The sequence below is a fragment of the Antechinus flavipes genome, chromosome 5 (assembly GCF_016432865.1).
Source record: "Antechinus flavipes isolate AdamAnt ecotype Samford, QLD, Australia chromosome 5, AdamAnt_v2, whole genome shotgun sequence".
Taxonomy (NCBI): Eukaryota; Metazoa; Chordata; class Mammalia; order Dasyuromorphia; family Dasyuridae; genus Antechinus; species Antechinus flavipes.
Window position 1 is genome coordinate 15,466,682 of NC_067402.1, and position 141,274 is coordinate 15,607,955.

The 141,274-nt window shown below is 46.7% G+C and overlaps 4 protein-coding genes and 1 long non-coding RNA gene across 11 annotated transcripts; 4 read left to right on the forward strand and 1 right to left on the reverse strand.

The window, feature by feature from the left end:
• Positions 1 to 23,297: 23,297 nt before the first annotated feature.
• Positions 23,298 to 27,232, forward strand: LOC127539336 (uncharacterized). Its single transcript, XR_007947906.1, has 3 exons — positions 23,298 to 23,604; positions 25,591 to 25,686; positions 25,841 to 27,232. It is a non-coding gene; the product is annotated as an uncharacterized LOC127539336 (long non-coding RNA).
• Positions 27,233 to 29,883: 2,651 nt separating this feature from the next.
• LOC127538500 (collagen alpha-2(VIII) chain-like) lies at positions 29,884 to 37,099 on the forward strand. The gene is made up of 7 exons (XM_051962315.1): positions 29,884 to 29,895; positions 31,578 to 31,700; positions 32,002 to 32,372; positions 32,683 to 32,820; positions 34,317 to 34,382; positions 34,653 to 35,184; positions 36,575 to 37,099. The coding sequence occupies exons 1-7, from the start codon at positions 29,884 to 29,886 to the stop codon at positions 36,761 to 36,763; spliced, it is 1,431 nt and encodes a 476-aa protein (XP_051818275.1). The 3' UTR covers positions 36,764 to 37,099.
• A 4,439-nt stretch (positions 37,100 to 41,538) lies between these two features.
• Positions 41,539 to 68,696, forward strand: NFE2L3 (NFE2 like bZIP transcription factor 3). Its single transcript, XM_051963488.1, has 3 exons — positions 41,539 to 42,399; positions 59,852 to 59,935; positions 65,745 to 68,696. Exons 1-3 carry the CDS (start codon positions 41,821 to 41,823, stop codon positions 66,984 to 66,986), a joined length of 1,905 nt encoding a protein of 634 aa, XP_051819448.1. The 5' UTR covers positions 41,539 to 41,820; the 3' UTR covers positions 66,987 to 68,696.
• Positions 68,697 to 71,666: 2,970 nt separating this feature from the next.
• HNRNPA2B1 (heterogeneous nuclear ribonucleoprotein A2/B1) lies at positions 71,667 to 81,059 on the reverse strand. Of its 4 annotated transcripts, XR_007947905.1 has the most exons (12): positions 80,965 to 81,059; positions 78,450 to 78,560; positions 78,176 to 78,322; positions 77,597 to 77,807; positions 77,327 to 77,428; positions 77,162 to 77,242; positions 76,611 to 76,673; positions 75,216 to 75,335; positions 74,861 to 74,983; positions 74,087 to 74,171; positions 72,606 to 72,686; positions 71,667 to 71,986 (listed from the first exon to the last, which is right to left on the reverse strand). XR_007947905.1 is itself a non-coding variant. In XM_051963495.1 (11 exons), the coding sequence occupies exons 1-10, from the start codon at positions 81,016 to 81,018 to the stop codon at positions 74,110 to 74,112; spliced, it is 1,074 nt and encodes a 357-aa protein (XP_051819455.1). In that variant the 5' UTR covers positions 81,019 to 81,059; the 3' UTR covers positions 72,574 to 72,686; positions 74,087 to 74,109. The 4 variants fall into 4 exon arrangements, 3 of the variants coding, with proteins under 3 accessions (XP_051819455.1, XP_051819452.1, XP_051819456.1); XM_051963495.1 differs by lacking the exon at positions 71,667 to 71,986 and having other exon boundaries at positions 72,574 to 72,686; XM_051963492.1 differs by lacking the exons at positions 71,667 to 71,986; positions 72,606 to 72,686 and adding an exon at positions 73,414 to 73,925 and having other exon boundaries at positions 80,965 to 81,052.
• A 715-nt stretch (positions 81,060 to 81,774) lies between these two features.
• CBX3 (chromobox 3) lies at positions 81,775 to 94,543 on the forward strand. 4 transcript variants are annotated; one of them, XM_051963498.1, is made up of 6 exons: positions 81,775 to 82,522; positions 83,738 to 83,789; positions 86,930 to 87,072; positions 91,297 to 91,459; positions 92,432 to 92,589; positions 93,036 to 94,543. In XM_051963498.1, exons 2-6 carry the CDS (start codon positions 83,766 to 83,768, stop codon positions 93,160 to 93,162), a joined length of 615 nt encoding a protein of 204 aa, XP_051819458.1. In that variant the 5' UTR covers positions 81,775 to 82,522; positions 83,738 to 83,765; the 3' UTR covers positions 93,163 to 94,543. The 4 variants fall into 4 exon arrangements, with proteins under 4 accessions (XP_051819458.1, XP_051819459.1, XP_051819457.1 ...); XM_051963497.1 differs by lacking the exon at positions 81,775 to 82,522 and adding an exon at positions 82,880 to 82,978; XM_051963500.1 differs by lacking the exon at positions 81,775 to 82,522 and adding an exon at positions 82,880 to 82,978 and having other exon boundaries at positions 92,495 to 92,589.
• The last annotated feature ends 46,731 nt before the right edge of the window (positions 94,544 to 141,274 follow it).

Sequence of the window (141,274 nt, forward strand, 5' to 3'; positions counted from 1 at the left end):
AGTAAGGAAGCCTGTTTGGCCAGAGTGGGAAGAAAGAGAATAATGTGAAATCGGCTTGAAAGAACAGATCGGTGCTAGATGGGGACAGGCCTTGAGATTCGCCCGCGATTATGTTATTGTTGTCTGTCCTCCATCCTCGAAGAGGATCTTGACATCAGGGAGGCGTACGAGTGAGTTGGAAAGGGGGGGAGGGCTGTGCAAGGTCGCCTGCTTCCTTATTCCCTCCAGAGCCATCTGAGTACGGTGGCAAGATCCGGATCAGGACAAGAGTATGTCAGAAGGATTCGAACCCACATCTCCCTGCCTCTGAGGTCTGGCTTCTGAGCACAATATCTCATTGCTTTTCAGGATCGTCTGCTTTTGGAACTCCATCAATATTTTCAAAAGCAGAATTTAATAAACTTGGTGCTTTTTTTTCTTATTCAGATATTAAATTCTCTCCCTGTCCAAGAGTCCTGGTTTACCGATGGTGGTTTCTATAACAATCCTATTGCCCATCTTGATTAATCTGACAGTTTAAAGTAATCCTGACAGACTCCCCCAACTTGTGATAAATGGGTCATATTTTTGGTAATGCTTAATCCTGGTTCCTTTTAATCACTTCCCAGCCCTGCCAAGAACAGAGACAGACCCGGGCCAGGACGGCCAGCGAGTTGTGGCTCTTTGCAGTCGGGGGAGAGAGAAATATTGCAGGGGCTAAATGGATCTGTTTGCCACGGTGTTGAATGGCTGGTCAAGAGACAGAAGAGTAAATTAAATAACGTGAAGAGCTCCCTTGCCAGAACGGAACGCCTGCTGGTATTTAAAACACAGACCCATCGGAGCGGGATTCCAATCTGCCGGCTAATTACCACATTGTCAACCGCTCTAATCAGGTCGACATCCATTTTATGAATCGATTGACAAAGGCATCCAGGCCCGGGGCAGCTTTTAGAAGCCATTTGATAGCGATGCTTTCCATAAAAAGCTCTCTTGAGTGGACACCTGAAATCCCGTAATGAAAGCTCCAGAAATTGCCAGCTGAGAAGCATAATGGGATGACCATAACCTCGGGTACTTTGAGGCAAATAGCGATTGTCAACTCGTGAAGGCTCCGTCTGACCTCCCACCATCGGTGGCAGAGAGCCACTTGAAAGAGCCGCTCTCCCGAGCTCTGTTACAGATAATAAGGCGTGACGGGGAAATCATCCACCTGCATGTCACGTGGCCGGAAAGCCAGGAGTAGATAATGACCTAGAAATAAGTTACATGAATTGGGAGAAAGAATCAGACGGCGGCAGATTCTGGTTACCGCCTTATGATATAACAGGGCAGCCACTGAGCACTTCTTCAGGCCGAGACTCGGAAAGGGCCGTGGAAGCCAGCAAACCTCATCTTTTTATTTCACAGATGAGGAAACTGAGGCAGAGGTTAAGTGATTTCTGTGCTTCAGGGACTCGGGACTGGGATGCTGGGCTCTGGGAAGCGCTACTGCCAGAAATGCATGACTGGCTCAGGGCCACCAGGAGATGTAGGAAAGCTGGTCCGCCGACAAGGAGAGACAGCCACTACTGACCGATTCCATGCTGGCAAGAAAGGGGACGGGCAGGGCTTCAGCCACGGACTGTCCCAGGGGAAACCGGGCTCACCTCTGTGCCTTGCTAAGATTTGGGAGGAAAGGGATGTCGCTGGACAGGCCTGACTTGGAAAGGGTAAAACAGCTGAGTCTAAAGTGATGTCATGGAGATACTGGTTTTATTTCAAAAATTACAAAAAAAATAAAAAGCTATCCATCCCAAAGAAATGCTCGTCTTACACACACGCACACATACACACACACTCACACTCATACACACACACACACACACACACACACTAATTCCAGAGCCTCCACTTCAGTTTCCAATGGCAGCAAGCAACTATTTCTCAGTTTCACAACAAGGATTGTGGAAAAGACGCATCCTCTGATGATGAATGGAATTGATGTTAAAGATCTCTTAGTCTAGTCTGGAAAGAAGCTCGCCTGCCTCTCTGACTGGGAGATATCCAAGGGGACGCGTGTTACCCAAGGGACTGGAGGTTACAGTGTTTGTAAGCCTGTCCTAACTATTTTTTTATTAAAACGTTTTATTTTTCAAAAATTTTATTGTCCAAAAATGGACAATTCTTCAACATTAGCCCTTGTAAAACCTTATGTTCCAAATTCCCCTCCTTCCCCTACTCCCTCTCCTCGGTGGCAAGTAGTCCAATATAAACATGGTAGAAATATGTTAGATCCAATATATGCACACATATTTATATACTTATCATTCTGCACAAGAAAAATCAAATCAAAAAGAAAAAAAAAAGAGAAGCAAAATAAAATACAAGCAAACAACATCAAATAGAGTGAGAATGTTATGTTGTGGTGGTCCACACTCAGTTCCCATCATCCTCTCTCTGGGTACAGATGGCTCTCTCCATCACAAGATCATTGAAACTAGTCTGAATCACCTCATTGCTGAGGTGATCATTGTATAATCTTCTTGTTGCCATGTACAATGACCTCCTGGTTCTGCTCATTTCACTCAGCATCAGTTCGTGTAAGTCTCTCCAGCCTTTCCTTGCTGAGACAAATTGGGCTGGGCCTGAACTCAGGAAGATCTGAATTCAAATGCTGCTTACTAAAGGGCAAGTCACTCAATCTCTGTCCGCCTCAGTTTCCTCATCTGTAAAAATGAGGCTAAAAACAACACCTACTGCCCAGGATTGATGTGAGGATCCAATGAGATCCGTTTATAAAGTGTTCAGCACGGTACTTGGCACGTGACAAGTGAGTGATAAATAAATGCTTGCTCTCTACCCTTCCCCCTTCAGCAAGAAGCAGCTAAGTGTTACATCACCCAGGAAAAAGGACTCCTGAGTGTGTCCAAAGGCTGCCAAAATCTCAGGGTCCTTTAATTAAAGCTCCCTGCCAAGCTGGGATAGCTGTGACTGGGACAAGAACGATAATATTTTAGCTGATGTGAGGAAGTAATTTAATATCTGAATTCATTCCTAAAAGCTCTTGCTTTTTTAATTGTTCCTCTGTCTGAAAGTACTTCTCCAGAGTCACAAGAAAGGCAGGGCTGCTGGACCATTCTGAAATGTAGACCCGGCTGGCAGCTCTTGTCCTCCTTCCGTAGTGTAGAACAATGGAGCTTATTACTTAGCAAGAATAATTAGTTAAAATGGGAAGCTCCCAGGTTGCTTTCTCCCCTACTCTCTCATCTCTAAATTTATGATCTTACGACTATGGTGAAGCTTTAAAAAAAAAAAAAAAATCTCTTCTTCTTACCCAGAACTCCCTCTGACAATCACTTCAAACCCACTAGGGATTTATTTGTAACTAAGACTATGAAGTGCAGCCGATAATACCCTGTACTTTCTCTAACCCCTGAACTACCCCGACATCATTTCCAACCCCCAGGATATGACAGCTGAGATTTTAATGTGCCTGTTTACCTAGTCGGTGTTTTTAAAATTCCAATTATAATCAATTGGGTTCAACAGAAAATAACGTCTCAAAGGAAACGCCCTCAAAGTGATGACACTCTGCCGATAGAGACAGCATGTACACGTGTAATAAGTACCAAGAAACAAATACAAGGGGATCTTTTGAAAGGCTCTTAAAGAAAAGCTTTGTCGAGCAGACAATGTGGCTCAATGAAACGGAGGGATTCTAAGAGGCAGCGAGGAGAAAGGGCACACAGGATGTGTGTGCAAAGGCTCGGTGGTGGGAAATGAACTCTTATGTGAAAGAAGTGCATGATGGGGACTTAGTGTGTTAAGTCTGGAAAGGCAGATCTTTGTCTCATAATGACACTTCATGTCATGTTCTCCTCCTCCTCTGCACGACCAATTATGAGACTCTTTTTCCCAGTGCAAACATCTTGAATCACATCGTGTCCTCCCTCCATATACTTTCCCTACTCTGAATCCCCTCCCTTCTCTCATTTGCAGGAGCCAAGAAGATTTTAGAAGCAAATTCACCAAATTTCAGCTCCTGAGCTGATGGAACTGTAACCTCTCCTGAACTCATTGATCCAGCTTGCACATGCTGCCTCCTGCCAACCTTAACAGGCAGCTGGGGTCGCGGAGAACATAAATAATGCAACAGATGGAGAGACCAGATAGTGGCGGCTCCAGGCAGCCAGACCACAAGGTATGTCGGGCAAAGGGCCGCGGGGAAGAATCCTCATCCTTGTTACGTGACTCCTGCCGCTGCACTCACGCCCATAACCACAACCGGCCCATCTGGCACCTGGCCGGAGGGATGCAGCAAATAGGACCAACTCAGCTGGGCAGAGGGTAAGGGAGAGACACTCTGGGAAACCACCAAGTCCCCTCTAAGGCTGCTGGGGAGGAGGAGGAAAGGAGGACATAGCCAGATGGGGGATGTAGCCCCACTGGCCATGAGGAAGCAGAGAAAACTTTCCATCTGGAAGAAATTAGGAAATTAAAACATCTCTAGTCATATGAAAAATTGCTCTAAATCACTATTGATTAGAAAAATGCAAATTAAAACAATTCTGATGCACCACCTCACACCTCTCAGATTGGCTCAGGTGACAGGAAAAAATAATGACAAATATTGGAAGGGATGTGGGAAAACTGGGACACTGATGCATTGTTGGTGGAGTTGTGAATGGATCCAACCATTCTGGAGAGCAATTTGGAATTATGTCCTAAGAGCTGTCAAATTGTGCATACAGTCTGTATCCCGAGGAAATCATAAAGGAGGGAAAGGGACCCACATGTGCAAAAATGTTTGTAGCAGCTCTTTTAGTGGTAGCAAGGAACTGGAAAGTGAGTGGATGCCCATCATTGGAGAATGGCTGAATAAGTTATAATATATGAAAGTAATGGAATATTATTGTTTTATAAAAAATGATGAATAAGCTGATTTTCGAAAGGCCTGGAAAGATTTATAGGAACTGATACTGAGCAAAACAAGCAGAACCAGTAGACATCGTACACAGTAACAGCAAGATTGTGTGATGATCAATTATGAAAGTCTTGGTTCTTCTCAGTGTTTCAGTGATCCAAAGCAGAACCGATAAACTTTGGAAGGAAAATGCTTTCTGTACATCCAGAGAGAGAACTATGGGTTCACCTTTTTTTTTCTTTTTCTTTTGTTATTTTTTCCCTCTTGTGGTTTTTCCATTTTGTTCTGATTTTTCTCTCCCAACATGATTCATAAGGAAACGTGTTTTTTAAAAAATGAATGTACTTATATAATCAGAAAAAAAAATGTTGTTTTCATGTGTAACTGGGGAAGAGGGAGGAGAAAGAAAACCTTCTATCTGCTTGTCTCCTTTTCAAGATTTCAATGGTTGGTGATCCATCAATAGTTGGCATTTGTACCCACAGTCTATGCTGCTCTCATCTGTATTAAGGAGGTCACTCAGATTACTGGGGGCCTTTTTGGAAAGGGAGGCAAGAGAAGCTAAGATCCACCATTTTAAACACTCTACATATATTAATTTAGTTGTGAGCAACATCTTATTTAACTCATTTTCTTATTCACTAAACTCAATTTTTAACCATTGCTTAAGGATCTCAGAGTCCCAGATTAAGATCCGGAAGGCCCCTAAGCAGTCATTTAGTCCAATAACTCTCCCTTCTTTTACAACAGAGAAAACTGAGACCCAAAAAGATTCGGGAAGTTCAAGTGCTATCAGCACCGCTAAATTTGAGTGCCCGGGGCAATGTGCCAGAAATCTTGGCCTAGTTATAGCTCAGTAGCCAAATCCTAGGTTAGGACTCTCAGACCCCTCAGAGAACACTAACTCCATTAACCAGAAAACCAGTAGACTTAAGTAGAAAATACTCCAAGGCAGCTGGGATTTGGATTCCAGGGACCTGATTTTGATCCTTCCCCTGTCATTACTACTCATGTGTTATTAGGTGAGTAATTTCTGTCTATAATCTATAATCCTGTGATCTAAGAACTGAATTTGACATCATGGAGGGAGAGGGGTTTTTCGTTAGAGCTAAAAGTACATAACGAAGACAACACAGAGTCTCTTTTTAAGATTAAAGAAAAACCAGAAACATCACAGCTTAACTGAGTGTTTTCTTCTTATTTGAAGCCCATTTTATTTTTTCACATGAAAATATGCCATTTCTGCCTTCTACTTTCTCCCATCTTCACTGAAAAAGAAAAAGAAATCTCTGTTACAAACTACACCACACAATATGCTTTAATTAAATGCCTTCTCCGCATCAGGTGCTGCTCCAGTATCTTTGCCAAGAAAGCCCCAAATGGGATCCCGAACTGTCAGACACAGCTAAAAGCAACGGAACAACAACCCCAAAATGTGCCAGATACAGTGCTAAACCCTGGGGATACAAATAAGAAAAAGAAAGCCAGTCCCTGCTCTCAAGGAGCTTACTATCTACTGGGGGAAAACAATATATAGAAGTTGAAAAGGTGGGAGGGAAAGGAGGGATCTTCCCCTTTTTCCCCGGAAAGATTGTACAAAGAAAACAGATTCCTGTATTAGTCATGTCCAAAACATGTCTCAACCTGCACTCTGAATCCATCAGCTCTCTGCCAGGAGATGGAGCCTGTTTCATCAGGAAGCCTCTGGAATTGTGGCTGTGTATCGAGTTGCTCAATGTTTCCAAGTCTTTCAAAACGGTTTGCCTTTTAATATTCTTGTTATTATGTAGGTTGTAAACCTTGTTCTGCTCATTTCACATTGCATCAATTCATACAAGTCTTTTCAGGTTACTCTGAAATCATTCCCTTTATCATATTCTATCACCTTTATATACCATAACTTATTTAGCTATTTCCCAATAGATGGGTATCTGCAACCCCTCAGTTTCCAATTTTTTACAACCACAAAAAGAGCTATCACAAAAACTATTTTTATAAATATAAATATATATAATTATATAAATATTTTATAAATTTTAAAAATAAAAATAAAATTTTTATGAATATTATAAAATTTGCCTCTGCTTCTTTTAAAAAATCGCTTTCGTCCAAAAGATATTGGTATTGATAGCAATATCAATGTCTAATAATGGAATTGTTGCATCAAAAATCTTTGCAATATGCACATGCACAGTTTAATAGCTTTTTGGAACAATTCCAAATTGTTTTCCAGAAGGGCTGGATCGGTTTCATGGTTCTCCCATCACTGTGCCTCCTTTCCCATACTCCTCCACTATTCTTCATTTTCCTTTTTTTTTTTTTTTTTTTTTTTTGTCAGCTTTATCAATCTAGTGGGTAATGAGGTATTTAAGAAATAAATAAATAAATAATTTTTTCTCTAATTATAAATAATTTGGAGCATTTTTCATGTCTCTAAAATCCTTTGATCATTTATCAAAGAATTTATATTTATACATTTAAATCTGTTTCATATAAACACATATACATTTCTTATGTCTAAGTCATATTCCCATTTGGAGTTTGTGTTGTAGAGTGTGAGATGCTAGTCTATGTCTAGTTTCTGCCAGACCACTTTCCACTTTTTTTAATTGAATAACGAGTTCTTACCCCAACATCTGGGGTATCAAACACCAAGATGCTGGCAACAACCAAAACTGTGTACCTAATCCATTCCGATGTTCAACTTCTCAATTTCTTAACAGTACCAGATTGTTTTGATGATCATTGCTGGTAGTACGGTTTCAGATCTGGTTCTGCTAGGCCCCTTGTCTGCCCTTTTAGCTAGCTTTTATTTTTATAGCAAAAAAAAAAAAAGTTAAGGACTACAAGACCATAGCTATAGACTGACCTGATTGGAAACAAGCCCAATATCTCCAAGAAAATAAAAAAATATCCCAGTTCCTCAGTGCTGCATGATTCTCCCAAGATCTCACACACAACCCACTCATTTATCTGTCCAAAAATAAGCCTGTTGGCTACAGAAAGAATTTTCTCTGGGAAAATTCCAGAGAGCGCCCGTGAATACGATTTGCCAGAATTCCAAACCTCTCTTGTTCATTTTAGTTCATTATTTCTTAAATGAACACCTGCCCTAAATTCTACCTCAGAAAACCACAGTTGATGAAACTTCCTTTTTATGCCAAAAGATTTATAGGTTTTTCTTTTGTTTTTTCCTCTATAGTATTTTCAAATATATCTATATTTCATTTATGCTTTTTTGGCATTTTCCTAGTCTTTTTTAAGAAATTTACTTAATTTTAAAGCAATGACTATTTCTCTCATTGTTCCCTTCCCCAAATGAAGAAAAAGAAAAAAGAAAATGCTCATAGCAAATTTTCAGAATACAGCAAAACCGATTTTCCCATTGACCATATTCACAAAGGTGTATCTGACATGTGCATTTTTAATCCCTCGCCTCTCAGAGGCTTCTTCTCAGCCTTTTGCCTCGTGGTTGATCATTGCATTCATTAGACTTCTAAAGTTTTCCAGAGTTCTTTTTCCCTTATAAAAATCATTTTCTTGCTTCTTTCTGCTCATTCTTGTTCTCACTCTGTATGGGTTCACATGAGTCTTTTCTGTTTCCTCTGAAACTGTCCATTTCATCATTTCTTCTGGCCCAGGGATCTTCCATTGCGTTCACCTACCATAATTTGCTTAGCCATTCCCCACTTAGGTTTTGCACTACCATAAAAAGAACCACAATTAATATTTTGTCTATGGCAATCCTTTTCCCTTTCTTTGATCTCTGTGGGGGAGGGGATTCTAGACTATCTTTTATTTGTAATCCCAAGTAATTTCTGCATCATTTCCTCCTTCGATTGGGAATTTAGGAATTCTTTGTCATTTTCCTTTTTTTGTCAACTTCCCCAATCTGATGGTATGAGGTCCGATTCAAGGCCTTAGAATAAGTAAAACAAATAAACAAAAACTATAACGACTATAACAAATAGAATGGACAACATATTGCCCGTAGTCCCTCGCCTCTCTGCTAAGAGGCGGGAATGATATTTCATTCATATTCATTCCACATTCATATGTGGACTCAGACCAAGACTGGCCATTATTATAATTTAATAATTATATCATTAAATGGCTGCCTTAGATGAGTCTTTAAGACCTGAGGTCTTATGAGTTGATTCTAAAAAGCAAAACAATGAAGGAAAAGATTAAAAAATAAACAAACAATAATAGTTCACAGGAGATCACGGTACACGGCAATAACAAGATTATATGATGATCAGTTCTTAAGGACGTGGCTCTTTCCAACAGTGGGATGAATCAGGCCAGTTCCAATGATCGCCTGACGAAGAGAGCCATCTGCACCCAGAGAGCACTGTGGGAACGGAGTAGGCATTACAACATAACATTTGCACTCTTTTTGTTATTGTTAGCTCGCATTTTGTTTTCTTACTCGTTTACTTTCTTTTTTTATCTGATTTCTCTTGTGCAGCGAGAGAATTGTATAAATATGTGCACACATATTGGATTTAAATAACACATATTTTAACATGTGTAACATATACTGGATTGCTTGTCATCTGAGGAGGGGGTGGGGGAAGGAGGGGAGAATCTGGAACACAAGGCTATGCAAGGGTCAATGTTGAAAAATTATCTGTGCCTATGTTTTGAAAAGAAAAAGCTTTTAAAATTAAAAAAAAAAAAAAAGGCTGTTATCCAAAAAAGAATAATTCAACAAATGAGGTGCAATGTGTTTAACCTATATTGGATTACTTGCCATCTGGGGAAGGAGGTTGGGGGTAAAGAGAGAAAAATTTGGAACACAAGATTTTTCAAGAGAGAACGTTGAAAACTATCTTTGCCTGTATTATCCAAATCAGAACGAAACAAAGAACAAATGAGGAGCATGAGGAAGGAGGGACCCAGAGGGATTAGATGGGGAGGAGGGCTGGTAGCTCTGGAACCCAACTCTCACAGGAAATAGATTAAAGAGGAAACAACACAAATCTATCTAGAATAGCAAAGTCTTTTAAATTCAAAAAAGAGAGAGAGAGAAAGACCAAAGGGATAGGAAGAGGGGAGAAGATAAAGGAGGGATTTCACATCTGATCCGGATTATGGAGAAAACATTTAGGTTTAAAAGGGAATGAAAGTCTTCTAAATTTATAAAGAAACAACAGGGTGACGTGGCTATAGAATGTGTGGATTAATAGGAATGAGATAAAAAGGGAACACCACACAGACACACACTTACACACTCACACACACACTCACACTTTCTCACACTCACACTCACACTCACTCACTCATACACACAAGTTTGAAAGGCTACAAAAGACGTCTAAGTTCAGATAAGAACCAGGGTGCTGGGGGAATGATGGGAGGAGAGAATAAGGAGGGATCCTGGGGGAAAGAGGGGAGATGTTAAGTCAGAGAAGGGCAAGGCAAAGCAGAGGACTCAACAAGGATAAAAAAGAGACACACAAACATATAATAAAGGTCAGAAAAAATTTAGGTTAAAAAAGCAGGAGAGCAAGCTCCATCCCGCAGCTAAAACTAAAATAAAAATAGGGAAACTACACAATGTCAGTCAGAGTAGTCGGGAAACAGTCAAAATAATGTCTCCCCTAAGAGGCTCACGAGCTGTGACGCTGGATAAGTCATTACATTCTGATTGCCTCAGTTTCCTCATCTGCAAAATGTGCTGGAGAAGGAAATGGCCGGCCATTCCAGGATCTCTGTGAAGAAAACCCCAAATGGGGTCACAAATTGGGGACTGAAGGGCAACAGCAAAAGCCCAGCCCTGTGCACACTTATTATTTCCCCCTTCTAGGCAGAAGGGGAGCCCAAGCTGCGCCCCCAGCTCCCTTTCTGCTCTTCTGAGTGGCTTCCCTCCCTGGCCTTCCCCTCCTCCCGCTGTGAGAGGGCTCAAAATGAGCACCCTGAAAAAGGGGCCCTGAAACCAGGCAGCCCCGGGGCTCTCTGTAAAGGGGGCGCAGCCGGGGCGCTCTCTGTAAAGGGGGGCACAGCCCGGGAGCTCTCTGTAAAGGGGGCGCAGCCCGGGCGCTCTCTGTAAAAAAGGGGGGCAGCCTGGGCGCTCTCTGTAAAAAAGGGGGGCGCAGCCCGGGCGCTCTGTAAAGGGGGGCGCAGCCGGGGCGCTCTCTGTAAATGGGGCACAGCCGGGGCGCTCTCTGTAAAGGGGGCGCAGCCCGGGGGCTCTCTGTAAAGGGGGGCGCAGCCGGGGCACTCTCTGTATGCCCTCCATAAAGGGGGCACAGCCCGGGAGCTCTTTGTAAAGGGGGGCGCAGCCGGGGCACTCTCTGTAAAGGGGGCGCAGCCCGGGGCTCTCTGTAAAGGGGGGCGCAGCCCCGGGGCTCTCTGTAAAGGGGGGCGCAGCCCGGGAGCTCTCTGTAAAGGGGGGCGCAGCCGGGGCACTCTCTGTAAAGGGGGCGCAGCCCCGGGGCTCTCTGTAAAGGGGGGCGCAGCCGGGGCACTCTCTGTATGCCCTCCATAAAGGGGGCACAGCCCGGGAGCTCTTTGTAAAGGGGGGCGCAGCCGGGGCACTCTCTGGAAAGGGGGCGCAGCCCCGGGGCTCTCTGTAAAGGGGGGCGCAGCCCGGGCGCTCTCTGTAAATGGGGGCGCAGCCGGGACACTCTGTGTATGCCCTCTGTAAAAAGGGGGGGCAGCCCGGGCCTTCCACGCCCACGCGCGTAAGCACCCCGATCGGCCAGCAGGTGTCGCTGCCTCGTCCCAAATGAGCCGGCCTCCGGGCTCCATGACACCGTCCTCAGCTCCAGAAGCCCGGAGGAAAGCCCCGTCCCCCTCCCCCTCTCCCACAGGGCCCACCATCTGCTCGCGGGCTGCCCCCCCCTCCCCGGCAGGTGGGGGCGGGGGCGGCGGGCGGCGCTCGGGGCTCGCCCCGTTCCCCCAGGTCCGGTTGTAAGAAAACAAACCCCTTCAGAACCGCGCGGGCGGCTCTCTGGCCCGCAGGCCGGATGTCAGGCTGGCGCTCTGGGCCCGCCTCAGTTAGCGCCCGGAGAATGGGTCTGAAGGGGAGCACTTCCTGGGAGGCCCCTTTGTGAGTGGCCAAGGCCCGCTAATACGGGGCCGCTGGAGCGGCGTTCAAGGCTCTGCTCCACACACTCGTCTCGGAGCCGGGAAATCCCCACCTTCTTCTCATGGGCAGAACTCCGGGTCTGCCGAGCCCCCGCGCTACCTCAGAGAGGCCCCCCGCCGGGGCCCGCCCGGCTTGGCCTGATCCCTGCCCGGGGAAGGGGCCCGCGGCCCCCGGAGCCCCCCGCTGCGCTGCTCCCCCCTCCCCCGTTAGCGCTGGTGCTGGGAAACCGGGGAGCGGGGGAGGGGGGCTCGGGGAGGACGCGCACTTTGGGAAGCGGCCTCGTCAGCAGTCGGGGCGCCCTCTGCCCCGCCCCTTCCGGGACTCGGTGGGTGGGAAAGGCTCGCGGTGGGAGATACAGAAAGACCCAAACCCAAGGTCAAGAATTTCAAGGGAATTAGTGAAAAAAAATCAAATGAAGGCGGCCCAGCCGCACCAGGGCCCAAATGTTATAAAGCAGGGTCACCAAAACCGCCTGGTAGGGGCTAAGAAACAGACTAGTTGATCAGGGAATAGGTTAGGTTCAAAGGGCAAAACAGCCAATCACCGAATAATCTAGTGTTTGACAAACCCAGAGAGCCCAGCTTTGGGATAAGAACTCACTGTTTGACAAAAAACTGCTGGAAAACTGGAAATCAGGATGGCAGAAACTAGGCCTCCACTCACACCTAACACCGGACACCAAGGAAGGTCAAAATGGGCTCATGACCCAGGCACAAAGAATGAGATGATAAATAAACTGGAAGAGCAGAGGATAGCTTACCTCTCAGAGCTGTGGAAGAGGGAGGGATTTATGACCAAAGAAGAACTAGAGATCACTATTGACCACAACATAGAAAATGTTGATTATATCAAACTGAAAAGTGTTTGTACAAACAAAACGAATGCAGACAAGATGAGAAGGGAAGCAACAAACTGGGAAAACATGTTTACAATCAAAGGTTCTGATAAAGGCCTCATTTCTAAAATATAGAGAGAATTGACTCTGATTTATAAGAAATCAAACCATTCTCCAATTGATAAATGGTCAAAGGATATGAACAGACAATTCTCAGATGAAGAAATTGAAACTATTTATAGACATATGAAAATATGCTCCAAATCATTATCAATCAGAGAAATGCAAATTAAGACAACTCTGAGATCCCACTACACACCTGTCAGATTGGCTAGAGTGACAGGGAAAGATAATGATGAATGTGGGAGGGGATGTGGGAAAACAGGGACACGGATACATTGTTGGTGGAATTGTGAACACATCCAGCCATTCTGGAGAACAGTTTGGAACTCTGCTCAAAAAGTTATCAAACTGTGCATACCCTTTGATCCAGCAGTGTTTCTACTGGGCTTATACCCCAAAGAGATACTAAAGAAGGGAAGGGACCTGTATGTGCCAAAATGTTTGTGGCAGCCCTGTTTGTAGTGGCTAGAAGCTGGAAAATGAAAGGATGCCCATCAATTGGAGAATGGTTGAGTAAATTGTGGTATATGAATGTTATGGAATATTATTGTTCTGTAAGGAATGACCAGCAGGATGAATACAGAGAGGACTGGCGAAACTTACATGAACTGATGCTAAGTGAAATGAGCAGAAGCAGGAGATCATTATATACCTCAATAACGATACTGTTTGAGGATGTATTCTGATGGAAGTGGACCTCTTCGATAAAGAGAGCCTTGATTGATCAAAGATGGACAGAAGCAGCTACACCCAGAGAAAGAACACTGGAAATGAATAGAAACTGCTTGCATTTTTGTTTTTCTTCCCGGGTTATTTCTACCTTCTGAATCCAATGCTCCCTGTGCAACAAGAGAACTGTTCAGCTCTGCACACATATATTGTATCTAGGATATACTGTAACCTATTTCACATGTAAAGGACTCTTGCCGTCTGGGGGAGGGGGGGAGGGAGGGAGGGGAAAAATCAGAACAGAAGTGAGTGCAAGGGATAATGCTGTAAAAAAATTACCCTGGCATGGGTCCTGTCAATAAAAAGTTATAATTTCAAAAAACAACAAAAAAACCCAAATATATATAATCCAGCAAAACAAATTCCCAAATTTCAACCAAAAGAAAAAAAAGAAAAAGAAAAAGAAAAAAGAAAGACCCAAACTCAGCCTTCTCTTAACTGTGGGGCCCTCCCGCTATGGGGGGAAGCGGGGGAGAAGAGAGGGGAAGGAAGGGGGAGGGGTGTTCTGTAGGAGTCGATATTCCAGGACTGGCCAACAAGCAAATCGAACCAATTTCCCATTTTCCCCACTATTGACCAAGTCAAACTAGTTTTTAAAAATTAAGTGTGGGACAGCTCGGTGCCACAGTGGGTAGAGCACCAGCTTCAAAGTCGGGAGAACCTCAGACACTTAACACTTCCTGGCTGTGTGACCCTGGGCAAGTCACTTAACCCCAACTGCCTCAGGAACAACAACAACAAATCAAATGCCCCCTCTGTGCCAGCCCCCGCGCTAAACATTAGAGATACAGAGAAGGACAAAACACAGCCCCTGTCCTCAGGGAGCTTCAGGTCTACATATACCCAACAGATCGGAGAGTAATCTTAGAGGGGAGACCCCAGAAACTGGGGAGAGCATCGAGTGAGGCAGGGGACAGAGCCAGTCTTAAGCCTGAGGTCTGGGAGACCGATCCAGACTATCCGGCGGCTTCTCAGGAAGCCCCTTCTCCTGCCCCAAAGCTGAGATCTAAAAACAGAGCTCAACGCCTGCTCCCTTCCCCCAAAACCACACTCCAAACTTCTCTCAGTCCTGTGGGTATTTCATTAACCTTTTTGCCTCAGTTTCCTCATCTGTAAAAGGGGGATAATAATACCACTTACTGGTTCTCGGGAGAACACTACTAGTAAAATACCTAACAAAGCAACATGGAGTAAGGTTTTGGTTTTTTGCTGAAGCAATTGGGGGAAAGTGACTTGCCCAGGGTCACACAGCCAGGAAGCGGTAAGTATCTAGGATTTGAACTCAGGTCCTCCTGACTTCAGGGCCACTGTGCCATCAGCTGCCCCTAGAGCAAATTTTTAATAGCTGCTTCTGCCCTTCCTCTGCCTTGGCAAAAGATGGTATTTGAATTGCGTTTTGGGTGGTAAGAGGGAGATGGGAGACAACCAGCAGAAAAGCAGAGATAGAAGATGAAATGTCACATTTCATGTGAGGGGGGGGTTTCCCCTGGGGGGGTGGGGGTGGGGATCATGTGCTAAAAAGGGACATTTGAAGGGTTTTTCTCCCTGGGGAGGATCATGTGCTAAAAAGGGACACTGTTTTGAGTGAAAACTTATTTCATATTTTGTGTTTATTTCATATTTTTCCGATTACACGTAAAACCAAAATTTAACGTTCATTTAAAACATCCCCCCCGAGAAGTCGGGCCCTTTGAAACTGCTTCTCCACATGAGTCAGGCAGAACCTATTTGGGGGAGCACTTTTGGAATGAGCCCCCTCCACCAAATAGAAAGCCGTCGTTCCGGGATCCGTGCCCTTCCTTCCAGAAGCCGGACCTAATAAAACTGCCCCCCGCCTTGCGGTAATACTGACATTTAAAAACTGAAGCTACAGGCTCTAGGCCCAAACACGAGCCCTCCTGCTCCTTTTCCCGCCAGTGGGCCAGGGTAAGACTCCCATCACTTACCTCCCTGGGAGGGGGAAGGGCACCATCTGTGGAGGCCCCCTGGGCCGGCGGAGGCCCCCTGTGGGCAAGATGGCGGAGCCCCCCCCATGGGTGGGATGTCGGAGCCCCCCCTGGTGGGTGGGATGGCAGACCCCTTCCGGTTGGGAGCAGCTGCCGGGCTGCCCTCCCAGCCACCCAGGAGGTTCAAGCCCAGCCATGGGCTTCCCCATCTCCAGGTAGCCAGGTGGGCCCGTCAATCAGACAGCAGCTTGCCACCGCCCGATCTTGCTCCGTCCTCCCCTTTTTTATTTTTAGCTGGAGCGGCGGCAGGTGAACAGCGCCCGTCTCTTTTCAGACTCCGGCTTCCTCGGCTCCCTTTTAGTGAGGCTTTAGTGGGAGCTTCATGCAGACAAAGGGATCCGAGGTGGGGAGAGCCGGGTCCCCCCCAGCCGGGTCCGTGAAGTGCCCGCGGGCCTGGGACACCCGGAGCGGGGCTTTGCCGCCGGCTAAGGAGGCCTGAGGTGGCACAGCGAGGGTGCCTTTTGTCCCGGAGGGAAGGGGAGAAATCGGGACAAAAAGCATTTGTTTTAACCACTCACCTCCGAACAGATAAGCGAGGACGTGCCACGGGGCTTATTCTGGCTCGTGGGGCTCCTGCACAAACTGTCAGGCCCGTTGAGAGCCTGCTGGGTGCAGGGCCCTCCCTCAGCAAGGGGGACCCGAAGGCCTGAGCCAGGCCCTGCCCCCGGGCTCTCCCCCTGCCCGGAAACGTGGGAACATCCAAGGGGTCCAGGGGTGGGCAAAGGGAGCGTCCTTTGTTGTCAGAAGCCTAAGACGGGGATGATTTTGTAAGGGGGGATGACTCCGGCGCAGAAGGCCCTGATTAGGGCTGGGCCCAATTGGCCCTTTGGCCCTTTTACTGCTCTGCCTCTCCCTTTGTTTCTGTCGAGGGAGAAAAGGCTCATGGGGCAGAGGGCTGGGGTGTGACTGTGAATGGAGGGGATCCAAAGCAAGGGCGCAACGGTGCTTTCTAAAAGCACAAAATTATTTGCTAAAGAAAAGGAGTAGAGAGGTCGGAAGGGAGGAAAGGAAAGAGGGAATGGGAGAGGGGGGAAAGGGGGAGAGGAGAGAGGGAAGGGAAGAAAGGAGGAGAGAAGAGAGGGGGAAGGGAAAGGGGGAAAGGAGAGAGGGAAGGGAAAGGGGGAAAGGAGGAGAGGGGGAAGGGAAAGAGGGAAAGGAGGAGGGGGGAAAGAAGGAAGGAGGAGGCAAAGGAAAATGGGGAAAGAAGAGGAGAAGGGGAATGGAAGAAGGGGGTAAAGAAGAGAGGAAAACGAAAAGAGAAAGAAGGAGATGGGGAAGGAAAAAAAGAAAAACAGAAGAGGAGAGAGGGAAGGGAAGAAAGGAGGAGAGGAGAGGGGGAAGGGAAGAAAGGAGGAGAGGAGAGAGGGGAGGGAAAGGGGGACAGGAGGAGAGGGGGGAGGGGGAAGGGAGAGGGGGGAGGGAAGACTCGGGCAGCAGATGGGCAGAAAGCAGCCTTGTGGCAGGAAAGCCGCTCCTCAGGTCACTGCAGGGCCGGGCTCTTTATGCCTGTCTACACTTACTCTCCCTAATGGAGCAATTAAGTTCGACTGAGCTCATCTTGCCACTGCCCCCAGCCCCAATTACCCCCGAGCCTTTGGCCCAAGATGCTTCTAAGCTGCCCCCTGGGACCCGGCTGGGCTCAGCTGCTGCTGCCGCTCAATTAAAGAAAGAAATCAGAGAAACCCTGGAAAGGGGGAGGGGAGCAGAGGGGAGGGGATGGACAAATTTGTTTTGTTCTCCCCCAATCTGGGAAGTGGGAGGGTGAGGAAGGCTAAGTGGCTGCTATTTGTGCAGCTCGAGATAAGGTTTGCAAAGCTGTTTCCGTGCAGTATTTTACCTGCTTCTCTTGCCCCCACCCTGTGAGGTAGGTGCTACTTTTGTCCCCATTCTGCAAACGTGGAAACTGAGGCACAGAGCGGGAGTGGATTCCGACTTTTTCCCTGTTCATCAAGGTCACGATGGACCTAATCCCCAAGATGTTGTCGCGGTTCCGAGGGTCCCGTCGGGGCCGCTCCGTGATCCACCCGGAGCTTTCTTGGCAAAGATCTTGGAATTTGCATTTCCTTCTCCAGCTCATTTTACAGATGGGGAAACTGAGGCCAGCAAGGTCAGGGCACTTGCCCAGAGGGAGCGTAAACGAATCTGGGGCAGATGGAGGGTCTCAGTCACCCCTCAAGTAATTATTAGGCACCTACTACATGCCCGGTCCGTGCTTGGTCCTGGGTTTTCAAATTCAAAACCAAAGTAGCCCAGCCCTCCGGGAGCCTGGTTAACAACTGTCTGTTAGCTCAGTTACGTCCCCACCCTTCGCCCTTGCCCCGGCCCCACTGCCCCCGAGCCAGCCAGGCCAGAGCCAGCTCCCCCTTTTGGGGTCCAGGGAGTCCCTTTTACCCAGCACCCCCGGCTGGAGCCCCACTGGCTGCGCCTTCCCACTGTTCCGGGCCAGGGACTGACGGGAGCCCCAGGTTCACCTGTTTAACATCCTTTTACAAAGAGCCGTTTACTTCCGAGGAACAGGAGCAATGAAAGACCCCCCTTCCCCAGTGACTCGGGACCTTCTGCCCATGCGCCCTCACTCTCGTGGGGAGGGGCCAGTCCCTCCATCACCACGTTCCCACCAAGTTCCCAGGCCCCGGAACGCCGGCTTCCCCGGGCCGGGGCCCGCCTGGGCGAGTCCGGGTCTCAGCCACGTCAGGGGTAGGGCCCCGAGGTCACTCCTGATGACGACCCTGGCTCTTCTGGTCGCTAACACACAACTGGCCGTAAAATCTGGACTCTGGGAAGCCCGCGTCACCCTCCTGACCCTTCAAAACTCACAGAACAGACGCTCTAGTCCTTTCCCCACAATGGAAAAGCTCAAACCCGGGGCCACAGACGGAGAAGCTCCCAAGTCCTCTCCCCTCACACCCTGGTTCCTTAAGGAAGTCAAACTGAAGGCAGAAGACGCCCTTCACGGCCCACCGACCCTGTGGATACAGAAACCAGGGGCTTCTCCTGCCCACACACCTGCGTGCTCCAAGGCCCTGCCCATCACCAGGGCTCTCCTGGGGGCCGGCTCCCCCTCCTTGTGCCCCTGCACACCCCAGTAACACCATCCGTCAACAAGCTGCCCTTTGGAGTCCGCCCCTGAAAGTCACAGCTTCTCTCCTTATCCCGCTCTGCTCCCATCTTCCCTCCTACAGTGCTGTTGCCTAGAAATCACAGGACCTTAAACATCCCCCATCCAACCGTGGCCCATCTGAGGAATAACAAAAGTAAAGCTCAAAACCCGATGTGGGGAACGGTGTGGAAAGGGACCCCACACCTCCCTGAGCCGGGCAGGATGGCGTAGAAAGAGCTCTGGCGTGGCAACCATGAAGGGGGAATTCCTTCCTGAAGTCCCTGGGCCTCAGTTTCCTAACCTGTAAAATTAGGCTAAACAAGATTTCCCCAAGTTCCAAATCTCTGAGCTGTTCTAGTTCTCTGAGAAAGTATCAGCCAAGCTGGTCAAATATAAGCACTTAGAGCCTGTGCCCCCCACGGCCCCCAACTCAAGCCCCACATCCTGTCCTTTTCTCCATCCCTTCCAAATAAAAGGGATGGACCGGAGGGCCCATCCCATGCTGCCTTGGGAGGAAGAATGGCGGGCAGAGATGAGCGGAGCTCCTGAGGACCAGGGGCCTGTCTGAAGGGCCCGGAGAGCAAACCAGCAGTCAGGGTATCTGTCACACACCTGAACTGCCCAGCTGCCAGAGAGGGCAGGCGCGTGGCCGTCCTCCAGGTAGCCACAGAGTGCCCCTCCCTGGGGGAACTTCCAGCAGTCTGCCTCCATTTCCTCCTCTGCTCAATGGAGCCAAGGAGGGGGTTGTGAATAATAATTACTGTTTGTGGGGATCTCAGATGAAAGGCTCTGGAGCTTTGCTGAGTGAAGTTCACACTGTGATTAGTGGGTCCGGGAGAAGAAAAACTCGTCCTGAGCCACCGAGGAGTCCTGGTTCCCCCTCACATGGCAGCCTTCAAGGCCCTCCTTCACCTGCTTCCTTACTGGTTTTGAAGCTAGAAAAAGCACCTACCCTGGGTCTCCAACATGATCCCCATCCTTATTAAGGCATGAAGCCAGACCAGGGGCATTGGGCCACAGAACAAAGGGAAAGGAAGGGAGGAAGAGATAAAGAGAGAGATGGGAGATAAGTAGATAGAATATAGATATATAAAAAGATAAATAGAAAGAAAAGAGAGAGAGAGAAAGAAAGAGGGAGGAAAGGAAGTGAGGAAGGAAGGGAGGAATGAAGGAAGAAAGGAAGAAAGAAAGAAAGAAAGAAAGAAAGAAAGAAAGAAAGAAAGAAAGAAAGAAAGAAAGAAAAAAGAAAGAAAGAAAGAAAGAGGGAGGGAGGGAGGAAGGAAGGAAGAAGGAAGGAAGGAAGGAAGGAAGGAAGGAAGGAAGGAAGGAAGGAAGGAAGAAAGAAAGAAAGAAAGAAAGAAAGAAAGAAAGAAGAAAGAAAGAAGAAAGAAAGAAAGAAAGAAAGAAAGAAAGAAAAAAGAAAAAAGAAAGAAAGAAAGAAAGAAGGGAGGGAGGGAGGGAAGAAGGAAGGAAGGAAGGAAGGAAGGAAGAAAGAAAGAAAGAAAGAAAGAAAGAAAGAAAGAAAGAAAGAAAGAAAGAAAGAAAGAAAAGAAAAAAGAAAGAAAGAAAGAAAGAAAGAGGGAGGGAGGGAGGAATTTGGAAAGATAGAAAAGTAAATAGAAAATAAATAGATAAATAGAGAGGATAGAAAGGTAGATAGATGATAGATAGAAAGATAGAAAAATAGAAAGAGGTGATACAAAGATGATAGATAAAAATATAAATAAGTAGAAAGAGATAACAGAAAGGTAGAGAGATACAGATGGATGAATAGATATAGAGATAGATATGTAATTAGATAGATGATCGATATAGGCAGATGAGAGACAAAGACAGAGTCGGAGAGAGAATTTCAAAGAATTGGTAACAAAACATTTCACTGAGGATTTTCCCTCCATCAAAGACTAGGACGTCCAGAAGCAGACTTGCTGCTGCTTGGACGTACATAACACTTGCTGCTTTAACATTCTCACAGACTCAGGTGTTTTCATCAAGACCGAAAGGGAAAAAAAATGGCCTCCATCATGTGTATTACTAAGTGCTATTTGTATAGAAGTGACAACTGTTTGCCGAAGTGACATCTTTAAACAGCCAAATGCAAAAGAGTAAGCCCCCAGATGTTCCCCAGGATACCAAGGTACACAAAGCCAGGGGGACTCGCTGGGAAAGAAGTCTTTCTGTATGTGTCTAAGAGCCAGAATTTGGGAGGGGAGCCGAGCATATGGAACTGCAAAGATAGGAAGGATCCAGGTCACAAAGAACTTTACATTGATTTTCTATTGGATCCTGGAAGCAAAAGGGAGCCACAGAATATCCTTTTTCTCTTAGGTGGAGTACATACAGGTGTTCTTGGTGGGTCTGCAAGCTCCATTCAGGTCATAAGAAGCTGCTTGGATTCATCATCTCCTTGAAGCTCATTACTTCAGACCCATCCCGAAGGATGATTATTAAATAAGGCCCAAGGAAAAAAAAAAAAAAAGAGTAAAACCATTTGCTTAAGTCAGGACATAAGGTGAGTATTGAGAAATCTGGACAAAGGGCAGGTACTCATGCTCCGCTATGAAAAGCCAGCTTCGTCCACCCCACCTGCTGGGGACTAAAGGTGTGAGATCCCGTGTACTTCCCATCCCGGAGAGGTCCCAGAGCTTTGAAGCTTGGACAATGGCCGTCCCTCTCGGTGCGGGGCTGGGAAACCCTCCGGTCCATCACCGTCCCAGAATGGTTTTGATGTCACTGCTGGAGCAGCTGCCTGGCTCTGGCTGCCGGTCCCCACGGGCTGCGTGGGCTGTGACTTCTCCATCACTCCCACTTCATCCACAGCCAGTCTCCAGCACTAATTAAGCGAGTGAACAAATGAAGAATAATATCAAATAGACACGACGCTGCCAAGAGGACGATCCGCAGCAACCATTTGCTTGGAGCTACTGAAGAAAAGGAAGAGAAGTGTAATTTTCTGGGTTGCAGTTCTAGAATAACAGGGTACGGAAAGCCGCTGGGAATCACAATCAGGCAGCCCTTTTGTTCCCTTCCTCAGGAGAAGAATAAAAGTTTTGCCGCATCTGCTTTGAATCAGTCCCTCGGATCCGAGTTGGGAATATCAAAATAGAAATGTTACGGCCTTTTAAAATGGATTCCTTCCGAGCACACAACGCCGCGTATCTGGGCAAAGAACGAAAATGAAAGCAGCCGTACTTATAGCTCCTTTTCTTTAAGAAAGAGAAAGATGACGAGCCTTTGACAAAGAACAAGGAGCAATCGGGAAAGAAAACTGAGCGTTTTGCGACCAGACCAAAATATCCATGTATTATAATTCCAGTTCAATGTAACCCAACAAAGATGGCGGCTCTTTGGCCTGGAATAAGTTCACGCCTTACTTTCCAAATCAATTCAAGCTCTTTCTTCTCCATGAAGCTTTTCCTGCTCCCCTGGGACACTGGTGGCCCCTGCCTGTCCCTGCCCCCAATCATTCAAATTTGATTTTCCGTAGCTCCATGTGACCCAGTGTCTAAGATCCTCTGGACAGCTTTTCTCCTCTGCTGGAGTGGGAGCTCCTTGAGGGACTGGGTGACTTTCTTCTGCGTCCCTTGGGTGCCCGATACTAGCACCAGCCCATCAACAAGCATTCACAAAGTGCCTACTATGTGCCATCATGGCGCTAGATTCAGGGAGACAGACAAAAGTCCCATAGTGCCTGCCCGCGGGGAGCTCACACTTTACTCCCTTTTCGTTTGTTCCCATTCCCAAATATCTGCTATGAAATGTGGGGAATTCTCATCTATTTCATTAAGTTATTATTATTATTATTTAAATGAGCCTGGGAGTGGATAGGGAAAGTTTTCTGGAAAACCCATGAGGAGACAAGCCCAGAGAACAGGGAGCAGCACGAGCTACAAAACGGCTCCTTTCTCAGTCACGCCGGGCTTTGTTCTGCCCTAAATGCCTCACAAGGAGCCCCCTAATGGCCTGGTGAATGAGCCCAGATAAACAGCTGGAGGGATGGTCACGGGGACCAGACCAGGAGTCTCAGAGCCCGGCTCCAAATGTACACTGTGATCTTGGAGAAGTCTCACTAGACCTCAGTTTCTCTCTCTGTAAAATGGACCAGGAGGCCTCTGGGGTCCTGGGGGGCTCTGGAGCGATGCTTCCCTGCTCCTATGACTGGAGTACGAGCTCCCAGCCCCGCTGCACGGAGGACCTGAGTGCCTAGGGGTCGGGGGCAGCTCTGAGGGGCCAGTGAGGCTCTTTCTAAGGCTGCAGTGCCCAGGCCCTCACTGACGTGCTGGGGGGTGGGGTTCAAGTGGAGAGCATAAAAGAAAGGTCCACCACTTCTCCGACTTGTCTCTTGTGCCCTGAAGGGAGATCTGGCTAACTAGCGGTTAACCAGCGCCTAACCAGTGGCTAACCAGTGGCTAACCAGTGACTAACCAGCAGCTAACCAGTGCCTAACCAGCGCCCTGCAGACCTCATAGTGGGTCAGAGCAGGAGTCGCCATAGTGACCCCCAGGCCCCACGGACAGCGCTGCCAGTCAAGAGAGCTCCTGTCTTCTAGACTAGGTTTGAGAGAGGGTGGCAAAAGGCTGCGGGCTCCCAGGCCCCGGCCTTCACCCCCCGCCCAGGGCCCGACGACCGGAAACAGCTCTGGCCGTGGGAGCTTCGAAGGGTCAGCAGAAACTCACCCAAAGGGAAGCAGGAAGAAAGAAGGCCCGCATTATTCAAGGCCTTCGTGTGCCAGGAACCACGTTACGGTGGACCCCTCCAAATAACAGACCCCCAGCGGCTCTCGTGGGTGGGCGCTGTTGTTAGCAAGTGAGGACCTGAAACAAACCCAAGGTAGGACACCGGCTCCCAGCCCGGAGCTAGTGAGTGTCTGAGTCTCCAGGGCCTGGCCTAACTCCCTCCAGGCAGCCGAGCCCCCAGGCGGGGGGCAGCCAGACCCATAGCTGGGGCCTGAGCCGGGAGCGCCTTATCCAGGGTTGCACTGAATCTCAAAGCAAATTTGGAAGGTCTGGGGTCCCTTGTCCCAGAGGCTAAGGCGGCGTAGGGGAAGGGCTGCCCTGCTTTATTCAGATTGATTCACGGGGGCAGGGATTCAATTCAGAATGAAGCCCCTGGCCCAGACCTTCAGGGGTAGCCCTGTGATCCTGAGGGGAGACACAGTCGGTGCCTGCTGGGAACCTGGACTGCTGGGGGGGCAGGAGCTCGGAGAAGGTTCCTGGCGTCTCTCTGGCTTTCCTATATAAAGGCACACAGAAGGAATCCAAGGCGGTTTGAGGCAGTGAGCCTTAGCAGAGGGGAACCATAGGAAAGGCTTCAAATAGAATTGGTATTTGAGCTTAGACTTGAAAGGATTTTTTATTATTTAAATAATAGTAATTATTAGTTATAATTCTATTTTCTGTAATTATAATAATATATTTTAATAAATATTGATATATTTATTGTTAACAATTATATATGATGATATGATTATTAAATAAATATTTATATTTATTATATTATAATTCTAGATTATATTTATTTATATATAACTATATATAAATTATGATGTTATAATTATAAATATTTTTATTAAATCAATATATGTAATATGATTATTAAATAAAAATTACTTAGAACTTGAAGGAAAACAGACATTCTGAGAGGCAGAAGTGAGGAGGAAGAGCACTGAGGATGGGTGTCGGGGCCAGCTAATACCAAGGCCCAGAGACTGAAGATTAAATGGTGGGTGTGAAAAATAGCAAATGGATGCGTCTGGCTGGACTCAGTGGTGCATGGAGGAGATATACGCCCCTCGAAGGGGAGAAAGAGATCTTGGGAACTGGGAGCTGAGTCACCTCTTTGCCATCCCCCAGAGTCTGTGTGCCCTGATGGGGCAAGGTGCCATGGACTTTTGGGGGAGGATGTTTGGACACTGCTCTGACTGTAGCTCGCTTTCTAGAAGCAGGCTAATTAAGGGTGTGTAGCCAGCTAATTGATATCACACGTCATTTTATCGTGTTTACCTCAGTTTCCTCACCTGTAAAATGAGCTGGAGAAGAAAATGGCAAAGAGGATCCCTGCCAAGAAAACCAAAAATCGGGTCCTAAAGAGTCAGACGTTCCTAAAATTACCAAGCAATGGGGGGAGTAGTTGCGGTTAGCTCATCAGCTCCCTGCGGCCTTGGAGAAAGCATTCCCTCGGGGACCCCCGCAGCCTCGAGGGGAGCAGCATCTGGCACCTGGGGAACCCGACTCTGCCACCACGAGTGGGGATTCCAGAGAACAGCCTCAGAACTGGGGCTCTAAAGAGAGCCTGGGGGGAGGGGGGAAGCAGTTCCAGCCGAAGCAAGGTGGTCGTGGGTTAAGATGAGACAGCAGGAAAAGAGGGGAAACAGAGGCAGCAGGTGCAGGACGTGCCAGGAGTTGGCTGAGAGAGCAGGAGAGAGAGGGCGGTCGCTGGTGGCCATGGCCACGATCCCGGGAGGAGCGAAGGATGATTTAGGCAGCAAGAAGAAGGCCACAGCAGAGAGAGGGGAAACGGGATTGGGGGAGATCCAGGGGAGGGAATGGATGGAAGGTGCTTGATGAAAGGCAGACAAAGCCAGGAGGAAACAGCTGGGGGAGAGACCACATGGAAAAGGGACAAAGAAGGAATTCTCAGGGATTTCTTTTTTTACCAACTCCAAATTGGGAGCCCCACGTGGTGGGAGGAATGGGTGCTCTGGGAAGGAGGTTCCGACAGCTGGACGGCCCAGTGGAGTCAGGAAGACCTGACTGCAAATCCAGCTTCAGACTCTCGCTGGCTGGCCAGTCACTTAACCCTGATTTTTTCCTAAAGGAAAGAGACAGTTTGGAACGACCGCCATCGTCAGAGGGACAGAGGAGCAAGCAGTTAGGGAGGAGTAAAGCAGCCCTTAGGACCCAGTGGAGATGGGTAAGATTCTTGCTACTCAGTGGTTTTAAAACCTGCGGATGGGAGTAGAAATAGAGAATGGGGACGTCTCTTAGGGGTGGGGGCTGGCAAGGTATGAGCCTTCTAAAGGTCGAATTATAAAATTCAATGTATTCTGCTCGTGGTTCCTACACAGTAAACTTCTATGGCTCCCTATGGCCCCAAGGATGAACCAGAACGACTCTGTCTGACATTTCCAGCTCTTCCTAACTTGGTCCTTCTGGCATCTCACCTTCTGAGCTGTTCCTCCCGTGGGATCGGATCCAGTTTCACTAGTGTTCTTGCTGTTCCTCCCACGTAATGCTCCATCTCCAGACTCCGGACCTTTATACTGGCCGGACTCCCTGCCAGAACACCCTCCTTCCTCCCCTCTGCCTCCTGGTTTCCATCAAGACTCAATTCCGAGCCCACTTTCTGCCCAAAGCTTCCCTGTGTCCTGCTTCTCCTCCTCCTCCAGCTGCCTCCTGCAAGCTGCTTTCCTTTTACTGTGTAAATACCTTGTACTTCCCCACTCCCCCCATTAGACGGTGAGCACCTTGAAAACAGGGGCTGTTTTTGACTCTCTTGTATCTCCAGAGTTCACACAATTCCTGTTATTCAGTAGGCGCCTAATAAAAGCTTGTGGCCCGAATGGTTGGTCTAATCTCTTGGTTATCAGTTTCCTCATTTATTAAATGAAGAGCCTAAATAAAGCTTTTCCCCAACCCCAAATCTACACCCCCAGAGTAGACGTCATCCTCCGACATTGTCCTCTTCAAGGACAGGGGACCATCAACAGGAGGACCCAGGAGATTCTCCTCTCTCCCAAAACAAGAAAGAAAAGCATCAAAAACCCCAAGTGGGCGATTAGCAGGAGGCTGGAACCTGGGGGGGGGGAGGGGGGCTGCTCAGACAGATTCCAGGCTGGGGGAACCTCTAGAGACGTTCACATGTCATTGGGGGCTTCCTCCTCCATAACTCCTCGGGACCCAATGAGAATCTGCAGGGAAAGGTTCATTGTGTAGTTAAGAGTTTGTCCCTGTAGATCCGGTCACACCTGAGTTTCTTGCACGGAGCCGGACTTTTCAAACGTCTCCTTCCCTTGCTCCATCTTTTCCCTGAGCCCGGCCACAGGGAAATGGGGCTTCGTGTCTGCCTGCGGGCTTGGATGAGAGTCCTCACGTGGCCCTGTCCGAGGGCCGCCAAGTCAACGTCGGGGATCCATCATCAGTCCTGGGGGTCGTAGCCCAGTCATTGGACGAAGGGTCGTCTTATCTGACAGATGTTAAAAGAGGAAGAGGGAGGGGACACGGGAGAGCCGAGGTTCGTAGATAGCGATTTTTTCCTGTCCTGCGGGACAGAGCAGGCCCAGATTTGTACTTAGCGGACCAAGAACACGGCGACCCGAACCCGGGCCCTCAGTGGGTGATAGCAGGTCAAGATTATGAGAGAGCTCAGGAACAAGAGAAAGCAGGCGGGGGCAGGGAGGAGTCACCCGTGGCCCATTTGGGCCCGGTCGGGATGAGTCACCTTCCTCATGACACACGCCTTAAGCGGAAGATTGGATCTTTGTAGGTCAAGGGGACGTTGACCCTGCCCAGTTCTTCCACAAGTCACAGGAAGAGGTTTTGGCTTGCCCAACCCGACAGGGAAAGGCAGCTTTTCCAGAAGGAAATGGGGAGCCATGGAAAGGGCTTCTCTGCCGGAGAGCGGCTCCACTGGGACTTTGGAATTAGGGTTAGCCATCCCCTAGGTCCCCGGGTGAGTCGGGGAGTGAGGCAGGTGTAGACAGCAGAGCCCGGGGCCTGGGGTCAGGAACGCTTGGATTCTGTGTGACTCTGTCTGCCTCCGCTAACTCATCTGAAAAATGAAGGGTTTGGACCAATGACCTCTGAAATCCCCTCCAGATCAAAATCCATGATCCTGGGGTCCCACATGGCGAGGAAAATCATTTTGTATCCATCACAGTATCATGTATTAGGGACATAAACACACACACACACACACACACACACACATATATATATATATATATATACATATACATATATATGTATGTATGTATGTATATTTTAAAGTTTACAAATGCTTTACTTATACCAACTTTGAGGTAGGTGCTATATTATTTTTAAATATTAATTTGAAATAATCACTTTAATTAGGCTACCAAAATACTTACAAAGATAGTTTTCAACATTCACTCTTGCAAAATCTTGTGTTCCAAATTGTTCTCCCTCCCTTCTCCCACTCCCTCCCCCAGAGGTAAGCAATCCAATATAGGTTAGACATGGGTAGTTCCTCTGTACGTAGCTCCACAGATATCCTGCTGCATAAGAAAAAGCAGATCAAAAAGGAAAAAAAAGAGAAAGAAAAAAAGCAAGCAAACAAAAACAAAAAGAGTGAAAGGTTGTGATCCACACTCAGTTCCCACAGTCCTCCTTCTGGATACAAATGGCCCTCTCCATCACAAGTAGGTGCTATTATTGTTTTCATTTTACAGATGGGGAAATAGAAGCAAATGGGGTGAAGTGGGTTTGCCCAAGGTCACATGATGAGGATTTGTATGAGGCTGTATTTGAATTCAGGTCTTCCTGACTGCAGACCTGGCACTTTATCCACTACACTGCCCTAGCTGCCCAAAAAAAAAAACAGAAAAAAAAGAATTTAAAAGAAAAAGGGGGGTTTAAAAAATAAGAGAAAAAGGGGATATATAAGTAAATAGAATATTTTTGTTACTTCTCATGGAAGTTAAGATTTTTTTTAAAAATCATTGTACAACAAGTTTTCCATTTAATTATCAATTCAAATTTTTAAATATAATTATTTAGTTATAGCTCAAGTCCACATGCATTTATTAAGTGCTTACTGTATGCCAGATATGTAGCAAAGTAGAGGGAAAGAGAGGAAGGAATACAGCTATAAGGAAAAAGAAAGATGGGTCCTGCCCTCAAGGAGCTTATGATCTAATGGGGGAAGAGTTGACACAAAAGGGAGCTGGGAGAAGTTCAGAGAGTCAGAAGTGGAACCTGGGGAAGAGCTGACTGGCCTCGGCACTGGGAGCTTCTGAGAGAGACCCATCAGTCAGAGAAAGAGGCTGCAGGGTGGAGGGTCCTTCCAGTGTGAGAAGTCCAGGCAGCCAGTGGCAAGGCACATTATTGAGCAATTCCTTTGGGGTGTCAGGAAAGCAGCCTGGGAAAAACGTGAATGTCTATTTCTTTTATTCATTTTAAAATGAAGTCTTTGAGACTTTTCTGAAAAGAGGCATGATGTGAGCAGAGGATGAAATACCCCTCATAGTTCCAGTTAGAGAAGTGGGGGGCTATGGGTGCAGAATGCTGGACACACTCTCAGCCACTTTTTTGTTATTTTGCTTAACTGTTTAAAAGGAAAGCTTCATTAAGTTTATTCCACAAAAAAATGGACCAAGAAATGTATCTATTTTCAAAATAAAAAAACAATGGATCACCTGAAAAAAAGAAAGAGAGAGAGAGAGAGAGAGAGAGAGAGAGAGAGAAAGAAGAAAGAAAGAAAGAAAGAAAGAAAGAAAGAAAGAAAGAAAGAAAGAAAAGAAAAGAAAGAAAGAAAGAAAGGAAAGAAAGAAAGAAAGAAAGAAAGAAAGGAAGGAAGGAAGGAAGGAAGGAAGGAAGGAAGGAAGGAAGGAAGGAAGGAAGGAAGGAAGGAAGGAAGGAAGGAAGGAAGTTTTGATGGAGAATGGGTGCAAAGAAGGGCAACATTAAAACTGAAAAATAAATTAGAATAGAATAAAAATGCCTGGAGGAGTAGATGCTCAGCTGCATTTATGGAAGGGGGAGAGAGATGGCTTTATCTTTTCCCAGCCAGTTTCATTAACTGTGTTTCTGTTTAGGGCTGGAGATAACGGGGTTTTGTTATGGGAAAAAAAAGTTCCCACAAGCTCGAACTTCTTCCAAACTAAAATAAGCCAAACTTTTCTCCGTTTCTAAACTCTGCCCAGTCAGTCACAGCAAGCAGCAGAGCGACAAGGTCACGGGCCAAGGAGTAGCTCCCCGTTCTAGCTCAAGCCTCCCTTCCTCTGCCGGCCCGTTCGCCTTCTGCTGGCTGAAGGCTCCCGGAGGGATCACTTGCTGACCTGGAGGGGACGGTCCAGAGTCAGGAAGCTGCCCATGAGCTCCAGACCCTGGTGAGGGCCTTAGCCTCTCAGGGCCCCCAGCAAGACCAGAAATGGCAGAGCAGGTGCCCAAACTCACAACTTACCGTGCAACAGGAATAACGCCCGGGATCTAGGAAGGGAGAGCGCTCTCCTCCTCTCCCCATCATTTCTGCCCCAAAGCCCTGCTCTGGCATCTCATCCTGGAAGGTGGGCGTAGCCCTTGAAGGGCAGCCAAGGGAGCTCAGGCCCTGACAAGTCCGGCCAAGTAGAAGGTCTGCCAGGGACAGCCTTGGGGAGCGCACCAAGTATGGACAGGCCCATTTTACAGATGCATAACACCGAGGTTTGCTCAAGCTGATAAGAGTCTGAGGCAAGGGGACAGAAAATTAATCTCCATTTGGGCTGGGCCTTGGGGTACATAAATAATATGTGATGACATTCTGCTTTCAGAAAACTGATGCATAAAATCAGAAATCCACAAAGCAGAGAAATTGTGGATGAGGCACAATATTTTTTATTTTATTTTATTTTGCTGAGGCAATTGGGGTTAAGTGACTTGCCCAGAATCACACAGCCAGGAAGTAATGAGTGTATGAGGTCAGATTTGAACTCAGAGCCGGTACTCTATCCACTGTGCCATCTAGCTACCCCTATTCACATTTTTTTAAAGGCTGCCTTTACAGGCAGTTCATGTGCTCAAGAAGTTATCAAGCTGTATACCCTTTGACCCAGCAGTGTTTCTATTGGGCCTGTATCCCAAAGAGATCTTAAAGGAGGGAAAGGGACCCAACATGTGCAGAAATGTATGTGGCCAGAAACTGGAAACTGAATGGCTGCCCATCCATTGGAGAATGGCCGGGTAAATTGTGGTACATGAAGGTTATGGAATATTATTGTTCTGTAAGGAACGACCAGCAGGATGAATACAGAGAGGACTGGGGAGACTTACAGGAACTGATGCTGAGAGAAACAAGCAGGGCCAGGAGATCATTGTACACGGTAACAACAATTCTGATAGATCAATTCTGACAGACGTATCCCTCTTCAATAATGACCTGAACCAAACCAGTTCTAATTGTTCAGTAATGAAGAGAATCAGCTACACTCAGAGAGAACTATGGGAAATGAGTGTGACCCACAACACAGCATTCTCACTCTTCCGGTTATTATTTGCTTGCATTTTGTTTTCTTTCTCGGTTTTTCTTTTTCTTCCTTCTTGATCCGATTTTTCTTGTGCAGCAAGAGAACTGTATAAATATGTAAACAGATATTGGATTTAATTTATACTTTAACATATTTAACATGTATGTGACTACCTGCCAACTGGGGGAGGAAGGGGGTGGGGGAAGGAGAGAACATTTCAGAACAGAAGTTTTTGGAGGGTCAATGCTGAAAAATTACCCCTGCCTATGTTTTGTCAATAAAAAGCTATCATAAATAAAGAGAAATGAGTCAAAAGTAAAAACCAAAGGACACCTATGCAAATCATTTTTTTAAAATTAAATGTAATATGTCATATAATCCTAAAAAGGAAAAAAAGAAAACTTAGGGTGACTGAATACAGATGAGACCTTTTTTTTTTTTTTACTTTTTCTTGAGTTTTTTTTTTTAATTTGTTTATGTTTTCTTTCACAACAGGATTATTTTGGAATGTTTTGCATGAATAAACACATATAAACTTTAAAAAAAGGCCTGGCCGGAGGAAAGCTGTAGGGCCGCTGGGGCGCCTCCGTAGTTTTCCGTCACCCTGGTGCTGGTGTTTTAGGGCAAAGGCAGGGGAGGCGAGAGGAGGAGGCTTCGAATCCCCGATGGGCGGCTTGCCGCCTGTCGGCCGGAGGGAGCCACTGAGCTTCCCTGTTTCTCTTCAGGAGGATGGAGCAAGTGGGAGGTGAGCCCTCTCCGGCCCTAGAGGAAGGAGCCCAGCGCAATTATAATAATAGGAAGCACATCCCTGTGTATTAGACATACGCAGACGTTATCGTGCCTCCGTGTGGGCCCAGAGCCGCTCTGAAGTTCACAGAGAAGGAGAGAAAATGAGGTTTGTGATGAGCTCCACATTGGGATTCCACAGCAATCCCGAGAGGATAAATTTCCATTTTACAGATGAGGAAACTGAGGGTTAAAGCGGTTGGCTAACGGGCCGTGGGGCTCATAGGCGCCTCCTTTAACCGCCACCGTGATCCCACTAGCACAGTCAGGGCGTAACATCCCCAGCGAGCCGCTGGTTAGGATCCCGTGTCTGTTTCCTGGCAGACCGTCCCCTGCAGCCTGAAAGGGAGAGGAAGGACATGGGGCCGGGCCGGGGGGCTGAGGGCCGGGCGGCCGCCTCGGCCAGGAAGCAGGTGCAGGCTGGGAAGGCCGGTGCCCCCGCCTCGCCCGGTTCAGGCCGGTTGGCCCAGGCGCTGGCCCTCCTTTCGCCGTGGCTGGCCCTTTCTCAGCGCCGCTGGTCCCCCGCCCGGCCCGGCCTCCTCCCGGATGTGTTCCAGATCCTCCCTCCACCTTCCCCAAGGCCCGACTCTGCCGAGGCCGGGCGCAGGGCGCCGCCCCCACTCCGTTTGAAGTCCCTTATAAAAGCAAGAAGGGTCGTGGCTCCCACATCAAAGCCCCGTCTCCCCCTCAGCCCGCTGGGTCCAGAGATGACACACAAAGATAATCACAGCCGGCGTTTACAAGGGCTCCCTTTTAAGAGCTGCAGAGACGTTTACGGCACGGCCTCATCTGACCCTCCCGGCCACCCTGCAAGGTCCCTCCCACCGGCATCCTTACACCCATTTTACAGGTGGAGAAACCGAGGCTCCGAAGCACCTGACTCTCCCGGTCACAGAGCCAGGAAGAGGCAGAGTAAGGAGTCTCCTTCTCCCCTCCTGAAGGAAGGGCCACATCCTGCCTCGGACCAGCTGGGTGACAGGCGAGGAAGCGCCAGACCCGCCACCGGCCCCTCCCCGGGATGGAGGTTCCCGAGATGAGAGAGTGAAAAGTTCCGAGGCCGCTCTCGGGATCGTGGGGCAGTAAACAAAGGTGATAACAGAAAGAGGGCCCTGACACAGTTTCAGGTCGGAGGTGTAACAAAATGGCCCCTCTCTGTGGGGGCCCCAGAATGGCCTCCAGGGATCCCGGACCCTCCGGAGGAGGAAACTTATCAGGTGGGACTTCCCGGGCCCTGGGATTCAGGAGCACCTTGGAGAGAGCTGTCTGCGCCCATTGCTCAGATGTGCAGTCAGTGTCAGAGTCGGAAGGGGGCTGGAAGTGAGTCAGGAGGCCGCGGATGGATTTGGATCCCACCTCAGAGCCTTCCTAGCTGTGGAGCCTGGACACAGCACCCGCTGGGAGAGCCTGTTAAAAACTACTAAAAAAAAAGGGCAAAATCCAGCCCAAAGAAGCCCCGCCCCCACCCCAGACCAACAGAGGATGATTGGGGGAAGATCATAGGAACATGCCCCAGAAAAAGGCCCCCAGCTTGCTCCTGCATACAAAGCCAGGCGTACCTCAGTTTCCTCAGGTTCCTTCAATTTTGTGAGAAATCACGCTGTACTTTTCTTTAAAAAGAAAGAAACAGGAAAAAGGGGAAATTGATGGATCCCCCTTCTCCCCTCCCCCCCAATTAAAACAAAGCAGTTTTTCTATTACTAGAGAGTTTTCCGAGTCCTATTTGCATAAATCAGGCCCACCTGAACATTCAGAAACCCATTTCTGCACTGGTAGTGTTGAGGCTGGAAGGCTCCCCTAGACTGTCCAGATGGGGCCTGCCTCAGGTCTCCCAGGCCCGAGCCGAGCCCCCCGTACCAGCCCTCTCGGGTGCCCTTTCCTGGCTCTGCCCTCCTCCAGCAGCGGCCTTCTAGCCCTGGAGCATCTCCTCAAGGCAGGCGAAGCCCTTCCCAGGCCCACATTTGGGGGATGTGCCCAGGCCCCCCTGCTTCATTCCTGGCTGAGTTTCTGCCCCCCCAGGGTCGCTCCCCTGTCCCCCACCTTCCCTTTGTGCCCCATCTTCCCCCATTAAAATGTAAGTTCTCTGAGGGTAGGGACCGGCTCCTTTTAGGTCAGCACATGCCGGGTACACAGCAGGCACTTAATACATGATCGTCGCCTCCCTCCCTCCCTCCCAGAGCCCTCGCTGAAAGCCGGCCGGGCAGGCTCCCCCCACCTCGGCCAGGGCGGCGCCAGCCCCAGGGCCACCGGCCCTCCCGAGAGGGAGTGACCAGTGTGTTCCAGCACGGGGATAGGAAACCGGCCCCGTCCTTCCTGTTCCTGCCTGTGGCGGGTGGCCCGGCTGGAACAGGTCGTCCAGTGGGAAGGACCCGGGGAAACGGCAGGTGTGGGACTGCCAGGACAGCCCGGAGGATCTTGGGTCACTGCTGCTCCGGCCAATCACAAACCAAGGAAATGGGCCCAGACTGGAGCTGGGGGGAAGCCCGTCGTGTAGAGGAGAAAACTGAGGACTGAGGCAGGAGTGGCCGGAGGAAGCCAGGTCCCTGAATCCAGCACTCTCCCTATCCGCCACCCCCAGGTCTGGGGTCCAGCTGGAATCCTCCAGCCTCTCCCGACAGAAGCACAGCCAGGGAGAGAAGGACGGGTTTTAGCCCCTGGGCCGGCTCCCACGGCTCACTTCCAGACAAAGAAACCGGAGCCCGGAGGACTCGGGGGACCCCAAGGTCATCTCTGAACCAGGCCCCCCAGGTCCCGCCCACTCGGCCCTCTGCCTTCGTCAGGGGCGACGGGGGAGGCCCTGGGCTCTGGGGGGCCTCGTTTCCCTGTCTGTCAATGGACGGGGTCAGACTAAAAGCCTCCAAGCTTCCGGCTCCAGCTCCAGCTCAGGCTTCAGCCGTTAGAACCGGAGCACCAGGTTCTCTCGGAAGCAGCTAGAGCCACTTCGGGGAGCCGGCCCTGGCGGGCGACCAGGACTCCTGGGGCCTCCGAGGCCCTTAGAACACATTTACATAGACAGGAAAGGCCTCTTTCTTCATGCAAATATAGGTTTGGCAACAGACTCGTGTGTAGGAGGACGGGAAGCGCAGCCCAACCCTGCTCAGACACCGAGGGGAAGACCCGGCTCGTCCCGGGCACGCCATCCGGGGGAGCGCAATCTGCATGGAGAAGGGCCTTCGCCCTTCCTGGGTGGGCGGAAGAAGGTGGGGACGCTTCTCCTGGAGAAGAGAAGACTCCGAGGGGACGCGAGAGCCAGCTCCCGGTGCCCGAGGGCTGTCCCACAGACAGGGCAGCGAGGTCTCTGGACTCAAAGCATAAAAACAAAAGAGAATTGTCAACAGGTGGGGCAGCAGAGCCGGTCCGGCCAGCGCGGCCCCTGGCTGTGGCTCTGGCCCTGGGTCAGGAAGACCCTGAGCGAGGTCAGGAAGAGGGGCAGCCTGGGAAAGAAGGTAGGAGCCGGGAGGAAGGGCTGGACTCCCAGGGGGCATTCGTTCTATGAGGTCCAGGGGCCGGGGGTCCCAGAAGCCAGGGGTCCCAGGGGCCACATTCAGAGCGCACTCAGGAAAAAGGAGCCAAGAGAGGACAGGCTGGTGGGCAACTGCACACACAAGGATGGGAGCTCTGGGTGGAGAGAGGGGACCGTGGCGGGGACGTGAGGAAGGGGGTGAGGAAGGGGAGCATCACGGAGGGGGAGAGACGACATCTTCACAGAAGGGACCGTGGTGGGCGGGATGTGAGGAAGGGGGTGAGGAAGGGGAGCATCATGGGGAGGGGAGACAGGACATCTTCACAGAAGGGATTTTGGCAGGAATGGGGGGGAAGGGGGCATGGAATAAGGTATAACCATTAAGATCAGTGGGAGGGAGCAAGGAGGAGCACTTTGCCGACTTTGAGGGAACCCCAGCCCCAGCTGCTACAGAACTCTTTCATATCCCTGGAGCTGGGGAGGAACGGGCCGCCTGATCCTGGCCGAGCCCCCCACAGCCACTCCCCCATGCAGACCCATTACTGGATACATAATATAACAAGTTGGCAGCGCAGTGGAAAGATCAAAGCTAATTCTAGTTACTGTTTCCAGTCGGCATCAAACAGAATAGAGCCAGCTTTCCAGGCCTTGAGTGACAGGGCTGGAGTTCCTCCGGCTTCTGCTCTCACTGCCCAGGTTCCCCACTCGCTCTGGGGATTCCTTATTTGTGAAAGGAAGCGAGTGAGACTTAACTTTGTGCCTCGGTGTTACTTACGCACACGCTCAGTTGTGAGCCCGTAACCAGGCTGGGTCTCGCTGGGAATCCAGGCCCCGGCTTTGGGACCTTGGACCAATGACTTAAGCAAGGTCCCTCTCAAGCTCTCAGTCTCCCATCTCAATCCACTCGGCACAGACCCAGCACCAAGGCTGTAAAGAGACAGAAAGGCCTCCGTGCTCAGCCCGTCGGACAGTCTGGGGGGGAGGGGGGCTGCCTCCCGGCCTGTACAGTCCCAGGGCCCCCAGACTCCATCAGCGCTTGCCTTCGATGACGCTACAGAGAAACGTCACCGTAACCGACATCCCAAGTCTTCCCAGCTGAGGTGGCCTGGCCCAGCCCAGCTTCCCCGCCGAGCCTGCTCTCTCCATGACTGGGCTGCTCCCTCGATCCAATGAACGCTCCCTGGGAGGCTCGGGAGGCCTGTTTTCTCCTGGAACCAGCTTGGCCTAGAACCCAGGGGATCCCTGCAGTCCCTTCTGGCTCGAGGTCCTGGGAAATCCAGGGAAATATAACCTCCGACCTGAGTTGGGTGGAGAGTGTTCTTGGCCACCGAGCTTCCAGCAAATTAAGCCATTGAAAACCTTTCTCCTAACAGCGTACACGGCAACCACAAGATTATGCCATGATCGATCCTGACGGACGTGGCTCTTGTCAACAGCCGGGTGATTCAGCCAGTTCCGATGGTCTTGTGATGGGGACAGCCGCCTGCACCCGGAGAGGACTGTGGGAGCCGAGTGTGGATCACAACCGATATTTCCCCTTTTTTTTTCCCTTTTTGATCTGATTTTTCTTGTGCAGCACAATGATTGTGGAAATACGTACAGGAAAATTGCACCTGTCTAACTTATATTGGATTACTTGCCATTTAGGAGAAGAGGGGGGAGAAGGAAGGGAAAAAATATGGAGCATAAGGTTTTTTACAAGGGTGAATGTGAAAATGATCTATGCATGTGTTTTGAAAATAAAAAAATAGTAAAAAATAAAAAATAAAAACTCTCTCCTTTCACAGCTCGGTGGACAAATGTCCCATCCACTGAAGCCACGAATGCATAAATATAGTCATTTACACGCCAGAGTCTGGACACGGGCTGCGTGCACTCCCTAGACCGAACAGACTCGTTTTCCAGTTTACAGGCTCAGTAACTATGTTATGGACCTTTAAAAGTGTTCCTTGGTCTTTTCATCAAGCTGTGGACTCGCCGCCTCAGTGCTTTCATTGGGAGAATGAGTTCGGAGAGAGGGTGGAGAGTGGGGATGGAGGAGATCAGACCTCCCAGCAGTGGAAGGTGGAAATCCCTTTGACCGGCGTAGACCGGCAGCTCCCTTGTAACTAATGCTTCTTAAAAGCTGCTGGAACACCAAGCGGTGAAGTGAATTGTTCACGGTTATCCAATCAAGCAAGCCACAAACATTTATTAAGTGTTCTCCGATTGCCGGGAACTGGGCCGGATGTTTGGGGTACAAATCTCTGTCCACGAGAAGCTTACAGCCCAGCATATATCAAAACCAAGAACTGACCCCTCCTCAAGGAGCATCAATAAACATTTATTAAGCACCTACTGTATGCCAGGCACTGTGCTGAGCAATAGGGATACAAAAAAACTTAAAAAACAAAATCCCTGCCCTCAAGGAGCTTCTAGTCTAATGGAAATACAAAGAAAGCAGAAGAGGGAAAGAGGCATGGACCTGACTCAGGAGAGATTTTATACCCAAAAACACACACATAAATATGGGTACATATGCCTATATATGTATCAATATATACATGTATGTATATGGATGTAGATTTGGGGGCAGCTAGATTTGGCAACACAGTATCCGAAGTGTGGGGTCTACAGTCAGGAACACTCATCGTCCCAAGTTCAAATCTGGCCTCAGCTACTCCCTCACTGTGTGACCCTGGGTCAGTCACTTTTTCCTGATTGCCTCAGTTTTCTCAACTGTAAAATGAGCTAGAGAAGAAAATGACAAATTAATCTAGGATCTTTCCCAAGAAATCCCCAAATGGGATCATGAAGAGTCAAACATGTGTGTGTGTGTGTGTGTGTGTGTGTGTGTGTACACATACATCTAGAATATATTTGATATAAATATTCTAAAATAATCTATATTTTGATAAAATATATAGTTGATACATTTGATAATAACAACAGCTAATGGTGACATGGTCCCTTGAGATTATGATACATTTATCACATATTATTTCATCTGGCCTTCACAACAACCCTGTGAGGTAGATCCTGTTGTTATCTCCACTTTAAGATGAGGAATTAGAGGCAAACAGACTTTTCCAAGGTCACTCTGACGCAGCATTTGACCTCAGGTCTTGCTGCCTCCAAACACAGCCCTCTGTCTTCTGGGCCTGCTTCCTTCGATCAAAGAATTGTGGGTATAAACATTCAGTGGCTAGTGTCCCCGCGGAGTAGAAGTCTTGTAAAAGAGCCGGGCAGAGGGTTGGCCCCTTGGGAGAGCAGGCTGGGGGCGGGCCACCGGCCCCGGCTCTTGGCGGCTCTCCAGGGGCAGCCCTGGCACAGGCGACAGACCTGCAAGCCAGGACTTGTTATCCAAAGGGTTAAGACAGACAATCGCTTCTAGGGTAACAAACACTCTCCTCCACTGTCTCCTTTAGGTGGACAAACTAGTCATTAGCCTGTCATAACCGCATATTCATGATAAAAATAGCTGGCCTTTATTAGCCCTTGCACATAATAGAGAGCGATTGGACCCATGACTTTACCCACACAGGAAACTCCCAGTGAAGAAATTCGGCCCACCAATGTAGGTCAGCGGTCCCCTCTCTGAAGTTTAAAGTCTTTTTTTTTTTTAATAACAGCTTTTTATTTTTTTAAATACCTGCAAAAATATTGTCAACCTTGCAAAACCTTGTGTTGCAGATTTTTCTCCCTCCCTACTCCACCCTTCCTAGACCACAAGTAATCCAATCTAGGTTAAACAGGTGCGATTCTTTTAAAGATATTTCCACATCTCTCATGGTGTGCAAGAAAAATCAGATTAAAAAGGGGAAAAAATGAGAAAGAAAACAAAAAACAAGGGGGAAGGAGGAGAAAATCCGAAACACAAAGCTCTGCAAGGGTTAGTGTTGTCAAATTATCCATGCATATGTTTTGAAAATAAAAAGCTTTATTTAAAAAAAAAAAAAAGCAAACAAATAATTAAAAAAAGTGAAAATACTATGTTGTGATCCACCCTCAGTTCCCACAGTCCTCTCTCTGGGCGCAGACGGCTCTCTCCATTACAAAACCACTGGAACTGGCCTGAATCATCTCATTGTTGAAGAGAGCCACGTCCATCAGAGTTGATCATCATATCATCTTCTTGTTGTTGTGTACAATGACCTGGCTCTGCTCACTTCCCTCAGCATCGGTTCTCTCCAGGCCTCTCTGAAATCCTCCTGCTGGTCTTTTCTTACAGAACAATATTATTCCACAACATTCATATACCATAAGTTTAAAGTCTTAAAAGAGTTGTCAAGGACAGTCAGAATCGCTCAACCTGAGCCAGGTGAAGACAAAATTAGGAAATATTTGACAAAATAAATACAATAAAGCACAGGTGATAGTAAGTTTTCCAAATAAGTCAATATACGACCCGCAGGGATCTTTATGAATGGATTCTGATTTCTATCAAAGTTTGATCTCCTTGGTCTGGAACAAAGAATTAGACTCACTCAGGCAGGATTTGAGCCGAGAACTTCCTGGCTTCAAGGCCGATGTTCTCCCTCCATGCTGCCTCTAAACCACAGGAACCCCCAGAACATCTAGTCCTTGAGCGTTCCAGTCTCTGTAGGCTTGTTTAGCAGAGGAGGAAAGGAAGGGAAGTCACCAAAATCAGGGAAATCTTTCTGGAAGGAAAGTCCCCTAAAAAGCATTGAAGTCAACTGGGGGAATGGCTGAATAAGTTCGGGTCTATGAAAATAGGGGAATATTACTGTTCTACAAAAAATGAAGAACAAGCTGATTTCAGAAAGACCCGGGAAGATTTCCAGGAGCTGATGCTGAGCCAAACGAGCAGCACCAGGAATACAATGTTTACAGTAACAGCACGAGTGTGCAATGATCCACTGGGAAACACTTGGTTCTTCTCACGGCTCCATGATCCAAGGCAATCCCAATAACCTTTGCATAGAAAATAGAGAACTATGGAGAATGAATGTCATCTTGTTATTTTACATTCACTTTTTTGTTATATTCACTCTTTTTCTTCTTTTTTTCCTCCCGTGGTTTTTCCCTTTTTGTTTTGATTTTTCTCTCCCAACAGGATTCATAAAGAAATGTGTATTTTTTTTAATTAATGTATATTTATAACCAGAAAAAAAGAAAACAATAAAAAAAAAGTTTTGTTTTGTTTTCTTTGTTTGTTTAAGGGCCTTGAAGGAAGAGCTTTCAAAAAGGCAGAGAGACCAAGGCATGCAAGGGGAAGAACCTGTTCACCCGCTTGGAGGTGGGAGATGAGCACAACAGAGAGCCGTCAGAGGACAAGACAGAGCTGTCTCGCTGCCATAGAGAGTGCAGGAATCGAACTGGTGTGAAATAAGGCTGGAGCCGGCTCAGGATCTCTGTGGTCAGCTCCAACCGGTCTGACGGCCCAATTGGGCAAGAAGCCCTCTGGGCCAATCGCAGCCCTTCTTCCATCCCTTTCCATTCCACCTGTCCCGAGAACAGTAAGATCTCCGCAGGAAGCCAGCATTCAGTGCCAGCCGCCCCTCACACGGGGCTTTAAAGGTTTCAAACTCCCAAGAATCCTGCAAACGGGGAATTGTGGGCGGTATCATCTCCATTTTACAGATGAGGAAACTGAGGCTCAGAGATGATTTGTCCAAGGACTCGCAGTTGGCAGAGCCGGGATTCTGGGGCTCTCTCCCTTTCTGGCTCCAAATCCCGCGTTTGCCCGCACCCCGCACTAGGTAGCCTCCCGAGTTGCATCAAGTGGAATGTGGGAAATAAGGCTTTCTCGACTGGTCTCGGGCTGATCTCTCAGTCTCCCCTCTCCCATCTCCCCCCCAAGATCGCCGCCCCCCACGCCCCGCCCCAGTTCGGACTCCCCAGTCCAGGTCAGCCCAGGTTTTCCTAGACCAAAACCCCAAACCAACACAGAACCTCCTCCCAGCTCCCTTTCCAAGAGAGTCGGGGTCCGGGCCCGGAGCGCGCTCAGAAGTAGGGAGTGGGTCTGAGGCGCCAGACTGCCGGCTCCGTCGATGTCCGCGGGGGCGCTGGGCTCTCTAGCTGTGGTCAGACGGGGCGGGGCCGCTCTGTCTCCCCGGGTGGAAGCTAGAGTTCGGACGAGGCGGGGCCTCCCGGGGCTCGAGGGCGGAGAAAAGCTGGACGGGGCGGGGCCTCCCGGGGCTCGAGGGTGGAGAAAAGCTGGACGGGGCGGGGCCTCCCGGGGCTCGAGGGTGGAGAAAAGCCGGACGGGGCGGGGCCTCCCGGGGCTCGAGGGTGGAGAAAAGCCGGACGGGGTGGGGCCTCCCGGGGCCCGGGGGTGGAGAGAAACTGGACGGGGCGGGGCGGGCTGGCGGCTGAGGCTGGAGGCCCCTCCTCCCGCTCCAGCTCGGGCTCCGGCTCCAGCTCCTGCCCCTTCTCCCCCATCCTCCGTCTCCTCCTTCTCCTCCTCCTCTCGCCCCTCCAGCCCCAGGCCCCCGGCGGTGCCCCTGACCTCCTCCCCGGGTGGCCGGCCGCGGGCGTTCTCAGGCCCAGCCGCTGGACGCCCGCCCGCTCCCCTCCTGCTCCGGCCGTGGGCTTTTTCTCGTCGCTTCCTGCGCGCGGGGAGGCAGGGAGGCGGCGGCGGGCGCGGCTTGGCCCCGGGAGCCGTCGGGGAGCGGAGATGAAGTACCTGAAGCCGTCCTGGGCGCAAGGCTGCGGCGGCCTCCTGCCCCTGGCCGTGCTGCTCAGCCTGGCGGGGCTCCGCGTGGACCTGGATCTCTACCTGCTGCTCCCCCCGCCGCCGCCGCTGCTCCGGGACCCCTGGGCGCTGCTGGGGAGCCCCAGCGGCGCCGCCTACGCGCTGCCGCCATTCCGAGGAGGAGCCGTCGGGGGCTGGGGCCAGCGGCACCCCAAGTCCTGGGACTCGGACTCGGCCTCGCCGCCCGAGGGGCAGCGGCTGCTGCGGGAGGTGCGCGCGCTGGGGGTCCCCTTCGTCCCGCGCACGCACGCGGATACCTGGCTGGTGCACTGCGTGGCTGCGGCCGGGGGCGCCGACGGACCCCCGAGATTGCTGGGGAACGCCACCGCCACCGAGGCGAGCGGGGACGCGGACCCCGGAGACCCCGGCGGCAGCGGCGGCGGCGGCGGCAGCGGATCGGCCCGAGGGGAAGACAAGGACCCGGAGCCGGAGGCGGAGGAGTCCCCGACGGCTGCCCCTGCCTCGGGGGGCGGGGAGACCGGCCGATGCGCCGTCCAGGAGGTAAGGACCACCGAGGCCCGTAGCCGTGCAGCGGCCCGGGACCTGGGAGCGCATCTTAAGGCAACCTCTTCCTTTTTTAAGAGACGGGAGAGGGGCGTGGGGAAGGGGAACCGAGACGAGGCGAAGGGACTGGTTCAAGGTCACACAGGCAACAGAGCCCGGACTCCAAGGGAGAGGCTGCCAACCCTGGGGTCTCTTTCCACTTCCTCACTCGCCCTGGCGGCTAGACCGAGACAGTGTAGACGAGATTCGAAAGCTTAATTCTGCCTCTTTCCCAGCTCTGGTTGAGGATGGAAATAGGAAATTAGAATCGATTTCAGGGGATTTTCTACGCTCTGACGGAGAAGGAATGGGGAGGGCTCGTTCCCTTGGATTCTGGACCCCGGAGGTCCAGGGGGGGCTTCTCTGCTCGCCGCCCCTTGAGATCCAGGCTCCCCCGAGGCTTTGGGGGATAAGCGAAGGACCCATAAATCCGATGTTCTGAGGAAGATGGAGCTGAGACGAGTCCCTTCCCCCCTCCGCTTCTGCCGTTCTAGATCTTTGGGATACCTTTGCCCCCAGTGTGGGGAGGGAGCTCTTTGGTGCTGGGAGGGGGCGGGGTGACAACCCCCCCCCCCTCCTAGTAGCTTCCTGATTTGGACTTTCTAAAGAGCCTTCCAGCGCATGCTTTAGCCTGCCTGCCGGACTAGTCTTGTCATAAACACCTGGGGGGTAGGCAGCTTACAGATGGGGAAACTGAGGCACAGGAAAGTAGGCAGTTTACAGATGGGGAAACTGAGGCATAGGAAAGTAGGCAGTTTACAGATGGGGAAACTGAGACACAGGAAGGTTGTGACTTGTGAAAGGCATAAGCCTCTAGGACTGAAAGCCAGGCCTTGGGGATTCTACCACCTCCTTGCTCCTGGTGGAATGGAGGCGAGACCTGGAGGTTTGAGCCCACCTGGCTCTCATCAACTACTGGCCTTTGCATCCTGCCTCTGGCAGTTTCTGCCTGTGGGACCTGCCTTGACTTCCTCTGGCCTCCTTTTCCAGGGGTATAAATGAGGGGCTTCCAAGTTCCCTTCCCAGTCCTAGAGCTCCGAGCCTGTGGGGAAAAGGAAATCTTGGGGGGGTTCCCCTTCTCGTTAAAAACCTTCCAGCAGACCCCGGGCCAGTCAGACCGGGCCGGACCAACCGGTATTGCCACGGGGGTAAGCACCGAGGCCGGGGAGCGAGCCTCCCATTGTTGCTGTTCGTCCCGGTGCGCTCTGGGACAGTGGGAACAATCGTTCCGGCAGAGCCCTGATACAGCCCCCCTCCTCAGGGTGGGAGGCCCGACTTGGGCATCTCGGGACAGACCGGTCTCCTTTGTCTGTGACTTTTGCCAGCCGGGTTTCCTCCCACCCTTCAGTGCTCCGAGATTTTCTCTGCAGAAGCGGACTCGGCATCGGAAAACAGGGCCCAAGATGGGCGCAGGCCCCTCCACAGCCGGACCGCCCAGAACCCCGTGGGCCCGGCCCGATCCCCTGGCCTTTCAGTGATTCCTTTCCCCGACAGCCGAGGTCGGAGGTCGGAGATCACAGTCTCCTCCTTGGGCGCTGTTTTGGCCGAGCTGGGAGCTTATGCAAATGAGAGGCAAAGTTCTGGGCGCCTTGGCTCCGTGGGCCCGGCTGCTTCTCCAGCCTCACCTACACAGAGCTGGCTCCCATCGGGGAATGATTCACCCTTATGCTAATCTAACCCCCTCCCGCTCCGGGGGACTCCAGTCATCCCGGCCCCTCCCCCGCTGCCCACGCAGAAGTCCCCTCCTCTCCTGCCGCCACCCTCTCTCACCTCTCACCTGGGCTGTTTTCTCCCGGATCGGCCCTCCCCCGCACAGCTGCCCAAGTTAGTCAGGCCTTGGAAGGCAGTCGCTGCCCTGCTCAAACTCCCGGGGCCCCGTGTCAAACTCAGACCCCCGGGACAGCGGGTCCGCATTGCAGCGGGGCTGGGCGGGGCTGCGCCAGGGAGCCCCCGGGTCGGCTCGAACCTGCCTCCCGTGGGAGCCCTGAAATCGTCAGTGAAAAAGGCGGCCTGAGGCCCCTTCCGGCGTCTCTCCCTCTGAGGATTCACTGAGCCGCGGCCCTACTGTGCTGCCCGTGCAGCTACGGAAACCCCAGGAGGGAGGGGGCGCCCCGAGAATCCCACAGCAGTAACCAGCAGGCTGTACAGTGTGGTAAGGGATGTGAGGTACTTAGGCCAATAGATAGCAGGGCCAGAGTCAAAAAGATCCGAGTTCAAATGCAGCCCCACTGTGCGGTCCCGCTCCTGGAATCAGTTCAAATACGGCCTCAGACACTTAGCACTTCCGGGCTGTGAGACCCTGGGCCAGTCACTTGGCCCCAACTGCCTCAAAAGAACCAAACCCAAAGGCGGCCTGAGAGCCCCAAGCCATGGGGCTCTGGGCAAGTCCCTTCCCCTCGTCTGCCACAGTTTCCTTATCTGCAAAACAAGTCGGAGAAGGAAACGGCAGAGCGGGCGGGAGCCCTGCCAAGAAACGCCAAGGGAGGGCACGGGGAGTTCAGGAACGATTAGGCAACAAGTGTCTTTGCATATGTGAGCTCACCTGGTTCTCACAGCCACCTTGGAGGGAGGTGCTGCGATTACCCCCATTTTACAGATGAAGAAACTGAGGCAAACAGGATGAAGCGACATGCCCAGAGTCTCCCAACTAGGAAGTGTCTGCCAGGTCCAGCTCTCAGACAGATGGAGGATGAAGAGCGAGGAGAGAAGTGAGAGGTCACGGAGCTGCAGCTGGGCTGGAGGAATCAGGGAGGGCTTCCAGAGGAGGTGGCTCGGGGGCTGAGCTTTGAAGGGAAGAAGCCCCTGGGGCTGGTGAGGAAGGCCTGCCCCTCCCACCCCCACCCAAGGTGCGGAGAATGAAGGAGGGATTGTGCAACAGCCGAAGGCCCCACTGGGGATGGGGGCCATTCCCTTCACTGAATGGGCGGCCTCTCCCTGAGAACAACAGTCCCGGGCTAGCACCAAATCCCTCAGCCCTCTGGGCCCAGGTCAGAGGGGTCGGGCCCAGACTCTTAGTAGGTGTACACGTTTCTATGCTGGCTCAGCCTCCTCCAGCTGCGCTCTCTGTGTGACCTTGGGCAAGGCCCAGGATCTCCCAGTGAGGGAGCCTCATGCAGAGTGTGCAGAAAAAGGCCCTGAAGTTCCCTTTTAAAATAAAATAACAGGCCCTGCCCCCATCCTACCTATCTCCAGTGCCTGGCACATAGTAGGGGCTTCACAGATGCTTAGGCCCCATCCTGTCTCTCTGCAGTGCCTGGCACATAGTAGGAGCTTCATAGATGCTCAGCCCCCATCCTGTCTCTCTGCAGTGCCTGGCACATAGTGGGTGTTTTATAAATGCTCAGCCCTCTCCCCAGTGCCTGGCACACAGTAGGGGCTTCATAGATGCTCAGCCCCCATCCTATCCCCAGTGCCTGGCACATAGTAGGTGTTTTATAAATGCTCAGCCCCCATCCTATCCCCAGTGCCTGGCACATAGTAGGTGTTTTATAAATGCTCAGCCCCCATCCTATCTCCAGTGCCTGGCACATAGTAGGTGCTTCATAGATGCTCAGCCCCCATCCTATCTCCAGTGCTTGGCACATAGTAGGCATGGATGCTTCAGAGATGCCATGATTTGTCCTCGGGCTGTTGGTTAAGCCCTAGAGCCCTCCAGGTGGGGGACAGGGAGCCCAGAAAGCCTTCAGTGGCTCAGGATGCCCTCAGAGAGGCGAAAAGTAACGTTCCCTGACAAAGTCCCATACACTGGGCCAGGGCCGACCCTCCCCATGGGGGTTGGGCAGGGCCTGATACAAGATTAGCTTGTCCTGGGCTTGAGATCCTGAGTTAAATAAGGATCCAGATCCCCTTGGGCGGGGAGAGAGCTGGCCTGAGAATCTGGGAGCCTCGGGACCCCTGGGGACCCTTTAAGAGGAGGGACTGGGGAGGGAGGCGTCCCGGGAGGGAAAGCCCAGATCCAATAATGTTGATTTTTTCAGTCTTTTGGGTCTGAGGGTTGAAAGGTAAAGTGGTCAGCCTCTCTCAGCCTCTCTCAGCCTCTCTCAGCCTCTCTCAGGGAGCAGTTCATGCCCGAGAGCCTCACTAACCACTGACCTCTAGAGCCCCTTGAAATGTTCAGAGCCAGGGAGTTTACAGCTGGGGAAACCGAGGCCTGGCTGTGCCTTACCTCTGGGTCCCGTGAGGGACAGGACCAGAACCAGGGCTCCCGTGTCCAGCAGCAGGGAATTCTGGGGAGGGAGGATGTGTGTGCAGTGACCGGGGGAGAGAGAGGACCTGGATGGGAATCCTGCTTTCTGAGCCCGTTCCCTCAGCTCTAGAGGGGTCCCATCCACCTGTGTCACATGGCAGGAGCCCGAGAGAGAGAGTCTCACCCGCTCCTGCCCCTCCCCAGCCCCTGCCTAGACACTGACTCCTCAGAGGGACCCGGAAGTCCCATAAGCTTCTTTCCCATCTCCAACCTGGCGCATAGTAGGCCCGTTGTTGTGCTCATTGAGGCGAGCGGGAAGATCCGGGCTCTGTGGGGAAATCTCGCCGCCTCCCAACTTTTGTCCCCAGGAAGGGTTTTGTGCGGGGGAGTTTCCAAGTAGCAAAAGTACTGAAGTTTGTGTTCTGGGAGGAGTCTAACAGCCTCAGGGGCCCCTCAGCCCCAGGGCGACCAGCCAGCTGTGACCCCTCAGTGCCAGCAGCTCAGAAGCGGCCCCAAGCCTGGCTCCGCCCGGGCACGTGCCTGCCTCCTCGGACCCAGAGCTGCAGGACCTTCCAGTATGGAAGCCCCCTCCCCCAGACATCACCGTCTCTAGCCTCAGAGCAGGAGTCCCACCTGATTGGCCACCTTCAAATGCGGGACGGTGGGGGACAGCCCCGGGTGCTTAGTCAGTGATTCTCATTGTACTGCGAAGAAAACGTGGGGGTGAGAGGTCGTAGCATCCTAAGCCATAGGTCAGATGCCATCTGGCTCAAGCTACCCATTTTTCAGATGAGGAGAATCGAGGTCCCCAGTAGACAAGAAGCCCGTTCAGTTACCCAGGCGGGGAGGCAGGGCCAGGTTTTTGCCCCCTCGGGCCCCATGGCCTCCCCTAGCACACAGCCAGCCTTCTGGAGGTCTCCCCGGGTGGTCGGAGGCAGAGGGACTCCCAGGCCTGGGCCGCAGCCTCCTTGGGCGCTGGGACTGGTCTCGATCCCCTCTCCCGGGCCCGGGTACCTGAAGTTTCTCGGGTGGGCCCGTCCGCAGCCCCCCTTCCCCTGGAGTCCCCCACGTGAGCGGCCGGCCCGCGGTCACTCAGCACACTCGCTCACAGCAGGACAGTTCCGGTGTTCCGGACGGGCCCAGAGCCCTGGGTGAGAAAGGGGCTGTGGGTCCCAGGGCTGCCGGCCGGGGCAGCAGCAGGCGCCTCGCGGCGATCCGAGGCCGGGGGACGATCTACGCGGGGATTGGTGACCGCGGGAAACTGAGGAAGGCCGACTCGCCCAGGGAGGGGCCCGATCCGCGTTCCGCCCTTTGCCCCCAGCCTGGGCAGCACAGGGACGCCTTCCTCGGCCACCAGCGCAGCCCCCCTTTTACCGAGGAGGAAACCAAGAGCAGCGAAGCGACCTGGTCCCGGGAAGAAAGGCTGTTCCCCTGGGCTGTGGGGGAGGCCTGGCCTTGGCCCCCGAGGGGCACTGGTGGGCTCGTGCCGTCTGCCAGGGTGGCGGGGCTCTGCCCACGGGCTAGGAGTGGCTTAGATAAGAGCAGGCTTTAGGGAGGAGCGGGAGGAGGACGTCTGCCTGAGGTATTCCGAGGACTCTTCTGAGGGGGAGGAGGGAGCGGACTCTCCTGGACCAGAGCAGGCTCCTCCCCGGAGTGCTCTGCAGGGGGCAGAGAAGTCCCCTGGTCCGTGCTTGGCTCGGGTCCCATGACTCAGAGAACCCACAGCTGGACACAGCTGGCGGGACCCTGGGGCCGTTCCAGAGAGTTCCCCCCTCCCCAACAGAAGGTCAGGCGGCCAGGAGTCAGCAAGCCAAGGTTTAACGCCGCTGTCCCTTGGGCCGAGGGTCTGCCATCGGCCTGTGGCCGGCGTGGGGACCCTCAGGATCTCCTCACGCCGTGGTGGGTTCGAGGCCACACCGGGGGCAGCGTCCTCACCGTTCTCAGGCCGCCTCCTCCCTCCCACCCACAGCGCAAACAGGCCTCTCCCAGAAACGCCGCCCGACTGCGTGGGGCCGGCCAGTGGGCCCCGGAAATTACCTGCGGGGCTTTCGTCCCCCTCCTCTCCTGGGACAGGAGCGCTGAGCTGCTGCTGGGATCTCCCCGAGAGAAGTCAGCCAAGGGAATCCCGGGGGCCCACGAGGGAAAGCCATTGTGAGAAGCTCCGGCCCTGGCCACGACGGCCCTGCCCGGCCTTGGCCACGACGGCCCTGCCCGGCCTCGGTGCCCAACGGCCCTGCCCGGCCTCGGCCACGACGGCCCTGCCCGGCCTCGGTGCCCAACCGCTCTGCCCGGCCTTGGCCACGACGGCCCTGCCCGGCCTCGGTGCCCAATGGCCCTGCCCGGGCCTGGGCTCAGCCTTGAAAGGCAGACACCAGGGCCTCGGTCCGGGCTCCCTCGGCTCCCGCCTCCAGCCAGACCGGCCCATCTGTGCTTCCGAGCCCAGCCTTTATCCCCTTCAGCGGTAAATGGTTCCTGATCACAAAGGCTCCCCGAGTGCTCCCACTCCCAGAATCCTGCGGGACTCCCGCTCCATTAGGGTGGGCCCTTCCCCGTCCCAGGAGCCTCCGTTACCGATTCCACGGGATTCAGCAAACACGCGGCGAGTCCTGTGTGCTCGGGAGGCGCCGGGGCCGGAGGGGATGCACAGAAGGGAGAGCCCGCCCGCTTCCATGGAGCCTGCGTTCGCGGAAGGAGCCTCCCCGGGAGACATTTATGAAGATGGGCGATCCTTATTCCAGCGTCTTAGGGAAGATCGCCACCGGGGATTTCTCCAGTGTTTTGGTCTAGAGGGAGGGAGGGATCTCCCGGAGAAGAACTCCCTCCATGGCTGCAGTCGGCAGCTGCCCTGGAGCTAGTCAGCCCAGAAGGCCGCCCCAGGGGCCGAGGGGCTTCCAGCCTTGTACCCGAGGGCTCGGAGGCCCCCTCTCCCCATTGGGCTACCCTGCCTTGTTCATTCCTGTGGTTTTCCCTATGGAAAATCCTGCAGACCCCATATGGCCTTAGCGGTGGCTTGTTGCTGGTCCTTCCTTCTCAAATAGGACCATGACATCATGGCGGTGATGCTGTGATTTGCAAGTGAATTGCAGTGGAAACCAGAGAGCACGAGTTCAAATCCTGATGCTGGCGCTCTTGCCCTGCCCATTCCCTGCTTATTCCCTCCCTCCCGGGTCTACATCCGGCCCCCAGGGCTTCCCCATTCAAGTCCCACCTTCATGCTTCCGGCCAGAGACAGTGGACGGGCCCTGGCCCGAAGACCGGGATTCAAACCCCATTTCAGAGCCCCAAGAGTCATGGGGCCCTGCTGGTTGGCAGCTGGTTTTGCAACATTTCAGGTCCGGGTTAGTCACGGGTCTGGGGCCCACGATCAGAAGACTGGCTCCTCTAGGACACTGTTTGGGGCCTTGCCCCACTCCTCCTCCCGGACCAATCTGGAGGCCAGGGATGGGCTTTGTTTTTGTACCCGAGGGCCAGGTGCTTAACAGGGCACTGAATTGTGTCACTTTTATTAGCTTCAGGTGTGGATCAGTAGGTTTGAACAAAGTTTTAACTCCCGTTCTTGATCTTCAAAGAAGAGGGTTCTGGGAGTGAGGGCCCCCCCTGCAATCCGGGCTCCCCAGCTCTGAATGCCCCGGGCCGAGCCAATCAGGAGCCTGGCACCTTGTGGTGAGGGGGGAAGGGGGCGGTACCGGCTCACCCAACACTGGACCTTCAAATAACGTTCCTCCCCCACCCCCGAGAAAAGGAGACCCCATCTTAAAAAGACAAACAAGTTGAGATGGATTTTTTTCCTTGTAAACAGCACTTTGTTTTTTCCAGTTACATGTAAAGATACTTTGACATTCATTTTTTATTTTTCAAAATAAATGCAAAGATAGACCAACATTTTCCCTCATAAAACCTTGTTTTCCTGATTTTTTTGTCTCCCTTCCCTCCTCCCCTCTCCCTTAGACAGCAAATAATCCAATCTAGGTTAAACACAGGCAATTCTTCTAAACATATGTCCACATTTATCGTACTGAGCAAAATCAGATCAAACAGGAAAAAATGAGGGGAAAAAGAGCAAACAAACAACAACAACAAAAGCTGAAAATACAATACTTTGATCCACACTCAGTCCCCACAGGTCTCTCTCTGGGTGCAGAGGGCTCTCTCCATCACAAGTCTATTGGAACTGGCCTGAATCACCTCCCAACAGGGTAGAGCAGCTCAGCGTGGCCCCCGCAGAGACACAGCCCATGCATCCCTGGGCCTCAGCTGGAGGCCTTCTTGGGTTGTGAGGACGTATCCAAATGTACGGCCCATCAGAGCCCCCTCCATCAGATTAATATTTTTAATGTAGTAGGAGAAGGTCGATTAAGGTAATCAACAGTCAACATGCACTTATTAAGCACCTACTATATTCTTTACACTGTGCTAACACAGAGGCAAAAGATAGGCCCCATCCTCTCAGAGCTTATAATCTAATGCAAGGCAGGAGAGAGACAACAGGCAATCTAGTGTGTTCAAAGAAAATACAGGATAAATAGAAAATCACTAACAGAGGGAAGGTACTAGAATTGAGAGGGGCTGGGAAAGACTTCCTATAGAAGGTGGGATTTTAGCTGGACTTAGGGTTTCAGCAAGGTTTCCTGTGGGCCATCTGATGAAATTATACGAGATAAGAGAAGGCTATTTGTCAACATTATTATTATAATATCATTTATGCAATGTTATTACAGCTATGCAATGATAATTATAATAATAGAGTAAAATGCGTTCCTAATTAATCCAATCCCTAATCTCCTAAAAGGAAATTTGTTTGAAAATCAGCCGCAACTTTTGAGAGAGCAGTTTTGTCAAGTGACGCCGATGATGAACTGTTACTTGAGAGTTGATTAAAAGAGTCTATATTTTTGCCTCCTCTTCCCATGATGCTTTGTGTGTTTGCAGGAGAGGGAGGCGCAGGTTCAGGGTGTTTTATAGTTACCGGTTCTTAGGAGACCGTCTCAGTAAATGCCTTTATTTTGAGCTCATCCTGTCCTCTGGCCTTTCATAGTGGGGGCCTCCGAGCCATGGTTTTAGGAATGTGGACCCGAAGCGTACCTTGAACCCGGGATGCTCAACTTTCATATTTGAGTTAAAAGGGAGCGAGGGGGGCCCAATGTGAGAATTATCTTCTTGTTCTAAAACCTTCCTTCCCCAATAGCATACGTTCATGTTGCTTGTTTTTGTATGCACGACCCTCTGCCAGCTCTGTCCAGCCTCCTCTTCTATATGCTTACTACTCCCCTGTATGTGTGTGTGATTACTTCATTGTGAACCTGTTCTCATACCAGTGTAGTTGCCTGCGCGGTCCCACCCTATAACTCCTGGCCCCTCCAGCCCCTGGCTGTCTTTCCTGACTGCCTCAGTGGCTCTTTAATCTCATCGGGGTGGATGCTCCATCCATTGGGGCAGATTGCAGCCCATCTTTGAGACCTCCTGACATAATGAGGATGCTTACTGAGCCCTTTCATCCCTCAGAGAAAGTTTCCAGGGCAAATCACTTCCTCTCTCAAGGTTCTAAGCCCTCTAAGTCTCTTGTCTTTCAAAAAAGTCATCAGATTGCATTGGTAAAAGGGCGTTCGTCACCTGCGAGTTCCAGCCCCATCCCGTCCACCTCTGTGATTCCGAGCTCTTCCAAATCTCCCCATTACAATAGAATGCTGGGAGATATACAGTTTCCAGAAGGAAATCCAGCCCACTCTCTTCTTTCTCAAATTTGGGACCAACCCATCCAAAATCATGGCCTGCTCAATAGACATTTTTCCTCCAATTGGCCTTCCTTGTATAGATGATTCAGAGATGGACCTTTGAATTCCCTGAAGCAAACAGGATATTGGAGAACATCTCGGTGTTCCCCTGCCTGGTCCACCGGAGCGAGGAACACCGTTATCTGTACGGAATTCTTTTGGCTGACCTCCGCTTTCCTCACCTCAATCTCTGCTTCCGGCACGTAAAAATAGACCTCGTCAAAACACAGGAAAAGTTGGGGGCCATACCTGCATATTGTGGGAGAGGAAGAGAAATCCATGTTTTAATCCCCAAATTTTAAGTTCTCCTTGGCTGTTGAAATGCTCAATTATGTTGAGTTCAGAATTTTTAAAAAGAAAATTTAAAAACCCCCAACACGTTAACTTTTGAAAAATTACCCCTGGAGTAGATTTGTCTTCAGTTAGTTCTAAAGAGCTCCCCTGCTGACCTCAGAGACACCTCCACCTTGCATTTCTTCAGCTGGAGGTTGTTTTCTTTCCCGTCTCCTTGTTGCTCCCTCTCTTTGCCCCCAGCCCCACTTGTGTTCTTCCTATTATTATTGCCTCCCTTTATTTTTTTACATGGCTGGCCTGTACCTCCAGTGATCAGCCTGGGTCCGTTAGCCTGTCTATTGTCCCACTTCCTGGGCACCTCAGCTCTGGTCCCATATCCCTTTCTTAGGAAGTCACTTTCCTAGCTCTGTGTTCCCAAGGGCCCGGTAGCCAAAAGTCTTTGCACTGATGTTGAGGGAAACCCCCAGAATGCACTTGGGAATCATCCTGAAGGGGATCCCTCATCCATCAGGTGGTCACTTTCTCCAACATCCTACCCGGCCATGCTCTCTCATCCTGGAGATTCTAGTCCACAGAAGATCCCCATGTACCTTCAGCTTCCCTAAACACTTTCTTTTTTCATTTTAATTTTTTTGTTTCATACTTAATAACTAACATTTACTATGTACCAGATATTGAGCTAAACAATTATTATTTTATTCAATAATCACAACTACCCTGAGAGAGAAAAATCACTGTTGTCATTCACTCGTTTTGTTCATGCCCAGCTCTTCGTGACCCCTTTTGGGGTTGCCTTGGAGGAGAGATTTGCCATTTCCTTCTCCAGCCCATTTTACAGATGAGGAAACTGAAGAAACCAGAAATTAATTGTCTAGAGTCACCAAAGTAGTAAATGTCTGAGGCAGGATTTGAACTCTAGGCTAGCATTCTGAGATTAGAAAAAGAAGCTTATACATAATACTTGAGCTGTATTCTGTACAGATGGTAGTTTTTTTAAAGACTCATAAATTCAACCTATTAGTTTTTGAAAGCCATCCTGCTTATTTCTATCTGCTTCTGAACCTTCTTTTGTTCTATGCATTAAAAAAAAAAAAAAAAGATACAAAGGCCTATTTTCCTTCTCTACTCCCACAACTTAAAAACAAAAACAAAACATATCCCTAGCCAAGTAAAACAAATCCACCACGTCCAACAGAGCATCTCTCATCCTGGTCTCTGAGCTCCCCATCCCTCTGATGGGTTGATGAGCTCCACTTCTAAACCTGGTTCTCTGTAGGGATGGTTGGTCACACTCTTGACAAGAGTTCTTAACTCTTCTTTTTATTAAAGCTTTTTATTTTCAAAACATATGCATGGGTAAATTTCAACATTAACCCCTGCAAAATTTTGTGTTCCAGATTTTCCCCTCCTTTCCCCTTCCCACTCTCTCCCCTAGACGGCAAGTAATCCAAAATATGTTAAACATGTGCAATTCTTCTATACATATTTCCACAATTATCACGCTGCACAAGAAAAATCAGATCAAAAAAAAGGGGGGGGGAGTTCTTAAACCTTCAAAATAATTTTAAATAGCAACATCGATATATTTTTGTTTGCTGTGTTATAGTTATTATCATGTCCCTCTGCATCCATCCATACAAATCTTCCCAGATTTCTCCAAACCCATCCCATTCATTCCTCATGATACAATAATATTCCATTACATTAATAGCCTATCATTTGCTCAGACACCTCTCAGGTGACAAGCACCCCCTTAGCTCCCAGATCTTTGCTACAACTAAACATTTGAACCCAGTAATAGTAGACTTTGTAAAAGAACGTTCACAGTTTTGTTACTCTGGGGACAAAGTTCCAAAATCATTTTCCAGAACGCCAGCTCTGATTCACAGCTTTCCCAACAACATCCTTCCTCCATTCCTGCAAGTTTTCATTATCTCAGCTGATCCGTGGGCGGTAGAACCTCAAGAGTTATTTTAATTTGTTGTTCTTTCCATTATTCGTCATTTGAACTAATGTTAAGCTAACACGCAACTGTTAAAAGGTTGCCTATTCATATTCTTTTACTATTTATTGGAGGATGGCTCTGGTTCTTATATATTCCTTATATATTTTAATGTCAAATCTTTATTAGAGATACTTGCTGCAAAAATGTTTCTAGTCAACTGTTCCTCTTCTAATTTTAGCTATATTGATTTTGTTTGTGCAAAAGCTCTTTAAGGAATTAAAACCGTGCCACTGTATCTTCTGTGATCTCCCTTGACTTCTTCACCCATAGTCCTACTTGGCTGCTCTCTGTATGCAGGCCATGTCCATTTGGAGCTTTTTGTAGTAGTTTATCCCTTTCACATCATGGGGGTTGGGAGTGTAGCACTCCCGTGACCTGAAAAAGCTGAGCAAATTTTTTGACCTTCCCTTTGTACCAGAGAAATCTGAGTTTTTCCATTTTCTTTTGTGAGGTGTTAACAGTATTAAAAGCTATGTTGAATACTTAACATATATAGGACTGCTTGCCATCTTGGGGGGGGATGGAAGGAGGGAGGGGAAAAAACAAAACATAAGCGAGTGCAAGGGATAATGTTGTAAAAAATTACCCTGGCATGGATTCTGTCAATACAAAGTTATTATTAAGTAAAATAAAATTTAAATTAAAAAAAAAAGCTATGTTGATATTATATAATATTACACATTTTTTTATGCATTTCTGAGTTTCTAAACTTTTTCTCCTGGCCTTCAGGTGCCATCTGTGGCTTCTGCAACAATCCCCTCAAATTCATTTTAGTTTCTTATACAAGGTATCAAAATGACAATTAGGAAAGTCAAAATGGAGAAGGGATGACTGTATATGGTGGAGATGTTGGTCTAAATCTGGGGTCAAACCCCTAGGAGATCCATAAATAGATTTAGGAAATCACTGAACTTGGGTGGGGAAGAAAATTACATCTTTATCTCAGCATAATCAGCTTCCTTTTTAATCCTCTGCATTTTATTTTTTGTATTTAAAAATTGATTCTAAGAAGGAGCCAATGGGCTTCTTCAGGATTCTGCCAAAGGCAACAATGACACAAAAATAGTAAAGGGACTAGCCCTGGCCGGGGCCTTGTTTCCACCCGACAGGGCTTCAATTTTCCCACCAGTTTTTGTCATGTTATCTCGGTGGTTCTGCTCTTTTAATATTCCATGGAAGTCAGCAGCATCCACAAGCTGCCCCATCCAACCATCTCTTATTCCTGCTTCCTGACCCCACTCCCTTCTCAGTCCCCCTTGGCTTTGACAAAGCATTTCACGATACTTATTGCTTGTGATTCAGTTAAAAAATATCATCCACCACTTAACCCATTTGCCTGGCAAAAAAAAAAGCAAAAATAAAATAAATATTGTTCACTTACACCTGGAAAATCCTTAAGGGTCGTGGGAGCGCCATCTTGGAATGCTGGCTGTTGGGACACGGGAGCCACCTGCCAGTGGCTGCTGGAGGTCTAACTCGGAGCTGTAGAATCCCCTTCCTGTGAGAGGGTGACGCTGACACAAGGAGACTGAGAGCCCATTGCTGTCCTCTGACCGAGAGGCCGATGCGTTCTCTGCCTCCCTCCTCTTCCTTCTGCCTCCAATTTATTTTCCCCATTCACGAGCGACACCTGTGTCAGTAAAGGCTGCCCCCGCAACCCCCTCAAGAGTCACGATCCGCAGCTGGGGAGGCTCTCGGAGAACTCACCTGCCCCTTAACAATTGGCCTTTAAAGGCCAGACCTGACTCTTCCAAAATTTACAAAAAAGGCAGATTCTGCTTTACAGGATCAGTAAAATACTGTCTTGTGTAGTTAACTTTCCCTAGTGTGTTTTTCTTTCCTCTCCAAAAGTGTTGTAAGCTCCCTGAGGGCAGGGCTCCTGCCTTCTACTTCTGTCTTCATCTGCCACTTCTCCTTCACATTTGGGGGCAGAGCTCCTGCCTTTTTCTTTGCCTTCATCCCCCATTTCTCCATCCAGGGCAGAGCTCCAGCCTTTTACTTTGCCTTCATCCCCCATTTCTCCATCCAGGGCAGAGCTCCTGCCTTCTACTTCTGTCTTCATCTGCCACTTCTCCTTCACATTTGGAGGCAGGGCTCCTGCCTTCTACTTTGCCTTCATCCCCCATTTCTCCATCCAGGACAGGGCTCCTGCCTTCTACTTTGCCTTCATCCCCCATTTCTCCATCCAGGACAGGGCTCCTGCCTTTTTCTTTGCCTTCATCCCCCATTTCTCCATCCAGGGCAGGGCTCCTGCCTTTTACTTTGCCTTCATCCCCCATTTCTCCATCCAGGGCAGGGCTCCTGCCTTTTACTTTGCCTTCATCCCCCATTTCTCCATCCAGGGCAGGGCTCCTGCCTTTTACTTTGCCTTCATCCCCCATTTCTCCATCCAGGACAGGGCTCCTGCTTTTTTCTTTGCCTTCATCCCCCATTTCTCCATCCAGGACAGGGCTCCTGCCTTTTTCTTTGCCTTCATCCCCCATTTCTCCATTCAGGGCAGGGCTCCTGCCTTTTTCTTTGCTTTCATCCCCCATTTCTCCATCCAGGACAGGGCTCCTGCCTTTTTCTTTGCCTTCATCCCCCATTTCTCCATCCAGGGCAGGGCTCCTGCCTTTTTCTTTGCTTTCATCCCCCATTTCTCCATCCAGGGCAGGGCTCCTGCCTTTTTCTTTGCTTTCATCCCCCATTTCTCCATCCAGGACAGGGCTCCTGCCTTCTACTTTGCCTTCATCCCCCACTCCTCCTTCACATTCGAGGGCAGGCTCTGCCTTGTGTTTCTTTTTGTATCCCAGGGCTTAGCACGGTGCCAGGCAAGTAGGAGGCTTAATAAATGTTGAATGATGGATGCTCCCTCCCAGGGCTACTTGGCAGAGGAGCTCACTTAGGATACATGGGACAAATGAAAACAGAGCCTTCCTCAGGCTACTCACCAAAGAACAGGAACACGTGTAGAACGTACCTTCCTGCTGGCCCCACTCTCCATCTCTCTGGGCCAGTTTGGATTCCCTATCCGTCCCACCCTCTCAGGCCCAGACTCACTCCCCTGCTCCCTGTGATCCAGCTCCAAGGGCCTTTGTCCATGGTTCCCGGCCCTCGCTCACAGTCTGGAGCCCGGTGGTGCCCCCGGTGCCAGCTGGGAGAGCCCGGCTGCCCTGCCCTCCTTTCCCCAGGGATTCCCATTCATCAGAGTCTTGGCCTTTGGAACCAAAAAGAGGAAGCCTAGCGCCTCATCAGGTGCTCATTAAATATTGAAAAAGAGCTATCACATCCAAAAAGCTTTGGCTTTTCTGCCTTCATCTTCTCATCATTAGTTATCAAATGATTTTTAGAGATTATTTTAGGTCACTTAACCATCATTATTTAATTATCATAAGGCATTATTTCTACACCTTAATTCTTAATTGTTTAATTATTTTAAAGTTTATTTTTAATAATTTAGTTATTAATTCTTTTTTCTAGTTAACCCTCCTGTCTGCTCATCACCTTTTCAATGCCCTCCCTAAAAAAAGACAAAGAAGTAGAAGGCAGGAGCCCTGCCTCCAGAATTAAACAGGACTCAGCAGGAAGGATGCTGGCTTGAAATTCTGGCTTGACCATAGTCTTCTTATGTTAATATTATTGTTATTACCTTGGTGACCTTGGCTCAGTCAATGAACCTCTGCCTGCCTCAGTTTCCTTATCTGTAAAATGGAGAACATAATAACATCTGCTTCCTAGGTTTGTTGTGAGGATCCAATGAGTTGACAATTACAAAGCATTTAGCCCAATAACTGATACCTAAGAAGCATTATATAAATGTTGGCTACCATTATTATTAATGATGTTAAGTATTATGATAATAATTACATTATTTATTATTATATGCAGTTATGTATCAATATAGATATAGCTATATAAATATAATAAATATATGGTTTTATGTAATAATTGTTATATATTAATAATAGCTAGAATTTGTAGCATTAAGATGGCGAAGTACTTTATATTTGCCCTACATATGAGGAAACTGAGGCACAAAAAGACCCAAGTGCCTCATTGCCTAACAGGTCCCTAGCGGATTCAGGGGCAGACTCCTTGTGCCGTGGGTGGAGGGTGGGGAAGCTTCTCTAGATTGTTTAGAACAATCCTGTATTTTTACTCTGAGGGCAGATCTCTCGCCAGAACGTAGGCCATCAAGCATGATGAAAGGCACATGGAGTCCCAGTGCTCGGGCCGGTGACCGTCCTGCAGCGGGAAGTCGCTCAGCCCACACAACCTGGAACTTGTTCTTCTGCTCAGAAGAACTCACCTTTGGCCGCCGGTTTGCCTAAGGGCAGCCTTTGTTCCTTGGAGTACACCGAGTTCTCGGAACACTTCCAATGGGCGTTGAGGGGCTCGGAAAATGGCCCTTAGCGGGAGCATCCTTCGGATGCTGCTCCATTCCTGAGAAAGAGCTGGTCTTTGGTGGTGGAGAGGGAGCCAAATTTGGGTCCCACAGGCTCAAACCTAAAGGAACAGAGACGTAAGACCTTGTGCATTATGGGAAGATCTCTTTAAGGGGAAGAATGCAGGTAGAGGCCTGCAAAGCTTTCTAAATTTGAAGAAAGAGGACTGAATTTTAAATCTGGGGGTGACCTTGGCAAAAGTCAGTCCACTTGGGTTGTTGCCAAGTGCCCGGCTCTAGGCTGAGGACTCGGGGCTCCTGCAGAGGCTTATATCCTAGATGGGAGAGAACCATCCTAGCAATAAAGACGTACAAGGTACATCACCTGTCACTCGGGACTCGGTCCCTCAGTAGAACATAAAAGGGTTGAGGGAAGCGCCTGTGGACTCCTCTTATCACAAATCAAATAAATTGCACAGTGTGACAAATGGAGATTGTGAGGAAAATGCTCTCGGACGCCCCCATCAAGGGCCCTGTCCTCAGTGACCTCCAAGGTCGGGGCAAAGTGCCCTGCGGGAGGAACCCGGCCGGTTTTCTCCCATGGCCTGAGAGATGAGCCCAGAAGAAGCTTCTTTTCCCCATGCAGCTTCCTGGAAAAGGGCCCCCGGCCAGAAGGGAAGGTTAGTGGGGCGCGGAGGGCAGCAGCTGCTGGCCTGGGCTCTCCCCAGTCAGGGCGACTCCTTCGAACCAGCAGCTTTAAGAAACCATCCCTCTTCTTGTGTCTTTTACAGGGCGATGGGGACGACACCGACGTGGGCTGGTCTCTGGAAGACATCTTCCACCTGATGGCGCCCCCGATGGAGAATTCCCCGGAGGTAATCCTGCAGGGTCGGGCGGGAGCCCCGGGGTCAGCCTGGCCCTTCCCCTCAGCTCCTAGGGTCAATGGGCGGGGCTGCGGGGGAGAAGGCGCCCCACCCCGATGTCACTCGGGACCTCCGACCCGAGCAGGTCACCCCCCTCCCCTCTGTAAAATCAGGGGGTCAGACGCAGAGGCCCCTCCCGGCCCTATCTCTGCGACCCAAGTCCAGACCTGGCCGGCACGGCTGTGAGCACATCATCGGCCCCTGGAAGCCTCAGTTTCCCCATCTGTAATGAATGGTCCCGCTCTAAGAACTCAGTCCATCCACCCCCGGGAGCTGCCACTGGGGGGTGTAACAATCATTGAGCTTCTCACTCACTCTCGTCCCAGTGTCGTCCCCACTTCCCTACGAGTCACATCCCGTCCAAGCCTTGACGCTGTGTTTCGGCAAAATGGATCATAGGATTAATCCCCCCCCCCCTTTCAAGTGAGCAAATTAAGGCCCAGGGAAAGGAAGGGACTGCATGAGGTCCCACGGCCAGCCAATCCCAGCCTGGAGCTCGGCCTCCGGATCAAGGTTCTTAGCCCCTCTGGGTCCCAGAGCCTCCTGGGTGGGGATGAGACCAAGGCGCCTCCTCAGAGCAACGATGTAAATGCTGACATAAAATACCCGGGATCAGCAGGGAAATTAAAATATAGGCTCCAGAAGCAGAACCCGAGAGCTTAAGTGGCTTAGTCCCACGGCTGTCCCTGTCCGCAGCTCACCCTTGTGAACCCAAGCCCGCCCGCCTATGCCGACATTCAGTGCCTCAGGTAACGTAACACTGAAAACCCATCGATGCGATGTCGCTTGCGCCTCCTCACCTGTGTATCCTGGGCAGTGACATGCACTCCCAACTCCCAGAATGCAGTTCTCCCTTTCCTACCCTCGTTGCTTAAAAAAAATTCTCATTTGTCATTGACAGTATCCGCTGTAGCCTCCCCTCCCCGTGCCCAGGGAGCCGTCCCACAAATTTTTTAAAAAGGGGGAAGCCCTGAAACATCAATTAGTACCTTGGCCAACAGACCTGACCATATTTGCCATATCCCCTAGTCCAGGACCTTCTCTCTCCCCTCAGGACCTCCTCAAAGGACTAGGCAGCTTGCTGGGGCCCAGAAGGCCTCAGTCTTCTTCACGATTCCCTCCCCCTCCGCCCTCCCTTACTAAAATGCAGATTCACCCCGAATCTCGCAGCCGTCATGGAAAAGCGATAGCTCCTGATCCCGGCACCTTTACATTTATGGGTTTGCAACGCGGGATTCCTCCCAGTTGCTATCTCTGAGGACTGTGGTGATGAGCAGATGAAATGATAATCAAATAACCAACCCATCAGATAAATTAATATTTGTCAAGCACTTAGTGGCTGGCGCAGAGTGGGCTTCATAAACGTTGTCTCCAGCCAGACTTTTCTGTGAATCAAGGAGTTTGTGCTTAAAAGGGAAATAAAAATTATTCACCGAATGATTGAAAAGTGAGAGGAGGATTTCCTTCCAAGCTTCTCCCTCTAGGGGGAAGGAGGAAGGGGCCTGCTTTGCCAGTCCCTTGTTTCTTCCTATGTGTGTGTGTGGGGGGGTCCCTTACCCCACCCTGAGGCACAGCCCCCAGGAAAGCCCAGAGAAGAGCTCTGAAGTCTCACAGCCTCTTGTCTGCCCTGAACAGGTTGGGAGCCACAGCTGCCCGTTCCCCACCTCGTGTCAGGCGCAGGAAATGGGCAGGATCTCTCTAGTGTAGCGGAGAGGAAATACTTGGGAGAGAACGCACAGTAGGGGGAAACCTTTACAGGCACCTACTATGTGCGGGCAGAGTACAGAAAAGCACAAAGTGTCCCTGCCATGTCTAACACAGAGAAAGAGAGACAATGTGCAGATATCCTCCGAGAGACCTGAGAAGGGCCAGGAAAGGCTTCCTACTGAAGGGGGAACAGAACGGGGGGAGGAGGGGGAAAGGCCGCCAGTTGTGGGGAGAAGCCATTGAGAAGCCCCAGGAGCTGCAGAGGCTGGGATTGCTGGAAAGAGAAGAAAGATCCAGCCTGAAGTGCTGGGGAGGAAGGGGGGGCCCTGGGGAGCAGAATGGCTTGGTGGGGCCTGTGCTGAGTGAAGGTCTTGTGACAGCCTCCACACACACACAACAAAGCTATAGCAGCAGCTGGGGGATGAGGAGGGTTTGCAGCAGCTGGGAATAGAGTGAGAGATGTCCCCAAGGGGTGTCCCAAAGGGAGAAATGAGATATAAACAGATGCATGGACTAAGGAGGGCCCAAAGATGCCATCCAGGAGTGGTCCCTGAGTCTGGGAGGAAGGAAAGACGGGAGGGTTCTGAGGGAAAGAGCCCGGCGGCTTCCACCGTGGACACAAGGAGATTGGAATTCCCGGGTCAAGCTATCCAAGGATGAGCGATGATACTGAGACACGGGACAGCGTTTCTGAGAGAGGTCAGGGCTGGACAGTCAGACGTGACCATCAGACCAAATTCACTGCTTGTCAAGGTTCCTCGAGGCTTCAGGCCCACAGCCATGAAACCAGTCTTCGAAATGGGTGGTCCTGTGACCACTGCACCTGCCCAGGCAGGCGTGGGACCCCAAAAAAGGTGACATGGAGAATGTTTTTTATCCCCTTAAAGTTAGAATCAGGTTTTGAGCAAAAACTGCTGAAGTGCAAACAGGTAATGGGCTAAGTCCAAGGGCTTCGGATCTGCCCAAAAGTGGACTCAGACCACGAGTTCAAAAAGTTTTCACTTTAGTTTTTAGGACATAGTGTTTTTCTCACTCAGAATTGTAACCAGTTTAGAGGTATGGCCAATTGAGTGTGAGTGTGTGTGGGTGGGTGGGTGTGAGTGTGTGTATATGAGTGTGAGTGTGTGTGAGTGTATGTGTATGAGTGAGTGTGTGTAAGTGTGAGTGTGTGTGTGTAAGTGTGAGTGTGAGCATGTGTGTGTGTGTGTGTGTACGTGTGTGTGTGAGTGAGAATGGTACACTGGAAAGTCTGCTGCTTTGGCAAAGCTAATAGAACCTTCCCAGAATCACAAATCTGAAAGCACCAAAACACACAAAGGTCCCAGGTCAAGGAGAAAGCATCGGAAGCAACCAGAAAAATAAGATTCATTCGGCCAGTCAGGAGAATGGAAAATTTAGCAGCTTCTACATTAAAGGGCTGGGGCATCGGGAGTGTCATATATTCCAGAGGCAAACAGAGTGCATTATAACCGAGAACCACCCACTCAGAAAAACCGACCATAATCCTTCAGCTGAAAAACGGATATTCACTAAATAGAGGACCTTTAAGCATTCTTGATGTAAAGGAAGAGCTAAAGAGAACATTTGACTTTCAGATACAAGACTCAAGACAAGTATTAAAAGGTAAACAGGAAAGGGAAGTCCTAAGGGACTTAGATTAAACTATTTACATTTCTGCCTGGGAAAATGATCCCTGTAACTCATAAAAACTTTTTTATTATTTGGGCAGTTAGGAGTATTTCTAGACAACGGGCAAGGTGGGAATTGAATACGAAGGGACAATAGCTTTTAAAAAACAAAATTAAGGAATGAGAAAGAAAAATGCGTTGAGAGAAAGCGAAAGGGTGAGGTAGAATGGGGTAAGTTATCTCATACAAAAAAGACAAGAAAAAGGTTTTATGATGGAGAGGAAGAAGGAAGTGAAAGGGCCTTATTCTCATCAGAACCGACTTGAAGGGAATATAACATGTACACTCAATCACATATAAAAATCCACTTGACCCTACATGAAGGTAGGAGAGGAAGGGGATGAGAAAAGGTGATGGGGGGATACCAGGATAGAAGAGAGCAAATCGGGGAGGGGATAGTCAGAAGCAAAACGCTTTTGAGGAGGGACAGAGTGAAAGAAGAAAGAATAGACTAAATGGATGGGAGTAAGAAATAGGAATTTAGCAATCCTAACTGAAAATGGAAGCAAATTTCTCTCATAAAGACTTCATTTCTCCAATAACTGTCAAATTTATAACAATAAGAGCCATTCCACAACTGATAAATGATTAAAAGATAGGAACAGTTTTCAGATGAAGTCATTAAAGCCATCTATAGCCATATTTTTAAAAAATGTTCAAAATCTATTTATTATCAAATAATTGTTTTATAATTATTTATTATAATTATAGAAATACAAATTAAAACAACTCTGAGGTATTATTACCTTATACTTATTCGATCGGCTGATGGGACAAAAAAAGGAAAATGACCAATGTTGGGGGGGATATGGAGAAAAAAGACATGAGTACACTTTTGGTAGGACAGCCGTTCTGTGGAGCAATATGGAACTATGTGCAAAGGGTTATAAAATCATATGTGCCCTGTGATCCAACAGTGCAACTACTAGCTTGGTATCCCAAGAGAGCTTAAAAGAAAAAAGGAAAAGGACCAATATGTACCAAAATGGTTAGAGCAACTGCTTCCTGGTGGCAAAGAACTGGAAACTGAGGGGATGGATGTCCATCGTCGGGGAATGGCTAAACAAACTGGATTGTGGGATTCCGATGGAATACTACTTGTGCTACCAAAAAAATGATGAGCAGGATGCTCTCGGGAAAACCATGAGGACTTTCATGAGCCAGTGTTAAGTGACATGCTCTGTGTGCAAAGTAACAGCAGTGTTTGTTGTAAGAGGATCAGCTTTGAATGACTTTGCTACCCTCCGCAATGCAGCGATCCAGGACCACTCCGAAGGATGCAGTTTAAAAAATTCTGTCTATCCCCAGAGAAAGCGCTGACGGTGTCTGAAGGCTGATTGAAGCAGACTTTTTTGCCTTGAAGTTGTTTTTTGTTGTCGTTGGGTTAGTTGTTTTGTTTTTAATTCACAGAACTCGGTTTAAGAAACTCTGGTCTGGTAGAGTTGGATTCAGATTCTAGTTTTGAATGTATGTGAACCTAAGCAAATCATATCTCGCTTCAATGGACCTCAGTTTCCTCATCTGTAAAATGGGAGGGTTGGCCTAGCTGACCTCCCAACTCTAGAGCTGCATGTGATCCTATGATGAAATCACCATGGACCTCAGCGTCCCGGGAAACTGATGTAAAATGCTTATCCGGTGGCAACGTGATATAGGAATAGCCCACTCGTGCTATGTTTCCTAAATCGGTTTCCATAATACTGGAATTAATTTGTTTTAAGTTCAGTTTTTGCTTTGTGCCAGGGCTGAGCTAGGCCGCCAGCCCCTGCCCACGAAGAGCTTATGGGGAGAGAAGGGGGCAGGGAAGGACAGAGACTCTCTCTCTGACTAACCAGTCAGGCAAGTGCCCTTTGGGTGGAACCTCGGTGGGCAAAGGTAGGGGAGGACAGCCGTTCCACGAGGGCCGTGTGAGGTAGAACAGCTCAGTGCCTGGCGAGCTGTCGGCCATTAACGAGGCTTGCTGGTGAACTGATCGATGTGTTGGCAATCTGCAGCCCTGGAGGGAGCACTCAAATCTGTTTGGTGAATGCCTGAAAAAAAGCATTTAGGAAACCCCAAGAAAGCACTGGGGGTGCAGATGGGTTTTGAACAGACATCACTGGCCGTGATGGGCTCGCTTTCTCCTGGGGGGGATCGCTGGTGGTGAAGGGCTTGCTTTCTCCTGGGGGAGACCACAGATGCCCCTTAGGATGAGGTGAGGTTGGGGGGCCGTGCTCACAGATTCGTGTCCGCTGCTGAATGGCTCCAGCCCCCCGCCCCGTTTCCGATAGAACCTCCCACTTCCGTGTTGTTGCACCCCAATGTCCAAACCCTCCCTCCGATGACGAAGGGGATGTCGGGGTCTAATGCTCTGTCCTTCCTTCCAGGGCGTCTCGTGTGGGCCCCTGCCGCCCCTCTGTAACAGCAGCGGTGACGGCGTGGACGCTCCCTGCCAGTACGGCCGGGACTTCAGCCAGGCAATTAGCCACAACGTCAGCCTCCACGAGGCCATGCTGTCCGGCCCCGACGGATGCAGGAGAGACCCCCGGGCCGCCCAGCCCCAGGAAGCCTTCTCCCCGCTGGATTCCAGCAGCGCCCTTCCCCTTCCAGGGATGGACTGGGCGGGACTCGTGCCTTCTGCCGAGACCAGGACCAGGAGTCCGGCAGCCCAAGACCTTCTTTTGGACTTTGACGACAATATCTTTGATGAGATCAATCTCCTGTCTCTCGCTATGGAGGAGGGCTTTGACCCCCTGGAAGTTTCCCAGCTTTTTGAAGAGCCCGATTACGATTCTGGGCTTTCCTTAAACTCCAGCCACGGCAGCACTCCGGGGCCCAATCCCGACCCGGCGGCTTCCCCGCGGGACGACGAAGGCGCCGTGGGTTACAGCTGCCTCGCTCCGTCTCTCTCCCCCCAGGGCCTGGAGGGAGCCGTGGGAGGCCACTGGCCAGAGGCCAGTGAGCTGGGCCAGCCACCTGGTCAGCAGGGTCCTGAGCCTTCCGGGGAGGCCCCGCTGGAGCGCGTCCTCCACAACCACACTTACTCCCTCGTGCCGGGTCCGCCGGCACCCGAAGCCCTTCTTCCGTGGCCCCAGAGGTCCCAGGAGGGAAAAGGCGGCGGCTGCCCCCGGGCCCGGGACGGCGCCCTGAGCCAGGACGAGCGCCACGCCAAGACGCTGCGCCTGCCCTTCTCGGTGGAGGAGATCGTCAGCATGCCCGTGGACTCCTTCAACAGCGTCTTGGCCAAGAGCTTCCTGACGGAGACGCAGGTGTCCCTGCTCCGCGACATCCGAAGGAGGGGCAAGAACAAAGTGGCGGCTCAGAACTGCCGCAAGCGCAAGCTGGACGTGATCCTGAGCCTGGAGGAGCAGGTGTGCGGCCTGCAAGCCAGGAGGGAGAGCCTGGCCCGGGAGCGGGCCCAGTGCCGCAAGGCCCTTCACCTCATGAAGCAGAAGCTCCACCACCTTTACCAGGATGTTTTCAGTAGGTTAAGAGACGACCAGGGCCGGCCTGTCAACCCCAACCTGTACGCCCTCCACTGTGGCCAGGACGGCAGCGTTCTGATTGTGCCCAAAGAACTGACTTCCAGCCTCAGAAGGGACCCTCAGAAAGAAAAGGAGAGAAAATGAGGGGCTTCGAGACATGGACTTCCCCGGAGGAAAGGTTCCCCCGGGGAAGGCCGGGGGAAAGCGGGTTCGCAGCAACAACCGGAATGGAATTGTGGAGATGGTCAGTCTTGGGGCCCGGCCTGGCCCGGAGCAGCCGGCCGCTGCTGTCCAAATGGACTCCTACTTGAACGAACCGATTCACTCGAGAGACTGACACACGAGCCCTTCCACTGCAGTTCCCATGGCTAGATGGGGCAGCCGTATTTTGTAGCAGATCCTCTTGTGGTCGGCACCACGCCACCACCAACCTTCCCTTCCCTCCCAAAAAGGGGAGAGAGCAGAACTTCCGAGTCCAATAGGGGCAGTGAAAGCCCCCGAGGCTTTCTGGGTAAAGGCCACATCTTATAGGAAGGTGGTCACTTTCAAGCAAAAAACCAAATTCTTTATGTTGGAAAACGATTCCCTATTTTCACATGGAGGAGCCTCTTGAAATTCAAAGTGATCTTTTGTCCTTGTTACTTAGTCCTGACCCTTTGCGACCCCATTTGGGCAAAGATACTGGAGGGATTTGCCATTTCCTTCTTCAGCCTATTTTGCAGATAAGGAAACTGAGGCAAACATGGTAAAGTGACAGAGTCACAGCTAATGAGTATCTGAGGCCAGATTTCAACTCGGGTCTTCCTGGCTGCCCCAAAGTGACCTTAGTTGTTTTTTCAGATTTTTTTTTCATTTAGTCTGTTAGCACTGGAGCCCAACAGTCAGCTTTTCCAAAGCAACTTTGACTTAAAATTTTTGTGAATAATTAATTTATGTATTTCTCTTCTATAAAAATAAATTATGTATTTGTAGAAAACTAGGTTTTCTTTTTTTTTTTTTTTTTCCCCTCTGAAGATGTCCTGGTGACTATTCAGACTTTTAATCTATATATTTATACTGAAATCTTGAGCAAACTGGCATTGCTGTTTCTTTTGTTACTTTTATTTCCTGCAACTTCTTTCAGGCCTGCCCTAGAAACAGGCAGAATTTTCACAGCTCTCGGGAAGGTGCTTAATTATAAAGCAATGATTTTTTTTTTTTTTCCTGAACACCCGATCTGATTTTTTTTGCTGCTCTAAGAAAAAGTATTCTGTCATTACTCAAGCGGCCTTTGGTGTAGCGCTTTATTTGGAAACTCCTTTTTAAAGGCCGGATTTTCCAGTGAAAGACTTCGAAACCAAAAGGATTTGCTTCTGCGATTGAATTTGGGCGACGTGGACGGCTCGACACTAGATGGTGTTTTTTAAATGATGGTAGAGAGACAGCCCTTATTTCCAAAGTTTTGCCATGTGCCTATTTCTTTAAACTACTTTGTTGTGAATTAAGTAGTCTCTTCATAAGTATTTTTTGTTTCCAGAAGACATTGAAAACGTTTTTAAGGGCAGCTGGGTGGTGCAGTGGATAGAGCACCAGCCCTGAAATCAGGAGGACCTGATTTCAAATCCCACTTAACACTTCCCAGCTGTGCGACCCTGGGCAAGTCACTTAACCTCAATTGCCTCAGCCAAAAAAAAAAAAAAAAAAGTTTTTAAGTTGAAATGGGTCCGTTTTAGATACATTCAGGGGGGTGAGTACAATGACAGAGCTCAAGGCCAGCCTGAAACTGCCAAATGAGTAGTTTAGAACTGTCCCCACTGTACCCGATGACAGATGAAATGTACTTTTCTTAATGGAATAAAGACGGAGTGATTTGTGTTTTCTGTCCTTCCCATTGGTGTTGATGGTACCCAGACTGCCCAGCCTTGCACTGGGCCTTACAGGCCACCCCGGCCTCTCTGTGGAGAGCAAGACCCACCTGTATGCCCGATGTCCCGACTCAGCAGGGGATCCTGTGCGGCGTCATCTCCCTTCCCCTGCTCCAGTCCGCCTGACACGTCTCTCCTTGACCCAGGGATTCTATCCAGAAACGTTCTGAAGTTGTGTTAAACGGGCCTTTCTTCCTTCAGAGGATGCCCTCCCCCCCCCCCCCCCAACTCAAGATTTTGGCTGGGTTTTCTTCCCTTGACAAAACTGCGTGTTTGTCCCAGCAGTAACTGCAGGTCCTTGATCACAAGTGTGCACTAGAGATTTAGAATTACCTGACAATAATCGGGGGGAACTAAGCTTCTTGAATGAAACTATAAAGGACTTCATGTTTGATAGGAATTTTTTTTGTCCTGTGCAGTAACCAACTAGCAGATGGTGCTTGTGCGTCAGTCACTGCTCGCATTGGAGCCGGTAGCCTGGGAATCCGGAGTCGAGCTCCCTTAAACTCCTACCCCGCCTGCACGGCCTCCCAGAGTCCTCCATGAAGACCCAGTCTAGTGAGAGGGCCCCTTCTGTCCAAGGCTGAGCTCGTTTCATTTGGGAGTTTTCCCCTTGTCAACCACAAATCCAGCATTCTAATTTACTGTTAAAAGAGCCAAGTGGATCTAACCTCCTGCCTTGTGGACTTGCAGCCCTCCTTCCCCTAGCAGCCAGGGGAGATAAAGCTTTCATGACTGGTGAGGACTCCAAGTCCATCCTCCTGCCTCATTGCTCATACCTACCATCCTGCGTGCAGTCTCACCCAGGTATTCCCTTTTTTAAATCTCAAGGGTACCCCTTCTGCAGGCCCCTCCACCACTACTAAGGGCATTCAGGAAAAATGTTCCAAATGTGGCTCGGACATTTAACTGGAATGGTTGTTTGGTACATTCATTTTCTCTTGCTTGAGCCCCAAGGGCAGTAGTTGTTCAGTCCCACAGGACCCCTGGTGTGTTACGGGTCTCACCTAGGGTTACACAACTAAGTTCCTTCCAAGGCCCTGCCAACCTGCCATCCTACCATCCATCACTGCAGATGTCAAGAGATTTGATTAAAAGGGGCTGTTCTTGGCTCTACTTGAGCACCAACTCATCTGTAAACAAAGTTTGGGTCATTCAAATGAAGTTTAGGGACGACAGTAAATGTTAACTTGGAAACCCTCTTGAAAACACTACAGGGGTTATTAATCAGAAATGTTCCTCTTTCCCCAGACTAGCCAAGTTCAGCATGAACTAAGTTTCCTAAAAGGCTTTAGCTTCACTAGCACCCCTTTATCTTACCCTTTCAAAGTGTTTGATGACTCACCCTTTTCAATGTTCAATGTTCTTGAGAAGTCTTACTTTTAATAGCAACACCCACTTTTTTTTGGGGGGGGGACACGGGTCCCCTTTTATCATTTCTCGTGTCCCTCTATGAATCCTTAGTAATGCACCTCTGTAAAGCATCCCAAATGGCCCCAAAGGTAACAGACAACTCATCTTCAATGTTTGCTCAGAACCCCGTTTCAGAGACATTAAGGGGGGCCCTAGGAGAGGGTGGCAAACCAAAGGTAACATGACATTGTAGAGAGGCTATAGAAGCAGGAAGCTGGACTGCAGCAACTACAGCCAGCCGAGTCCTCAGGAAGCCAGTTCTCCTTCCAGCGTTACCACTAGGCACTTGAGTCATCCCTCACATTCAATATTAAAACCTTCGCGTCTGCCATGTGAAGAAACCAACTGCTTCTGAAGCCCAATAGCAAACTGTCAACTTGTCCAATGCCCAGGCCCGATCCCTAAAGCAGCTGCTGACAGTAAATTGTGCAAGGGCAACACAGAATTGCCAAGATTGTCTGTTCATAGTGCAAGGCTGATAGGACAATTATTACATGTGAATGGCTTTTAAAACACTTGTTAACACTTTGAATAGAAAACCCCAGAAACTCCCTGCTTGATGTTGCGACTGTTAACTTGGCTTCCTTAAAGTTCCCAAAACAAAACGCACACAAACCAAATTATATTCTGCTTTTGAGCAACATGATATATAACACATCATCTGAGTAGGTGTTAAGATCCACATTTGAAGTTCCTCCTCCAGATTAACATTTCCCTTTGAGCCAAAAGGTTAAACATCCAATCCATCGACACTGACTCAGAAGTCCTCTTGTGTAGCCATTTCCTTTTCCTTAACTTTTAAAACCATCAGTTTTATTAAACCCCATTACAGTACCATCAAGCACCCAGTCCCACATTGTGTGGTCCCTCCCAACCATTCTTTGCAGGATACCACTTTCTGTAACTCTTTGGAGAACCCTATCACCAATCGCAGTTTTCCATGATGCATTTTAAACCTAAGACCATCCCCACATGTGATTCATGTATTGTGCACGGACCCTGTATTTAGCCTTCCAAATGTCATTTTTAGCCAAGATTAGCCAAGCAGTCATCTGTGAATACCTCATCTGTACACCTTATTTCCACTCAAAACAATGCATGTTTTAGACTCATTTATAATTAACTTGGAAAAAAAAAAAACCCACTGGCGGAGAGGATAGAGTTTAAGAGCATGTTTTCCCCAAGCAAATGTAACATTTGGCAATGACAATATCCAGGTATTTTAATTTGAAGTGATTTGCAATGTTGTGTTTGAAGGTTTTAAAGGAGAAATTTTTGTTAAATTCAGAGAATTTGTTGAGAGCCAAGTAAACAGGAAAACTCATGATTTTATAAAAATATAGTAAAAAAAATTACAAGGGCAGTTATTCAGGCAAGTAAGAATCCACATTCTTGTTAAATGTGCAATTTTTAAAGGAGTAGCAGTGTTATTTTTAGACAGCTACAAGCCTATGAAATAAAAAAATGCACACATTGTGTGTGTAAGCATCACACAAAATAAAAGTACTTCGATACAAAAAATGTTTATTTTAAAAACGTTTAAAAAAGTTTTGTCTGTTCCACAAAACCTGTTTTAAAAAACACCATACAATTTTAATGCTGGCTAGGAAAGCTGAATTTTTGATGTTTACAGACAATTCTCATCACGGTAATTTGAACTGATCGTTTTGTATTATCATCCAAATACATTTCCCTTTCAACTAAAAGTGCTTTTAAAAATGAAGGCACCAACAAGAAATATATTCAGATGGTACAGAATTTCTTATTTCTTGAAGACATTCTGTGGTTGACCACTTCTTCATTAGTTACCTGCAGCAAGACACATTCCTGCCAAAGAAAAAAGAAGTATCTGAAGAGGTTTATCAATGTGTGCTCCAAAGTAGCTACCAATCATTTCAGTGGTGGTCTTAAGATTTTAGATTGACTGGTAAGAAACTAGCAACAATCTCTCGATGGTCATATCCCATCCCAGGCAATAAAGCCTAGTGTTGAATCTCACAGACCAAACTTAGTTTTCACAAGTAATCACCTTAGAAGTCCTGTAGACTTACAAATGCCCTCCACTGTCTTATGTTTAACAGTGCTACTGAAGAAGAGTGAAATGTCTGCCATGGGTTAATGCAACTGAATTTTGCTGCCTGGGATAGAGGGGGGAAAGACACATGGTTTATGTATGATACATACACACGTACTAAGACATTATATGTAACTGGAAAACTTTTATGCGTTTTTGATTATTGGGGGAAAGAAAAAAAAAACTGCTCTATGCCCTCAAATGTTTGCTCTGTTTGCTCTATGTCCTCAAAAACTGCTATATGTCCTCAAATGTTTTCTCCATTGTGACTTGAGAATCAGTGTCAAGATGGGATATCATTTGGTTTATTGAATTTTTTTTGAAGTCAACACCACTGAAGGAACCCCAAGAAAAGCTTTATTTAATGATCACCTGCTTGCCTCAGTTGTTGAGAGGTAGCACTTTACAGTCCCTGTGGCAGCAGATTATGCTTGTCCTTGGTTCATATCAATGCTAAATTCCAGCAGGGAAAAAAATGATATGTTAAAGTACCAGAGTCTTCATTATGAAGAGAAAAATAAAAGAAAAAAATGAAAACAAATGCCCTCCCCCCAAAAGCCAGAAAGCCCCCAAATGTCAATTTAAATTTTGGAAAACAGGATTCACAAAATTATTTTGAGTCGATATGGTTAACTCAAATTTATTGCTATGTTAAACTACATATGAATAATCACTATACTGACATAGTAGACTGTCATATAGTATTAGTTTATCTTTTTGGGGGGGAACAATTAAGAAAGGAAAAGTAAATAAGATCTTACCTAAAGCAGTTTAACTGAAGCTTAGAACTATTTTTCTCTACACACCCTCAGCTTTCGATGGCATCCTTCTAAAAACTATGGCAGTTTAAAGTTTTGCAGAAACACAGCCCAGTTTTAAGACCGGCTGATTTAGTAGCCGTCAAGAGTTCTCTTGTACTAGACCTGTGTCCCTGGAAGAGTACCTCGCTGGGGATATCTCCTTGCATTGAAGAAGCAGCATCTAAAAGATCTAAAAAGGTGTTTCTCTTTGCAGAGATATCCCTTCAGTTAACTAGATTACTTTTATCCTGATGAATTGCAGACAACACACTTTTTCTGATCAGCATTTAAATTTACATATGTAACAATAACTTAGCAATGGACTTAATTATATACTACCCCCTCCTTAACTTTAAAATAAAAAGTCTATAATTACACAATTTCCTTTAGAATTATTTTATTAAATCATAAATGTACAACAGCTTCTTAACTCTACACACGCACTTAAATTTTTTAAAGGAAAACGTTATGTCTTATTACACCATGATCCTGGCTAATAGCTTTTCAAAACTTTGAGAAAAATCTTAAAAAAGAAGGTTTCACATGTCACCTGAAACTTACAAATTTAACATTATCAAAGAAGGAATGCTTCTACACTCTTACAAAGACCACTAGAAAGAAACAACAATTAAAAAGCTAAGAAACTGTCTCAAAGGCATTTTTTTGTGTTTTTTGTGTTTTTTACAATCCTTCCTCCACAGTAAGGTAATGTTATTAAATAATCCAATCCATTCACAAAATGGCTCTCTGCATCTGCTCTGGTGTCTTCTGCCATATCACTGCATATTTATGCATGACTGAGATAAGAGTTTCCTTAACATTGTTATTTCGATAACCTGAAGCTGTTCTGTTACCTCTGGGCTCTCATCCTCTCCTATTTATACAGTGAAGCCTGTTTCAACAGAAGTAAAGAGTAAAAAAAAAATAGGTTATGAAATTATCCATCTAACCAGTTTTTAAAGGAAAGATAATATGAGCCTAAAAAGCTTTAACTCCTGCAGCTAGGTCTCCCAAGAGAAATAGCAATTGTAAAACTCTCAAAAATCCACTTACCCATGGCAAACAGGCAGAAGAGCTCAATAGCGGCTCCTCCCTCCATAACCCCCACTTCCTCCACTGCCTCCTGGACCATAGTTTCCTAAAATTTTTAAATAGAAAAATCTGTTTTATTATTCTTCAAACACATTTACCAGGATGTGTAGGACAACTAACATTGTAACAATGCTTGAGAGAAAAATCTCAAAAAGACAGTTTCCAACAGCTCATTACATTTAGGCATGAAAATACCCAGAGAAACTTTTCCACATATGTATCAATCCATAAAACAGCCATGGTCTATCCATAATTAGGGTTTTCAATTTTTTTTTTTTTAATTTGATGGTCATTTGAGTGCTACTGTTTAGATTATTGCAACCCTTTTTAAAAACTAAAATTAGAAAGAAATCCCTAAGAAATTACTTGGGCTAGAGCTATCGAGCAGGATTACTCTTACTAAACACGCAGGATTCTATCTGCTATAACCTGCTACCCTAACATTGGGCTGGTTTTCATGTTAAATCTCTGGTACTTGTATAATTCCTTGTCAGTGAATTGAAGATATTTTTAATCTAATTAGAGACACTCACAAGACGATGCCTTTTATATTTTCTTCATTATAATTTAGAAAATGGCAGTAGTGAGAAAAAACATTATGTAGCTGAATTACTAACGTCCACACTATACTTCATCTTAAAGGATGTCCACAATTCACATCATTTCATGCCACAAATGCCTGGTTATAAGAACAAGTGAGATCCTAATAAGAAAGGTTAAGGTTATATTCAGTACCTCCACCATATGGTCCCCCCATGTTCCTGCTACCACCAAAGTTTCCACTCTTCATTGGACCATAGTTTGAAGGTTGCTGATTATAGTTTCCAAAATCATTGTAGTTCCCACTTCCATAATTGCCTGTTAAATATCAGAGACAATTAAAAGTATAGCAACCGTGTACAATGAATTAATTTTAACATTAAAATATACTACACAACTTTAATATTTACAAGACAAACCTCAAATAACTATAACAATAGTAATACCTCTCTACACTTTTAAAATGACAATGTTAAACTCAAGTGTTAAAGTCATTTTAAATTCAAAATTCATACTTTCCCCACATAAAGTTTTCACATGAATTTATTACCTCCTCCATAGTTGTCATAACCACCTCCGTAGCCCCCACCCTGGTTGCCATAGCCAGGTCCTCCACCACCATATCCTCCTCTTCCTCCTCCATAACCAGGACTACCTCCAAAATTGCCACCTATTATAAAATAAGCCTTTCAGTAATTGCTTAATATCTTCAAAAGTCAGAACTGTTCAATCTGAGGAAGCATACCAATCTACAACAAGTGCTATTTGAGAGTGTTCTAGTTAACTTTTGCAAATCAGAAAATGTTACTATATAATTCTGTTATCTATGCTCTTGTGCATAATAGGCACCTAAGAAAAATTTCTCTTGCCCTCCAAATAAAACATCTCCCCCGTTTTGGACAGCAACTGCAGCTACCAGAAAATTTCCTAAAGGGTTTAAAAAATAAAAAAAAATTTTAAAAAAAAGGGTTGCAAGTGGAGTGGTACAGGTTCCTGGTTCCAAAAATTCTCAGCTCTGTACTTCTGCCTCAATTTTCTTGCTAGATATTGTCCATGTAAGTTTTATTTATAATTTCCAGATTCCAACTAAATCATTTCTCACTCTTTCAAATCTTAGTTTGTCCTCATAATATGGACCCTGTACTTCCATTAATAGTAAGGACAAAAGAATATTCTAAAACATAGTGATACTAAAGTTTCCTATAAAAATATTTGTAAATAAGCTCAAAATCTGATTTTCAAAGATATATTGTGTAAAAAGTCAAGATTTTAGATTAAATACTCTCATCAGGACCATTCATTTACCTTGAAAGACCCTACAGTTTTAAAAAAAAGCCTAAAATGCTAAAGATAAGACTTTCTATCAGAAATCTAACAAATGTAAATTGGGTAGAAACTATCTTGCCCCTCCCCACCCAAATCACCTCGATTATTTTGTGGGACACTAATTCCATGACATCACAGAACATGTCAAAGGAAGGAACTGCTCTAAGTTCTCTTCTCAAAAGCCATTTTAATTACCTTTTTATTCCTCTTTAAAATGTTAAATATTAACATGCAAATTCTTCTAAGAACTTGAGTTCTACCAAAGCTATGCACTGCTTAAGATTTCCTGTTCTATTTACACTTAATAAAACTGCCAGTAGAGCAAATACTGAGTATAGGAATACAAAATGTCCAACCTTCCTCACTTGTGAGGTTTTTTTTTTAAGGCACATACTAAAAAATGATTAATCTCAATTCTATCTCAATTTCTGTTGATGGGTTTTTTAAAACAATATATTTTATAACTCCTTACAACAGAATACTTACTTAGAAAAAAGGAGAATGGGAAAACCTGGTCAGATCATAGTCTACTTATAACCAATGTCACTTAAAAACCATACTAAACAAGCCAAGCCTGAGTATCCCCAACCCACCCCCAAACCACCATCTTAGAACTAACCTCCTGGTCCTCCTCCATATCCATTGTAACCATCTCCGAAACCACGACCACTTCCGTATCCATCTGTTGAAAGGGGAAAAAAGACAAACGCTTAAATAACTTTAGTGGCTACCAAATATATGGGCTGATCTCCTCTGCTAAACTTCTCTGCCTTCTTAGTCCTATTTTTATTTTTCTTAGTTTTCTAACTATGGAATCTACTGGTTAAGAACATGAATATTTTTGCATATTTAATATGAATTTGGATGCAATGTTCTTAATACTTAAATAGTAGAAATTTCTTAAGGATGTAAATTCTTTAAAAGTTTTAGTAATTTGTTTTAGATATCAATTTATCCAACTCATTCCAATAGCTACTGGGCTGAAGGGCCTTTGCAGGTCCAGATAACAGGTCATTTAAAACCGGATTTTTCTTTTCAACAAAGTACTACCACTTAGTGTGGGAAGGGAAATTCCCATTATTTAGACTGGCAACAAAGAGTTAAGTCAAAGGAAAAAAAACTGTTTATTCAATAGCTTACTTGTACCTTAAGTATTACATTTGAACTTACCAGATCCTCCTCTAAAATTGCTTCCTGGGCCTGGTCCAAAATTTCCACCGCCACCACGGGAATCCCCAAAACCAAAGTTTCCTGCAAAGAATTGCTCACATTAGAGCCAGTTTAACATATCCAGTATGGCAGTTAATCTGATGAAATGAAAAAGAGCCACACTACCTCCTCTTCCGCTCCTGGAACTCTGAACTTCCTGCATCTCTTGTCTAGATAAAGCTTTTCTTACTTCTGCGTTATGGCCATTGATGGTGTGGTATTTTTGCACTGAAACACAAATTTCAAAATTTGAGAATAGACCAGCATTCCTGCATTCTTTTAAATCTTTTTTTTTTTTTTAATTTGGAGAAAGGTTCAATGCTTTAAAAGGCAATGGGCAACAAAGCAAACTTTCCAAAGACACTACATAGAAAACAAAAGATGTAATTTACTTACATACAATTTTATCCACAGGATCATGGTCATCAAATGTAACAAAACCAAAGCCCCTTTTTTTACCAGACTGTCTATCTGTAATTATTTCAATAGTATCAATTTTCCCATATTCCTCAAAGTAATCTCTAAGGTGATGTTCCTCAGTGTCTTCTTTAATTCCACCAACAAACAGTTTCTTCACAGTAACGTGAGCACCAGGTTTTCCAGATTCCTAAAAGATAAAAAGATTTATAGAAGGCATTATTTGCAAAAGAAGTCAGCCATTGCATTTAAGGAAGTCTTTTGTGTTTCTTGCTACACAAAGTGGGGATCATTCCTTTTGTGCCTATAACCTGTAACCTTGGACTATTTGAAAGGAAGCATCAAAGTTATGTATGTACGTACACATCTACTTATACTTGTATCTACACATACCTACCAGAAGGGGAGTTGAAAACAATCTTAAAAAATCTTTCACAATCCAAGAGTTTAGTGTTAACGTATATAAAGGCAAAAGTCCATAAAAAACACGGCTGGGAAATAAAACTGGTGAAATCATAACATCATAGTTGAAATTCAGTCAAGTCAGATTCTGCTCACCTCTCTGGCTACCGCTCTTTTGGGCTCAACCACTCTTCCGTCAATTGAATGAGGTCTTGCAGACATGGCTGCATCCACTTCAGCCATAGATGAAAATGTTACAAAACCAAATCCCCTTGATCTTTTGCTTGCAGGATCCCTCATGACCTATCAAAGAGAAATCTAAATTATCCAATATTATCCAATAACACTTAAATATGAGAGTATTTTAATAGACAAATATTAAGATTTTTAAAAGTTTGTATTGGCAAGAAGGCATTCAAAGACAATTTACCACGCAGTCTGTGAGTTTCCCCCATTGTTCATAGTAGTTTCTCAAACTTTCTTCTGTCGTTTCAAAGCTTAGGCCTCCAATAAACAGTTTACGGAACTGTTCCTTTTCTCTCTGAACAAAAACAAGAAAGAGATATTCATATTCAGGTTCATATGCACTTTATATATGGCCCCTAAATGCTTACTTTCTACTTAAATCATTTGAACTTCATATGAAAGATATTTAAAGTTACACGTACTATTCATGTTTCTGTAGTGTTCAATCTAACACTAAGGCAACTTAAGAGCTTAGTATTACCATCTCCTGTCTGCCCCCTAGTGCTGGTTCCAAGAATCCAACATGGGACAAATAGGCGCCACACAAATGAACTTTCAGGCCACTTTCCATTACTCAAAAGTGGTAAACCAGTTTATAGTAAGGAAAAGTAATCTTTAAAAATTTTTCACATTTCTTTAACAGCACTTTAACAAGCCCAATTGCTTAAGTGTCTTAACTAGCTTATCCATTTAATCTGTATAATTAAAAAGCTTGCTGGCTGAAGTTTCAACAAACCACTAGCACCTTCACACTTCATAGTATCACTCCTGGAAAATTAAGTTATAGGAACCCTAAATCACGTTTGCCTCCTTAAATATAGAGCTCTTTACATCTTCCCAAAACCTAGCATACTCTCATTTGACCCTAATTAAACCGCAAAGTAAAATGCATGTTATTAATACTATATTACAGATTTAGAAATTTAGGCAGAATATAGCTGCAGTCAGTATGTAAGATGGGATTGAAAACAGTTTTAGTTGGATACTCGAAGTTAAACGTAGCAGAATTCTGCTCTAATAAAAAAGATCACCTAAAGACTTAAAATGGCTCACATTGTGTGCACCCAAAATAGGTAAAATTTATTAAAATGTAAAAAAAAAAAATTTTTCATTTTTAAGTTAAGTAGGCATTGTTTACAGACATGCTATTTATAATAACATGTTCCAATTACAATCTCAAAAGACAAACAGATCATAGGGAATTAGTGCTTCCAAAGTCTCAAAGGTTCAGATCCAGGGCTTTAAGTTTGCTTTGTTGCCCATTGCCTTTTAAAGCACTGAACTTGCTTCCAAATTAAAAAAAAAAAAATAGATTGCTTTAAAAATGCAATGTCAATTATTTGTGCAAAAACTAATTTCTGACAGAGAAAACTTAATAGAAATTATGTAGATGTTTTCCTCAAGTCAAGTCTTCTAATAATCCAAGCAGCATAGTAAATTCAAAGCTAAGTACAATTTTAAATAAGCTGTTGCGATCTCTTATTGTTCACATAAATGGGGGAAGTCATTTAAAACTTATCTAGGCTTATTTTGAAATATGCACAAATGTCAGTATCTAGCTTTTGAACTTCCTTTCCAACTTCTTAAGAGATTCCAAGCACGTTAACTTCCATTTTGTTCTCATTTATGCAAAATTTCTACTTTTGAATGCAAAGCTTTTAAAAATTATATTTTAATGTCCAACAAGATTTTTAGTCCTTTCAGATGCTTAAGTTCATTCTTAATGGCTAAATCGTGAAGGAAAAAACTAAACCCGCCATGATTAAGAGCATGGCCACGTGGTATATAAGAAAGAAAGAACAGGAAGATGGAGAGGCCAGTTTCGCCCTCCTTTTCTGGCGTGACCTTGGCCAAGAAGTTCTCTGGGTTGTAGAAGTAAAGCTCTCTTGAATTTCAATGGCTTTACAGGATTACACTGTATGATCCCAGATTGTAGAATGACTAAACGCCACAGACTTGCAGGTTCTTGCAGCAAATACCCCAAACTAATTTATTAATCGCGGGCTGTTATGTGGCACACGGTAGTTCAAAAGCCTGCCTCATTTTGTACCAAGAAGCATAAAAGGGGGTTTTATCCTGGTAGCGCAGAACTTCAGTCTAAAAATAAGCGGCCTCTACTGCCCTGCCAGCTCAGCGTTCTTTTAAAGGCTACTCGGATGGTTACACTTTGCCCCGTAGCGCTAAAGATTAAAGGGATTTGTGCTTCTGAGTTTTTGCAGAAAAATAATTCTTCAAGCATCCCATCAAGAATTTGGGAGGAAAGGATGCGATCTAGTAAGATTAACTACCATAGGGCAGAGGCTCGGATTTTGCCTTGGAAGCGTTCGAGGGGCCGCCTCCAGGCTGGGCCGGCCAGGACTTCATTTAGTTACCCCATAAGGCCGCTGATCCGGCTCCGCAGGCCCTCCCCTTCTCCCTGGGCTCCCGGCCCTTCTCAAGGGGCCTCCGGGCTAACAGCTCAGTCCCACAGGGGCTAGATGCGGGTCCCCGGGGCCCGGCTCCTGCGTGTGCAGCAAGAAACTGCGAAGCGGCTCAGCCTGAGCCGCCCCACCCCCCCCTTTGTACATTACCGACCACGTGGTCCCGCGCGGGAGGGAGCAGAAGAGCGGGGGATGGGCCCGGATGGCGCAGCAGCTTTTCCAGGACACCCCCCACCCTTCCCCCTCCCCCCCAAGCCCTGCCCGCACCCCCCCACTCACGCCAGGGTCCCTGGCGGCCGCCCTCCCCCCGCGCTCCGAGGGCAACGGCGCCATTTCGCGGGAAGGTCGCGGCAGCCGCAGAGCCGGACAAGACGACAGGGGGGAAGCGGGCCCGGGCCGGGGACGGCGGGGAGCGCGCGCACGAAGCCGAGCCCAAGCCCCAAGGCCGGACCGAGCCCAAGGCAACAACTGCGGCCGGAGCAGCGATGGCAGTGCGGGCGACAGAGCTCGGGAAAATGGCGGCGTTGGCGCTGGGCGCGGCGTCGGGAGCGCGCCGCGGGGCCGCGCCTTTTTCCCCCCCACCCCACCCCCCACTCCCGGCCGCCGCCGCCCAAACGGCCAGGCCTAGCGCGGGAAGCCAGCGGGTCGAGCCCGACCAAGGGCCCACGGCGGCCGCGGGGGGCCTTTCCAAAGGCCGGGGTCCGCAGGAACCACTCTCTCACCGAGCCCAGCCGCCCCTCCCCCACTCTCGCCGCGCGGAGACAAATGGCGCCTGCGACTGGATGGGGGGGAGGCGGGGGCCGCCCTGTCTCCAGGCCGGACCTTCAAAGAGCCCTAGTTCCACTACCCTACCCCCGTCCCCTCCCGGGCTCACCTCCATGGCGGAGTCGGTCGCCTCAGGCCGGGGCCCCGCAGCCGAGCGAGATGAGAGGGATCTCCGCGGACGGGCGCGAACCGGACTCGTCCTGGCGCCGGTGAGGGGCTGCCGTGCCGCGGCCCGGGAAACCACACCGCCGCCGGCCGCTGGGCGCTGGGTCTGAAGCGCGGAGCGAGGGCGAAGAGTGAGAGGTGCAGGCGGAGACGGCGACTCCGGCGGCGGCGACTGCTGCGACTGCTGCTGTCGCTCGCGCGGCTGCCGCTTTTCTAGAACCTTCCCTCCGACCAACGCGTCTTCCCCCTCCGCCTACGTCAGTGCGGCTGCGCAGACGCACTAACGGCCGCCAACGGCGCGGAGGGGCTACGCTCGTCTTACGCCAACGGCGTACCCCGCCCCCGCAGGGCGGTGCCAGGCGCCATTGGCGTCCACGCGGCCTGGGGCCGGGCGCAGAGCGCGAGGAGGCGTAAAGGGCGTCTCAGAATTGCGCACGGCCCCCGCCTCGGCGCAGGGCGGGGGAGAAACGGTCGCGCAGTTTGAAATTAACACAGCCCCCGCCCCCGCCCCGGGGCCCCGACGGGCTCTCTCCGCGCCGCCAGAGTCCGGGAGCCTCCCGCCCCCCCGGCTCCGCCCCCCCACGCCCCCACCCTTGTTCCGGGGACACGACTCGGCTCCGGCCCGCCTAAAGGGCCCCGACTCGGCCGCCCCATTCTTCCCGGGGCCCCCTCCCCCACCCGCGGCCAACCCCGCCCCCACTCCCGCCCCCCACCCGTGGGGAGGAAGTCCTTCGGGCCCGCGTTTTGGCGCCAGCGCTGACGCCGGCGCGGCGGAGTCCTAGCCTAATCCAGTCCAGCCCGAGCCTACGCGGCCCCGGGCTTTCGGCAGCTGCATCCGCGGCCGCCCTCCGCCCCCCTCGCCCTAGTCCCGTCTTCCTCTCCAGGGACCGCACCGCGGCCCGCGACGGTAAGTGGAGCCGCCGCCCCCCACGCCCTCGGCGCGGCGCGGCCCGGAGGCGGGGGCCGGACGGCCCTGCCGCCCCTCCCCCGCCCGTTCCCGCCGCCCGGAGCCCCGCCCCTGACGTCATCGCTCCGCCCCGGCCTGCTTCGGCTCCGCCCCGGCGCTCCCCCTCCCTGCTCGGCAGCGGCGGCCCCGGCAGCAGCAGCAGCGGCGGCGGCGGCGGTGGTGGCAGTGGCAGCAGCGGCAGTAGCAGCAGAGGCAGCGGCGGCCCCGCGCAGCCCAGCCCGGCTCGGCCCAGCCCCGCGCAGCCGCCGCGCCCGCCCGGTCCCTCGCCCCCGCTCGGAGGCAGCAGCAGCAACAGCAGCGGAGGCGGCGGCGGCCCGGGCAGGGCCCGCACGCACGCAGCAGGCAGGCAGGCGGGCAGCGGCAGTAGCAGCGGCCCGGACCCAGAGCGGCGGTGAAGTCGGTGCCTTTCTTGCTCTCCCTTTCCCTTTCCCCGGGGCCGGGCGGGGGGCGCCCATGGCGAAACGGGCTCTGACTAGGCTAGACAGGGCGCCTGGCGGCGACTCCCTCCCCCCACGGCCCGTCCCGTTAGCTGGGGGGCTAAGCCCGGTCCCCCGCGCGGCCGCGGGCCTTTGTTCCCGCCCCCGCTGGGGTCCTCGAGGCGGGAGTGGGGGGAGCCTGCCGGGGGTGGGGGGTGAAGGGCGAGAGGCGGGCCGGGAAGGGGCTGGGGGCGGCCCACGGTGCGCCCAGTGGCGCGGCCTGGCCTTGGACGGCGGCCTCCCTTTGGCCTTGGCCTCGGGAGCGTGGGCAGGGGGCGGCCGGGCGGCCACGTGAAACCTCGGGAGCCGCGGGGGTCGGCCCTTTCCCCGCCCGATGTACAGTTCGGGGCCCCGGAGGTTTAATTGGCAGCGCTTCTGCCCACCCTCCTCGCCCCCGGGGTCGGAGCAGCAGCAGGCTTTGTGTCTGACCCCTCCCCACGAAGGTTGGCGAAGGCTAGGGCTTAGGTGAGCATGCTGTTGGAGACCTAGCCGTGCGCCACTAGTCACCTGCGCAGGAGCTCGAGGGGGGCTGCTCCCTTGCGTTTTGTCCAAACTCTAGCTGTGTCTGGATAGACCTGTGTGCTGCCTACATGGGGGTTGGAATCAGGACCGAACTTGTATTCAACTAGCTTTTTTTCTCTCGTGTAAACTTCCTTTTAACTGTCATGCATTTTTCTAGTAAAAGCTCTTCCAGTCTGCAATAAAAAATGGCCTCCAATAAAACTACATTGGTAAGTTAATAAGCACCTAAAATATGTAAGGATTAATCCAAGTCTTCCCCCACCCACCCCCCCAAAAAATTATAACTTTGCATCTCTGTGGTTCATAAATTTCACATCCAGCTTGACCCAAGTATAACAATTCAAGCCATATCCAAAGACCTTGAAGACATTAAAATGACTTTGTAACAAGTCAAATAGATCTAGTGAGAAATTAATCTTGACCACATAGGGGTTTTTGTAGGATAGGAAAGGGAGCTTCACTAGAGCTATATTGAGCACAGTTACATAGTATCTTCGGAGAAGATAACAGGGTGTCTTTAGCATCCTTTCTGGCTGTATCCATCACTTAGGATGCAGCCAGCATGAGAGGGCCTGTGGAATTCCTTGGAGCCTTCTGATTGGCTTCTCTAGAGTAGCCACAGTTGAAGCTAGGGTGAAGTGAGTTTAGGGCTTTTGTTTGTGTCTTCAGTTAATCTGGAGTAAAAATTATTCTTGGAATCACTTTTTCTTTTTAAGGTTTTGAGAGCTAGGGAGATTTCTAAACTGCTCTATCCCTCCCTGGATTGTAACTTCTGTAAGAGAGTTTGGGAGGCACAGGGAACGATGGAGCTCCCATTCCTAGTGCATATTTCAGAACAGCGTTTTCTACTGACTGCAATTTTTTTTACTGGCTATTTCATGATGCCTCATAGGTTGATTTCTATGGCTCCCCTCCCCACCGTGCATAAAGATGTATCTGCTTAGACCCATCAAATTTATTGTTTGCCAAAAACCAATTTCCATTAAGAACATTCTTTGAAAATCACACAAAAATCACGAAATTCAAAGTTATGGTTCCCAGTCTATCAAATTCTGTATTGTATTAGCTATTACGTTAGGCCTGAAAGGTGAGTGTCGACGTAGCTGAAATCATGTGTCTGTTTTTGCTTTGTGTACAATCTCTGGCCTTCACACTAAAGAAAGAAAATTGGTAATGAGTTGATTGATCTGTTAGATTGTGCACTTGAGCCTAATGCATTGATAGCTGGACTACTGAGGCTGTCTGAGATTCCCAAGCCCTTGGAAGGCCCTGGAAAGAGGCCTTTAGGATAACCCCTGAGTCTTTCCTTTGGTTTTTCCCCCCTAAGTTTCCTCAGCAAAACTTCCATTATTTTATTACTTTTAATTGACTGCATCCGGTGGTCAAATCATCACAAACCAGGGAAGAGTTAATTAACTGTCTACCATGACAGGTGAAGGTTCTGATGCCAAATAGAGTGGCAGAAAGAACTTGTGGAGCAATTGACTTGCTGCCATCTCTTAAGTTAGCTCTCCAGCCAGCAAAGTCTCATGGACACGCTGATTTCTAGAGCTTTGGACCACCTCACCTTGCTCACTCGATATAAGTAAGCAAAGATCTTCTCCAGAGGATCACGAAATGGCAGTTTCTGATCATAAGAAACCCCCAAACCCTAGAGAGGGTTCCTCCCTTTGTGAGGACCCAGTTTTTCTATACCTGTGTTAGGAAAGGGGGTTGGCTTTGCTTTCCCCCAGGGTAAAAGAGGGAGATGCCTTAGGCTTTCCCAGAAGAGAACATTGTGAGCAGGAAAAGGGCTCTCCCAGGCAGCCTCTCCCCCCCAGGCCTCAGGCCTGGCCTATCTCTGGCTTTGCTTGTCCCCTATCTCCTTCCTCTTGGTTTCTGCATCTGTTGTGATCATCCCCTTGAACGCCACTCTCTTTGCTCTTTATCTTCATGGACTGCAGCTGTTTTGTGTGTTGCAGAGTCTGGTCGTGCTTCGTTCTGAGCTGCTTTTTGTCTTCCCAATTTCTCGATTTGACGCCCCCCTTCCCCCTTTCCACCATCTACTGTTTAAAAGCAGAAAGCTCTTGGACCGGGCTCGGTATTGCCAAAAGATTTATATCCTCCTGATACAGATGAGTTTACATCCTGGGCATCTTGGAAGTTCTAATAAAACAGAATCATAAGTTTGATGAATTTATAATGGAGCCAAGATGTCTTCCATTTCACACATGGGTAAAAAAAAAAAGTATATGTGTGTGTCTCAATATTTAAAACATAGCTTCTTAGAAGCTTGAGGTGCTCATTTTTTTTTTTTTTGTGCATTCATGCTGTATTTGGGAGGTTGCCTTAAGCCAAAAGCAATTAGGGTTTCCTTGTGTTTTTAAAAAAAAAAAAACACAGAAGCCATTGTCTTCCAAGAAAACATATACAAGCATAAATGCTTAACCAGGGAATCTGGGGGAATTGTTTGAATGGCTTTAAGAAAAATGTCATTTGAAGAAATGAGTGTTGTCCCTTTAATGTGGAGGCCCTTTAAGGGCCTACTAAAGACCTGATGGCATCAGAGTGAGCTGGTGGCCAGTATTTTAGAACTTGTTCTTTTAAGGGACTGAAATAGGAACCTTTTTTTCCTATCTCTAGAATGTCAAAATCATTTTGTCTAAAGAGTCAGTTTATTTCGAGTGTTCAGGAAGAGGTTTTGGGAATACCTTGTCTGTCCATCACCTTTTTTTACTTCATTATTTGAGCTGGGAGAGAGGGGAAAGGGAGGCACCATTGAGTGATTTCTGGGGCGGGTTCTAACCCAAGCTCTGCCCACTTTTTTTCCTTTTGGAGATATTTGGGGTGTATTAAGAGTGAGTTTTTAACCGTGTGTGGCTCTGGTTCTTTCTGCTGAGCTGCAGTCCTTGTTAACAGTTGATTGAGTTACCAGCCATGTGACTGGCCACGTACATGCATGTCCCTGGCTAACATCTGGTTTCTGAAGGAGAAGGGGCATCTGCTTGGTCGGTGTGCATCCCGCTATGGCATTTTATTTGTTCTTGCTCCCTTCTGGGGCTCTGTACCTGGAAATGTGCCTGCAATCCTAGGAAGCCTTGCGTTGCAGCACAGGGTCAGGCTAGCTGGGGAGTGGTTTCTGGTGTTAGTGTGGGTAGAAGGGCTAGGGTGGATTAGTCTGGGCAGGCGGGCTCTTGTGGGTGCCATCTGTCCCGCCTAGTCATCTCTGCTGGGTGACGAGTACAAGTGGGGCCTGGGACAGCCACCACATTTAGAAGTTAAACCCATGGCAGTTAATTGAGAAAGCAAGGAAGTCAGAAGGCTTGACATGGATCTTTCTTTTTTTTTTTTTTTCCTTTTCTTTCTTTAGCAAAAGATGGGCAAGAAACAGAATGGCAAGAGTAAGAAAGTGGAGGAAGCAGAACCAGAGGAGTTTGTGGTGGAGAAGGTGTTGGACCGGCGAGTGGTGAACGGGAAGGTGGAATATTTCTTGAAATGGAAAGGCTTTACAGAGTAAGCAGCTCCCCACCTCTTGACCCCTGTCCCTGATTTCAGGGTAGAGGCTTTGGGGTAAATTGAGCTTTGTAATCCCCCCTCAGTACACATAGAAGCCATATATCCATAGCCAAGGTAATGGGGGGGGGGGTAAGAGGCTTTGGTCTTTGAGGAGACCAGGAAGGGCCTCCTGTAGGGGCTGACCTGTGAGTCCTGTTGTAGACCCTGGTAGTTCAGAGCAGAAGGAAGGGTCGGTGTCTTAATAGATCAGCAGTGTTGACATCTCTGTGCGATGGACGTTATATTGGCTGTCCATCTGCCATAGGACCTTTTTGGTCCTTTAGAAATGAACTGCTTTTTAAAATCTGGTACAGAAATGTGACTCGACATCCTGTGCCCTGCCGTCTCCCCTGCTGGTGGTGTTTGGGCCCAGGATAAAGCCAGTGCTTTACACCAGCACAGACTGACTCCTGTCAGGCTTGGTGCCAGAGCTAGCAGTCAGTATTGCCAGCTTCTGGGTGCGGAACGCTCCACAGTTTACAACCACCATACAAAGATCCTCTGGAGACAGAGCCTGCCACAGGCCCCATTGGATAGATGAGGAAACTTGGTCTTCCAAGGCTGACATGGCTGGGGCCCTATATCCAGTTTAGTGATCCCAACTTCCTCGCTCTTAGCCCAGTTCTCCTTGAGAGCAAGGACTTGGCTTCAGGGATTACATCTCTCCTAAGGACTCGTACACAAGATGAGGAGATGGATGAATTGGTATTACTGCAGTTCTTTCTGGTGTCGAAGTGACTTTGTAGCTACCCAAGTTTGAGCAGGTCCCCCAAGCCAGGAGGAGCTCTGGCAGGGCCTGGAGATGTCGGGAGCCATGGCCTCTGTCTTAAGCTATAAGGCCCTGGTCCTCTGGGGGGCTTTAGGGCTGAGAAATTCAGAGCGGACACATGAGCGTCAGCAGCAAAAAGGAAGCCTAGCAGGAGCCCAGAGTCAACTGTAACACTGGCAGTTAACGTTGTAACTCTGTGGGCAACAGGTGTGCCCTTGCAGCCCTTGTCTGGGGGCTTCCTTCCCACTGAGCCAGGGGGTCTCTTTTAACACAGCCTTAGTCTGCATTCCAAAAGGATTGGGCACTCCTTCCTCCCATTGACATTGTTGCCAGCAATGACTGTACCTCCTCACCGAGGCGCATCTGGGGGACAGCAGACTTAGCTAAAACCTGTGTTTCTCCTGCATTATCTCCACTGGATAGAGGGGGAAAGCGTAGCACCTGGAAGAGTTCTCAGAGCTGTGTCCTCCCTCCCTCTCTCCCTCCCCCAGAAAACCCAAGCTGCTTCCTCTCCTTGCCTTTAACTTCCTCTACCAAACTATTTCCCATCAATGAACATTAAGTGCCTGCTTTAAATCAAGCATAAAACTGGTTACGTGGAGCTATCTGCATTTGAGACTGAGAAATTAAACTGGTGGGAGAGCCAGCAGCCCCCATGCTTCCTATCTGAGCCCCAAATGTCAGCTTTGCAAAGACTGCCCAGGCCTGGGGATTCGGGCCCTGCCCTCAGGACTTTCCCTGGCTAAGGACAGGATGTAGTGGAATTGAATTTCTTTACTCCCAGACTCCTGGGCATATTTCTGTATTTCAGCCACCATTGAGCCTTGTCGTTATACTTGATTATACATAGTCTGATCCTGCTAATGATTAGAAAAAGGAAACTGGATTTCCTGAACTCACACTCATCTGCGTAACCTCTGGTGTCAATTAGGTGAAAGAGCTCTTGTGGGAATGGTGGTTCCAGTGATCTCTTTACTAGTGTTGCCGACTTGGCTTCGGGGGCCCTGATCTGCATCGTTGCTGCTGGCGACTTTCTCACCCATTTAATTTCTCTGACTCACAAGCAGGTAGAAGGGCCACCTTTAATCAGCTTTACGCCAAATAATAAGAGCTTATGCCAAATGATTCTCTGATAAGAGAGTATTTCAGGAGGTGGACAGTGCAGGGTTAACCCAAAGCCTGCCCTTCCTACAGGAGCCAAGCACTGGTTTCGTGTTTCATATGGAAGGGAAGGGGAGCCAGGGGCCTTTGAGAGCCAAGGATTTAGCTCAGCCTAAATAAGAATAGGAACTTATAGGTCACTTCAGGGTTTCCAGTACACTACCCATTGGGTCACCCACTTCAGACCATGAAAATTAAGTCCAGAGTTACCTTTTGGAGCGAAGAATAATCTGGGAGTCTGGAAAAGCTGCTCTTAGCCCTGAGCATCAGGTGGCACTGGGTCAGGAGCAGATTGTTCTAATTGTTCATCCTCAGATAAAGGTTTCTTTCCCTTTGGGTTCTGGGTGGGTTTCCAAGACTAAGATGAGTTGTACACAGTATGGCCACTTCTTGCAGAGCTTCTTGGGTGTATGTTCAGCAGACAAAATAGGGGAATCCTTTCCCTTTGAGAGAGAGGGAGATGCTAGGGAGTCAGGAGCGGGGACCAGCAGACAGGTTGGAGAAAGTAAAGGCTGCACTCGGCACATGAGGCACTTTGCTGGGGTTTTGGGAAAGAGCAACATTTTGCTCTACCTTGAGGACATTGAGCAGAGAGCACAGCAGGAGTGCCCTGGGTGCCCATTGTCAAAGTGCAAGTGCTTAAGTCACCTGAAGGGCCCGAGCATTGACTTTTCAGCATCATCAAAAAAGGCAGACATCTTTTAGTCCCCAGGGCTTTGGGAGAAGCAGGTTCGAGCTCAAGCCAGCATTAGTGAGAAGGAAGTTCCTTGTAGAGCTGGCGGGTGCTGTTGGGGAGCAGTGGGAGTACCTCCTGGGCATCCTGTGGTTCTCAGAGGATCTGAAGGGAATAGGAAGGGCATTGGCACTCTGGGTACTGAGATGGCTCCCAGTATTAGACCCAGGAGACTCCAGTTTCATTCTTTGTAGGAACTGATACTGAAGGGAGACAGGGCCAGAATTCCACTACTGAGGAACCAAAGAAACTAAGTCAGTGACAGAGTCTTTGTGATTCTTGTGCTCTGCCTGCCTCACGAAGGGCCAGTGAGGGGAAGCTGGCCTCAGTTTCCTGATCTGTTTCTTTTTCCCTCCCAAAGTGTGAAGGGATGAAAGGTGTGACGGGTAGTTTGGGAAGTCTGGCTCTTTTCCCTAATTGTGGACCCAGACTCTGCTCTTCAGGTAAACCTGGCTGCCCCAGGGAGCTCAGGGGTCTGTCTCTTAAAAATGGGAATCATAGTGTGAGTAGATTGCCTCGTGCCCTGGCACTGCCCGCCTGTTATGGCTGGTGCTGGTCCCGGCCTCGGGCAGTGCCTGGATGTCTGCAGCCTCTTTGGGGGCCCTTCATGCCCCCAGGCTCTCTGCTCTGACCTTGTCCTTCCTTGGCCCAGCTCCTTTTCCCCATTCCTTCGTGGCCTTGGAGCCGAGAGTCCTGTCCCCTTCCTGCAGTTACCAGGTCTCATCGTTGTGCTTGGTTGGTCCTTGTGATCACATTTGCTGAGCACTTAGCCCAGTGCAGATAGGGTACTTTTGATCCCTTGTATTGCTCCCCTTCCTGGGGCTTGCCCTCCTCTCCCCACTCTTCTGTACTTGGTCCATCCTCTTGGACTCTCTACGTGGGGACGGCCTTCAGCCCTCTGGTGCCTCACGCTCAGCACCGAGCTGGGGAGCCCCAGGATGGTGTATGTATGGCAGGGGCTCCGTTGAGCAAGAGCCGGGATGGAGTCTGGTCCACATGACTCTCCCAGACTCCCTCGAAGCCTCCCCATCTTGTGACTCCGAGATGGATCCTTTAAAAGCGTGTCGGTCTCTGTATATAGCAAAAGGATCTGCTTCTTCCAAAGGCACCTTTGAGCACTTGTGGTAAGCGGGGGAAGGCCTGAGGCCCTGGACTCGGAGCCCGCCCCCTGAAGTGGTCAGGAAGTGCCACCAAGTGTGTCGGGGCCGCTGCTTGTGCCCCTGCCCCATCTCCTGTTGTGGGGGGAGCCTGGCTGAGCTCTCCAGCTACCTGGCAAGTGGGGGGTGGGGAAGAGGCTTTATTTTAGACAGGTTCTCTCTGGGACAGTCCTGTGCTTACCCACTCATTGTCCCAGCCTGCTCATTGGCCCTCTGTAGGCTGGCGACGGGGTGCTAGGCTGTTGGCACCGGAGCCTTCCCGGTAGAAGCCCTGGCCATTGCAAGGGGCTGGGGCTGGGCAGGAATGGCCGGCGAGTGCTGCCCGTCACTGAAGGCTGTAACTTTGGACTCTTCTTACACAGTGCCGACAACACATGGGAGCCCGAGGAAAACCTCGATTGCCCAGAGTTAATCGAAGCATTTCTGAACTCTCAGAAGGCTGGTAAAGAAAAAGATGGAGCAAAGAGAAAGTCATTGTCGGACAGCGAGTCAGATGACAGCAAGTCAAAGAAGAAGCGCGAGTCTGTAAGTGGGGGGCCTGGGCTTGGGGAGGGAGGCACTTTCTGGGGAGGCATTTGTGGGCATGGTTTTTCTGATAAGGGCCACTGAGTGGCCTGGAGTAGTGGCCGATACTCTGAAACGGGCTATTCCTCTTGAAAGTTGTGAGTCAGTGACCCTGATGCCCCTTTTCTCTGACTCAGCCCCTCCCCAGAGACCAGGGGGTGGTCTTGCTTTCAGAAACATACGCCCGCCAATCCACACACTACAAACCCTCCTGGGGCTGAGCCAGCTGGGTCCCTGATAGTCTGGGGAGAGGCCGCCCAAGTCAGCATCAGGGCTGGACTAGAAGTGCCTTCCCCAAGCCTCTCAGTCCAGGGCCTTGTTCTCTGCCAGTCCTCGCCTCCAGTGCCCTTTACAAAGGACATGTTAGGAGAAGAGGGCATCCATCTAAGTTGGCATCCCAAAGACTTGAATATCTTGGACTCATTTTCCTAATTGTTCTTCTTCCACGTGGGAAATTGAGAGCTTTTATGTCACAGGTGGTGAACCCCACAGCATTTGGGGTTGTAAGACCCTAATGGGCCCCCCCTAAGCTAAGCAGTATCTCTGCAGTGAATTCACTTTACAGGGTAAAAATAGACTGGTTTTTAATTGGCGGCCATTCTTTTTGGCTTCTCAAAAGTCTTCCCTCCTTTCTGAGAAGTTCTGCTGTGTTTGGAGGGGATCCTATAGCTTTTCTTTCCTATGTGGGGACATTTAATGCCCTTAATTGGATTATAGGGAAAACCAACCTGAACCCTGCTGGTAAACTTGAGGCTTTTAAAAATGACAGTTGAAGACCCAGCTTGGGTCTTTCCCCACCCTATTGAATATAGATTCTCACTTGGGCCACATAGATTTTCTGATAAGTTCTATCCCAGCTCTTGAACTCTATTCTCATCATCTGTAGAATGGAGAGTTTGGAGCGGGTATTCTAATAGCACCCCCTTTTTAAAGCTGGTAGAGGCAGAAGTTCCAGGACAGAACGAGACCTTGATGGAGTCTTGTCTCTTACGACAGGCTGATAAGCCTCGAGGTTTCGCACGGGGCCTGGATCCAGAGCGAATCATTGGTGCTACAGACAGCAGTGGAGAACTAATGTTTCTCATGAAGTGGTAAGGAGCAGAGTGAGAGTGGGTAAAAAGCCGTGTGTGCTCAGTTCTTGGGGGTACCACAGGAGAGCCACCTAGAGCCAGTCTGCACAGCAGAACTGCAGCTTAAAAGGGGGCGTTTGTAAGCTTCTGTCACAGATCTAATTGGGGAGGGGGAGGGCATGTGTAAATGTTAAAGCAGTCTAGTCATCTCTAGGGGAAGGTCAGGGTCATTCAGTTTAATACCCCAGAGTTGTCCCAGGAGCTCTGGAGCAGAAGGTGGAGATGGGAGCCAGGGGCCTGACTCTGCAAGTCTCTGCAGAAGGCCCCATATCTCCAAGACGCTGATGAGTCCTAACTCTTAGCCTGATTTAAATAGAAGCCTGATGTTCTTTTAAAGCAGCAATTTTAAGTTAGGTAAATATTTTGGTTGTGTTTTTGAGCCAGTTTTTTTTCCCACCTCCACACAGGAAAGATTCCGACGAGGCCGACTTGGTGCTGGCCAAAGAAGCAAATATGAAATGTCCTCAGATAGTCATCGCCTTCTATGAGGAACGGCTGACCTGGCACTCTTGTCCTGAAGACGAAGCACAATAATCATTTGTGTTGCTTTTTAAATATAGATATACACATATACAGTGCATATATGTGTATATCTATTTTAAAATCTGGATCTCAGTTGCATTCTTTGATTTGTTAGCAGTGTGAGCACCATCTACATCTAATGAGAACTGAGTTGGGTAGGTTTTAAAGTAGGTTTTTGTTTTTGTTTGGTTTGTTTTTTGTTTGGGCTGGTTTTTATTTTGCATCAACAGCACTGGTAACTGAACAAGTAAATACAAGCTTTCTGCATTTACTTAACATTTATCACAGAAGAGAGCATTTGATACTATGGAATTATTAACTTCCTCCACAGTAGAGAAAAACTTTTATAAATACTGATTAATAACTTCTGTAGTCACTACTCTGAGTCCTAAGAAATGTTTAGCCCCCATGTATGCCTAAGGTTAGCTGTCCGAGAAAATATTGTGTCCGTGTAGATTTGACATTCACTCGAAAACCCAACTTCTTAAAAGTTACATTTTCCACCTAGAGGTAAATCCATTGAAAGGTTGCTTCCGGCAGCCATTCCCCATGATTGCTTGGTTCTGAGAAGCCTGAGAACTGGGCTGCCTTTGCTTTTCCAAACACTAACTTTTTGAACAGAAGAGAAGGATTTTGTATCGCTTGCAGTCTTGCTGGAGTGTTCGTGGTGGTGCTCGATTTCTGGACCCCATTAAGGTGGCCACATGAGCATCTTCCCTGGGGACACAGAGGCAGCCCCAAACAGACAGGGGACGACAACCCCGCGTCCACCCAAAGCCGCCTTGGTCATTTCTGGGTGGACGAGAGCCCTGATTGCCAGGACTTGGCGGGGGGGCACGTGCTGGGGCGGGGGTCTGACATCTCCGTTGTTGATGCTGCCCAGTCTCAGCTTAGGAACATGCCCGGGTAAATGCTGCCGGAACTTGTTTAAACATTTACCTACAATGTTGAAGTAGAACCATTTTGGCCTTGATTTTCAGAGAAAAACTTGGACTTCTTGCTTCAGAAAGTTGGGGTGCCCCATCTTGTTTTACTAACCAAAGGGTTCTCTTAATCATGTAGTAACATCCCCATCTGCTGGAACTGAAATATTCTGCCCAAAGGGCAGGCATTTGGGGGGGGTTGTGTTTTTCTAACTATGGGCATAAATGGGGAAGCGAACGTACCCATGTTATGTAGTCTTCTATCCTTGACGTGCATGTTTTTCCTTCTTTATCCCAACCATCCCTTCAAAGTAGGACCAGCCTTTTGAGCATTTGGGTCACTTGACTCCACAGGAGTCAGGGGAAAAATAACTTTGTAGTCATTGGAATGTTATACAACTGTATATTGTTTACTTTATTGTAAATACTGGTGAACAGTGGTCAATAAATAGTTTTATATTCTTCCTTTACATGCGATGGCTTTTTTCTAAAAACTCGGCACGAATGGGAGCGGTGAGCTACAGCAACGCCTGTCCAAGTGTTGCCAAATCATTCCCCGAAGAACCAGTGAACATCGTTCACCATTTATGTATTTAATGCTTTTCCCCAGTTATATTCAAAACAAACTTTTTGAGTTCTTAGGTTCTTTCCCTTATCTCCAACATAATTAAGAAACCATATGTGAGTTAGGGAAAATGGAGATCACCCACCCTGATGAAAGTAAAGACCCTCAAGAAGATGTTAAGACTAGTTTGCTGTTCTTTAGGAACAAGATTGGATTCTCTTACCCTATGTAATGATCTTGAAAATGAAATGACCATAGACATGTCTACGATATCTTACTCCTTTGTGCTCATTCTAGTCTCCTAATTTAGCTTAGTTAATTTAAAACCTATAAAATAACCATTGACTCGAGACCCCTACAAATTGTAGTTGAAATTTTCTGGGGGAGGAGCTTGAACATGACAGCATCTGGGATGATGGGGGATCTAGCCTAAAAAATCTATTCCAATACAGCTCAGTATTTCCTGCCCCCATCACAGAACAGGCATCTGGCAGCTACCAGATTCTTAGTGGGCTATTGATGTATATTGAACTTGAAAACTGGTCAAGCTGCCTTTTAATTCTGCCTTAAGTAAGGACCTTATTAAAATTATCTTAAGATAGTATCAGAGGAAATGGAAATACCCACTTAGGTCTCCCAGCAGCATCAGGAACATGTTCCACTTGGGTTCCTGTAAAACGGGAACAAAGCCAAAGGGGAAACAAAAAGGAAGCTCTCCCCACAAAGTTGGGGAAGACTTGGAGAAGCTCAGGTGACTTAATCTCTTAAGGAAAGTTGATCGATTCAGGAAAGAACCTGAAGTCAGAACCCTGGTTCCAAGGGGGCTGGGGCATTAGGAAGCTGTGTGATGCTGGGCAGGCACTCTGTCCTGATTGGTCCCACACATACACGTTGGCTGCTGTTAACTGGAGATCTGTGACAGTTTTCACCCAAGCTAGCCACAAAGGACTGCCAGGACAGTGCAGGGGCCACCCTGGGGGTCAGCAGTGGAGGAAGGTGGTGGAAAGGGAAATTGTGGGGAGATCAAAAGCCCATTGCAATGGCTCTTTAGTGTCCAAGGCCTCTCCAGCAAGGTTATACCTTTATTACGAGGCCATGTGGCCCTCAAGGTCGATGTTGCCCCTCTCTTTGTCAGGAAGGACTTTGGTTTGAGGGGGTTTTCAGTTCTTAGTCTGATTCTTAATGCAACCCCCCTTTTTTCTCATTTATTCTTGTCTTCCCCATTGAGAGTGAAAGCCCTTTGGGGAAGGGACAGTGATTTGCTCATGAGTCCATTTCCATCCCTTAGTACCTGGCACATAGTGGATGCTGGACTCAGCCAGCCCATCCCACTTTGGGATACCCTTTTTTAATTTTTCATTTTTTCCCCAATTATATGTAAAAGCACAACCAGGATGTTTCAAAGGTAAATTTCAACGCCAGTCTCCCTAATTCCAAGGCCAGCTCTATCAGCAATAATAATAATGAAAACAGAAAAGCTGAGGTTCCAAGTTTTCAGTTCTGTTTCCCAAAATGGGAACCCACACAGGCAAGTGATTGGAGCATTTGTTCAGTATTTCTTCTGGATCTACAGTTATCAGACTTTTTCAAATAACAGAGCACTTAATCATAGATTTAAGACCTAGAGGGCACTTTGGGCGTCATCCGATCTAATCTTAACCCCCATATCTCTTTCAAAAGGCACAAATATTAGCTAACCACGTGCCATCAAGTTTGGTTGGCAACTCATCATCTTAGATGTAGTTTATGGATTAAATCCATGGATTGGATCCAATAGACTGAAGAGATCCGATTTCTCAAAACATAATAAATTAAGAAAATAAAGGAAGGTTTTTAATATGGACCAGGGAGTTTGAAGGGGACATAGCTCTAACTTAGAAGAGACTCTAAATGATAAGACAATTTATAGACACTCCGCTGAGACTTCTTTGAATTATAACTTAGGGAGTATCGCTTGACCCAGTAAAAGCCTCCTTTCCTCATCTTAGCCAAGAAGATACTAGAAGAGGGAGTGGTTCACTTTTTGTGGCATGGATTCTTCCTCTCTATACTCCATCTTTATGGTTTCAAATAATTTAAAGGAATATTAAATTTCAGTTAGAGATTAACATAAAGATGTAATTTTTCTCCCCATGGAAGGTGAGGAGAAGGAGTCTTTACAGCACTAGACCTCACCCGTACCCCTTTTACTTTTGGTCAGAGAACCTTTGCTTTTGACTGGGGTTGGGGGTTTGGAATGAGGTCTCTTAGATCTAGCTGGTGCAGTGGATGGAGCACCAGGGCTGAAGTTAGAAACCTGAGTTCAAATCCAGCCTCAGACACTGACTAGCTGAGTGAGTCATTTCACCCTGTTTAACTCAGTTTCTTCATCTGTAAAATGGGCTGGAGAAAGAAATAGCAAATCACTCCAGTTACTTTACCAAGAAACTCCCGGCTCAGCAATCTGGGACTCTAAACGGCTGGTTCTAGTAATACAAATTAGGAGGAAAATAAGAAGGCTCCTCAGCTGGAGTAGAATTGTGTAGGAGGGAAGAGGGTTCATCATCAGAGAGCACTTGCAAGCAAATGGCTTTTTAAATAATTTCTGCTGTTAAAAAACAATCAGCCAGAGCAGGGATTCCTCCCTTTGAAGAAATGCCTTCCCCTGCTGCAGATTTGCACCCGTTCCAGGCTAACTGCCCTGGCCTGCAGAGAATGGGGGAGCAATTCCCTTCCAGGCCCATCATCATGACGGTCTTCAAAGGAGGCTGGCCAGTGTCTGGACACTCCGAACTTCACTGCTTTGCCCGGGATCTCAAAGGAAGGTCTGGAACTCCAGGCTCTGTGGGTCCTGGCCAGAGGATGGGGCAAAAGCTCCCTACATGTTTCCCAGCCCCTTCCTCTATTTCTGTCTCCTTCTCTTTACACATTGCTCCTCCATCATCCCTGTACTTCAGGGACTTTTGTTCCTCCCTCTCCCCCCAAGCCTGTAAAGTTCTCTCTCCTCACCTCCACTTCCAGGAAGCCCCACCTTCCTCCTAAGTTCTAGGTTCCCCTGAAAAACCACCTAGAGGTGTGAGCCATGGCCAAAAACAAGAGATTGGACTCCCCAGTAACTCATGCCTCTGGGAGTCGATCCACGACCCTCTCAGATCAAACTGGATTCAGCTTTGTAAAAATAATAACTAGCATTTATTTACATGGCACTTACACATGTGTCGGCTCATTTGTTCCTTACAAAAGGACGAGACATGTGTTATTATTTTGCATAATTTCACATATGTTTTGTTAATGGGGCTGGAGGTGGGAATAAGGAAACGAGCCTGGAACTAACTCAAAAGTTTTAAAAACAAATGTACAAAAAAAAATAAATAAATAAAATGAAAAATGAAAAAAAATGTACCAAAAATGTTTTAAATTTAATTGGGCAAATTAATAAATAAATTAAGGAACGATAAAGTTAAGGAAACTGAGACAAAGTTAAAGCACTCGCCCAGAGTGTCTGATAGCAGCACTTTGTCCCCTGTGTCACCTGACTGCTGCTGTATTCCACTCTGTTCAATTCAATTCCACAAGGTCGGAAGGCACCGAAGAAATACAGAGTGGACATTCTCATGGAGGAAATTCTATATGCTAAAAGGCCAGAAAATTTAGAAACTATTCCAAGTAAGTCCTGGGGTGGGTAGAACCCCAAACAGCAGGAAAATCAGGAATGAAGGGTCTCTTGCTTTCCCGATATGGTCCCTGAGCTGAGCCGTGGAGGTAGCAAGGGATTCCAGTGACAAGGGAGGAGAAGGAGCCTTCCACACAAGGAGGGCACCTTAGACAAAGTCATGGATGATTTTATACATATGTATTTACATGTAGATGCTAGTTTGTTACATGGGCTAGAATATAGAGCCCAGGAGAGAAATCTGTGTTTTTGTCTTTGAGGCAATGGGAGACACTGAATCTCTTTGGAGGGGAAGGGGGATTCCTGTTCTAGAAAAGTGTCAGTGAGGTGACCATTTCTCTTTCTGGTTTATTTTTAATGGGAAATTTAACCCTTTCCATCCCAATTACCCCATGGGTGACATTTCCCTTGTAACCTGCAGAAAAGGATTGGGGCATTTGCAGAGTAAAAGATAATTAAGATAAAAGCAAGCTAGGTTAGAAAGAAATACTAATTATTTTTATTATATATTATAGCTTTTTTTTTACAAAACATATTCATGGATAATTTTTCAACACTGACCCTTGCAAAACCTTCTGTTCAAATTTTCCCCTCCTTTCCCCCACCCCCTCTCCTAGATGGCAGGTAATCCTAATATATATGCCTAAAATATAGGTAGTCCTATATTTAACATATACATGTTAAATATGTTAAAATGTATGTTAAATCCAATATATGCATACATATTTATACAGTTACCTTGCTGCACAAGATAAATGGGATCTAGAAAGAAAGAAAAAAACTTGAGAAGGAAAACAGAAATGCAAGCGGACAATAATAGAAGGAGTAGAAATGCTCTGTTGTGGTCCACACTCAGTTCCCACGGTCCTCTCTGGGTGGAGATGAATCTTCATCATTGCACGAGTGGAACTGATTTGGTTCATCTCATTGCTGAGAAGAGCCAGGTCCATCAGAATTGATCCTCATATAATATTGTTGTTGAAGTATATAATGATCTGGTCCTGCTCGCTTCACTCAGCATCAGCTCATGTCAGTCTCTCCAGGTCTCTCTGAAATCCTCCTGCCGGTCATTTCTTACAGAACAATAATATCCCATAACATTCATGTACCACAGTTATTCAGCCGTTTCCCACTGATGGGCAGCCCCTCAGTCTCCAGTTTCTGGCCACTACCAAGAGACCTCCACAAACCTTCGTGCACATACAGGTCCCTTTCCCTTCTTCATGTCTAGCCCCCTTCCTGAGGAGAGGTGTTGGCTCTGCCCCAGTCGGAGGGTAGAGGATGCTGATGAAGGAGCAAGGTCGATGGGGATGAAGTGGGTGGGGGGAAGCCCAAAGATTCCCTGGCCACACTTGGCTAGAGCTGGGCCTGGACTCCGCCGGCCTCCCTTCATCTCCCTTCTCTCACTAGAATATTTCTCTCTCTGTATCCCCAAGCACTTCAAAATGCCTCGGCCTTCTTTCCTTCCTACTTAATGTTTTCCAGTCTATCGAAGAAGATGAAACAGCTGGGTTTTGTAACTGGACAGAAGTATGGCGCGTCTACTCCTCTCCCAAGGCATCTTGGGCACAAGAGCGTTACCGTGACTAAAATGAGTATTGCTCCTGCGCTGCTTTGCGGTAGGAAGCACCACCTTACGGACACCATAGGTCCCGGTGACCAGGGCTTGCCGCGGCACCTCCTCGTCCCACATCTGGGACACTCGGGGTCCCCCAACGACCACTCCAGGACCCGCTGGGAGGCACCAGCTTCTCCTGCAATGGAGAGTCGCCACAAACTGTGGAGTTGACTTCTGGTCAAGGAGAAAGAAGTAAGGCTCACATTGATTTCTTGAATGATCCCTAAAGTTTGGCAGACTGCCCGGGCTGGAAAGGCTGTCGGATCCCCGCTAATGCTCTTCAGTTATTGATTTATGTGATAGGCTGCCTTTCCCCCAGAAAAGCTGGACAGATTACAAATCAAATGCAGGTTTTGGGTGGGGGAAAGAGGCAAACTCAGCTGAGCTTCGGGCTCTCGGAATCACTCCTTAAAAGGCAGCAAATTAGCCCAACGTGGAACCACCACAGTCAGCTGCCCCTCTCTCTCAGCACCCCTCGGCCCCCTTCTCGCACTGGGGAGTCCGTTCAGGGCCTCCATTTTGGAGTCGGGCCCAAGCTGCTTTCCTCTCTCAGCTGTGCTTCTGACTCTCGGGAATGTGCCCCTCTTTCAGCCGGCTTCCTCTCCGGCATTCCCTGTAAGCTGGGGTTAAGTGACTTGGCCAAAGTCACACAACTACGAAGTGCCTGGGGTTGGATTTGAACTCATGAAGATCGGAGTTCCCAATTCCAAGCCCTGGGCTCTGCAGTTGTGAAAACTAGCTAACTGCATTCGGCAAGGCCTGGACATGCGCGCTGCAGGCAGCCACACTGAAGAAAACATCCTAGATTTCTAGTCTGAGAGGGGGGTGGAAATCCCCACTCCGCTACCCAAGTGTCTTAGATCCAGCTCTAAAGCTACAGGCCAGTGGTTTTCAACATGTGGTCTAGAGAATCCTGGGGATCTCTGAAACCCTTTTAGAGGGTCTACAAATTCCAAAATAGTTTTTATTTCCAATATGGTAAATGTCTCTAAATATAATCCAAATAAACAAAAACGCTTTGGAGAGATCCTCAATCATTTTTAATAGGATAAAGATACTGAAAACAAAAGTTTAAGAATCACTGATCTAGGCTCAGAAGTAGCCCAGAGTAAATTCTGACTTAAAGGAACAAGTCAAAATAAGCCATAAACTTTTAGGATTAAATCCAGCTCTACATGAACTCCAAGTTTAGTGGGATTAAGGGCCACAGGTTGTGTACTAATTCCTTCCCAGGTTCTCTCCACTTCCTTTCATACACCTCTGGGTCATTCATTTTCCAACTCATTCTGCAAATGAATTTTCTTATCTCAGTGACTCATTTCTATCTTATAGGGAACAAAAGAAAATTCAATCAGATTGACAGTTATGGAAGCATATTAAATCCCTTTTTTTAAAGAAATATTAAGAAATACTACTTCTCTGATCTAAAAATTCTTTCCAGATTTTTTTCCCAGTTTGAAAATAAATAAAAATATTGTATTTAACATATATTTTAACATGTTTGATATATATTGAATTGCTTGCCATCTGGGGAGGGGAAGGGGAGGAGGGGAAAATCAAGGCTATGTAAGGCTATGCAAGGGTCAATGTTGTCAAATTATCCGTGCATGTTTTGAAAATAAAAAGCTTTATTTAAAAAATAAATAAATAACATTATTATTACCTAGAATAACTCCTATATTCCAATGTCTAACACAGAGAATGCATGAAATAAGTGTTTACTTAGTACGTGTTGAAAATTAAAAAAAGAAGAAGAAAATATGTAAAAAGTAAAGACTAAAGGTAATATCCCAGGGAATGTATGAAGAATGAAAATCAAACTTCTCTCCTTTTGTTCCTGAATTTCCCATCCGGAGAAACAATTGGCCTGTGACACACTCAAGGGAATCTCCTTCCCCTTTATATTGAAAGAATGAGGATAATGATTACTGGAAAGGAGATGATTTCAGGCCCTGACCCAAGTGATCCAGGAAGAATTGAAGGGAGAATATGGTGGAAGGGAGAGTTTTTAACCACAAACTTGTGTTTAACCTATTACGATCTTTTCCCCGGTTCTACATATGTTAACTAAATTGTCTTGGAACAGAGAGATGTCCAAGAGAATGGCTGATTATGTCCACTCAAATATGTGTCTCTGCAAGCTAGAAATGTTTGGGTTGAAAATTAAATTCAATGAAATAGAGTATCTCAGGCAACCTTGTCCCTACAGTGCACAGCATTAATATTTTTCTTCAATACTACTGTGTTATGGGCCAATTCCACTGACTTAGTACCTTGTGAGAATCCTTTGTTTCAAGTTCAGAGTTCTGGCCCATAGCACTACTGACCTCACAAAAATCCAAGTCACAAATATTTATTCCATTCACATTATGGTGTACAGGGAACTGGGCTAGGAGTCAGGGTGAGAGAGACAAAAATCCTCTCAAGGAGAAGATTAGCTTCTTCTGGGGACAACTGACATGTATTCCGATAAAGAAACAGACTAATTCTAAGTAATTCCAAGTTCGTTAAGGATGGGGGGAGAGGTATTAGGAGGGCACTTAGTAACAGCTTCTAGTAGAAAGTAGAACCTGTTGGCAATTGTCCATGCTGTAAAATTACCCATGCATATAACTTGTAAATAAAAAGCTATAATAAAAAAAGAAAGAAAGAAGAAAAAAGAAAAGAAAGAAAAAAAAAAGAGCATTAAAAGGAGAGCCCTGGGATACAGAAAATGTCTTGCAGATGTCACATAAAAAGGATTCAGAGATCACTTTTAGTAATTCTAGGACAAATAGAGGCTCTCTACAGAAATATTTGTGTCCTGGAAGTACCTTGTACCACTTGGCTGTTGCATGTAGGGCTTAGTGGGAATTTTATCATTAACAATTGACAATACTATTTTATAATTTTTTTTTTTTACTTTTTACAACAGTGCATTTTGTTCTAAGTGTGTCCTCAAAGGATTCATTAATTAAAGCATTATTTTAATTTAAAAAAAGAAAGAAAGAAAAGAAATGAGCTAGCCTTTGGGGGAAATTAGAGATTTTGGACTTGAGGGACATGTTGTCTATTCCAAATGACTGGAGGCAACAGATGGGATGTCATGTGTGGGCCAGAGCTAGTACGGAGCCAATTGGAGATTGGAGGTGAACAGAGAGATTGGGGCAGGAAAAGTAGATTAAGAGATGGTTATTAAATCCCTGGGAACCGATGAATCACCAGGTGAAGTAACTTAGAGGAAGAAGGGCAGAGGGCCCAGGATAGAACCCTGAGGGGCCCTAAGATTGGAGGGTGTCATCTGAAGGAGAATCCAGTAAAGAAGACAAAGACAGAGGGAGGAAAGAGATAGGAGAAACAGGAGAGGGAAGAGTTCCCCCAACCTAGAGAAAATAAGAGTATGTGGGGCCGGTGGCACAAGCTACTTCAAAAGAATTTGTAGATTTAGATCATCTCCGAATCAAGGAGCAAAGATTTTATTATTATGCCATTGACTAGTCGGCTAAATTCAAAAAGGGAGTTATTGATTAACAAGGATAAAGACTCAGGCTAAGCTCCCTATTGGACCTCACCATTAACAAAGAGGAAGCCGACATAGGCAAGTTCTTAAGGAACTTGCTATCGTGGGGCTTAGAAGGGGCAAAGTTCCTACAAGGAGTTAGTACAGAAGTGTGTTCTTGTGTAGGTTGACAACTACAGCCCTTTGGATTGCATACAGTAACTCTGGGGTCCCGATAATTTTGTCAGTGCACTTAAGGACAACAAAAAGGCCCGAGATAAGTTCCATCAGTGCCCTTCCCACCTTGACTTCCTGATGGTTTGCAATAATTCAGGTCCTGTCCTAGTTAATTCGCCTCCCTCTGGCCCACTTAGTTACCTACGACCTGGAGTCTTTTTGCTGGGGTCTTTCAGCTTCAAGGAGGAAAGAGTGACCACGTGTCCAAGGCTGCAGGGAGAGCAAGGAGCCCGAGGATGAAAAAAGACCATTGGCTGTGGGGACTGGTCACTTTTTGGAGAGAGCAGTTTCAGGGAGTCAGGCATCTGATAGGAGATGAGGAAGAACAAACAATCTCTCTCTTTTTTTTTTTAATAACTTTTTATTGATAGAACCCATGCCAGGGTAATTTTTACAGCGTTATTCCTTGCACTCACTTCTATAAATATGAGCTCTCCGTTGAGGTCGGGGGAGCCATGAGAGGCTTGAGGAGGCATCAGAAGGTTTGGAGGAGCCTTTGTGGTGCCTTAGTAGTAAGATTGCCCAGGAGCAGTGAAGGCCCAGTTGAGGTTATGAAACAAATTTGTGGTGGAATCAATCGGAATGATTGCATGATTTTAGCCACTTTCTTCAGCAGCCCATGTGCAGCAATGAAGCCCATAAATGGTGGGAATGATTCAAATCTGGCTGGAGTAATTGGCGTAATAGGGATCTAGAGATTCAAGAGAGGAAGGCAGGAGAGTTGGATCACCAAGGAGTCAAGATGGGGAGAAAAGGAGAGTCCTTAATGCAGAGGAGATAGCCTGGGACAGTTGATTGTCTAGGAGAATCTTAAACCCAACATAAAATGAAACTCATCTGAAGAAGGAAAGAAAATTTGGAAATCAAATTAAAAAAAAAAAAGTTAAAACTTATCCTTCCCCCTCTCTTAATCAGGGTCCTCAAACTACAGCCCGTGGGTCAGATGTAGCAGCTGAGGACGTTTAATTCCCTCACCCAGGGCTATGAAGTTTCTTTATTTAAGTTTCTGTTTTTATTATAGTCCAGCCCTCCAACAGTCTGAGGGACAGTGAACCGGCCCCCTATTTTTTAAAGTTTGAGGACCCCTGTGAGAGAGTAACATCATACTATTTAGAAATCCTCACACACTCTCTCTCATACCTGGAATCCAACTGTTAAGACCTACCTTGTAAAACTCTCCTGTATAACTCCCTTCTTTTTTCTGACACTGCCCCCACCCTGATGCAGGCCTTCATCACTTATATTTTTGCAATAGCCCCTGGTGGGTGGTCTGCCTGCCTCAAATCCCTCCCCTCCAGTCACTTCTCTATTAAGCGCTTCACCAATGTAATTTTCCTAAAACACAGATTCAATCACGTTGGCTCCTTACTCAGTAAACCCCAGTGGCCACTCATTGCTTCTAGGATCAACACAAAACACTCGATTTGGCTCTCAAAGCCCTTCTTAACCTAGCCCCATTCGGCAGAGGAGGTCCAGGGCTTTTGCCCAGATAAGATAATAATATTCCCAGAGGCAAACAGGAAAGGTCAATGATGGGATCAGCTCAGATTTATGTGAGCCTTTTGTTTTTAAGTAGGTCTTTTGTTCAAGTGGAGTTTCATTACAGTCCCAACCCCTAGCAGAGATCTTGGAAACTCCACCCTACTGTATCCAATCAAAAGAACCAATTGGGATGTCAACTCCCTCCCCCAGGTTAAATTTCCCCATCAGATAAATCTGCCCATGGCCTCTGCCACCTTTGCTAAAATCCCTTTTTAGCCTTCAAAGGGGTACTCTGCCTAATGGGGTCTGTCTTCCCATCCCATTCCCCCACTCTTGCCTCATAGTGTCTTCCTCCTTGTTATAACTAACTCTTAGGGTGCTAAGGTTAACCCCCAGTCAATGGTGTAGCGCCCTCCCCTTGGTAATCCCTTTGGGGGTTACCCTGCCAATCAATGATGTACTCCCACCTCATGGATATTCCCTTTCTCCTGGTTAATTGTGAGTTCCACCAGGGAACTTGTCTTTTCCCTTGTCAGAGCCCCTTTCACTGCTAACATATTGATTTCTATTTCTCTCTCAAACTCATTTCATATTTACCACTTTAGATGTCTATCGTACTCTCATTTTGTCCATTATCTCCTCTTGTAAATAAAGGTAAAGAGAATGCCGCTGTGAATTCTTCACGTGTCCTTTCAGGACAGTTGGGAAACTCAAGTAAGGCTCCATCTCCTTCAGAGTTGGAGCAGGCCTGAAGGACTTTAAGCACTGAGTCAAGGGCATACCTAAGTCCCCTTCCTGCTAATGTCCCATGACATCAGTGTCTCCCTGTTTCGGTCAAATATGGATAACTATGTGCTTATTGGTCAAGTTCCATTTCTTGGGTAGTTCCCGAGTTTAGAATGTAAGATCCTCAGCCAATGGGGATGAGGGTCAGTGGTGGGAGGGGGGATTTGTGTTAGGGATTAAAAGTGTCGACCCTTCCCCCACGGGCCTTCCTCCCTTCCGCTGTCTGCTCCATGGGTGGACACCCTTCTAAAGATCTCTCCAGCTTTTTTTTTTTTTTTTTTTTTTATTAAATGTTGACCCCTCACCATTTCTGAACTACACAGTCATTACCTAAATCCCTGCTATATATTCTTTGGTCCAGAGGTACTGGCCTCCTGGCTCTCCCATGAACTAAGATCCTCTGCTTTGGACATTTTCTCTGCTGTCTCCCACACCACAAAGACTTTCTCTCCACCAATCTCTCTGGCTTCCTTTAAATCTCAGCTAAACCCAGAAAGGGCACTGTGGGGCCTGTGGGGATCCCCACACAGTATTTTCACCTTTTTAATTGTTTGCTTGCATTTTATTTTCTTTCTCATTTTTTTTCCTTTTTGATCTGATTTTTCTTTTGCACCATGATAATTGTGGAAATACATATAGAAGAACTGCACATGTTTAACATTGGATTACTTGCCATCTAGGGGAGAGAGTGGGAGGGAGGGAAACAATTGAACACAAGGTTTTGCAAAGGTTAATGTTGAAAATTATCTATGCATATATTTTGAAAAAGCTTTAAAAAAAATCTCAGCTAAAATCCCATGCTTTAAAAAAAAAAAAATCTCAGCCAAAATCCCATTTTCTATAGGGAACCTTTCTCCGATCCCCCAAATTATATTACTTTCTTTCTGTTCATTATTTCTCATATATCCTATGTATAGCTTATTTTAACCTATGTTTGCTTGCTGGCTCCCCCAAGGTTGTAAACTCCTTCAGGACACAAAAGGGCTTTTGTGTCCTCAGCACTTTGGTGCTTGGCAAATAGAAGCTTAATAAATGTTTATTCATTCTGACTAATAAATGTTGATTGGTGGATTGATAGGAAATAAGCAAATCTAGGAGAGTAAATCAGATCACCAAGAAAGGAGGTTTACAATGGCTTCATTCAGTGGGAAGGGAACTTGGGTCCTTTTCTCCCTGGTTCTTTGCAATGAGGAGGCCATACAGTAGGCCTCTGGGTAGGGAGAAGCCTCCGACATTCCCCATCTGGGCCAGCACATAAACCATGACCATTTTTTTGCTTTTAGATGAAACAGCAGCTGACTTGGCTGTGTCCTTGGGAGCTTGAAAAGGTCAGTGAGATCCCAGAGATTCCAGATACTTGATTGTGCAGACGGTCAAGCCCTTTGTGGAAGGAAGTGCCCAGTAACCTGCTGGAATCTGCCCGGCAATGGACCGAGGGCAGCCAGGAAGGAGAACTTGACCCATTCATTGGCTCTGCCTCTGTCAGATGTGCAGGGAATTGGAAAAGGGGAAGCAAATCCATTACGGTAAAGGTCCTAAGGCTGAGCTCACTCTATTCTGGTACAAAGGCGAGTCTGGCTGTAGGGATGGGGAAATTGGTGAATTCTGTTCTTGCTATAACCTTTCAGTAAATGTCTGTAAAAAGCTAAAGAAATATGGCCTAGCCATTGGGTACCCTGTGACCTTAAATTCCCGATCCCTCCGTGGTTCAATTTTATCATTTATAAAATGGTGGGTTTGAACTAAATGACCTCTGAGCTCTCGTCTGACTTTAGAACATTGGGCCTCATTTTTTTTTTTTAAGAATTACTTTCCAAAATTAAATGGAATCCAAGAAACGTAGAACATCTGACTCATTGTCTAAAAGGCCCATTTGGAAGCAGGACAAATTATGTAAATATCTTCTTTTTTACTTTAGGGCTAAAAGCTTCAAATGATTTATTGTCACCTCCCTTGGCAGTTCTGGGACATTTTAACTGGATGCTGAAGACTGCAGTCAAGAGGAGGGATCAATGTTTATAATATCACTCTCGTCTAATTTCCATCCCTCGTGGTTCATTAGCTATGTGGGCTGAATTTTACTCTTCTCAACTTACTTGCTGGATTTTTTGTGCATTATTATTCACTTTTCTGTGAATCTGGACTCTTAGAAAAAGATTTTTAATGGGATGGTTAACCGGCATGTGGAGGCAAAGAGATGACACCAGAAGGGAGAGAATTTTAGGTCAAAGAGATCCAGAACTCTGGAGAAGTCTACTTGAAACGAGGTGTTCACTCAGGGGAATTAGTGAGACAATGGTTTTCTAGTTTACATATACTTACTACTTAGTATGGTGATGTCATGGTTCTCTAGTTCCCATATACTTAGTACTTAGTCTGGTGATGTCATGGCTCTCTAGTTTACATATACTTAGTACTTAGTCTGATGATGTCATGGGTCTCTAGTTCCCATATACTTAATACTTAGTCTGGTGATGTCATGGCTCTCTAGTTTACATATACTTAGTACTTAGTCTGATGATGTCATGGGTCTCTAGTTCCCATATACTTAATACTTAGTATGGTGATGTCATGGGTCTCTAGTTCCCATATACTTAGTACTTAGTATGGTGATGTCATGGCTCTCTAGTTTACATATACTTAGTACTTAGTCTGGTGATGTCATGGCTCTCTAGTTCCCATATACTTAGTACTTAGTCTGGTGATGTCATGGGTCTCTAGTTCCCATATACTTAGTACTTAGTATGGTGATGTCATGGCTCTCTAGTTTACATATACTTAGTACTTAGTCTGATGATGTCATGGGTCTCTAGTTCCCATATACTTAGTACTTAGTATGGTGATGTCATGGCTCTCTAGTTTACATATACTTAGTACTTAGTCTGATGATGTCATGGGTCTCTAGTTCCCATATACTTAGTACTTAGTATGGTGATGTCATGGCTCTCTAGTTTACATATAAGTATATGTACTTAGTACTTAGTCTGATGATGTCATGGGTCTCTAGTTCCCATATACTTAGTACTTAGTCTGGTGATGTCATGGGTCTCTAGTTCCCATATACTTAGTACTTAGTATGGTGATGTCATGGCTCTCTAGTTTACATATAAGTATATGTACTTAGTACTTAGTCTGATGATGTCATGGGTCTCTAGTTCCCATATACTTAGTACTTAGTATGGTGATGTCATGGCTCTCTAGTTTACATATAAGTATATGTACTTAGTACTTAGTCTGATGATGTCATGGGTCTCTAGTTCCCATATACTTAGTACTTAGTATGGTGATGTCATGGCTCTCTAGTTTACATATAAGTATATGTACTTAGTACTTAGTCTGATGATGTCATGGGTCTCTAGTTCCCATATACTTAGTACTTAGTCTGATGATGTCATGGGTCTCTAGTTCCCATATACTTAGTACTTAGTCTGGTGATGTCATGGCTCTTTAGTTTACATATACTTAGTACTTAGTCTGGTGATGTCATGGTTCTCTGAGTTCACACATGCTCAGTGTGCTGCAATGATATAATTGTAACAGAATATAAGGACCAACAAGGACTGGAAGAGAGACCTTCCATCTCCCGCCATCCTGGGGGCTCTCCTGCCTCCTGCTTCCTCCACTGAGACCAAGGCCCGTCTGAAGGTCCCCCAGAAAGCTAGCTGGGGCCCAGGCGAAGGAGACAGAGTGTGAAGGAGACAATAAAGACTTTGGACTTTATTCCTGACTATTCTCGTGGTGATTACTCTTCTGAAAGCAAGGCCCATTGGGAGGACCTCCAGAGACATTACACTAGGTCCTAACAAACCGCATTCCGCTCTTGCACGCATGGTTCACTTGTACGTACCTGGCCCAGCTTCTCTCATGGGGAGGATTTTCTCCATCCCACTGTATCTGAGCTACCAAAGAGACTTGGTTAAAGTTAGTCTTATCAGTGTCAACAGGACCCGGCAGCTGCGTTCCAGACCCACAGGGATAATTTAAAATCCCTCACACACAGCACCCTAACTCCCATCTCCGTGGCTTTTCACAAACTGCCTTGCTTAATCAAAAAGCTGAGTCCTCCTCATATCTACTTAGAATACATACCTTTTTTTTTTTTTTTTTTTTTTTTTTTACAGGCTCTAATATCACCTCCTTCAAGAGGCCTACCTGGACCATCCCCTCTTTCCAACTAATAATTGCTTTTTTAAAAAGATTTTTTTGAGTTTGTCAAACATTTGTTTTTTCCCCTCTCACTGAAAAGAAAGAAAAAGAAAAGAAACAAAGAGATGGGAAGAGAGAGAGATTTGTTTTCATTTTAATTTCTTAATTTAGAGCATATTAAAAATAGGTGGAGATAGCTTGAATTTGTTCTGCTGGAAACTGCCTATTAATATTCATAAACAAGTGGTTCTCAAACTTTTTGGTCTCAGGACCCCTTTACCCTCTTAAAATGATTAAGGAGCCCCTCTTGTCAAGAAGTCTTGTTTATGTGAAATGTAGTTATAAGTATTTACCTTATTAGGAATAAAAATATCTCAATGTTATTATAAAACTAGTTTTTACCCTATTGGTTGCCTGAAAAGGTCTTAGGGTCTTCCCGGAGTCATTAGACCACATTTTGAGAACCCCTTCCTCAGACCATTTGTCAGATAGGGAATGATTCTTGTTTTCATAGATTTGAATCAATTTCTAATATATTTTAGAAAAGAGATTTTTATCAGAGAAAGTCGCTGCAAAGATAGTTTCCCCTAATTAGCTGATTTTCTTCTCATCTTGGGCTGTTTGGGATTTCCTTGTAGAAAACTTTTTTGATTTTATGTAATCAAAATTGTCCATTTTATCTTCTGGGATCTTTGTTCCTTGTTTGGTCGTGAGCTTTTCACTTTCTATAGATCCAAAAGGTAATTTCTTCCTTGTTCCTCTGATTTGTTTATGAAGTGACCCTTTAAAAGTAGGTCATATATCCATTTGTAGCTCGGCTTGACACAAGCGATATAGGTCTAAACCTAATTTTGCTATACTGCTTCCCAATTTTCCTAAAGCCCCACCCCCTTCCCTTTTAAATTGAATAATGAGCCCTTTCTCCAGGAGCTTCAATTTTTGAATTTAAAGAGTTTTACTTAAGTTATTTTTCAGGCACATCCAACCCCATTGTGACCCCATTTGGGATTTTCTTGGCAAAACTCCTGGATGATTGGCCATTTCCTTCTCCAGCTCATTTTACAGCTGAGGAAACCGAAGTAAACAGAGTTAAATGACTTGCCCAAGATCATACAACTAGTAATTGTCTCAGATAAGATTTGAATTCAGAATATTAGTCTTCCTGTCTCCAAGCCTGGCACTTCACCATCTAGAACTGATTTATTGAATAGTAGGCATGTAGTTTCTTATGCTTCTGTATGTTGTTTTACTTAATCTGTTCCACTGATAAATCTCTCAAATTTTAGCCAATGCTAAATTGTTCTAAGAATTAATGCTCTCTAGTATTGTTTGAAATATGACCTCATTCCTTTTCACTTCTAAAAACTTCCCTTGAGATCTTGTACTTTATTTTTCCCTAGTTCTAAAAGTAATCCTTTGCTGGTTTGATTGGTATGGCACTACAGAAGGAAAGCAATGGAGGTTTTATTGCCATTTTTCTGATATTGACTTGGCCTAATCAAGAGCAATTATAATTCCTTTTTTTTTCCTTAGTAGTATTCTATTTTTCCAAACATATATAAAGGTAGTTTGCAACATTCATTTTTGTAAGAATTTGTGTAACAAATTTTTTTCCTTCCCTCCATCATTTCCCCTCTCCCCAACAGCAAGCAAACTGATATAAATTATACATGTACAATCCTTTTAGACATTTCCATATTTGTCATGTTATACAAGAAAAATCAGACCAAAAGAGGGAAAAAAAAACAACATGAGAAAGAAAAAGCAAAAAAGGAAAAAAAGGTGATAATAGTATATCTCAATCTATGTTCAGTTTCCATACTACTTTGAATGTGATTGACATTTTTCATCCCAAGTCTATTGAAATTGCTGAGAAGAGTCAAGTCCATCACAGTCAATCATCACATAATCTTGCTGTTATTGTGTACAATGATCTACTGGTTCTGCTCATTTCACTCAGCAATAGTTCATATAAGTCTTCAGGCCTTTCTGAAATCATCCTGCTGATCGATTTTTTTTTTTAATAATAGCTTTTTATTTACAAGATATATACATGGGTAATTTTTCAGCATTGACAATTGCAAACTGCTGATCGTTTCTTAAAGAACAATAATATTCATATACCATAATCTATTCAGCCATTCTCCAACTGATGGGCATCCGTTCAGTTTCTAGTTCCTTGTCACTACAAAAAGGGCTGCTACAAACATTTTTGCACATGTGGGTCCTTTTCCCTCTTTTATTATCTTTTTTGGATACAGATCCAACAGTAACATTAGTAGAACAAAAGGTATGCAGTGTCATAGTCCTTTGGGTATAGTTCCAAATGAGCAATTATTATTTTTGCAGTCTGTCTTTATTTTCTGTCTTCATCTATAGTTTTTTTTTTTTTTTTATTTTGGTCAACAGTGTTTTATAGTTGTACTAATTTAGTTCATGTGTATATCTTGGTAGAATTTAAATGTTCTATAGTTATTTTGAATAGATTTCTCTTTTTTTGGATGGATAACCATTGGTATTATATGGAAATGGTGATCATTTGTATGTTCATCTTATGTCCTGCAGCTTTGCTGAAATTATTCATTGTTTAAATTAATTTTAGTTGATTTTCTAAGTACGTTATCATATCACCTACATTTCCACTTATGCTTATTCTCCATTTCTTTTTGTATTATTGTCATAGCCACCATTTCTAGCTTTATTTTGAATAGACGTGATTGTGAAGGCATACTGGATTCACTCTTGAACTAACTGGAAAAGACTCAAGTTTATCCCCATTACATATTCCAGTTGGCTTTTGGTCTTAATACTTATTTACCATGTTAAAGAAAAATTCGGTTATTTCTATGTTTTATGATAGAGCTATATTTTTTTAAGTAGCAGAAATGGAATATTTTATTGCATCAAAAACTTCTTTTGCATGTATTGACATAATGATTTTTTGTTGTTATTAATATAGCCAAGTATTGTTATTGCTTTCTTAATGTTATTTGAAATCATTTCCTAATATTTTTACAAACCAATCCTGAATTTCTGGTAGAAATCCAAACAAGTTCTAATGTAGAATATTTTAAATTTATTGCTGTAGTCTCTGTTCAAATTTCATTTAATAGTTTTACATCAATATTCATTTGGGATGTCGGTCTATCATTTTTGTTTATTCAGTTGTGATTCTCCCCTATTGGGTAATGACCAATATAGCATCATAGAAGGATTTGATAGAATCTTTTCTTCTGTTATTTTTTGCAAAACAACTTGTGTCTTATTGGAATTGTTTTTCAGTATTTGATCGAATTCACTTGTAAATCCATCTGGTCCCGCGTTGTTGGCTTTTTTCTTTTAGTATTTATTTATAGCTTGTTCAATTTCTTTTTCTGAGATTGAGTTGTTTAAATTTTTTCTTGTTATACTAATATTGGCATTTAGTAGTTTTGTAAATATTTATTTATTCATTTTGATGTGGTTAGTGGCAGTGCAAAGAGTTGTGGGAATCCTTCTTTGGTTGGAGCAGATTCAACGTGAAAGAATTCACAAACCCGAAATATTAGATTGGCAAAAGGAAGTTTATGGTCAGCTTTTGCTAGGAGACTGACGTCTTCAGTAGCAAGGTCCTGATAGAAAGATAAAGGTCCTGAAAGAGAAATCCTGGCAGAGAGATAAAGAGGGGTTAAAGCTGAGAAGAGAATGTCTTCACAGTGGGCAGGGGTTCTGGCAGGCAGCTATGCCAGAGAGGTCCCTTGGCCTGGCATGGTTCTGCTTTTAGACTTCTGCAAAGAAATGAGCCCCAAATTGCCCTTTAAATAGGAAATCTGAGACTGAAGTTTCAATTGAATGAAATTACTTCAATGTAGTCACTGCCCCCAGGCCCAGATTCCCAGTTGAATGAGATCACTTAAGTTAGAGCTAAGTAGGGAGTAGTCCTGGGCCAATCTTAAGGAAACCACTTAACTGCACCAGGGATGGGTCCTGTCAGGACAGTTTCAGGGTTCCCCCATCAATTTCACTTATCAGGATTATTATTATTAATAGTTGGACAAAATATTTTCTAATATCTTTTATTTTTTCATTTCTTGTAAATTCTCCTTTTTCTTTTTTGATAATAATTTGATTTTTTTTCTTTCTTCTTTTTAATTAAATTAGTAGTTTGGCTATTTCTTTGGAGTCTTTCAGGATTTCTATTTTGGTGCTCAATTTTCTTTAATTGAATGATTGGTGCTTTATCAAATTTTTGGCCACCCATTTTTTCCTAAGAAATCTCAGAATATAGCTCATGTCTATGTCTCCATATGAATAAAAGGGGCTCCAGATACTGTATAAGTACACAGGTTAATAGCATATATTGGTCAAGAATGACCTTAATACCATCTCTCTCTCTCTTCTCTCTCTCTCTCTCTCTCTCTCTCTCTCATACACACACACACACACACACACACACACACACACACACACACACACCAAAAAAAAACCCAATAACTTCAAAACTTCAAAGTAACCTATAATAATCGATCCAACTCGTCTTCACTACTGTCTAACTGGTGACCACCCCAGCCCCAATGATCAATGGCTTTCTTCTGTCTCTTTTCCCAACAATCCACTCCTCCTATAACTTTGACACATGATCTAACAGGTGCCCAATAAATGCAGTTTCTTTCATTCATTCATTCATTCATTGTCTCTAGTGATTTTCATCTCCCTTGCAGGGAGCAGTCACAGTATCAGGTTGGGGTTTGACCTCCTTGAGGAAGGGAAGCCGCATTAGGGTTGCTGCTAATGGGAACAACCTCCAGATATTCCCGTAATGCAGAAAGCATTTTCTTTGGAAGAAAAATGAACTTGCTAGAGATGGCAGCTAGAGACCAACACTGTTTCTTTTTCTAGAAAGGGAGTCCCCAAGGCAAGATCTAGGAGCTCTCTTCTTACCTGGAAGGGGCCAGAATCATAATAACGGTAATAATTAGGGAACATTTATTTATCTCTTTAAAATTTATAATTAAGTTATTTTTTCAGTCTCTTCCAGTAGCCCAATGGTTAGAGCAGAGGACATGGTGTCTGAAAGTTGTTCAGTCATTTTCAGCTCTCTCTGGACCTCATTGGGATTGCCTGAGCAAAAATATTGAAATGGTTTGCTATTTTCTCTAGATCATTTTATAGACGAGGAAGTTTGAGTTTGGAGTTTGAGGGAAGCTCAGTTATTTGTTTTGCTCAGAAATGTCTGAGGCAGAATTCGAACACAGGCCTGACTGGACTTCTCACACTCTTTCCTCTGTATCTAGCACACAGCTCTAATGTGCAATTAGTACATTAGTTGTCTAGTCAAGTTAAAGGGAGGAAAAGCTTTCCTGATTTTCTTTAAAGCTAGAGCTTTGTCTCTGAGATTAACTCCAATTAATCAGGTCCATTTTGTTTGTGTTTAGGTGTTTTCACAGAGTCTCCCTTATTAGAACAGAAGAGTCTGGAGGGCAGGAAATGATTCTTTATTTTTTGAATAGCAAGCTTGTTGATGTGAGGTAAGTAGAGGGAGGAATGGCTCCAGGAACCACTCTTGCTTTCCTCGGTGGCCCTCTGGTGTATGATCCTAAAGAGGAGAAAGAAATAGAGGAAAAAAGAGTGTGTAGACTCATCTTTACGTAGCCAGTACAAAGGAGGAGATTCTGACCCAACCATTTCATCCCAGATTAATTCCCAGTGGCCCAAGCCAATTTTTTCATCCCCAATAAACAGGACTAAATCACTCATCCCCAGTGAGGTGAGGGAAACGCTTCTACATGTCTACACTCTCCTCTGGGAGATGTGATTGTTCCCAAAGTGGGGAAAAGGGGACTCTAAAGCTGATTGGGCTTGACCCGGTCCCTTATTCAACTTCTTACAGGGTGAAGATTGGTGCTCTCTGCTGGGTAACAGCCATAGGCGGCAGCAGCTGGTACAGAGTGTGGTCAAAGAGGTAGAAAAGCTGGATCCAGTCGGATTTCTGCCAAGCGCCAGCTGCACAGCCGGGAGCCAGCAGGATTCAAGTAACTTCCTAAGATTTATCTACTGAGCCATAGGATTCTCATCTGTGTGGTCCCTGCACTGCCCCAAATCACAGATCCTTCCTCCATTGGTCAGCAGTTTAATGACAAAGAAGAGGAATACACATTTAAATGATTTCTCCAGAGACAGGGGCCTCTGGAGGCAGCAAGGTGACTCAGTGGTTAGAGCATGGGGCCTGAATCAGAAAAATCTGAATTCACATGTGACCTCAGATTCTCACTAGCTGGTTCACTTTTCACTGTGTGACCTTTGCAAACCATTCAAATGAGCTCAAAATGCACTTGGAAAATGTTTCACAAAGTAAAAATACAATAAAAAATAGATAACATTACATCTTTTTATTATTATTATTATTATTAATAGCTTTTTATTTACAAGTTATAAGCATGGGTAATTTTTCAGCATTGACAACTGCCAATTCTTTTGTTGCAATTTTTCCCCTCCTTCCCCCCATCCCCTCCCCTAGATGGCAGGATGACCAATACATGTTAAATATGGATAAAAATAAAACTAAATCAACTTGAAGCCTTCAGGGAGCCTTGATGATTTAAGGTGTCCCAAACTTTATCCAACCTAGTTGAGGGAAGTCAAGGACAGGCACTCAATAACAATCCTGGGAAGGGCTTCTCTTACCCTAGGATGGCCTTCTGACAAAGAAGGAACTATTACATCTGATATTAACAATATTAGAATTCGTTTGGGGCAGCTAGTTAATGCAGTGGACAGAGCACCAGCCCCGAAGTCAGGAGGACCTGAGTTCAAATCTGGCCTCAGACACTTAACACTTCCTGGCTGTGACTCTGGGCAATTTTTGCCAATTGGCTCAGCAAAAAACCAACCAAACAAAAAAATACAATAAAATTAGTTTTCCTGTCATTATTTACTAGTTCTGTGACTTTCAATGAGTTATTTAATTCTCAAAACCTCAGTCTTAAGTCTACCATCATATTTTTGATCCTCTCCATCACTCCCCCCAAACCATTTCTATAAGATGTAGGTTGAAGACCCTGTTGAAGACCTGAGCTTAAAAAGGCCAAGGTCTCCCACTGCATCCAGGGCCAGAGAGAGCTGGAACTCTGGAGAAGTCTGCTTAAAACAAGGTGCTAACTCAGGGGAATCGATGAGATGATGGATCTCTAGTTCCCATCTATACTCAGTACTCAGCATGGTGATGTCATGTTCTCTAATTCACATACATTCAGTATGATGTAATGATGTAATTGTTTTTTTTTCTTAGCAATCTTTATTTTATTTTTAATTTTTTTGCCATAAAAGCAACAATCTAAAAACATAAATATTTCAAAATACAAATGAGTATAGAAAAAATTATTGTGAAAAAAGTTGTATTTATTAAATATAAGTAATGATGTAATTGTAATAGGGCATTTAAGCTGGGACAGAGTCAGACTCAGGGGAGACTGCTTGAGGCTGTGAGGCTGTGAGACTGCTGGAGGAGCCTCGGTCAGACTGAGACCGGGTCAGACTGACAGACATAGACTGTATAAGAGACAATAAAGACTTTGGACTCTATTCTTGCCCATTCTCGTGGTGTCTATCCTGCCGAGACCAAGGCCCTTCCGGAGGACCCCCAGAAAGCCAGCCCGGACATTACACAGGGCCATCTCTGGTCGTCCTGCTCTAGATCTCTGGCCACTGGCTCCTGATGGCTCTGGAAGGGAAAGGGAAGTAGATGACCCTGCCTGTCTCCCTTCAATCCAATTCCCTTGGGTGTCATGGCGTCACCTCCTCTTCCAGAATTAAGGACAAACAGCAACCATGAAAAATGGAGGCAGCAAACACTTCTCCAGCTTAGACCTTTTAGCTAAATTCTAAGTTAACCTTTTAAAACTTTCATTTGCAAAGTTTTGAGACCCAGTGAGGTTGCTCCATTTACCAAATTTTTTAGGGGAAAAAAATGTCTTTGACAGCTTAGCGCGGGCTTTCTTCACAAGATGTACTGCGTTCATGAGTCTAAACAAGCTGCCCCCATTCCCCCAAACAAAGACTCTTTGAAAATGTGTCCTAGAATATGAAACTAAGGTTAAAACTCCTGGGGGAAAATGCAATTAAAGTTAAAAAAAATGACCCAGGTAATCTCAGATGTAGCATAATATTGGAATTTTATGCTGAATTTGTTTCTTTAATAGAGAGCCCGGCACCATAACAGCTACCAATTAATAATAATGGTAGGCTTTCCATATGTCAGTGATCATTTAACAGGAGAAAACATGACTGTGAGCTAATTTAGCATTCCAGAAAAAAGCAGGTGAAGGTTGAGCTCCAAACAACATCTGTCCTTAGAATCCCCAGGTAGGCTTGTTGTTCCCTTGGTAACCAAAGAGGGCGGGAGCAGCCCATCCTCAGACACATTGTGGTCACCTTGGGCAGCCCGGTTTTCTCAGGAGATAATTCGTGGGGGCAGAGCCATGTGCGGAGTCCAGAGAACATTGAACTGCAAGTCAGGAGGCCCGGTCCCAGTGCGAAGTCTCCCACTGAGGAGAAGTATGAACTTGAATTTCCTCTTGGGGAAAATGAATGAAGATTAGACTAGATGACCGTTCCGTTTCTTTCCAGTTAAGAAAAAATAATGTGCTTCCATGTTTCTCTTTCTGGTATGAATCTGAAGGGAGAATGGGGGTGTGGCGGCCGAGTCTTGCCCAGATCACAAGGTTATCACTTTAGATCTGGAAGAGATCTAGGATCACCTAGTCCAATGGTAGGCCAGAGGAGCACACGGCCCTATGGCGGCTCATTCTGTTCATACATCTTTTTTTTTTTTTTTTTTAAATCAATAGTATTTTATTTTTCCAATGACATGTAATGTAATGCCAGAGAAACTGAGGCAGGAGAGAGATTAGAGAGTTTTTAATATTTTATTAATGGGAGAGTAAAATTGACTGGACAGTTCTCTTGTCTCAAATTATCCAGTGTTGAATGGGAGAATCTCTAACCTTTATACACCTTTTGGAGACAAAGAAGAAGGAAAGAGCGGGAAAGAGCGGGAAAGCCCATGTCCAGCTGGAAAAGGCCATAAACCAAAAAAACCAGAGACAGGATGTCTGAATACCCAGAGATAAAGATGTCAGTGAAACATCTTGGAATATTTTAGAGGGATGTAATAAATTCTTGAGGACAGAAGATAATCAGGAGGTCTACTCTCTTGTTTATCTTGCTTGGGCTAACAATTTATAACTTAGACTAATTGGTCCTCAGCCTTCATGGACCAGAGGGAGATTTACAGCTTAGGGGAGTAATTAGGGAGACTGAGACAAGGGAAACTTGTACAAGGAAACTGAGTCAGGACAGTTAAAGAGAGCTGTGGCATAACAGTAAAGGTAGTTTTCAGTATCCATTTTTGTAAGGTTTTCAGTTTTGGTTTTTTTCTCCCTCCCTTCCTTACCCCCGGCGCTCCAAGAGAACAAGCAATCTGACATAGATTCTACACGTGCAATCCTTTTAAACATATTTTCATATTAGTTGTGTTGTTAAAAAAAATCTGAATAAAAGGGAAAAAAACCATGAGAAAGAAAATGCAAACAAACAAACAAAGGACAACATCTCCCTGGGTGGGAAGAGCATTCTCCTCCCCACGCCTATGGAACTGTCTGGGATCCCACGTTGCTGAGAAGATCCAAGTCTGCCACAGCTGACGGCGCCCGGCACAAGGGGGTTGTGACTCTGGGAAACCCTAGCGGGGGTCGGCCTCGGGAGCCTCCTCGGCCATCTGTCTGACTGAGCGGACGACGACTCCCTCCTCCGTCCCTCGCTGACGAGGACCCCTCGGTGATAAGCCCATTTCGGAGGCCGCCCTCCATCACCGGGGGATCTCTCCTTGCCCCCTGGGCCGCAGAAGGAGCAGATCTGTGGTGGAAGCTGGATAAGTCTCTCCTTGCTCTGTTTCTTGACTGGTTCCCTTAGAACTCGGCCTGCTTTGCAGCGGAGTCCCTGTGACTGTCTTTTTGTGCTGAGGCGGCTGGCTCCGTGACGTGCCAGGGTCAGTGCTAACGTCTGAGGCCGGACTAGAACTCGGGGCCCCCTGACTTCAGGGGGCCTCCGCGCCCCCTAGCTGCCCCATCATTATCACCCTTTGCCCCTTGACTAGGAGATGGGTTCAGAGCCCGCAGGTTCTCCTGAGAGGCTGCGACGCCGGCCGGGGCCCAGATTTTGGGGCCCCCCTGTTCCCCCTTCGACAGTTCTGCTCCCTTCCCCCAGCACCAGTACACACAGGTCTTTCCAGGCTTTTCTGGAATCAGCCCCCTCATTCCCTCCATGGCCTGACTTATTTTCCCCGTTCCTCACCGCGGGGTCACAGGTCTTTCTGAGGCTCCCTGAGGCGCTTCTTCCAGCCCCTCGTGGTAATGATTGTATATAACTGGTCACTGGGGCAATCCCCCTTGGGGTCACTCCCCTTCCTGCTCAGTCAGGGCCAGGCTTAGCAAAGGGAGAGCGAAGCAGCCCCCTCCCCTCGGGGGCTACAGCCTAGCTGGGGGAGAGGATACAGAGGCACGTGGGGCCTGGGTGGGGAACAGCTGGGAAACACAAAAGGTGAGCGCAGGAAATGGAAAACCGCCCCACTCGGGCTCCCACAGCCGCAAACCTGCCTGTACTATGCACTCACCTACCTGCCCACAGGTGCGTGTGTGACACTGATCTATATTTGGAATAGGAATGGGCTGACCCGGAAGTAGGGTCAGAGGGAGGGCCTTAGCTGGGGCAGGAGAGAACAGCACCGGCCTCTTCTAAAGAGTGGCCATTGAGGGTCTCCAAGGAGGCTTGTTGTGCCCCAGTTCCCTTTAATGTCCTGGCCCAGTTTCCCTAATTGTCCCATTCAGTTACTCTGCCTCGAGTTATAACCTTTCCCTCTTAATGTTTGATGGGATAAAGATCTTTATCCCAAACCTCAGGCTGTCCTTATTCCCTCTTAATGTTTGATGGGACAAAGGTCTCTATCCATTTTAGGCGGCATTAGGATATCAGGAGCCTTCCCAGTACCTCCCGTTGTGCCATCCCTAGGTGCCTCCCATCAGTAGGTCCTCCCCACCCGGACCCCTCCCCCATTGGGCCGTTGTTTTTGTTGCCCTATAAAAGAGTCTCAGGTCTGACATTCCCTGCTGGATTCTTGGCGATTTTGTCTCATTGGGCCCTGGGACCAAACCATGGAGCCTTTTGGTCCCAGTAACTCTCTCCCTTTTAGATAAGTTATTAAATTGTTCTCTAACCTCTGTCTTGCTCAGTTTCTCCGGCATTGCAGCTGAGGGGAGGGGGCATGGAGGAGGGAAAGGGCAGCTTGGGGATAACTAGCAGTGGCAGCGGGTACCTGGGGCGTGCCGGGGGACATGGAGAAAAGGGCAGGAGGCTCTTTCTGCTTTGTGGAGGATGGACGAGGCGGGGAGGTGGCCGGCTCCTGAGCAGCTCGGTAGGAGGGTCTGAACTAGGGGGTGAGCTGGGCAAATGGAGCAAGAGGGACAGGAAAATGGCAGCCAGGTTATCACACACACACACTATGATACCGCGATCTGTCTTGTGGAAATTAAAAATTCATTCTTCAGAATTCAGTTTCAGAATTGAAATAGTTAAACTTTCAAATGATTTTTGTGAGATTATGTTCACATACACACAAACATGCATCTGAAGTTATTAAAACTGGTAAGACTTTAAGGCACCTCCTTCCACTCATCAGCCTTGAGAGATCATCAGTATTAGGTGTGATTAGCAGAGGGACTGATAAACATGGTCCACTTTCCTCCATGGTCCCACCTCGGGGGAGTCGGGCCTGTCTAAGGTCCAGTCACGTCCCTGAGGCCTAAAACAACTTAAGGCCCTGGCTCTGACAGGGCCGCCCCCCTGTGCTTGCCAGCCCCACTTCTCACAGCCAGCTAAGGCTTCAGGGGGCTAAGGCCCTTTCGGACGTAGGCTGCCAGTTAAGGGCAAGCCCCAACCTCGCGGGGAATTGTGGGGGTGAGGAGCTTGCCTCCTTCATCCGCTCCCCACTCCTCAGATTTCCCATTCCCGTCTGTTGTGTCCCTTCATTTTGTCCGGAACCTTCCCCCTACATAAATCTGCCTTTTGCCAAAGCGACCGGCTGCGGTGAATCCGGCGAACCCCAGCTTTGGGTGCCTGCCATGACTCGGTGACCAGTCTCACACTGTGGTTCCCATCACAGTCACCTAAAAGTTACCCTGAGGATTGTCAGGTGCCTCACCTACCATGGGAAAGGGGCTGTGAGCCCAGAGACAGGGTCAGAGAGGAAGGGAAACCTGGGGCTCCGGCACATCCGGCCTGTCTCAGCAGCTGATGGGCTGCTCTCCCTGCTGACAAGACCACAGCTCCAGGTTCCAGAAAAGAATAAGGACTGAGTTACTCCCCTTAAATATTGTGTTCTTTGGCTGGAGCTTTGGAGCCCTCCTGAGCTGCCCGTGCACAATCATCGGGAAGATTTAAAAGCCTCCTATCCACACAGGAAAAACCAAGTGGATGCAGAATGCGGACGTCCGGGCTACGCTCTGCAGCTGGATGGACATCCCAGGAAGCTCCCCCTTTAGTGGACGGACCTTGCACATTACATGGAGCAAGATAGGCCCTTTGGGAAATGGTTGGTAATGATCCTAAGCTTCTCCCTAAAACAGAACTCATCTTTTAAAAAAAAAAAATCAATTAAGCAAATATAAAAGCAGAAATGTTATAATGATCCCACGCTCAGTTTTGCATTGATCTAGATTTTTCTGGAAAGATCCAACCCTTTCATACCAGACTAAATAATTCTTTTCTCTTCGCATTGCCATGGCAACAGCAGCAGGGCTGAATTCTGGCTTCTGCCTCAGAAATTTAAAAACTAAGAGGAAAAGAGATTGTTGCTGGAGCTCTGGGCATGAGCAGAGCTTTTCACTGTGGGCCGAAAATAATTTCTAATAATAAAAGCAGGTAAGGTCATCACGGCAGCGCTTCGTAAGGATGGTTGGGTTCTCCTGGAAGGTTTAATCCGTTCTCATATACATATTTCAGACTAGGCTATCTCTGAGTTTCTGGTCAGCCTCATGCTATGTTGATAAGATTGATTTTATTGCTTAAAATCATTTTACTTTAGCCAATTTTTTATGGAACTTTTTATGTAAATTTTTAAAATAAAATCAATTAAAAGCAAGTAAGGAAAATTGGAGATCAGAAGTGATATTAAATGATTGAAATGATGGTGATGATGATGAAATCATTATGAGAGGTAAGAAGGAGCTCGGCAAATTTCTTCTCTTCCCCCTCCCCCCATCTTCTGACCAGGAAGGGGTTAGCAGAGCCTCCAACCTGGGGGTGACCTCAGTGTATCCAGCCTGGTAGCTGACCCCAGAGTCATAGGTCAGCTGCAGTCTTGTTTGTTTTGTCCAGTTCATCTCATTAGAAACCAAACCCTTTGAAGACTAATTAACTAGAGGCATCTAGTGGGTAGAGTATTAGGCAGGAAATCAGGATGACCTGAGTTCAAATCTCACCTCAGATACTTAACATTTCCTATCTGTGTGACCCCTGGCAAGTCTCTTAACCCCAATTGCCTCAGGAAAAAGAAAAAAAAAAGACTGATTAACTCTTAGCACCTGTACAATATTAGGCACACAGTAGGTACTTTACAAAAACTCTAGGATACTTGATTGTTCCAAGTTCAAAGGTTTTTGTAATTCCATAGGATCTAGCAACTGAACATTTGAAACAAGTTGAATTCCTGTAAATACTAATATTAAAATAGTTTCCAAGGATACGGAACTGAATATGTTGCAAGAACTAGGTGGGCTTCCTGGGTAGGGCACAGTGCTTTGAGTCAGGAGACCTGAGTTCAAAACCAGCCTTGGCCATTTGCTAGCTGTGTGAGCCCTGTAATTATTTCATATCTTCATATCTAATTTCTGAATTGTAAAAATGGAGATCATATGAGCAACTGTCTCCCAGGGTTGTCGTGAGAATCAAATGGGATATTTTTGAAGTGTTCAGCATGATGCTAAACATATAAGTAGTAAATGCTTAACAAAATCATTCCTTTCTTCCTTCCAGTTAATTAATCAACCAACAAGCATTTATTAATAGAACTATTTGCTCATGTTCAAGGAAAACTATTAATGCTGGACTGCATTGTAGACCACTGGAGGGGGAAAAGGGAGAAAACATTTCTGCTTGACAGAGACATGTGTAATTCAGCAGAATCCCCTCCTAGCTTTGGACACGTCTCCAGCACAAGATAATTGGAAACATTTTTAGGGTTCTTGAACACAGAACAATTGCACAAGGACAGGACACAGCTTGGGGTTGTACAATATGATCAACACTCATTAAGTGCCTACTATGTGAAAGACACTGCTAAGCGCTAGGATATAAATAAGGAAACGGTCCTGCCCAAGGACTCAAGGAGCCTCCTGTCTACTGGAGATACAAACCACAAGAGAAAACTGAAAAAGGAAAAAAAAAAACTGAAAAAAGATTACGTGGTACAGGGACATGCTGATGGTGATGGGGGTGGAGTCAAAACTAGGCAGAGCAGCTGGTGGCGAATGAAGAGATGACTGGGATTTTCAGCCCTCAATAAAGAAGAGGCTGTGGGAGGAGTTTTCTGTTCTGTCCTCCTGGGAATAGCTGGTGGTACAATGGAGAGAGCCAGGGAGACCTGAATTCAAATTTCTAGCTCTGTGACTCTGGGCAAGTCATTCCCCCTGGTTTGCCTTAGTTTCCTCATATGTGTAATGAGCTGGAGAAGGAAATGGCGAAGTACTCCAAGAGCTCTCCCAAGACAACCCTAAAATGGAGTCACATGGAACTGAACAGAACTGAACTAACCCTCCATTCTAAGAAGGTGCCCAAACAGGGGGCTTGGGATCAGTGCTGAGAGGCACAGGATGGAGGGAAGGCAGGACCTTCACCCTAGAAGCATTTCTGGGTTCTAAATTTCATCACCTCCTTAATCCAGTTTCCAGAGGACAAAGGGGAGAAAGGTCCTTGACCTCAAAACATTTAAAAGAAAAGCATTAGATTAAAGAGAAAAGAATTTTCTGCAGCCAAGAAGTTTGATTCCAAACTCCCCTCCCTTTAGGAAAGTTTGGAAAGGGCTTCACACTGGAGAAATATTTATTTCTGAATATTGTCAGTTGAAATGAGATGATTGAGGCCAGTTCCAGTGATCTTGTGATGGAGAGAGCCATGTACCCCCCGAGAGAGGAGCATGGGAACTGAGTGTGATCACAACACAGCATTCTCACTCTTTTTGTTGTTCGCTTGCATTTGCTTTTCTCATTTTTTTTCCTTTTTGATCTGATTTTTCTTGCTCAGTAAGATAATTGTATAAATATGTATGGAAGATTTGCACATGTTTAACATATATTGGATTGCTTGCCATCTAGGGAAGGGAGTGGAGGATGGGGAGGGAAAAAATTTGGAACACAAGGTTTTGCAAGAGTGAATGTTGAAAATGATCTATCCACGTTTTAAAAATAAAAGCTTTAATTAAAAAAGAAAATGAACATTTTAAAAAATATATTGTCACTTGATTTGAGGCTTTTAAGGCCCTCCCCGGCTCCACCTCTTTCCTCTCCAGGCTGAGCTCAGGACTTGCTCTCCCAGAAGCTCCCTTGAGTCCTGGGACTCCCAGAAAGGACCATTCTCCTCTTCCTCCAGTTGGGTGCCTGCCTCTTGCTAGAATCTCCAAGAATGTCAGGAGGGCATCAGGGAGCCTCTGATCTCCTTGTTCCCCTCCAGGCTGTGCTGCAAACTTTCTCTGCCAAGTCCTCTCTGCCCACCGTTGACATCTTTTCTTCACCATTAGAATGTAAGTTCCTCGAGGGCAGAAATTTTTCTTTTCTGTTTATATTTGAATTCTTGGATTATAATACTGGGCCGGCACACGATAAGAGCTTAATAACTTTGTAGTAGGTGCTTAATAAATATTTATTGAATGATTGTTGATCGACAGATCTGGCACTGGGGAAACAAACTGGCAAACTGTCCCTTCCCTCAAGGAATTGGACAATCCTTTAACAATCCAAAACAGAAATACTTCAAGTGGAAAGGGGCCATTGCTTCTCGCAGAAAGCAGAAAGCAGACAGACGTGAGAAGGAAAGGCCCTCCACACATGCATGGGCCAGGACAAAGGCCCAGACATTGGAAATGGAATGTCAAAAAGGGAAGGTCAATTTGGGTCAAAAAGAACAGGAAAGGGAATCCTATAAAGGGAGCTCAGAAAAAAAGGTTCCGGCCAGGTTGTGGAATAAAAAGCGAAGTTTTTATACTTGATTCTAAAACTAGTAGAATATCATTTGTGCTTTTTGAGGAAGAGAGCGACCAGGTGGATCTGCCCCAGACACAAAGCTTGCTACAGGCCTCTCTGCCAAACTGTGCCCATCTCACTGACCAGAGACTCATAAAACAAGGCTAAAAAGTCAACTGGACGTTGCTCTCATCCCACCCTGCTGGACATTCCTCTGGAGGGCTCTTCTCACCTGGGATTTCCTGTAATGTTTTTCTGCTTCAGATTCCCCAAAGAACATCAGAAGAATCTGCCAAACATCTTAATTCCAGTCACATTTGTCTGGCAACATGAAGACTCAGCAGTCGGAGCTGGTATAGCCATTGTCACTGCAAAGCTTTTAAGATTTTCTTCCAGTTAATTTCCTCAGTGGTGATCAGGATTTCAAAGTCATAATTTTTGAAATCTGCTCACCCTTAATAAATGCCAGCTGGTGGACTGATGGGCAGATCCGAGGAAGAAGAGGAGGATTCTGTAGACTGGGGAGCCCCCCTGGGGGCACATGAATCTAATTTAATAGTATATCTAAGGCCCCCTTTTGTGTGCAGACTCTAAGCACAGGATGCATCCATTTCTCTAAGTAGGATGGGGGCTGAGCCATGAACTCATGAATTGTCCAGAACTTAAGCAGAGAAAAGTACCCCCAAAGGAGGTAGAGCCCCAAATCCTGCCATCCAGCTCTGCCAGAGAGTCCAGTACCCATTGATGTTGATCAGTGCATAAGACAGATAGGAAGAGCTCTAGATTGCCAGAGATCACACAACCAGGGATTTGCTGCTGAATAGGATTAGATTCTGAACACTACGTCTCCTGACATCACAAATGTAAAGATGTCAGCTCTTTAAGGGAAGGGAGATTTACAACTTTGCTTATTGCATCCCCAGGTAGGGATATAATGAAATGTAATACCTTAGTGGGGAATTATATTACAGGGCTTCCAAAACTTTTTCCTTTCTCTTCATTTCTTCCCCAAGAAACTTTTGCACAACTTTGGGTGTATAAAATAGATATACAGCTGACCCAGCTATAGTTTAAGAAGTCTGTCATATTATATGTGTGTAATTATATAATATTATAGAATATTCTAATAGGGTTTTTTGCACATAATATCAATTATAATAAATTATAATATCAATTTTTAATCTTTTCAGTCTTCTCCAATTCTTTGTGATCCCATTTGGGGCTTTCTTTTGCAAAGATCCTGAAGCGATTTGCCATTTCCATTTCTAGCTCATTTTACTGATAAAGAAACTGAGGCAAACAGGGTTAAGGGACTTGTTCAGGGTCACACAGGAAGTATTTTTAGCCAGATTTGGACTCACAGAGTTTTCCTGACTCTAGCTCCAGCCTTCTGTGCACTATGGGCACCTAACTGCCCTCACACCTACAGCAAGTGCTTAATAAAAGTGGGTAATACATTGAATGCCTCCTAAGGGAAAGTTAATGGATGAAATTCTATGATCCTCTACATGACTGAGGCTGTGAACACTAGCCCAGAGAATGAAGGGATAAATCTCCATTAAATGTGTCTTTATCAATCTTGAAGTGCCTTTGCTTATAGCCAAGAAGCAGTGAAATTGGGGCCTTACCAAAAAATAAAAAATCTTGTTAAAATTCAGTGAGAATTTCAGTAGTCAGTGAGTTCTGGATCTCTTAGACAGTTAGACTGTGAGTGAGCCTTGGGACTCTCACTCAGAATCATGGCTTCAAGCACATAAACTAAAGGGAAACAAAGGAAACCTATTATACATAAATGCAATCATCAGAATATATATTTTTTTAAATGGGCAGGTTTGGGTTTGGTTACCATACTCCCTGGTAGTTTTGTGAACCGCTCCCTGCAACAAAATAACAATGCTTATGGTCAGACTTGTTCATCAGAGCCAACAACGCTGAGATCAAAACATTTCCAAAAGTCTTTCAGAGCCAAGGTTGACTTTTTGCAGCCCTTCCATCCCCTCCCCAATCAGAGTTGTTCCATTTACAATGGGGCCAGGAATCACCTTATCTGTTTCAAGTTATCTCAGGAGTAAAAAGCATAGATAGAGGCAGACCCAACTCCCACAGGGGTTGAATTTTCAAGAACTTTTTAACTGGCTGGTGGGTTAGGGGCACAGGACTTAGTTTCCCACAAAGCATTCTTTGGTTCCAGGGCCTGTTCACAAGAATCTATTTAAAACATAATGCTTCGACTTTTTCATTTTTGCAGTAATCAATTATGCTGTTTGTCCCCACTTCCTTTTTGTTATATGGGATGGCTCTTGGTGGGAGGGAGAAGAGAGGCCTTCAGAGCAGGAGGTGGGGGGATATGGTCATATTAAATACATCAATAAAATTTATTTTAAAAAGAATGCTATCCTAATACGGAAATATTTAGCATGACTATATGTATAATCTATATGAAAATGCCTGCCTTCTCAAGGACATGGGAAAGAAGAGAGGGAAAGAATATGGAACACAAAAAGGATAAAATACAAATGTTAAAACTTGCTTTTACATGTAATTAAGAAAAAAATAAAATTAAAATTAAAAAATTCTTTAAAAATACCTAATTATTGAATATTAAGTTTGGAGCTGAAAAGGGGTCAATGACTTTCACTCCCCCAAGAGAAGGAAATTGAAACCTGAAAAGTTAATTGTCCAAGATCACACAGAACAGCTGAAATTGAAAACCAGGTCCATCTTCCATCTTGTGCTGCTCTTTACTGTATCTATAGTGTGTGTGTGTGGGGGGTTCAGAATCTGGAACCCATGAGTCTTTGGGACCTAATTCCTGATGATCCTCAATCCCAGGATCCCCGTGAAATGGGTTGTAGTCCCTTTAAGAAACTTATTTCCTATTGATCTGTGATTCCTTTCAGATTCCCAGCCCCTCCTGTCTGAGGAATATCCTCTCCAGACAAGTTGTCTTTCCAGGATGCCAGAGCCTTGGTTTCACAAATCCTGGTCAAAAAGCATCCCTTTGAATTCCAATAGGAGATCCGGGCTTGTCCCAGCCCCCATTCTGACTTGCTGCCCAGCCCCCTCTGGTTCTGATCTGCTCCTGGTGTCCCAGCCCCCACCAAGGCACCCAATAAATGAACTTCCATCAAGGCAGATGGACCTCGGCAGCTCCCTTTGCTGCCAGGACCTTCTGTCCACTGAGAACTGCATTCTCAGTGCAGAACCCGTCTCTCATAGATCTGTCAGCCTCTGGGTAAACTGGTTTCTATCCAACAGTAAACTTTCATTTTGCAACTAATATTCGGGAACGAGCGAATTCTTTCCCTCCTAAACCTGCGGCCGATTTAAAGGGGATTCTCGATAACTCTCCCATAGCCACTAACCTCTGGACCACCAGGGATGTAGCCCACGCTAACCCACCCCCCGGACTCTAGCCTCTGAGCCCCAGTTACCGCCCGTGAGCAGAGAACCCTGAGTCTTAGTGAATCCTGGGCCCTCGTGGTCCCTGGGGGCCTCTGGATCCTTAGCCCGGTGTGTTCCGAGCCTTTCAGATTCTCCAAGAGCCTGGGCCCCCTCTTAGGCCCGAGCCTTCCTCAAGATTGGAATGAGAGCATCTCAGAGCTGGAGGCGCGGGAGACCAGCCATGACTGCCTCTCGCCCTGTCTCCATCCTTTGTCCTCCTGCTCCTCCTGGGTGACCTTTAATGGGGCAGGAAGCAGCTCTGGAGAACTTTCCAGGAGGGCCTGGAACACCCACGGAGGCCAGAAGAGAGAGAAGAGGCACTGGTTGTTATCCTTTATTCTCAAGGAGGGCCAAAGGAGCTCACTATGTCCCAGGACAGTGAGTTCACCTGGGGCTGCAAAAGTTCTGGTACAAGTCGTCCTTGTGAGCATTTAGATGGGTTCTCTCAGTGTGGACGGTCTCTTCCGAGCTACTTCACAGAGCTTTGATCCCAGAGCACGTCACCTTCTCGAGGAGGGTACCCCATGCCAGGAGGTTTGCCCCGGGGTCTCCAACGCTGCCCCATCAATTCCAAGGAAAGCAAGCGCTAAGGTAGAAAGAGTATCAGAACAAACAAAAAAAGAAAAGAAGGAACGTTGCATTTGGGGACCTGTGTTCCGACCTGTCTGCCTTTTACTCATTTGTTAGAGACCTTGGCTTAAAAAGGCTGCCCCCATCGTCTTGATCCCTATGTGGCCAGGCCCCAGATGGCTCCCGAGGGGCCAGCGAGGCAGGTGACCTTGCCCAGCCAACCCTTTCAGTCCAATTCACCTCCATTTCATGACGTCACCTTCCTGATATTTTGATCCTCTTCTAAGAACAAACAACAGGAAACAAACAACCTTAAGATTTACTTTCCCTGGATCTTAGCTTCTCACTCTGTCAAATGGCTGGGTGGGGATGGAGAGATCCAAGGACTGCAAGGTCTCTCAGCTCCAGAGCGACAGCCCTAAATGTTCCCTATTCGAGCTTAAATCCCAGGGTCACTTTCTGTAACTGACTCCCGGCCAGCGGTTAGTGAGAAGGAGGATAATTCTGCGGCTCTACTTAAAACGAGGCTATTCAGGCCGCCCATCTCGGGGCCCTTGTGCGGCTGCGTTCTCTCAGCATCCTCATCACCTCCCTATTTGGGGGCTGGGCTCCTCCCTGGCTCTCCAGTCTGTGCTGCCCAGAGCAGACAGGCAGGAAGGCTCCAAACACCTGCCGTCCTCCTTGAAGCCTCCTTTTAACATCCTATGGTGAAGAGGGGACCCCAAACTTTGAAAGGAGAAAATCTCCTTCAACTCTGCCTCAGTGAGGGACCCGCCCCGAGGGACAAACAGTTCCATGCTTGTTATCTGTGTGGGGTCGGCTCAGCCCTGAAACTCATTGAATCCAATTAAAATTCCAGCTCAAGCTGAAACCCAGGGAGGAGCCAGCTTGGGCCCCCACCCACGGGCGCCCGTCAGCTAAATCTCTCATTATAAAAGGGACAAACTAAAGCCTCTCTTGGCAGAGGTTCTAAGCGTTCCAGCTCCATGCTTGGCACGCCAAGGGCCTCTGCCCACTGGAATACTCTTCCCAGTGCCACCCTCTCCTTACCCTCACCTATTTCCTAACCAGACTCTGTGCCTCTCCGTCAGGATTTCTAACCTTGCTCCCAATCCCCATAATAAACCCTTTTATCAATCTAGGTTTTCAGGTCCGTAAATTCCTTTACAAAGAACCTCCGTGTGGCCAAAAGGGAGTCCCCAAACTCCCTTTCCTTGTGCCGAATCCCAAGGGGGTGCAGGGGAGCCAAACCTCTCTGTCTGGTTCCCTGAATCCCGAACCTGCCACTGGAGTTTATCATTTAACTCCCTGATCACCAGAAACCCTAATCTCATTTTGGTTCCCTAAATCTCAATCTCATTAATGGGGTCTTGGAGGGTTTGAAATCCCTTGAAATCATTATGCCTTTAGGTGAATTATATGCTCCAGCTTCCCCTCATCCCCCCATCCCTCACCCCCATCTATAGCTGCAACTGTCCTGTGGCCAGCCATGGGGGTTGAATCCTGAGCATTTTATTTGGAATTCCTGAGGCAGATGTGAAGCAAGGAGATGAGGGACTGACGGGAATTTGTGAGGAGCTCTCTGTGGAAAGCCAAGGGGCTCTGTCCTTGGCCTACAACTCTTCAAGACCTTTTAAATTTTTTTTCTTTTTTTATTATTATAGCTTTTTATTTACAAGATATATGCATGGGTAATTTTTCAGCATTGACAATTGCCAAACTTTTTTGGTTCCAACTTTTCCCCTCCTTCCCCCATCCCCTCCCCCAGATGGCAGGTTGACCAATACATGTTAAATATGTTAAAGTATAAGTTAAATATAATATAAGTAGACATGTCCATACAGTTATCTTGCTGCAGAAGAAGAGTCGGACTCTGAAATAGTGTACAATTAGCCTGCGAAGAAATCAAAAATGCAGGCGGGCAAAAATAGAGGGATTGGGAATTCTGTGTAATGGTTCTTAGTCATCTCCCAGAGTTCTTTCCCGGTGTGGCTGGTTCAGTTCATTCCTGCTCTATTGGAACTGGTTTGGTTCATCTCATTGCTGAGAATGGCCACGTCCATCAGAATTGATCCTCATATAGTATCGTTGTTGAGGTATATAATGATCTCCTGGTTCTGCTCGTTTCACTCAGCATCAGTTCATGTAAGTCTCACCACTCCTCTCTGTATTCATCCCGCTGGTCATTCCTTATAGAACAACAATATTCTATAACGTTCATATACCACAATTTATTCAGCCATTCTCCAACTCATGGGCATCTACTCTGTTTCCATTTCTGGTCACTACACAAAGGGCTGCCACAATCAAAGCCTTTTTTAAAATTAGTGCCATAGTAGCTAGAACATGGGACCTGGAGTCAGAGAGACGCCATTGCTCTGTAAGGGAAGCCGGACATAGCTGGCTCTGTCCCCAGTTTAAATCAATTTAACCCAACAAATACATTACTCTGAGCAAGACTTTGGCAGCACAAACGGGCAGGACAGAAATAAAATGGGCCATACTACTGGGGAGATCTAATACCTTTCCACACCACTGAATGTTAGGTGTCCCTAAATCCTTAAAATAATAGAAACTTAAGTCAAAAGCAGGAAAGCACTAAGTAGGGACTGTGGGCAGGGACGGATTCAGCAAAGGGGGTGACATTGGAGCCGTCCTGGGAGGGAAGCAAAGGACGCTGGGAGTAGGAGAGGGAATCCACCTTAGGAAAGGTGGGGGTGGGGATGGGAATTGCAAGCTAAGCATTGAGTTCCTTGGGATCTGAGCCTTAAAATGTCCAGGAGAATAAATAACCTGAGGGCTCAATTTACCTCTCCTATTATAAATGGCTCCAATTACCAAGTTGTTTAACAGTCATCCCCTGGGGAAAATCCCTCCAGGTAGAAAATGACCTCAAAAGAGATACCTGGACAAAAGAACAGAGATCTTCCTCAGTGAGAATTCCCCCTGCCCTTTATCTTTGCCTTTTCCCTAGTCCTGGTTTTGGCTTATTTATTAAAATAAATTATTTTGTTTAGTTTAATACCAGAGTTCTTTCTGCATATACTCCACCTCCACCTCACCTTAGGGACATCTCCCTCCTACCTTCATCCCCTGAGAACAAAGAGAACATTGGCCAAACTCAACTACAAGGGGCCTTGAACAGCACAATCCACTGGTTCTGGTCCAGCTTGATCCGGCCTTGCAATTGCTGGGTATTCTGAATTCCGCATCCTCCCAGAGTCCTTTTCACTGGCGTTATGGACATCAGTGCATGAATGTTCTCTTTCCTCTCTAAAGGTGATTTCTCTGACTTCTTCATCGTTGCTTCATTACCCTCTTAATTCATAATTTATTTTTATTTTTATTTTTTTGCTAAGGCAATTAAGTGACTTGCCCAGGATCACATAGCTAGGAAGTGTGAAGTGTCTGAGATCAAATTTGAACTCAGGTCCTCCTGACGTCAGGGCTAGTGCTCTATTCACTGCACCACCTAGCTACCCCTTAATTCATAATTTGTTTAGGTATTCCCCCCAGAGGGGCAGCCACTTCCCCCCAAAAAACTTGTTTATGACTCTCTGGGTATTAATTAGGCCTTTATTTCCAAGTTTGCCTGTTTAGATTCAGCACCACGAATGGCTGCAGCAGCTTCCCTGTCTCCCACTTTCCTCCTTTTCTTCAGAGAGTTGGGAATTCAACAGTTGGTCAATAGTTAACTCAACCTGTTAATTCAAACAGAGACTAACTATCTCAGCTCTCCAGGGTCTGTAACGAGAAGTTTGTTTATTAGAATTTTTAAGCATCCAAAGGGACAACGAGGTGACACAGTGAACAGCTTCCTGGGGTTGGAGTCAGGAGATCTGGGTTACAGTCCAACTTGTGACATTTCCTAGATGTGGGATCCCGGACAAGTCACTAAAAACCTGTCTGCCTCAGTTTCCTCAATGCAAACTTAATGATAATAACAGCATTTCCCTCCCAAGAGTTGTTATGAGGACCAAAGTGATAATGTTTGTAAACATTGTTAAAAAAAAAAAAAAGTGTGCCTTGGCACAGTGCCTGCCGCACAGTAGGCACTCAAAAACAACTTATTCCCCTCTCTTCGTTGAGCTCCTCTTGGTTGGTTGTTCTCCCTTCTATAAACATTGTACAGTTGTGCAGCTTCTCCCTCCTCTGCTTATCTCACTTAGCCAAAATTCACAAGTCTTCCCATGATTCCCTGTATTCTTCACCCTTAACCTTTCTCCAGTAGAAGTCATATTCCATTCAATCGATGTAAACAGATTTGCTGAACCATTCCCCAATCACCTTGTAGCTGCTGTTTCCTATTTTGTGCAACTCCATGTTTTGAAATTTGTTGGATATGGCACCTTCCTAAATCTGACCTTCCTGGAACATGTGCTAACAATGGGAATCTCCTGGGCCAAATTCCCAATCGCCTTTTTAGCATAATCCAATTTCCTCTCAGGAATGGCTCCACCAGTGAACAATGGTATCTGGGAGCTCAAGCTTGATCCCAAACAGTAAGCAGAGTTAGCATTTGTAGAGTGCATTAAAGTTTGTGAAACACTTTTCAAGTATCATCCAATCTAGCAACCTTAAAGAGGAGGTGCTATCAGGATCCCCATTTCACAGATGAGGAAACTGAGGCAGACAAATTAAGTGACTTTTTCCTGGGTCACACAAGGAGTAAATGGCCGAGGCTGCATTTCATCTCGGGTCTTCTTATTTCAGATCCAATACTCTATCCACTTTGATACCTAGCTGTCCCTCAAGGGAGAGGAAATAATGAGAAGTCATCTCTTGTGTCTTTGAGAAGGTGTGGTCTACGGATATGGAACATTGCATATGTAATCCATTTTTTCAATGTGTTAGTTTTGATGAACATTTTTCCTGTTTTTAAGTTTTTTAATAGTCATAATATAACACTTTACTTTGCAAATATCTCAAAACAACACTGGAAGGTAGGGGGCTATTATGAGTCCCATTTTACAGATGAGGAAACTGAGGCAGACCCAAGTCCACAGGTAGTAAATGTCTGTAGCTCTTCCTTAACCTAAATTTAACACAATCTATTTTATTACAGTTGAGGTTCAAAAGGGACCCCTAAGGTAGGGAGTCACAGCCCAGTATCACGAGGTGTCTCAAAAAAATTTGCAGGTTTGCAGCCTATCTCCAAGTCAAGGGGCAAAGTTTATTTGTAATCGTAACTTCCATTAAAGCTGGCTGAATTCCAAAAGGATTTAACAAGAATCGCGAGCAAGAAGATAATTTTACCCAGTTCTCCAGGTCACTGATATGCTAATTTTATGGCCCAGAGGTAGAACTGAGGAGTGGTCTCCGGGAATTCGGTTATCACTGAGCGGCAGATTATGTAGGGGACGGTCAGCGACATTTGTGGGATCATCCTAAGGTCCAGAAGACTTTAGAATCATTGACAGACAGGTTGGCAGAACAATGGCCCTCTAAGGTCTGGGGACCTTAGGATTACTGCTGTATTTCCCCTAGAAACTGTACCCTATTACCTCACTATAAGAGATGGCTCTTGGGTAGGGGAGGAGAAGGGATACATTGGGAAAGGTAAGTGTCAACAGAGAAAAGAATAATTCAGTTTTTAAAAAGAAGGTTGTTGTATGGATATGTATATACATATATTGTATTTAACATATACTTTAACATATTTAACATGCATTGGGCAACCTGCCATGAGGGGGGAGGGGAAGAAGCAGGGGAAAATTGGAACAAAAGGTTTGGCAATTGTCAATGCTAAAAAATTACCCATGCAGATATCTTGTAAATAAAAAGCTATTTAAAAAAAAAAAAAAAGGAATAAGAAGGATGTAGTGAGATGATTCATTCCAGTTCCAATGATCTTGGGATGGAGAGAGCCATCTACCACTAGAGAGAGGCCTGTGGGAACTGAACTGAGTGTGGTTCATGTAGTATTCTCACTCTCTCTGTAATTTGCTTGCATTTTATTTTCTTTCTCATTTTTTTTCCTGTTTGATTTGACTTTTCTTGTGCAGTAAAATAATTGTATAAATATGTACGCCTATATTGGATCTAACATATTTTACCGTGTTTAACATATATTGGATTATTTGCTATCTAGGGGAGGAGGTGCGAGGAATGGGGGAAAATTGGAATAGAAAGTTTTGCAAAGACGAATGTTGAATTATCCATGCATATCTTTTGAAAATTCAAAAGTTTCGATAAAAAACATGCAATAGGTAAAAATAAATAAAAAGACGGTGTATTAATTCCCTGTCCAATGAGTTTCTTCTCCAAAATCAGCAAACTCACAAGAGTTTTCTTCTCTTTGCTGCAGTTTAGACTGAGGAGATATTTCAGCTGGCTCAGAGAAAATGCTTGGAAGCTGCATGAGCCTGAAACAATCAAAGAAAGTGTCTGGTTACTCCATGGCCTGTGTGAGTCTCAGTGGTCCTCAGAAGCCCAGCTTTGGTTTAGTTTTAGCAGGGAATTGTAATTGTTTGATGATAATAACAAGAGCAGCTGTTTAGAAAGTGCTTTGGGTAAAAGACCTGACCCATAAGAGGTAATTTGGTCTTCCTTGCTGTCTGTCAGATAGATGTCATTTAACGAGATGGGGAAATTGAGGCAATGAACGGATTTTTCCCTGCACTTACAGGTATATAAATAGGTGAAGTGGAGTAGATATGATTATTATCATTACCTGTATGGGCAGCTAGGGGGCTCCATAGAGCACAGGGTGCCCTCATGTCCTGGAGTTCAAATGTGATGTCAAAACACTTATTCATTGTGAGACCCTGGTGATGTCATTTAACTATTTGCCTCAGTTTCCTCATCTGTCAAATGAGCCGGAGAAGGAAATGGCAAAGCATTTCCTCCAGTATCTTTGCCAGGAAAATCCCAAATGGAGTCAAAGAGGGTCAGATAACGACACAACAGTAATTTATAGACGAAGAAATTGAGATTCATTGACTTATTTACGGTCACACAACTAACTAGTGCCTGGGATGGGGACTGAACTTAGTTCTCTTTGATGAGATCCTGAATAGTGTGTTGGACAGATAGAAACTAAGAATTGCTCCCTGGTGTCTATGTATCTCTTCATTTTGTCTGTAATTTTTATTCCCCTAAATAAATCTACCTTTCTTTTTTTATAGCTTTTTATTTACAAGATTTATGCATGGGTAATTTTACAGCATTGACAATTGCCAAACCTTTTGTTCCAATTTTTCTCCTCCTTCCCTCGATCCCCTCCCCCACCCATGGCAGATTGACCAATACATGTTAAATATGTTAAAGTATAAATTAAATACAATATAAGTATACATAAATCTATCTTTTGCCAAAGACAATGGCCATTGTGAATGTTTCCCATGACTGAAGCTCAGCTTTTGCTGCCTTCTATCATCTGGTGTCTACATCGCCCACGTACATCATCGTGACTCCACATGAAGCACTGTGTCCCTTGCCACTCTCAGATCCTCAGAAGATTAAAGATCTAAACCTGAAGGGGACTTTAATGACCACCTAGACCAAGATGGAAAAGAAGATCCAGACAGGCTAAGGGATTTCTGAAAGTTACACACAGAGCTAAGGATCACAGAATCTGAATTTGAACTCATGTCCTGTGATTCCAGGATTGACAGTCTTTCCAATATACCCCACTGTCTCAGATAACATTTCTACCGATTGGCACATTTTCCATTCCTTTGTGAGCAGACATCTTTTGCAATTTGGAATAAGATAATAGTAGGGGCAATTTTTTGTCAGGTAAGTAGGATTATTCCTGTTAATGAGAGGATGCCTTGTGTTACTTCTGGCACTCAGAAGTGGAAGGGTGCAAGGCCTAGTTTAATCAACAAGGCTAGGGTTATTAGGATGGAGGCTCAATGGTCAGTGAGTTGGAATAAAGTTCATTGATTTGTTGACCAGGCATTGCAAATAATAGCAAATATTATTATTATAGAGGCTCAAAGGGAATGAAAATTTTTAATGAAAAAAATCGATTCATTTCTAGTCATTTTTATTGTGATAATTTTTTTGGAACAGATGCCGGCAGCTGGGCTGCATCCCAGGGGATACTATTCAAGGTAGCTTGGGAGCTTTTGAATCTCCTTGTAAAGAAAAGGGGAGCCAACATTTCATCCTAAGGAATCCTAAAGATCTTTTTCTCCATTTTTTAAATCTTACTTCCCTCCTCCTACCTTAGTCCCCCCAAAAATGATGAGGAACTTTGAAATACTAGTGGACATCATGATCATCCTTTCTGAGAATTTATTGTTCTTTTCTCACTCCTTGTCACCTCTGCAAGGAAGACCCTTAGCAATCATCAAATTCAATTTTGCCCCTGCCCTTTCATTCTTTAATTTATTTTTCATTCATTCATTCATTCATCTATGTGATCATCAAATTCAATTTTGCCCCTGCCCTTGCATTCTTTATTTTTCATTCATTCATTCATTTCTTTTACTTTTTATTATTTTTATTTTTCCAGTTAGATATAAAAAGATCTTTTTGTTATACATTCTTTTTTTATTTTATTTTTCACATCTTTCCATATATATCACTTGGGAAAGAAAAATCAGAACAAAAGGGAAAAATCTGGAGAAAAAAATGAAAATAGTATCTCTGCATCTATTATCTATTTCTTCATTTACACATTAGTTTGTTTGTTTGCTTGATTGTTTTGCAGATGAGGGAACTAAGGTTCTGAGGAATTAAGTGACTGGAATAATGTCAAACACTTAATAGGCGTCCAAGGCTGGATTTGAACTTGGCTATGTCCTGATGCCTGAACCCAACATTCTGCTGGCACCTAATAAGCCAAAGTGTTTAGAGAAGGAGATGTTAATGACTGGACAAATTGGGAAACAAGCATTTTAGGAAGTGCCCAGAGCACTGTGTTTATTATGTGTTAACACAGTGTTAAATGTTCTACCAATATTATCCCATTTTTGATCTTGGAAGGACTATTATTATCTAGTTGAGGACACTGAGGTGGAGCGGAACTTAAGTGACTTGCTCCCGGACAGGTTTTTTTTTAATGTTCTCTTCCTCTTAGGTCCTTACAACCACAAAGAACAGATAAGCAAAACCAGGTAAACCAGTCTCCGCAGTCTAAGAGGAGATACTCCATTATAGGTACCACAAGAGAAGGGAAGGCTGAGAAATACAATTTAAGAGAGGGGGATTTCAGAAAATTTCAAACAATCCACGTTAAAACAAAAAGTTTTCTCGATAACACTTGTTTCCTCTCTCCCTGATATTGAACTGTGGCAAAAAGCAGGCTCTCTCATGCCTAGGGATGCCCTTCTTTATGCAACCCCTCTCTGCTTCTCAAAATCCCAAATTTCCTTCAAGTTTGAAGTCCTGGGTCATTTTCTCCTTAAGGCCTTTGCTGATACTCATAATTACTAGAGCTTTTCTTCCCCTCTTGGTCTCCAGATCTGCCCCCACCTCTCATTTTGTAATGCACGTAGAGATGCGCAAACGGTTTCCTTTTAGAGAATGTAAACGCCTTGGGGGTAGAGACAGTTCCCATTTTTTTTCTAAGTGGGCCCAGAGTCTAGCACAGTCCGGGGCACATTGGAGGTGCTTAATAAATATTGATGGACTGATTTGTTATTATAATAACCCAATCCTCTTTTATAACCAAGAAAAACACTTTAGCAAAACCCAGTCTTCTGACAGGGTATCCCTCATTTCTAATCTGAGTCCCCCAGCAAGGGAAAGAGGTCTATTAGATTTTCTAGGCTGTGATCAGGACTATTTGTTTTTAAGTATTTTTTTTTTTTTTTTTGTCTGAGGAAAGCAGCTTCAGGGCCACCAGGACTGGCTCCATCCGGTTCTGATTAGCACTCAGGCGAAGTGAATCTTCTTGGGCTGGATGAATGCATAAGAATAAGTGACAAAACGCAGGTGAGTCTGCCTTTGGAAAAGGACAGACAGTGATTAAGGCTCGCTTCCCGACGCTTTTTACAATTAAATGTTGCTTGAATTGATGGTAAGTGAAACTGAGGGTTGTCTTTGCAAAATTCATTTTCTGTCCCTGGGAGGTATGTCTGAAACCGGGCTCCCCCGATAGTTCAATTTTAAGACATTCCACAATCTAATTAGCTTGATGTAACCATTAGTGAAATCAGGTAAATGATGAAGTGGGGTTAATCAAACACACCATGGAAACAAGGTAATCATTTCAGGGCTTTGGGCCAGGAAGCCATCCTGTAAGAAACAGGTAGGGGAGAAAAGAAAAAGGCAAAAACAACAATAACAACAACAAAACAGCAAAGCATGCTTTGGACCCAAAGCAAGGAACAAACGGGAAGCATTTCCTCACTATAATCCTCCAATATCAGGTCTTCTCTGCAAGGATCCCTTGAGATAGAAAATAGACATTAAAACAGAATTTCAAATCCCCTTAATTGGATATCATCAGTGTAGCATGGTAGAAAGAGCTGATTCTGGAGTCCCAGGACCTGGTTTCAAATCCAGCCTTCCAGGTTTACTACCTTTGTGCCCTCTGGCAAGTCCCTGACCTCTCTTGGGGATGATTTCCTCCTCTGTGACTCTCTCAGAGCTTTAAACCCATAATCCTTTTGGACTGAGGAGCGCTATCCTTCGGCTTTTCTCCCCCTACCTGGCTCCTGACTGGGAAAAGAGCCAGGGATGGGGGCTCGACTGGTTCTTTGCCCAAGCTTCTGTAAGTGTGATTGTGAAACTGACAGAGGTGAAACTGACAGGGGTGAAACTGACACCTCCAAGCTTCTGCACTCCATTATTCCGACGGATTTAAAGAGAAATCTTTCTACCACGTGTTGCAACCGGGACACAGAGCACATTTTCTCTTTTTCTTGAAATATCAAAATCATGACATTGGAGCTGCTTCTCAGATTTTTTTCCCCCTCTTTCCTTCATGTCAAGCTGTCAACTGTCATTTATGCTGAGACTGGGCTTTCCTCCAAACATGTCCCCCCTCTTCAAGCTGGATA

Coding starts and splice junctions, on each gene's coding strand:
- LOC127538500 (XM_051962315.1), top strand. Junction 31,701..32,001: donor GAGGATGGAGCAAGTGGGAG/GTGAGCCCTCTC, acceptor TGATCCCACTAG/CACAGTCAGGGCGTAACATC. Junction 32,821..34,316: donor GCTCTCGGGATCGTGGGGCA/GTAAACAAAGGT, acceptor CGCCACCCCCAG/GTCTGGGGTCCAGCTGGAAT.
- NFE2L3 (XM_051963488.1), top strand. CDS start 41,821: ATGAAGTACCTGAAGCCGTCCTGGGCGCAAGGCTGCGGCGGCCTCCTG. Junction 42,400..59,851: donor GCCGATGCGCCGTCCAGGAG/GTAAGGACCACC, acceptor TGTCTTTTACAG/GGCGATGGGGACGACACCGA. Junction 59,936..65,744: donor CGATGGAGAATTCCCCGGAG/GTAATCCTGCAG, acceptor CCTTCCTTCCAG/GGCGTCTCGTGTGGGCCCCT.
- HNRNPA2B1 (XM_051963495.1), bottom strand. CDS start 81,018: ATGGCGCCGTTGCCCTCGGAGCGCGGGGGGAGGGCGGCCGCCAGGGAC. Junction 77,429..77,596: donor TCCTGTGGATAAAATTGTAT/GTAAGTAAATTA, acceptor TTTGTGTTTCAG/TGCAAAAATACCACACCATC. Junction 77,243..77,326: donor TTCCAGGAGCGGAAGAGGAG/GTAGTGTGGCTC, acceptor AATTCTTTGCAG/GAAACTTTGGTTTTGGGGAT.
- CBX3 (XM_051963498.1), top strand. CDS start 83,766: ATGGCCTCCAATAAAACTACATTG. Junction 87,073..91,296: donor AAATGGAAAGGCTTTACAGA/GTAAGCAGCTCC, acceptor CTTCTTACACAG/TGCCGACAACACATGGGAGC. Junction 91,460..92,431: donor CAAAGAAGAAGCGCGAGTCT/GTAAGTGGGGGG, acceptor CCCTTTTTAAAG/CTGGTAGAGGCAGAAGTTCC.